Here is a 143603-nt window from a genome sequence, read left to right as displayed (position 1 = left end):
AAAGGTTTGGACACACCTACTCATTCAAGGATTTTTCTTTATTGTTGCTGTTTTCTACATTGTAGAATAACAGTGAAGACATCAAAACTATGAAATAACACATATGAAATCATGTAGTAACCAAAAAAGTGTTAAACAAATCAAAATATATTTTATATTTGAGATTCTTCAGAGTAGCCACCCTTTGCCTTGATGACAGCTTTGCACACTCTTGGCATTCGCCATTTGATTAACTGTTCAGCCTTCTTATGGCTTGGGGGTAGAAGCTGTAAAGGAGCATTTTGGTCCCAGACTCGGTGCTCTCGTACCGCTTGCCGTCTTTCACAATTTTTTTAGGGCCTTCCTCTGACACCACCTGCTATAGAGGTCCTGGATGGCAGGTCTTAACTGAAAGGAAAAACCAAAAACTAGCAGACACTAGGCCCTCCATGGAATGAGTTTAACACCCCAGCTTTAGTAAAGCTTTCCACTCACACTTTCTGCCTTCTGTCCTGTACTATGAATGGTTAGACCTCCCTCTAGTGACTAAATTGTACGCTACATACAAACTAACTGTTGGTGTCTTCCCCCCCACTCATATCCACTAGATGAGGGTTGATAAACTTAGTCTGACTTTCAATTAAAACTCTTGCCTGAGTTGTAATAATGCTGTACGGTGTGTTTCAACCAGCGCATGTCAGCGGAGTTGGAATATGCCAGGCCTATTGGGCCATTGTGTAGATAATAGAAGGAAAATGAACGAAACGTTAATGAGATCCTATTTTTTGTATATAATTACTTTGCTACAATGACACACTTAGTTATCTCCCCACCTCGTTCCTTTATATTAGCATGTGCACATATTAAGTACACCATCATGCTTTTGGGAAATGTGTCTTTTCAGATTCCACAATGATTCTTCAGTTGTGGACACTAGCCGAAATCACCGCACATTCTCTCTTGCTTTTGGTCCTCTCTTTGTAAGTCACCTTGATTTAGCACGTGTCTTTTATCAGTTGGTTAAAATATTTTGAGAATTCCATGACAGGAGCTAAAGCAAGGTTTATAGCAGAACACAAGTACACTACAAATGCATGATGGGGCGGGCAAGCCCTGGGCTCGTGACGTGAGCACTACTGGAGCGAAACTGGAGTGGGTGAGAAAGCCGATGCTCCAGACTTTGGGAATATGGCTCCATGTTCCAGTCAAATTGGGCACGCTCAGCTCCTTGCTCCGCTCCAGCTCCTCTCCGCTCACATGCTCTGGTTTCAACCAAGCATACTGCTCTTTTTTTCTGATGACAAGAATGAGAATGATCAGAATGACACATTATCAAACCCACATATTTGTATTTCCAATACCCCACTTTACTTACCTCCGAGTCAGAGTAATGAATGCATTCTTTATTCAAAGCGTCACATTTGCATGACAAGTGTTGCTTAATACATTTGTAATGGTCCTTAGCACAGGGCTAATGAGTGATGCAATGTCTTTCTGAATTATCTAGCCAATAGTCTTGTGCTCTGCCCCTGACAACCAAGTGATTAGGCCTTTAGTCTCAATGAGAGGAGAGACAGGGAGATGGCATTCAAATCACATTAGAATTTCTCTCTGTAAGCAATTATTGGAGCCAGTGATTGTGATATGGACAATATGTAAAGAATATTCCCATGAAGGTATAGAATTAATCTAAGGCCACTATGACTGTGCCTGTGCCCCAAATTATTTAGGATGCACTTGTGGCTCATCATTACACATCTAATCTTCTCTGAATGCATCCAAGCCAAATTAGATCACAGGAAACATAAATCATCCTAACTTCCGCTGTGCTGTCCCTCCTCCATCTCAAGACTGCCAACAAAGCCAGTCGCCAGATCTGTACTGTGTTATTGTGATACCAGATGGCCATTTTGTGTCATCTTCCTCTGTGGACAGTCTTGTCTGCTGTGATCTCTGCTTGTTGTAATGTGTAGTTGGGTGGCTAGCTGTGTTTGTGGATGGTGGATGAGTAAACAATCTCGTCTTGCCACCAGCTGTTGCGTAAAATGTCAAGTGTCAGTGTTGGGCATCATGCTGGGGAAAGAGCTGAAGGAGCTGTTTGCATTGGCTGTCCAGGCTTGCTCCTCTCTGATTAGACAGAACTGTCCACACATTCTGCCTGGTCTAGACTATACTGGCCTGTCTGAAATGTGTACTGTCTGGTGTCAGCTACATGTTTACCTCATTCCCAGGCTAGGGGGAGGAAGTCTGGTGTCAGCTACATGTTAACCTCGTTCCCAGGCTAGGGGGAGGAAGTCTGGTGTCAGCTACATGTTAACCTCGTTCCCAGGCTAGGGGGAGGAAGTCTGGTGTCAGCTACATGTTAACCTCGTTCCCAGGCTAGGGGGAGGAAGTCTGGTGTCAGCTACATGTTAACCTCGTTCCCAGGCTAGGGGGAGGAAGTCTGGTGTCAGCTACATGCTAACCTCATTCGCAGGCTACGGGGAGGAAGTCTGGTGCACGAGGCTCGCTACTTTAGACTCCCAGAATGTTTGTCCTCCAGTATATCTGACCTGTACACCTTTCCACATATCTGAGCCAGTTTTTTAGGGTGCAAACATTATTTTCTTTATGTATATACATTTTTCAGAAGAAAACATCAAATGGTTCTTAATTTTTGCAATTATACATATCACTTTCATTGCACAAACATTACAGAACATTACTTTCAATAGTCAATAGTCCTCTTTTACAACATCTTTCCTTCATCCCAGCATAGAAAGAATAAAATACAAAGGACATATATAAGTTTACATTGTACTATACATTAATATTAAAATGCAGCACTTGTAGTCGGTACAAAGAGCCAAAGAAAATGACAGCAGTCACATTTTGCATCCCAAATGGCACCCTATTCCCTACATAGTACACTACTTTTGACCAGAGCCCAGGTCAAAAATAGTGTACTACATAGGGAGTCGGGTGCAATTTGGGAAACAGACACCATTTCTGTGTGAATGACTGCTAGTCAATGAGTCATCAGCTTTCATTACTTAGGGAACCTTACTTTGCTGAAGATACTAAGCTGTCCCTTTTACAGTATACAGTGTTCAAGGTAACAGGACAAAACAAGAAGCTAAGGAAAAATAGATGAATATCTCAAAATAACATCCCTTTTTATAGGGTCTATCACAGCAGCACTGTGATGTTTTTTAAATCTTAAAGGCATAGTTTACCTAAACTATAAAATCAAATATTGGCTTCCTTACCAAAGCACGTATTTCTGTCTTCCCATGTCCATATACTGCTTACAGGGTAACACCCAAACCAGACCAGCCACGTTGCGTCAACGAGTGTTGCAAAATAAATGTACACGTTATTGGGTGAACTGTCTTTTTTTTTTAGCTTTAAAGAGGCAGTGAAGTTAAATTATATTTCCACGTTATGAGGTCGAAATAACACTGGAATTGTGAAAAAGATTTTTGTGTAAACGCTGTTTGAAAATGCCTGGAACGTCAGGCTGTTCAGGTAGGATGGAACGTTTGGCCCACGGCATGAAGTCACAACGGGATCTGAGTTATATTCAGGAAATAAACACAGTTATTTATTAGACACATAGTGATGATTTATAGTGACGCATGTGGACTTGAACTGTACTTCATATGAGCTGTATCCTCACTAAAGGCGGTTTGGCTGTAATTGAAGCCCGCATCCCTCCCACAGTCCCCAGATCTGAGTAAACCATCTGAGTCATCCAACAAGATTAACAGTGATTATTCTAACATTGATGACTGAGCTCAGCCAGACTGCCAGACAGCCAGACAGCCAGACAGGGAGACCAATCTACACCAGATCAGAGACTTAGTTCTCCTCTTCTTCATTTTATCTTAAATTGTTTGCATTTCAAATGTGACCCTCTTTCCTTTATAGTGCACTCCTTTTAACCAAAACCCTATGGGCCCTTGTCAAAAGTAGTGCACTATGTAGGGAATAGGGTGCCATTTGGTATGTAGTCTTTAACTTACAATACGTTGAGACTGACTGACAGAGCTTGCTCTCATAATATCTGAGATAATCTAGTCAACACCTCGTTCACGTATTAATTCATCTCGTCCTCCATCCGGCTCCCTATATGCGGTAGCAATATTGCCTGTGGACGAGGTTACATTTGAAGGACTTGCTGTAACAGTGATTTAAAAACAGGCAAAGTAGCACTTATTGATTTGTTTTGTATTTCAAACATTCATTACATCACCTTTTACGTTCATCACTTTTATGATGGCCTAGTTAATTCCTGCCAATGAGCCTGAAAAGTTCCAGGTTGACCGGAGACTCTAGTGGCTACAGAGAAGTATAAAGTACCAGTTTATAGTACCAGAGGGATATATAGTACCAGTTTATAGTACCAGAGGGGTATATAGTACCAGTTTATAGTACCAGAGGGATATATAGTACAGAGTTTATAGTACCAGAGGGATATATAGTACCAGTTTATAGTACCAGAGGGGTATATAGTACCAGTTTATAGTACCAAAGAAGTATAAAGTACCCGTTTATAGTACCAGAGGGATATATAGTACCAGTATGTAGTACCACAGGGATACAGTGGGGCAAAAAAAGTATTTAGTCAGCCACCAATTGTGCAAGTTCTCCCACTTAAAAAGATGAGAGATGCCTGTAATTTTCATCATAGGTACACTTCAACTATGACAGACAAAATGAGGAAAAAAATCCAGAAAATCACATTGTAGGATTTTTAATGAATTTATTTGCAAATTATGGTGGAAAATAAGTATTTGGTCAATAACAAAAGTTTCTCAATACTTTGTTATATACCCCTTGTTGGCAATGACAGAGGTCAAACATTTTCTGTAAGTCTTCCCAATTCCTCCATGCAGATCTCCTCTAGAGAAGTGATGGTTTGGGGCTGTTGCTGGCCAACACGGACTTTCAACTCCCTCCAAAGATTGTCTATGGGGTTGAGATCTGGAGACTGGCTAGGCCACTCCAGGACCTTGAAATGCTTCTTACGGGATCATTGTCATGCTGAAAGACTCAGCCACGTTTCATCTTCAATGCCCTTGCTGATGGAAGGAGGTTTTCACTCAAAATCTCACGATACACGGCCCCATTCATTCTTTCCTTTACACGGATCAGTCGTCCTGGTCCCTTTGCAGAAAAACAGCCCCAAAGCATGATGTTTCCACTCCCATGCTTCACAGTAGGTATGGTGTTCTTTGGATGCAACTCAACATTCTTTGTCCTCCAAACACGACAAGTTGAGTTTTTACCAATAACTTCTATTTTGGTTTCATCTGATTATATGACATTCTCCCAATCTTCTTCTGGATCACCCAAACGCTCTCTAGCAAATTTCAGATGGGCCTGGACATGTACTGGCTTAAGCAGGGGGACACATCTGGCACTGCAGGATTTGAGTCCCTGGCGGCGTAGTGTGTTACTGATGGTAGGCTTTGTTACTTTGGTCCCAGCTCTCTGCAGGTCATTCACTAGGTCCCTCCGTGTGGTTCTGGGAGTTTTGCTCACCGTTCTTGTGATCATTTTGACACCACGGGGTGAGATCTTGCTTGGAGCCCCAGATCGAGGGAGATTATCAGTGGTCTTGTATGTCTTCCATTTCCTAATAATTGCTCCCACAGTTGATTTCTTCAAACCAAGCTGCTTACCTATTGCAGATTCAGTCTTCCCAGCCTGGTGCAGGTCTACAATTTTGTTTCTGGTGTCCTTTGACAGCTCTTTTGTCTTGACCATAGTGGAGTTTGGAGTGTGACTGTTTGAGGTTGTGGACAGGTGTCTTTTATACTGATAACAAGTTCAAACAGGTGCCATTAATACAGCTAACGAGTGGAGGACAGAGGAGCCTCTTAAAGAAGAAGTTACAGGTCTGTGAGAGCCAGAAATCTTTGCTTGTTTGTAGGTGACCAAATACTTATTTTCCACCATAATTTGCAAAAAAATTAATTAAAAATCCTACAATGTGATTTTCTGGATTTTTTTTCTCATTTTGTCTGTCATAGTTGAAGTGTACCTATGATGAAAATTACAGGCCTCTCTCATCTTTTTAGGTGGGAGAACTTGCACAGTTGGTGGCTGACTAAATACTTTTTTGCCCCACTGTATATAGTACCAGTTTATAGTACTAGAGGGATATTTAACCTTTATTTAACTAGGCAAGTCAATATATAGTGATACACAGGTCATTGTCACACAGGATATAGTACCAGTTTATGTAATAGCCAGTAGACAGCCATGCTACGTTGGGCAAGGCTTGTATAGTCACGTCATCTGGATGCTCCCCTTATCTTCAATATCAGCAGTCAATGCCTGGTCCTCAGAGGTCAAAAGCTGGTCCTCAGAGGTCAAAAGCTGGTCCTCAGAGGTCAAGAGCTGGTCCTCAGAGGTCAAGATCTGGTCCTCAGAGGTCAAGAGCTGGTCATCAGGTCTCACATCTATATCATAGGCCTCTGAGCTGGCGAGATCACAGGCCCTGGGGGCGGGGCCATCCTCACAGGCCCCTACTGCAGAGGTATCCCCATGGGCGGAGTTACTAGACTTGTGGGAGGAGCTCTGAGAGTTGGTGGGACTGAGCTGCACAGCAGTGGTGTCCTGCAGCGTGTGCTCGCTCGTCTCCATCTCAAATGTGACGCCGGCCCCTATCCGCGTCCGACCCCAGCTCTCGTCCCCCTTGGCCTTGCCGGCATTGTGGGTTGGTGGCCGCCGCCCACACACACAGCACGCCCCAAAAAAGGACAGGGCCACCAGTAGGAGGAGGGGCCCGATGACGATGGGTGGGTTGCTGGTGGGGATGAAGGACTTGAAAGCAAAGGCCCCCACCAGGGTGATGTTGATGCCCGCCAGCATAATGCACAGGCCACAGGCGCAGCACAGGGCCGGGGAGGGGAGTCTCTGGGGCCGTTTCCCGAATACCGTTTTGGGCCCCGAGCTCTTATCGGGAAGGACCATCTCTCCAGGCTTTATGTTGTATACTGTCGAATTCAGATATTTTTGGGATTGCATATTACTTAATTATTTTATGGTGTCAGCTAAAATACAATTTAATAGTCTTGATTAATGACAACATAATCCAGCCCAAATGCAGGACAGGTCTGAGTTTTCTCTGCCCTACAAGAGATAGACAGAAGAGTCAGATGATGTGTTCCTGTCATAGACATAGGTTTTCAACAAAATAAATCATTGTCACACAGGTCTAAAGGCAACTGACATTGAGGGAGAAAAGCTGATGCATTATGCATACATGACGAGTAATAAATGCTACAAAGACTAGATAAATCAACGGTATTATTATCTTCAGCTCTGCAACATATTGATGCCTAGTTTTTTCACAGAGAATAAGAAATTCTGATTTTCTTGTATTTTGTTCATATATATATTCCTAAGTACACAATGAACAAGTACACTGGGTTCTGATATGTTCGCAGACGATCATTTACATTTTGAAGAGGTATTGGTCTTATATTACATGGTTAAAAGTGTATTAGACTACATAAATATATGTCTTAGACTGACACATAGCCAATAAACTGGAGCATTTTGACAGATTAGATTACCCTGATAAAACAATAAAAAATATAACTATCATTACAGGAGTTATTTTATTTAAATGGTCGTTTAAAGACCAATTTATATTCTATAATCACTGATTGGCATTGGACTATTCACTCAGAACAGAAAATATGTAATATTCTTTTGGTGATGAAAACAAATACGTCACTGACAGCAATTGCTTTTACTTACATATGATGAGTCCCATAGTTCAGGTAATCTTGTTTGAAATACAACACTATTCCCGTCGTTTGTCTTATTTCAATCGAGTCGTGGACTTTCCATGACACTCTCTCGTGAGCTCGCTCGCCCAAGCAGGTGGAATACGACAGAGGAAAAGAGAAGAGCGCTCATGAGTTTCGTGCATGGTTAACCACTAGGGGCGCCATATGAGCGTCATTCACTGATGAACACACACAAGTACAGCGAGACTAATGGTTGTACAAACCAACACAGACACGTGTATTTAAGCAAATAAACATTTTAAAAAAGGTATTCGAGATATCTGTAGAAATTGATTATGAAAGGAAATGATATATTTTGCAGGAATTGAAAGAGCCCAATATGTATTATTGGGATAGTGTTCATTTGGATGATTAATTAAGCAAATGCTTTGGATATAATCAAACTCTGATGGAAGCATTGTGAAATATTGCTTGCTTAGAAAACCATCCAGACATATAGCCCAGATAAACTGCACCACTCTTTGTTCTGAACTACCCACAATGCAACAAAGCATGATTCTGAACTACCCACCCCATACAGTGCAACAAAGCATGATTCTGAACTACCCACCCCATACAATGCAACAACGGCATGATTCTGAACTACCATCCCACACAGTGATACAAAGTACTTACATAAAAGTACTTTAAAGTACTAGTAGGTTTTTGGGATATCTGTACTTTACTATTTCTATTTTTTAGAACTTTTACTTCACTGCATTCCTAAAGAAAATAATGTACTTTTTACTTCATACATTTTCACTGACACCCAAAAGTACTCATTACATGTTGAATGCTTAGCGGGACAGGAAAAGGATTCAATTCACGCACTTATCAAGAGAACGTGGTCATCCTTGCTACCTCTGATCTGGCTGACTCACTAAACACAAATGCATCGCTTGGTAAATGATGTCTGAGTGTTGGAGTATACCCCTGGCTTACTGTAAAAAAAAATTAAAGAAGAAAATGGTTGTCTGCTTTGCTGAAAATATGGAATTTGAAATGTACTTCTACTTTTGATACTTAAGTATATTTTAGCGATTATATTTACTTTTGATACTTCAGTATATTTAGAACCAAACTTTTTTACTCACATAGTATTTTACTGAGTGACTTTCACTTGAGTATCTTTCTTTTAAGGAATCTATACTTTTACTCAAGTATGACAATTGGGTACTTTTTCCACCACTGCCCATATAGTGCAACAAAGCACGATTCTGAACTATCCACCCAACATACATTGCAACAAAGCATGATTCATGATGTCTTCCTCTCCAGCTTGTGTGTGTATATCTCCCTCGAGGATGGCATAAGATTTTACTAGACACTCTTATCAAAAACTACTCCCTGCGGGAATTGAACCCACAACCCAAGCATTGCAAGCACCATGCTCTACCAACTGAGCTACACGGGACCATAACAGTGTCTGCTCGTATATTGTTACCTTCTTCCTTTAGGCGCTCTAGACCAACCCCGTTCCTCTCTTCCCTGTTACCTTCTTCCTTTAGGCGCTCTAGACCAACCCCGTACTCCTCTCTTCCCTGTTACCTTCTTCCTTTAGGCACTCTAGACCAACCCCGTACTCCTCTCTTCCCTGTTACCTTCTTCCTTTAGGCACTCTAGACCAACCCCGTACTCCTCTCTTCCCTGTTACCTTCTTCCTTTAGGCACTCTAGACCAACCCCGTACTCCTCTCTTCTTCCTTTAGGCACTCTAGACCAACCCCGTACTCCTCTCTTCCCTGTTACCATCTTCCTTTAGGCGCTCTAGACCAACCCCGTACTCCTCTCTTCCCTGTTACCATCTTCCTTTAGGTGCTCTAGACCAACCCCGTACTCCTCTCTTCACTGTTACCATCTTCCTTTAGGCGCTCTAGACCAACCCCGTACTCCTCTCTTCCCTGTTACCTTCTTCCTTTAGGTGCTCTAGACCAACCCCCGTACTCCTCTCTTCCCTGTTACCATCTTCCTTTAGGCGCTCTAGACCAACCCCGTACTCCTCTCTTCTTCCTTTAAGCACTCTAGACCAACCCCCGTACTCCTCTCTTCCCTGTCACCATCTTCCTTTAGGTGCTGTAGACCAACCCCGTACTCCTCTCTTCCCTGTTACCATCTTCCTTTAGGTGCTCTAGACCAACCCCCGTACTCCTCTCTTCCCTGTTACCATCTTCCTTTAGGTGCTCTAGACCAACCCCCGTACTCCTCTCTTCCCTGTTACCTTCTTCCTTTAGGTGCTCTAGACCAACCCCCGTACTCCTCTCTTCCCTGTTACCATCTTCCTTTAGGCGCTCTAGACCAACCCCCGTACTCCTCTCTTCCCTGTTACCATCTTCCTTTAGGTGCTCTAGACCAACCCCGTACTCCTCTCTTCCCTGTTACCATCTTCCTTTAGGTGCTCTAGACCAACCCCGTACTCCTCTCTTCCCTGTTACCATCTTCCTTTAGGTGCTCTAGACCAACCCCGTACTCCTCTCTTCCCTGTTACCATCTTCCTTTAGGTGCTCTAGACCAACCCCGTACCCTCTCTTCCCTGTTACCATCTTCCTTTAGGTGCTCTAGACCAACCCCTGTACTCCTCTCTTCCCTGTTACCTTCTTCCTTTAGGCGCTCTAGACCAACCCCCGTACTCCTCTCTTCCCTGTTACCTTCATCCTTTAGGTGCTCTAGACCAACCCCGTACTCCTCTCTTCACTGTTACCATCTTCCTTTAGGCGCTCTAGACCAACCCCCGTACTCCTCTCTTCCCTGTTACCTTCTTCCTTTAGGTGCTCTAGACCAACCCCGTACTCCTCTCTTCCCTGTTACCATCTTCCTTTAGGTGCTCTAGACCAACCCCGTACTCCTCTCTTCCTGTTACCTTCTTCCTTTAGGTGCTCTAGACCAACCCCGTATCACCTTCTTCCTTTAGGTGCTCTAGACCAACCCCGTACTTCTCTTCCCTGTTACCATCTTCCTTTAGGTGCTCTAGACAACCCCCGTGAGTCTCTTCCCTGTTACCATCTTCCTTTAGGTGCTCTAGACCAACCCCATTCTCTTCCCTGTTACCTTCTTCCTTTAGGTGCTCTAGACCAACCCCGTAGTCTCTTCCCTGTTACCTTCTTCCTTTAGGTGCTCTAGACCAACCCCGTACTCCTCTCTTCCCTGTTACCTTCTTCCTTTAGGTGTCTAGACCAACCCCGAAGACCATCTTCCTTTAGGCGCTCTAGAAACCCCCGAAATGGGTTTTGTGTGGTCAGGTGAATCACAATCATCCATGTCCCCGTTTCATTCACACGCTACAATAGGCAACTGGTGAGTGACGGGCCACAAACAAACCCATTCAATCAGTTCTTCCAGCCATAAACTGAGCAGTCTCTGTTTATGTACTGAACCTAGAAGAACACTCAATCTGCCTAACTTGTTACATGATGTCAGAGTTCTGCCTAGAAGTCAGAGAAAGAAGAATTTCATAAGAAAGAAATGGGTTTTATTGGGAAAACAGCATACCACAGGGGCTATTGATGTGCAACATTGGGTTTTATTGGGAAAACAACATACCACAGGGGCTATTGATGTGCAACATTGTAAGAACATTTGCCATTAGACCTCATACACATGGGTTATAAGGTATTTAGCTGCATAGCTTATGCCAATGAATGTCTTATCCCATCGGATTTGAGTTTAGTGTTTGTCCCAAATGGCACCCTATTCCCTATGTAGTGCCCTACTTTTGACCAGGGCCTATGGGCTATAGGGTGCCATTTGGGACTAATGAGAGTGAGAGGGCTTTACCATAGCCACTGGGAGATCCCTAATGTGTTGCACCTTCTCTGACGGAGAGTCCGTGCCCGCTTACGAAGGCCCCTTGGTTGCTATAGCGATTGAGTATCCATGGCAACCGGGGGAGATCCAGGCATTGGGTACAAGTTGTACATGGGGGTGGGGGATGCAATACATGGAGTTAAAGGGTGAGGGGAATAAGTGCTAGACTTCCATCAGTGTCCCCACATTAATAAAATGACAAGCTCTTAGAGGTGAAACAGTCAAACTGGTAGAGGTAAATCAAATAATTTCAGTAACCAAAGAGCATTTCAGTAACCCAAGAGCATTTTAGTAACCCAAGAGCATATCAGTAACCATGTTACACAGGCTGAAATGGCCGTCTGACCAATTGTATGCTTAAAAATCTGAAACCAAATTAATGTGACATGCTAGCATTCACAGTCGTCACAAGTTATTTCTATCAGTCTCTATAGTTTCTTTGGCACACTTATTCAGATCCATTTGCTGACAAATCAACCCGACAATACACAAATAAAACTACTACTAAAAAAACTGATATAAAACTATAATTCCCTTTCCGCCAGAGAAAGGTATATTTATCATGGCATCCCCTCTGGAATATAGAATATATAAAAAATAAAGTTATGGACGTTTAAAAAAACACAATATTAAAAAACAAAAAGACATTTCCAGATTTCTATATCACTTAAACAGATTCTAACAATATTCAGTGAAGTGTGAATAGCCAAAATAGTAATTAATTAGCGTAAAAAGAAAGCTGCAGGTTATTAGTGGTATGACTGAAAATAAGTTAAACACATTTGAAGCAAGCAATGGCAGAATGGTCCTGTAATCATTTGGAAAAAATGTGCAAAGACATCATACAAATTCTAGCTTGGTCCCCAGATCTGTTTGTGGCATCATGTCAACTCTTTGTAATGTCATGTTTTGCATGACATTAAGTGACAACATAACACAAACAAACTGGCAACCAGGCTAGTGCAATTCGGGTTTCTGAGGTAATCCTTATAGTTTATCAATACTTCAAATATGTCTAAAAAAATAAAAATACTGATGAAATGCAATCATATCAAATAATCTCAAAATACATCTGACGAGTGAGTTGTTTCAAAGTATAGAAGTGTTCCAGGTAGCTGATGTTTCGATAAGGAGATAAGAAATGGAATTTCAGGGTGATTCAAATAATAAAATGCTTCTCAAATTAATGATGCACTCTCAAATCATTCAGTAACCCACCTTCCACAAGCACAATGTCTTAAAAGTTCTAGGCCAAACACTCACACTCAACATACTGTAGATATCGACCCATCTGTCAATAATAGGGCCCCAGAATGCTTACTAGGATAATCAAGGAGAGAGTCCATTCCCTGAATACCAGGCCATAGTCACAGTGTCTGCTTGCCTTGCCATTATTGGGTTGCAGAATTCTCAAAACATTCCAAAAAATATTCCAGAAATCCTGCATGAAAAATTAGAGGTTGGATGCTTCATCCCTGCTGTTTCCAAAAATCCTAAAACTGGGATTTCTGGAAAAACCAGGACATTTTGGGAAAGTTTTGAAACCCTCCTCACAGCCTATGTATGACCATCCCTAAAAACAGGGTCATTAAGGGACTGAAAAGTAATGCTCTACTTTTGCAGCATTCAGTTACTCTATAAATAACGCTAAAACCTTTTCACAGCTTGACCAACACAACCTAAATTAAAATGTTTTTTGAAAATTAAAAGGATTTTTACAATAAGACAGGCTAGCTACATGTACTGTACGTGTATTAAATGCCCCATGCGGACATCATCAAGAATCCATTCCTAACGGAAATAACCGTGCAATTAAGTATAGCTAGCATAAAGCAACCATCACTAGCAGTCTTAACCATAGAAAAATAATCACTAGAACAGGCTTAGACCCATTTTAGTGATTTTATTCCTGTCGTCTTAACATGGGATTGCGCTCTGTATAGACTAAGGTTATTATCAAATGCAGGAAACTACCTCAACCCAAACTAATCACTGAAACCGATACAAAGCTGGGACTCAGTGTGTGTTAGCTTAGTAGAGGATAAAAGTGCTTCCCTTTGTGCTCCGGTCTCTCTGTTTCTAGGTGATAAGAAGACCACTGGCCATGAGAGCTTGGACAATGAGGCTACCAACCCTGTGAAGCTACACAGGAGTCTCCTGCGAACGGAAGCTATCGTCCATCTCAGATGGTGTGACATGGTAAACACCACGTAGAGAGGAAGAGAGACTAGCACCAGGATGGAGGGAACAGAGGAGAAATAAAAGAGGGGAAAGGAAGGCACAAAGAGCCTGGCAGCAGTTCTGAGGCTGACATTGTTAAATCAGAGAATCTGACCCTGTTGGGATCTTAGAAGCACACGACTATATTAGAAGGATAAACCAGGTGCGAGGGAACTCCGAGCCTGCAGTAGCACCAAAACGGGGTCTTCCTGGGGTTAAACCAGGAGCTGGTTAGGTGACGAGAGTGTTGAGGTTGTCGTCATCAGCAGGCAGGAAGTCCTGGGTGGTGCGCTGAGCGTTGGACTGTGCCCGTCTGCGAGCCAGCCGGGAGTTGGAGGGGGGCGAAAGCCTCATGGAGGTCACAATGGTGGTGACCACTTCCTCCTGCTCCTCGTCGTGCTGCGACAGCTGGCGGTTGAAGGCGATGGCGTCGGCGGCAAACTGGGTCAAGTCTTTGGTGCTGCTGTTCCTGTAGAGAACGAGCAGACGATCAGTCAGAGATTGATCAAATTATAGATCACACGTTTAGCTCTAGGAGACATACACTCAATTTGTCAGGCACACTCCTAAATCTAAATGTGTCCGATGTTTTCAGGCCTCAAAATGTCAAGTTGAGTCCATTATGCTACTTTGTAGGTCTGGAAAACAAACTTTGATTTTGAAGTGTAACGTCCCTTCAACAATTGGCTTTATTGGCCTGTCATAACAGAAGAAATGAGCTGTAATGTACTGAACATTCTGTGAAATGAGCAGAGTGGATTACCTTTGGAGGAAGTGTGGGGTTGGGAGACCTCTCTCTGGTGCATTCTAGGGGAAAAGAAATAACACATTTAAATAAGATATAACAGGAAAACGGAATCCATTTATTTTAATTGTACCTTTTCCTTCACAGATATACAGTTTGGAGGAAATGTACTGGTGAAAACAAGCCCACTGGTTTCTTGGATGTCTCTTTCACACATTCAGCCTTCTTAGATCAGTGTAGGATAGACAAGACAAGAAAGCCACTTCAGAATATTGACATCCACCGGGAACAACAAAGTACAGACCTGGGTTCATATACTGTTTAGGGTTTTTCAATTGATTTCAAAAGTAATTTGGAACTTAAGTATTTGGATATTTTTTCTTTGAAACAAGTAGTATTGGAATCTATTTGGAAACACTTGTTTAGTAATGACACATACATACATACACGCATACATACACTGCTCAAAAAAATAAAGGGAACACTAAAATAACACATCCTAGATCTGAATGAATGAAATATTCTTATTAAATACTTTTTTTCCTTTACATAGTTGAATGTGCTGACAACAAAATCACACAAAAATTATCAATGGAAAACAAATTTATCAACCCATGGAGGTCTGGATGTCACGCCCTGGTCAAAGTATTTTGTGTTTATCTTCATTTATTTGGTCAGGCCAGGGTGTGGCATGGGGTTTTTGTATGTGGTGTGTTGGTATTGGGATTGTAGCTTAGTGGGGTGTTCTAGTTAAGTCTATGGCTGTCTGAAGTGGTTCTCAATCAGAGGCAGGTGTTTATCGTTGTCTCTGATTTGGAACCATATTTAGGCAGCCATATTCTTTGAGTGTTTGGTGGGTGATTGTCCTTAGTGTCTTGATGTCCTTGTTCTGTGTTAGTTTACACAAGTATAGGCTGTTTCGGTTTTCTTTACGTTCATTACGTTTATTGTTTTGGTAGTTTGTGTTTAGTGTGTTTTTTCATTAAACATGAATTGTAATCTACACGCCGCATTTTGGTCCGATCCTTGCTACACCTCTTCGTCAGAGGAGGAGATAGTAGAAAACCGTTACACTGGATTTGGAGTCACACTCAAAATTAAAGTGGAAAACCACACTACAGGCTGATCCAACTTTGATGTGATGTCCTTAAAACAAGTCAAAATGAGGCTCAGTAGTGTGTGTGGCCTCCACGTGCCTGTATGACCTCCCAACAACGCCTGGGCATGCTCCTGATGAGGTGGCGGATGGTCTCCTGAGGAATTTCCTCCCAGACCTGGACTAAAGCATCCACCAACTCCTGGACAGTCTGTGGTGCAACCTGGCGTTGGTGGATGGAGCGAGACATGATGTCCCAGATGTGCTCAATTGGATTCAGGTGTGGGGAACGGGCGGGCCAGTCCATAGCATCAATGCCTTCCTCTTTCAGGAACTGCTGACACACTCCAGCCACATGAGGTCTAGCATTGTCTTGCATTAGGAGGAACCCAGGGCCAACCGCACCAGCATATGGTCTCACAAGGGGTCTGAGGATCTCATCTCGGTATCTAATGGCAGTCAGGCTACCTCTGGCGAGCACATGGAGGGCTGTGCGGCCCCCCAAAGAAATGCCACCCCACACCATGACTGACCCACCGCCAAACCGGTCATGCTGGAGGATGTTGCAGGCAGCAGAACATTCTCCACGGCGTCTCCAGACTGTCACGTCTGTCACATGTGCTCAGTGTGAACCTGCTTTCATCTGTGAAGAGCACAGGGCGCCAGTGGCAAATTTGCCAATCTTGGTCTTCTCTGGCAAATGCCAAACGTCCTGCACAACCCCTGTAAGCACAACCCCCACCTGTGGACGTCGGGCCCTCATGAAGTCTTTTTCTGACCGTTTGAGCAGACACATGCACATTTGTGGCCTGCTGGAGGTCATTTTGCAGGGCTCTGGCAGTGCTCCTCCTCCTCCTCCTTGCACAAAGGCGGAGGTAGCGGTCCTGCTGCTGGGTTGTTGCCCTCCTACGGCCTCCTCCATGTCTCCTGATGTACTGGCCTGTCTCCTGGTAGCGCCTCCATGCTCTGGACACTACGCTGACAGACACAGCAAACCTTCTTGCCACAGCTCGCATTGATGTGCCATCCTGGATGAGTTGCACTACCTGAGCCACTTGTGTGGGTTGTAGACTCCGTCTCATGCTACCACAAAAGTGACCAAACATCAGCCAGGAAGCATAGAAACTGAGAAGTGGTCTGTGGTCACCACCTGCAGAACCACTCCTTTATTGGGGGTGTCTTGCTACTTGCCTATAATTTCCACCTGTTGTCTATTCCATTTGCACAACAGCATGTGAAATGTATTGTCAATCAGTGTTGCTTCCTAAGTGGACAGTTTGATTTCACAGAAGTGTGATTGACTTGGAGTTACATTGTGTTGCTTAAGTGTTCCCGTTATTTTTTTGAGCAGTGTGTGTACACACACACACACATATATATTTTAAATACTCAAATACACAGTATTTAAACAAATAATTAAATTCCCATATGCATTTCAACTAGGTCTGTTTGGTATTTGAAATTATGTATTTCCTTATACTTATTTCTAAATACTAGGCTATTTACAGGAAATTATTTGAAAGTACTTCCAATAGAAGTAGGTGATTCGAGCCACATTATTAGAAAATACTCAGATACACAGAAAATAAGTATTCAATAACAAATAATAGACATGTATTTGAACCCAGGTGTGGTATGTTATGACCATACACCCACACAGTGTACAGAAGGGTTAGGAAATTGACACTCACCCCCTGCACCCAGGAGTGCTGCAGGACCTGGGCAGCACTGAGGCGGAGGGTGGCATCCCGCACCAGCAGCCTGGAGATGAGGTCCTTGGCCTGGGCAGAGATGTGGGCCCAGTCCTTCTCTGGGAACTCATACTGGCCATCCTGGATGTTGTCAAACAGATTCTTCTGCAGGGGTGGGACACAATATATTAAAAGGGAAAATCATGAATAGTATAATATTTTGGGCATTCACTTATGACATGAATCAGAAACAGTTTCTAAATTACTATAAGTTTTTATGAATTATAATGGTTATAACACCAATAAATGCATGGCAGATTTTTTAAATTATTTTTTATAAACGGTCTCGAAGGTCCAGAGTTTGTGTTCCTTCGAGACAGACATCTACAGCACTATTTAAAAAAAAATCTAAGGTGAACTGGGAGTTTGAAGAAGACTGGTGATGGCTTGTGCACCTGGCAGGTGCGGCAGGTCTCTCCACGGTCCCAGCCACAGTCAGTCCCACAATGACCAGTGAAGGGGGGGCTGCCGCTGAGCAGAATATAGAGGATGACCCCCAGGCTCCAGAGGTCACAACGCTTGTCGTAGAACGATGCCTCGTCTGTGAACACCTCCACCACCTCTGGAGCCATGTACTCTGCCGAGCCACACTGAGTCGGGGAAACCAAACACCGTGAGGACATATGTCAAATCAAATTTGATTTAAACGTGCATTTAAAATCGCAACACTCTTTACAGTAAAAATAAAAAATACGCACTTAGGGACAATTAAGACATTGCCAGACAAACAGATAGACACACAAATATCAGGGTTAGTGGTAGGTTCAGGTTGTGGTATTTACCGGTGTGGTGAGCTCTGGAGTGGTGATTGGAATACAGGCACTGCTAAGCTTCACTCCACTGCCCAAGTCAAAGTCACAGATTTTCACTGGAGACACCTGCAGAGGGAGAGAAAAATAGCAAGCATTCACTAGCTATAACCACAATAACTGTTTGGCAAACATTACATTTTCTACAGAAAAAAAATGTTGTTGTTCCGTAGCACATTGGGGAAAATAAAGGTTACCTGGTCAGTAGACTCACACAGGATGTTCTCTGGCTTTAGGTCCCGGTGGGCGATACCTGTAGAACAGAGAATGTTCATGAGGAAACAATCACACTGTAATTCTATATAGGCACAGCCACATGTTCAGGGGTCCTACCTTTGTTGTGGAGGAAGTGGAGAGCTTTGGAGATGTCCCTGACCACACGGCTGGCCTCCAGCTCATCAAAGTGCTTACGGTTCTGGATGTGAGTCAGAATGGAGCCTGTATGGGTAAAGAGGAGAGCTTTCAGGAGCAGAGAGAGCAGAGCTTTCAGGAGCAGAGAGAGCAGAGCTTTCAGGAGCAGAGAGCTTTCAGAGAAACACCTAATAGCTTCATGTAATCTGGGTCATGTTCATTAGACCACAAAACACCACCATGTTTTGCAACAGAAAACAACATTGTTTTTATTGGACAAGTTCAGTTACAGCAGTATCTCCCCAGTTTACTTTTTTCTTCCATGTTATGCATAATGAACATGACCCACCTTCACCCTCACAAAAGTGGGATAATATGGTAAAAACAGGAAGACATACCTCCGCGCAACTTCTCAAACACCAAGTAGAAGCAGGAGTCATCTTCAAAAAATTGTATTAGTTCCAGAATGTTCCTGAAAATGTTAATAGGAACACATTAGTGGGTGACATTTTTTTTTGTAATTATCATTTAACCTTCAGGACTTTCACTTTGTAGAGTGAAAGAGCACATACTTGTTGCCCTGGCACTGGTAAAGGGTCTCCACTTCACGGAAGACGCGGCTGCGACTGTGCCCCGCGTTCTTCTCAATGATCTGAGATAAAACCAAATAGACACAGGTATCAGTTAGTGAAGAAAGCTTAGTCACAGAACAATGAGCCTGATGTATAAATGTTTCCCAGCAGTGGGAAAATATGGAATCAGATGGATTTTGGCTGACATTCTGCACATTTTCACATCAATGAATTTTCTCAATAGTTTTCTGTTACCAAAACTAAAATCTGTTTGGCCAGAGTGGACTAAGATTTGTTGCCCTTTGCCAAAGTTTCTAAAAAATGACGTTGTCTAGGAGTCCAAGGGCAAATTGAGCTATTGCACAAGTGCACTTCACAGGCGTTCCCTAACGGAAATATGCAACTACATGCTAGAACGCACCAATAGGATCTCATTAGCTCGTGCTCTGCCTACCTCCTGCTAGTTCTGCCCACTATGATTAACTTGCTCCCATTTGAAATGGCAGGCTGTGGGTGTATCTTGGATTAGTTATAAAAAATCTTTGGCTTAGTGGGTGGTATACGTGCACATCCATAAAACAAAAAATATGTCCCAGGTGCTGGATCAGAGAGGACAATGTAGAACAAAAAGCTAATCTGCACACTGTTATAACGCTTAACTGTTTAATAGGACAACGTTTGGACCACAAACCGGGCAAAGAAAACACTGTTTGGGGTTGAAACAGCATCCTGACTAATTATACTTCAACTACCGTGGAATGACAATAAAACCTTTGCATGTGATGTATGACATTCATCACAAGTCCCATATGTCCTCTATGCACCCTGGTCAAAAGTAGTGCCCTGAATAGGGAACCGTTTCATACGCAGCCTCCGACTCACCTTCACAGCATATTCATTCCCATTCTGAAGACTGATGCATCCTTGGACCTTTGCATATGCACCCTGACCCAGCATTTCATCTGTCAGTTTGTACAGGTCTGGAGGAAAGAGAAACGCACAAAAGCCTGTCTCTGGTATCTATGGTGTGGGTGTATTTATTAAAACTCTACATTTTGAATGACATGAGTGATTTAATATTTGACAGGCTTGTCTGATTTATGTGCAAAATGATTACCGTTGAAGTTTCCTGTAAAGCTGTCTGTTGCTCTTGACCTCCTTTTCTTCTTCTTTGGTTTGGCTGAGTTTGGAATGCTTACTGGCTGGGTGGCTTCCATTGGTTTGGCTGAGTCTGGGATGCTTACTGGCTGGCTAGCTTCCACCTCTGTATAAACAAGTCGAGTGTTAATTCACGTCAACCACAGTTACATTGTAAAATATTGCTTGAATTGCAAAGTGTTTGCAACGTGCATACTGAATAACATCTATTGACTATGTGCCAATCAACCAAAATAACATGTTTTCTTAAATTGTGAATGATTGTTTAAAACTTTGACACATTGATAGATCCTTGAATGGATTAACTATGTGCCAGCAAATAAATGATTGCTTAAAGCGTAGTGTGTGCAATGTGTATATTGACTAACATGTAGGACTTCTATGTGCCAATGTGATAGCAAAGCAGACAGGGAGAAGCTGGTTGTGGAGCTGGGTCAGTATCCACAAAGCATCGGGGTAGAAGTGCTGATCTAAGATTGGTCCATATAATCTTATTCGTTATGATCTAAAAGGCAAAATTGATCCTAGATCAGCACTGCTACTGATAGGGCCCTGGTCAGAGGACTAAAGTGCAGTACCTGGAGGGCCCTTTGAGAGGCGCTGTCTCTCCTCTGTGGCAGTGGGGGGCACCACATTCTGCTGTTCCCCACAGCTGTCCCCTACTGGGCCAAGGGCCAGAGAGTTACTCTGTAACTGAAAGAGAGAGAGTGGGGAGAGAAAGTGAGAGCAGAGCCAGAGAGATCAGGTGGTGGAGAGGGACAGAAAGAACAAGAAGAAGCACAGTGTGTCACTTTTGTTCTTAAAGTACCAGTGCAGTCCTAAACCAATTTCAAATCTACTGATATGGCATATTCCAGATAAAATAACAATACAGTATAATTAGAACCAAGCTTCTGGTTTAAAACAAGGTTATCTTCCCATGTGGCAGCCTGCCAATAGGGTCCACTGATATGCAAACACAAACAGGAAAGCTTACAAAGACCTTATCTGACCCTGGATATTCCCAAACACACTTTCACATCCAGTGATAGCATAGGCATATTTGTATTACTCATTGAAAAGGATGCAACATATCCAGTTTAACCTTAAGATAAGCATAATTACTGGCAGTCTGTTACTACTAGAAGCTGCTCTTATCTGAGCAACAGGAAAGGTTAAGGGAAGTAACAAGTGTGACAAAACCAGAAGCTATGACAAGTTTGTAAAATAGCTAGTTAACTAGCTATTTCTGACAGCAATATTGATTTACCTGGAGAGAGTGCTGGAAGGCTTGCAACTCTGCCACCGTGCTCTGCCTCACCATATCTGCCAACTGGAAGAAAAAAAACCTGAAACATTTCAGATAGCTAGCACGTTTTCGAGTAGCGAGCTAGTACAGTAAAGTCATGTCGGTGGGGGCAGAAACAGGGAGAGAGGATTCAAAGTTACACTAAGGAATTCCATCAGCGATGATGCGATGTGTTTTCACTTGAACACACATTCCAGAACTGGTTGGACCTTTCCTTACACACATACGCCGGGCGGTTTTTTTTTTGTAACGTTGGTGTTATTCTGCTAGCTGTAGGTTATATGTCAAACCTATCTGGATAATTGGGTGAGATATTGAGTCATTCCAGAAAATTCAGCTCCAAATATGCTGATGAAAGCAGCCACGACTTGGTCGTGACTGGCTGGAGGCGGCAAAAATACAGCTACTTAGCTACTAACACGTTATAGTTAGTTCAATCAAACAGTCAGCAAAAGTAGGCTATGCAATCACACACATTAGCTAGCTAACTATAGTAAAGATACTCATTAGGTTATAAACAGGTCGACCTTATTAGCTGTCTAGCTAGCTAGCAATCCATATATCAGCTCAGTCATAACGATGTTCGGGAAAATAATTGTATCAGATGAGTGTGTTATGAAAAGCCAAAGCAAATACATTTGCGCTAGCTAGCTACAGTAACGTTACATAGTTAACTATTTTACGTTGGCTAGTTACTATGTCACCTAATCCGTCTTGCTAATGACGTTATGAATTACTGATGATATTAAAAAATATATATCTAACCTGGAGTCTGTGTCCAAACAGGCCGAAATCCTCCTCCAGAGCCTCGGTCATCCTCTGGGGTTTGCGGTGGGTCCGGGTGGACAACAGAGTGAAATCCAGCTAGTGACGTAAGGCGGTAAACGCAGAGCTCCCGCCTCTTGCGTGTCCTGTAGTTTATTCATTGGACGAAAAGAATAGGCTACTAGGACGTCAGGTATTGCAAAACAACTTCCCCTATTTCATAATAGGGAATTTCTGGTGTATGACAGCACTCTCAGTCATAGAAAATATACTAGTAGTAGCAAGGTAGGTTATATTATAGTCTAAGGCGTCGTATTTAAGTTAAATAAAGGTTAAATAAAATAAAATACATTTGTAGTGCAAGTTATATTAATGAGTCATTAGTATTTTAAGATTAATGAATAATTTTCCTCAAAAATGAACACAATTAACTCAACAGGAGAGGCCAGGAAGGGTAAAATAGGCTCTTAATACTTGGAAATTGAATCAGTTACACATCAGATCAGTCTCACAGAGTAAGGTTTAAACTGGTTTTGTGTAAATTAAAATTAAGTCAGTAATTCCCAGTATGAGTCCATACTTGTCATTCTGCACATCCCTGGGCACTTGTTTTTCAAGTTGTCTGGCTGGGACACATTCCACACATATTTGTCATAAAAATGCAAAACACTGGAGACAGGTCTAGTGTTGTTACCATAGAGAATGATAGAGGCCTCTAGTGGCCAAAAGGCCATATTAGCATGGGCAGCACCATTTAGAGCTTCCACCATTTTAATGTAGTCAACTGGGCTGGACTTCCAACTTCATTGGTTGATCCCTCCTGGTGACCCTGTTGGAGTCATGTCCAATCAGGTCATCAGGAGGGAATCACCCAATTGTGAAGAAGAAAATGTACTACTTCAAAATGGAGATAGCCTCAATGCCCATGCTGTCACAGACTCTATAATTGCACAGATACAAAGATGAGTCATCTATCTATCTATCTATCTATCTATCTATCTATCTATCTATCTCTCTATGGTTGTGACCTTCCATCCATTACACAGTGTCTCAAACACCTCGAAGCCGCAAACATTTCCAAAGTTGATGATGTCAAGAAATATACATGTGTAATAAAACAGAGCTAGAATAGTTATTACTAAACATTACTACAAGTACAATAAAGCTCAGAAGACTGGAGTGCTGCATCATGTCACAGCACTATAGGAAGCAGAACAGTCCTTTTTCATAAAACATATAGACTATTGGCTGAAAATGTCACTTTATGAACAAACTTCGTAATGCTTGGGATGGATAACACTTTAGTTCTTCAAATCCACTCAAAATCCATTCCTTTAGTTTGAGTGCTTGGTTGTATTGAAGCTGTGGGTCTCTTGAAGGCCACAGGGAATGCTGAAATGATGTCAATTCCATTTTCCAAGTGGTTTAGTTACAGATCTTCTCTGTCATTGCCCTCTGAGGGTAGAGAAGAGAGAGTAAAGTTGGGGGATTAACATGATATTGACAAATTATTGCATTATATGCCTACCTTGCTGCAAAAACAAGACATAGGAATGGTTATTACAAAGCTTTCTCCATTGAACAGGGCTACGATTAAAGGACCATCTGGGAAAACAAAAACAAAGTGGTCACTCGTCCCTGTTTTAGTAAGACATATTCTTCAAGAATAACTGTCTATCATTAAGTCCAAAAATGGATGTACCAATCCCAGATCGCCCTGTTCATTTGAGGTGACAGACAGAACTACATGCCTATGCTGACATGCTATATGATGATGCTAAAATCATTTCCCAACAGATAGGCTAAAGCCATAATCTGAGGAGAACTCATTCGGCTGTTTCCACTCACAAAACAGATGACTTATAGTCAACCAAAAGCAGAAAAACTAAATGCTCAATCCATCACACTGTCTTATGTTAACAAGGTTGATTTCCCCTCATATTGCATTGTTGACATAATGTCTCATTGTTATTTCTAAGTAGAATCTGTACTTCATAATGATGATAACAGAAGACGTTCATTGTATACCTCAGAGCTCCTACCTTCAACGGTTCAGATGTAATGAATCGCTGCACTAAAGAAAACAACTTGAAAGTGACATCATTCTTACGTATGGCTGACTAGACAGCAATTTCACTTATAATGGTTATATAAACCAAACCAGACTTTTAAAAAAAACATTTTTTTTACAAAGACAAACACTTTTCTTTTATGACTCAAATTTGGGAAACAAGTAGTGCATCACTAATTCCAATGACTGTGGCAAAGGGAACAATTAAAGACAAGCATCTCTTGTATAATTATCTTATACTAGACTGTGATTTAGTCATCATGTTCTATGCCCAGAGAGTGATTGTGTATAATCGCCCAGGTTGTGGTTTGAGCAGACACGCTTGTGGTGTAAAATAACGGTGACAATCCACTGCTTCTGTTTTATGACAGTAAAGCTCCTCCTTCATTGAACTACAGCAAAATTAGACCATCTAAGTCTGAAGGACGGCACGACAGTATGTGAAGGATATTCCCTCATAAATTAATATCCAGATACCCCCTGCACTTACACTGCATTCGGAAACTATTCAGACACCTTCCCTTTTTCCACATTTGGTTATGTTACAGTCTCATTCTAAAATGGATTAAATCTTTTTTTCTCATCAATCTATACACATAGCCCCATAATGACAAAGTGAAAACAGGTTTTTAGAAATGTTTGCATATATATATATATAAAAATTTAAAAAACTAAATACCTTTTTTGCATAAGTCTCCTGACCCCTCCTGTCTCAGCCTCCAGTTTTTATGCTGCAGTAGTTTGTGTGTCGGGGCTAGGGTCAGTTTGTTATATCTGGAGTACTTCTCCTGTCTTATCCGGTGTCCTGTGTGAATTTAAGTATGCTCTCTGTAATTCTTTCTCTCTCTGTCTGAGGACCTGAGCCCTAGGACCATGCCTCAGGACTGACTACCTGGCATGATGACTCCTTGCTGTCCCCAGTCCACCTGGCCGTGCTGCTGCTCCAGTTTCAACTGTTCTGCCCTTCGGCTATGGAATCCTGACCTGTTCACCGGATGTGCTACCTGTCCCAGACCTGCTGTTTTCAAGTCTCTAGAGACAGCAGGAGTGGTAGAGATACTTTTAATGATCGGCTATGAAAAGCCAACTCACATTTACTTCTGAGGGGCTGACTTGCTGCACCCTCGACAACTACTGTGATTATTATTATTTGACCATGCTGGTCATTTATGAACATTTGAACATCTTAGCCATGTTCTGTTATAATCTCCACCCGGCACAGCCAGAAGAGGACTGGCCACCCCTCATAGCCTGGTTCCTCTCTAGGTTTCTTCCTAGGTTTTGGCCTTTCTAGGGAGTTTTTCCTAGCCACTATGCTTCTACACCTGCATTGCTTGCTGTTTGGGGTTTTAGGCTGGGTTTCTGTACAGCACTTTGAGATATCAGCTGAAGTACAAAGGGCTATATAAATAAATTTGATTTGATTTGATAAGTATTCAGACCATTTGCTATAAGACACCAAATTGAGCTCAGGTGCATCCTGTTTCCATTGATAATCCTTGAGATGTTTCTGTAACTTGATTGGAGTCCTATACAACATAACAAAATGTGGAAAAAGGGGTCTGAATACTGTCCGAATGCCCTGTATATATGTACTGTACATATATTAATAAAAACCTCCCATCCAAGTGTAACAGAGTTAATATCGTGCCGTAAGCTCACCCCTAAGGTTGCAAAATTCAGGTAACTTTCACCAAATTTGATGGTTTTCCAGAAATCCTGGATGGAGGAATCTTCCAACCAGGATTTGAGAAATAAACTGGGAATTTGGGGAAAGTTACGGAAATGTGCAACCCTACTCACCACCACACCTCCTCTCTCACCAGGGGCTCCAGTTCTGAGTGCTCGATGAGGCTGAACTCAGAGATGAAGTAGTAGTAGTGTTTGTAACAGGTATTGATGTGAGCCTCGGCGCCCATGCTACAGATGCTGTCAAAGTGGTGGATGTAGACATGCACAAAGACCCGGAAAAGACGGCTCAGAATCTTCTTACACACCTGCTGGAAGTTCTTAGGGAAAGGAACACCTACAACAAGAAGGATAGAACAGTCAGAGGAGGAACACTGTACAGTTAGTTACCTTATAATTAAGCATTGCGTCTTTGCAACCACATTAAATGCCTTTTAGAGACCATCCCTGGAAGCATTAATGAAAATCAGTTTGTAATTTTCAGAATATCATTATATTCCATAATTATGTTCCATTATTTTTTCAATAATTGCTTTTTTTTAAACTAGCATTAAAACACAAATCACATGAGTTTCCATTGAAGATCATTTAAACACACACACTGGACATCAGTTTCCATTACATCAGGTATTCCCAAACTGGGGTACGCGCAATGCCGTCAGGGGTACGTCAAACAAAAATGGCATTCACATTTTTTTTTTAAACAATAGTAATTCTTCACATTTTCAAATCCTGTATGTAGGAATCTTCCAACCAGGATTTGAGGGAAAAAAATGGGAATTTGGGGAATGTTACGGAAATGTGCAACCCTTTGGGGCTATACATTTGGGTGAGTTTTTCCCCCTCGCCTGAGTAGCCTCATTTCATCTAGTGTTCAGCAAAAATAACTACACAATATCAAATACAGGTAGCCTAGTCAAATAATTAACATCCAATCACATTAACCATCACTCTCTTGCGGGAATTCCACTAACGTTCCGTATGTAACCAAATGTAGCTGCTGCTCATTCAGTTTGCTCGAAAATTGATTTAAAAAGTAAGGCCCATAGAGATACATAGAGTACCAGCTCTACTGGTAGTACTGCTACTACCAGCAGTACTACACCTGCACCTGTCAACGACACAAGTGTTTCTGTTTCCATGAGCACATCCAATGCTAGCATCAGTAACTACATTTGTTGTTAGCCCAGCTAGTATGGACACTGACAGTTGTGAATCTGATGTAGCGGAAGAGCTACTGCCCCCTTACCCGGGAAAGCACCGAACAAGAAACAGGGACGTTGGACCATCGAAGAGGCGCAAATATGATGAGAACTACATTGATTTGGGGTTCACATATATTGGGAGTAGTGCCTTTCCTCAGCCACAGTGGATTATATGCGCAAAAGTACTCTCTCACAACTCGATGAAACCTTCACTCTTCCGCAGACATTTAGAAGCAAAACATGCCCATTTGAAAAATAAAATGAGTTTTTTGAGCGAGAATTAAGATGTCTTTCGAGTAGTAAGACATGTATAAAAGCAACAGATGCCATTAATAAGAAGGGTCTAGAAGTGTCTTATATGGTGAGCTACCAAGTGGCTAGGACAGGCAAGCCTCATTCTATTGTGGAGGACTTATTTCTTCCTGTTGCCACAGATATGGCCGGGACAATGCTGGGGGAAAAGGACAAAAAAACTATAGAGACAATGACTTCATCAAACAACAGTTTCACGACGCATCAGTGACATGGCAGGAGATGTTTTAAAACAATTACTGCTTCGCATACAAGCCAGTGAATTATATGCGTTACAGCTGGATGAGTCAACAGACGTGGCAGGCCTGGCACAGCTTCTGGTATATGTCCGTTACATTTATGGGGGGTCAATTAATGAAGACATCCTCTTCTGCAAACCACTGGAAACCAGGACAACAAGATAGGATATTTTTAAAGTACTGGATAACTTTGTGACATCAAATGGACTTTGGTGGTCAAGATGTGTTGGTATCTGTACTGATGGTGCAAAAGCCATGACAGGGAGACATAGTGGAGTGGTAACGTGCCTACAAGCAGTTGCTCCCGATGACATTTGGGTAAACTGCAGCATCCACCGAGAGGCTCTTGCTGGCAGGGGAATGCCTGACAGCATGAAAGCCGTTTTGGACACTACAGTGAAAATGGTTCACTTTATTAAAGCAAGGCCCCTGAACTCTCATGTATTTTCTGCACTATGCAATGATATGGGCTGCGGCCATGTAACGCTTTTACAATATACAGAAGTGTGCTGGTTATCAAGGGGCAAAGTATTGACACGTTTTTTTTTTTAAATTGAGAGACGAGCTTAAAGTTCTTCACTGACCATCATTTTCACTTGTGTGAAAAACTTGTCATCATGCAAGCGGTCAGACGTCTGGCCTATCTGAGTGATGTTTTTCTCGCATGAATGATCGGAATCTAGGATTACAGGGACACTCCACAACTATATTCAATGTGTGGGACAAAATTGAGGATATGATTAAGAAGTGGGAGCTCTTCTCTGTCTGCATTAACAAGGACAACACACAGCTCTTTCCATCATTGTATGATTTTTTTTGTGTGCAAATGAACGAGGTTAAGGACAATGTCAAATGTGATATAGCAATGCACCTGAGTGAGTTGGGTGCGCAGTTACACAGGTACTTTCCCGAAATGGATAACACAAACAACTGGATTTGTTATCCCTTTCATGCCCTACTTCCAGTCCACTTACTGATATCTGAACCAGAGAGAGAGACTCATCGAAATAGCAACAAGCGGTTCTGTGAAAATTGAATTTAATCAGAAGCCACTGCCAGATTTCTGGATTGGGCTGCGCTCAGAGTATCCTGTCTTGATTTAATGATTTAAGACTGAGACTCTCCCCAATACAACCCAACACTGCAGAGTTAGGTGCATCCTTTCAAGCACACCTTTCTCATCAACCTGTGGTGAGTTATTCACAATTTCCGATGAACAATAAGATTTTATATGTAAGATGGTTAAATAAAGAACAAAATGATTGATTATTATAATATTATTATTTGTGCCCTGGTTCTATAAGAGTCACTTCCCACGAGCTGGATTGTGACAAAAACTCACACTCACTCTTATGTTCAATAAATGTATCGTATCATATAGTGTGTGTGTGGCAGGCTGACTCTGGTGCTAGAGGGGGTACGCAGCAGGAGGTTGAATGTTTGAAGGGGAACCACTGCATTAGATAATCTCCCTCCCTAAACAGAGGTTGATGACAACCCTTTAACAATGAACAATAGGCTCAGAGTACCTCATTCAATTTCTTCTAAATGCCACCCTCATTGTATAATTAACCTATCCTTTGAACCTTTCTAGATACATTAAAGGTATTGTCAGAGAAGGTGGGGTATTTTTTAAAATTATTATTATTTTTTTAACCTTTATTTAACTAGGCAAGTCAAATTCTTATTTTCAAGGGGCAGAACTTGTCAGCTCGGGGGTTTGAACTTGCAACCTTCCGGTTACTAGTCCAACGTTCTAACTACTAGGCTACCCTGCCGCCCCAATGATTGGTTATTCAGGGTATGATGCAACATCACAGAGGCATTCACTATCATCCACTTAGATCAACATCAAAGAGCTTTCGTTTTAATTACTGCTGTAAAATGTTCTGTACATTGACTTTCTATAGGACCATTGCAGCCAAGAATGTCTCCTGAACATCAATATACCTTTGCACCCTGAAGCACCCTTATATAGCTAGTAGCTTCCATGGTCACACACCCCATAGATTCAACTCTAACTTCAAAGACAGTCCCCCTACAGAGGAGTCCCTCAGGGTTTAGTATGAGGTCCTCACACACCTACTCTTGTGGGGAAGATGTCCTCATTGTTGATGTTGGTCTCAATCCAGTCCATCAGTAGGTTCATGTATTTCAAGGCAGGTAGCTTGGTGGGCTTCTTGTAGTCGTCTCCGTCCTGCCACCTGTACTCATAGCGCAGGCCCCCAGACATGATGGGGCAGGTGCGCTCGGTGCAGAACTCGCTGACCGTGCCGTAGATTAGGTTGATGCGGTTGAAGAAGTCCACCACATGCACAGCGATCCAGTCATTGATGTTCTCTCCTTCAGGAAGCTGGACCACTTTCCTCAGGTCCAGGCCGGACTTCAGAGAGGCCTGGGCCTTCTTGTATAGTTCAAAACGCTGGGTCCCAGGCTCGAAGCGCTTCCGAGGCCTGAACGTTTTGTCTTTGCTGAAGACTTGTCCGAGACAGAGCGCCATTGTCTTAATGGTGGACTAATGGACAGTGTGTGTGTTGGGTGCGGGAGGTTCCTGAGAGGTAATTGGACAGGTTTCACGAACATAAGTTTGTTCAGGTTAAGGTGTTCTCTGAGGAGTTCTGAGGGCAGTGACCTCTACATTGGGGGCGGTTGGGAATGCAGGGACATTTCTCTGAAAAATAGAGAAAACAACAAGAAAGGTCATGAGAAGTTAGAATGGCTTCTACCCCCATGATATCATACCTGCAAACAAAGTACCACAATACTATCATGCCTGCAAATTAGGCAACATGATAGAAATCAGCAAACTAAATCAGCAAAGTATAAACAGTATTGTCAGCTTGTTTACAAAGGAAATAGCTTGAAGGACTTGATAAGCAAAGCTGTGATTGTTGTGATTGTTGTGATTGTGAAACTGCTCTGAATATAAAATATGACCCCAAATATGAGGACAAACCAACAGTGGAGTGAGTGTACAAGAATCCATTTGTGGCATTCATTTCTGGTGGCTGCTATGTAAAATGAGTTGTAGGTTACAATACTGACAACCATCTGGCCCTTGAAATAGGTCATTGTATGTATGCATGTATTTGAAGTCGGAAGTTTACATACACTTACGTTTGATCATCAAAACTTGTTTTTCAACCACTCCACAAATTTCTTGATAACAAACTATAGTTTTGTCAAGTCGATTAGGACATCTACTTTGTGCATTGACACAAGTTATTTTTTCAACAATTGTTTACAGACAGATTATTTCACTTATAATTCACTGTATCACAATTCCAGTGGGTCATTAGTGTACATACACTAAAACACAGCAACTCTGCCTTTCTGAATTATCGAAGGAGTTCAGTGCAGGGCAGTGGTAGCCCACTGAGTATCTAGCTACTTGTCTCCATGGTTTAGAAGGTTTACTTTTCTTTACTGAGTTAGTTTCCATGGCAGAGTTTCATGTGGAGAGCTCTGAAAAGTCAAGCCATATTTACAGCTCTCAAGAAGTCATACAGATATTGTTTCAAAAGGCATACTGAATATAATACAAACAGTGTGATGTTCTAGAATAGTTTGGAATCTGCTGTTGCTCCTTTCAACCATTCTAAATGACAATGTCTGGTGGTGATGTGACTATATCCGCATTTATGTCCCACGTCCCGTTTCACACAGCAACTCTCAACACTTCCTGGGTTTGTTATGGAGCAGCTTGTGTGGTTAAACTGAGCACCAGTTTCTGTTCTTACAATATATACACAGAGTGTACAAAACATTAGGAACATACAAGTAGACTGCCCAGGTGAATCCAGGTGAACGGTATAATGCCTTATTGATGTCACCTGTTAAATCCACTTCAATCAGTGTAGAAAAGTGCCTTTGAACAGGGTATGGTAATAGGTGCCAGGTGCACCGGTTTCAGTGTGTCAAGATCTGTAACACTGCTGGGTTTTTCCACACTCAACAGTTTCCCATGTGTATCAAGAATAATCCACCATCCAAAGGACATCCAGCCAACTTGACACAAATGTGGGAACTGGGAAGCATTTGCGTCAACATGGGCCAGCATCCCTGTGGATCAGTTTTGACACCTTGTAGTCCATGCCCCGGCTAATTGAGGGTGTTCTGAGGGCAAAGGGGGATGCAGCTCAATATTATGAAGGTGTTCCTAATGTTTTGTACACTCAGTGTAAGACAATCATATTTGTGTGCTCTGAGCCTGAACTGTACAGAGTAATCCAGAATGAGACAAAGAAGAAATGTTGATTTCCACCTGGTTTAGTGTAATTTTACTGTAGTTTTGCTCTCAGACTGTAGCAGAAACTTCAGCTCTCACTACTCAGAACAGTAGGCCTAAAGTATGACTGTCATTCTCCTTCTGGACAGCTTCCTCCACATCTGTATGGTGTTTGTTACACAGAACGTGTGGTGTGAACAGGATCATCCTCTTTCTCAGTACTTCATTTCTATTATCTCTAGTGGATCAGGCATTGGGTATTCACTTGGAGAATGACCATATGACAGAAGGAGCTGGTCCACAACTGGATAGGTAACTGATTTGATGATGGCCACTACACTCCCTTAGTTTTGGTATCTAAGTCTAAATCCATAGCAGTTCCACAAATGTGAATACCAGTCATGGGCAGTAAACCTCAGAGTCATTTAATAACAGTGACAGTGCACAGAGAAGAAATGTCTATATAGGCCAAGGGATAGGGGATATGTGTCCTTTCTTTTTGAGTATGACCTCACTGCTTCTCAGTGTCTTCATGCCTCTCCAGTTACAGACTGGTGCATGTCTGATCATGTATGTGGGACGGTGGACCAGGTCCGCTATGCACCCTGATTACTTTACTGATTTTCCATGGAATTTCCTTCTGACACTGGAGAATAACAATAGATCTTTCAAGGTCCTTCAAAAATACAGTATGTGGGAGAGAGAAAACAGTAGCTAATGCACAGGAACAAATTCAGTAAATCTAGTCATATGGAACAAAGAGAAAGAGCGTGAGATAAAAAGGGAAGTTTCCCCACAGTACCTGGCCGGGGTCCGTGTGGATGGCTTGGAATGATGTGGGGAGTCTTTGGAAGGCCAAGGAGAGTTCTGTGGTCAGCCCCCTTTACTTTAATTCCCTCTGGACAACGATCCAGGCAGATCTGTCCCTCTCCGGATCCTATGGAGACTCTCTCCTTCCCAGCCACCAACAGACCTTGAGGCTCCAACTTCACTTAGCAGCCAGTTACACAGCAGCGCAGACAAAAAAAAAGCTGAAAAAAGTTGTTTGGCTTCTCTTCCTGTGAGTGATGTCACATCCTGACTTTGTCTGCTAGGCCCCTGCTGTATCTGTGTATGTGTGTGTGTGTGTATGTGTGTGTGTGTGTGTGTGTGTGTGTGTGTGTGTGTGTGTGTATGTGTGTATGTGTGTATGTGTGAATGGAAGACCTAGACCTACAAATCAACAGAGGAGGTTCCTGTACTATAGGGGCGGGAAGAAGCCACCCTGGCCCTCTCTTCCACTCCGCTCTGCTTCCAGGACAAGATTCATCCCAATAAAGCTCAACCTGCTATCATTTCTATTCCATTGTCAAGATGTAACCAAATCCATCAATTTTGACTTGCAGAAATGTATTGTCTGGTGCAACATACACAATCAAGCGTCACAAATCTACAAAAAAATAGACTCGAGCCACTGAGACCTGGACCGTTCTCCATGCTTCTGTAACGAGTGTTAATATTGCCTTGTGTTTTTCACCTAAATCCTTTCATATCCATGGATTGTGAGTGTATCGATTGCTCTGTGGTATATTGCTCTGGCCTGCAGTACCTTCAAGTCAGACGCAGGAGTTCCCTCTCAGTATGTTTTGGTTCTACTGAGGAGAGGTATGTGTAAATGCATATGTTATAAATGTTTAGAAGTAGTAAATCGTCATATAATTGTGATATAATGTATTCCAATAGTGTTGTGTTGCTAGCCAACCGTTTCTGATGAAATATTCTGCTGAAAGAGTTTACGAAGTGGTGCAATTTTAGGCTAGCTAGTTAACTTACATGCTAGCAGGCTGTCTGTAATGTAACTTCCCTCGTGCAGGTACTTGCTTGCATTACTTTTCCTCACGTTAGGTGTGCAGTATTGAGAAGCTCACCATCCAGTGCATTGCATGTATTCCATCCAATCCAGATAAATAAAAGCCAACTACTGTCCAGGCTAGACCTGTTCGTTACAAATACAGCAGAAAAGTAGCCAAACCGGCTACACTCCCATCAGGCAGGCGGGACCGGTGAATCAAGGCTCAGACCAACAGACTCCTGAACAGCTTCTATCCCCTGGCCATAAGACTGTTAATTGGCTAACAACTACAGCTCTCCCACAGACTATCCATACGGACTATATGCCCATCCACAGGTCTCTACGGGGTATGGTAGTAGGTGCCAGGCGCACGGTTTGTGTCAAGAACTGTCACACACATTTCCGTGTGTATGAACAATGTTCCACCAGCCAAAGCCAACTTGACACAACTGTGTACATTTATATTCATGCACGATCGGATACGAAAATAAGTGTATCTATATGTATTTATTTATTTTCTTCATTTGTGTGTATTGTCAGGTATTTCCGCATTGTTGGAGATAGAAACAAGCATTTCGCTGCACCTGCGATAACATCCGCGGATTGTGTACAGCCTATTGAATAAAAATACTAAATGAAATAGTGTTGAACATTGTTAATGAAAGTGTATTTTTCTAAATCATGAGTTCTGTATCTCACAGCTGCATTGAAGAGATGTTTAGGGAATTACAGGTGAAAGGCCCCCTGCAGTGATCCACAACATCCACAGGATGTCATCAGCTACATATCTTGCTTCCAAGGGCTCAGAAATTAGAGAAGTCCCTCTTGAAATCCAGAGTTTAAACAGAAGTCCCATATAAAATAAGTAATTGCCAATAATCAATTATGAAATTCATGTTCGATTTATACAAAATGTGTGCAATGCCAAGCTTGAACTATAAGTGATCAGGATCACTAGGATACAACTAAATTGCACCCCTTACAGTAGGCTACGGTGTCAACTGTCAAAAGATGTCAATAGCGTAATTGCAGCCATTATTACACAGCTTTCAGACAGGAGCCAGTACTGTAGGCCTAAAGCGGTGTAATAAATGGTACATTGGGTGGCCTATAGGTGATGGGTTAGTTTAGGAGATCATTAAAACAGGTTTTTGAGTGTATGTTTAAAAAATATATGTATATATTTTTTTCTCAGTTTGGGCAGACAATCAATGTCCTGATCAGTTTCAGCGTGCACATTGGTACGGGTCTAAACTGGTTCGAATGAAAAAAGACTCCACCTTTTCCTTTAACCGCCCACCCTTTCCTGTTTCATCAAAACGTTAAAAAAGGAGTGCGGTACAATCGTTTTACGATGGGTGCGTTCAGTTGATTAAACGTTCGCTACATTTGCCTAACGGAACGTTTTTCAGAGTTCTTGAACAGACTGAGATACGTTTGGTGGGTGTGGCGGAGTGTGGCTTGAAGAAATGAGTGACATTTACAGCGAAGCGGCCATGCTGACAGGGTTCCCCAACCCATTTTTAAAACTTTGTTTCTGTTTAATTGAACATTGCATTACCTTTTTTCGTACTGAACTCAGCCCTGAAGGACGACACACCACACCACTTGTTTTAACGGTTCTCTCTTCTACCTTCTCACGCTCTCCACCACTTTGTTCCAGGTGGGTAAAACTTTTATTTCACTAATTATAGCATACTTGCTGTTCTGTATAAAATTCATTTGGGAATTAAACTTATTTTTCTAGTTTAACTATTGTAAAACCGGTTACCTATTTGGCTGAAGGCAATCTACATCACTGTAGTCGCCTATTATATTACCATGCATATGATTAGTCATGGTAGGGGATTTGAAAACCACTTAACTTGATCAACTTTGTCAGTGAAGTTACACATTTTATTTTTGTAACTGCGTCATGTGGCTATGCAGACCCTATTTCCTACAACTTGGACAGTTTTGTTGTCAACATTATTGCGCACCCCATTGGCCACAAAGTGTTTGAATCAACGTAATTTGTGGACGTATTGTGACGTGGAATCTACGTGGGAAATACATTGGATTTGAAGAAAGTCATCAACGTAACGGTTGATTTGAATGTAAAATTTCAGCCACAGGTTTACGTCATCATGGTAACCAAATTTCAACAGAGATAAACCTTGTATAATATATGTTGAGTTTTACCCTTAAAACAATGTCAGACCTTTGACTCTATATCCACTTATCAGATGGAAAAAAGATATAAGCAGGGCAGCACTTCCTACTGGAAAATGTATTTAACTACAGCTACCCTTTGGTCTCCCAGCCAGGGTTTTAACCAAGCCCAGCCCTACTTAGCTATGCTATTTGTCACTGCCTATGAATAACAATGGCTATAGTGAGAATGAATGACTGATTTCTGAGATATCTCCACTTAAAACCTAAATAGGTTCACTGCTGCTATTGAAGTCATTCCAAAGGTTGGGTTTAACAGTGCAAATTAAATGTGACAATAATATTGGGCATTTGCAAATTCAACAACCGCTATCGTTTCAATTCAACCCAGAGTAAAACAACAAATAGACAATACAATAGGCCTAGGGTTTCAAGCTCATTTAAAAAAAAAATAATAATAGTGATATTGAATTGTGTTTGGTTATCAACTCAACCAAGTGTGGAGAATCTGCAGTCTGAACTGAACACATTGCTTCTGTCAGTGCCAGGGCAAACCAACTTGCCCTTGAGCGTCCGTTGCAAAGCATTCCACTTTCCCATGAAGGCTCCTCTCACTTTCCGTTGCTATCTTTTTGTCAAAGGATACTATCACTGTCACAATACACACTGATGCCAGCTATCAGCTTATCAACATGAATGATTATTCTGTGTATTCAACTCTTCGATGCTAGTGTGGATAAATGATTTGTTCCATTGTAAATGGTTACGTCCATGTATGTTGATTACGGAGGATTGTTATCTCTCTCACATCACAAGGCTATTTCTTTGACATGTAAATGTTTCGGGCCATTGGGGCAACGGTTTGAAACTATAGCCAAATATTTTAATGGCGTGTGAGAAACTGCTTCAAGGTGACTGGCCCTGTTTGTTTTCTGATGCTAATGTAAATATTAGGATCTTAATGGAGCGGTGTCACTGTTTACACACAGTATGCATCATGTTTCTATCGTCCGATGAGTGTCAACGGCTGCTGCCTAAAGGGATAAGCTTGTCTCGAGGCGAATTGCGCAAAGCAATTGCATCAGATGTGTAAGAACATTTTCTGCCGGATTCCCGGACACCGATTAAGCCCCAAAATAAAATATAGGCTTTTTAGTTCAGGACTGAGGTTAATCTCTGTCTGTGAAACCTACAGTCTACAGTCTTTGGGTCATCATATTATGCTCTTGCTCATTGCTTGATTGTCCATCAAGCAAAAGACTGGTGTCTGAAAGGTTGCCGGATCGAATCCCAGAGCTGACAAGGTAAAAATATGTTCTGCCCCTGAGCAAGGCAGTGGATGTAAATTTAAGGCAGCCCCCCGCACCTCTCTGACTCAGAGGGGTTGGGTTAAATGCGGAATACACATTTCAGTTGAATGCATTCAATTGTACAACTAACTAGGTATCTCCTTTACCTTTCCTTTTCCCATGTAATTTTCCCCTCAGCCATCTAGTCATTTTTTAATGTATTTAACTAGGCAAGTCAGTTTAGAACTAATTCTTATTTACAATGACAGCCTACCCCGGCCAAACCCAGACGACGCTGAGCCAATTGTGCGCTGCCCTATGGGACACCCAATCACGGCCGGTTGTGATACAGCCTGGAATTGAACCAGGCTCTATAGTGACGCCTCTAGCGCTGAGATGCAGTGCCTTAGACCGCTGCTCCCTTAGACTACTGCACCACTCAGGAGCAGCGGTCTAATACAGAGAGGACAATGGCTTAACTTGTTCCTCTTAAGAGTTGGCCAATTGCTCTACTCTCCCATCAGATTAAGGCATTTGCTTGTGTCCTTAAGAGGAGCCTCGTGATAGCTCAAATGAAATCACTTACTTTGCCTCCGCACATTGAGTTGATAGAAGGCACTGAAGAATACTTTTTTTTCCCGTAAGACTTTTGCGAACAAACTTTCTGTTTCAGGTACACTGTACTATGTGGAATGTTTAGTCACCTCAGACGGCCAAGAAATCTGCACCTGGATCGAACATCAACATCATTTCCCCGAGCAACTCATTCTAGGTTTACCATAAGCGTTCAATGGACTTATTAATTGATTTGATATGTGGTGCTTATTAGTGTGTGGAAGTTATTTTCATAAGAGGCAATGCATTCCTCACAGACATTATGGATGCTGTCATTCCATACATTGCGTAACCTACATAGTCTTGTATAATCCTACGCTGTCTGTGAGACCTGCTCTACACTAAAAGCTCAGTTGCACCAGTAGGATTGTCAAACGTTTGCCTGCCAACAGCACTTAGCGCCTCTGAACAGTGTCGACAGTCAACCTTTTGTGTTCACACAGCAAAGACCTTGGAAGCAGTCAGACACCCAGCCTTGTTAAAATACTCCAAACCAGAAGGTGGCAGTAGCGTTGTTTGGCATTGCATGTCCGTGTGTGTTGCATATGGTCTTGATTCCAAGATAGCTGCGCTAATGTTGCTATTTTGTAGAAAGCCCTTGTTGATACTATTTTTATTTCACATTGGATTCACAATAGTTGACACCTCAACCAAATGTAAATCAAAATGTTGATGTTGAACTGACATCTGTGCCCAGAGTGTAGTTCCTTTTTTCAAGTGCGGAGATAAGTTAAAAAAAATATTTAAAAAACGTTCTATTTATCAGAAGGGAAGTGGTGACCTTGTGTGACCACCCATACAGAACTTAAAAGAGGAAGGTGTTTTTGAAGTGTGTGTCAACCCTACACACAGTCCCACTTTGATACCAAAAGGTATAATCATGACATTTGTAAGGAATGATTGACATGTTTTAGTGTTGTGATGAGGGAGAAATACCTGCAAATATTTATCCTGACCAGTGACTCAAACCCTCTACCCCTCCTCCCTGTTCCCACCTTTAGAGGGTAGTAAACATCCTCGAGGCAGGTTTCATATGCATCTGATTGTTTGGAACAGTTATAATTCTGTAATGAGCACTTTTTCAAATGTCATCTGAAGCAGGTAATGTTATCCTATGTTGAAACCAGTTCTGATAAGATATACTTCAGTAATAATTGTGGAAGGGTGTTTTTGGAATGACGCTGTTGGAGTAATAATCAGTACTACCTCTTGGTTATTATATTAAGGCAAATGCCAGGAATAGCCTAGTTTGAGGTAGGTGACCAAACTGACAGAGCTGTCACCAGGGGCTCTACTCCTACACAACCTTTGAAAACTACTGACTGACACTTCTCTCTGTAGAGCAAGTGTGCCATCCCGCTGGCTTGCTGAATGATTGTCTGTCCCCCCCAGTAGTCAAATATGTGATGTTTTCACGAAGATTTTAGTATGACAAAGATTCATTCAATAGATGGAGTAGTTAGATAAGGTAATGCAATGTTGAGTAAACATTTTGGTGGTTTACACAAGTAGTGAAGGAGAGATGGAAATGTACTTTTTAAAAGTGAATATTTTATTTCAAGGTATGTTATTTTTAGTGCGGAGGTATGCTATAGGGTTAAAGAAGGGTTGCTTATTTTTGTTTATGTACACAAATGTGTTTTTAAAAAGAGGTCGAAAGCGCTAAGGCAAGCTTCTGATCCATTGCACAATCATAAAATAACAATTTAACATTCATTTCAATGAGTGGTGACATTGAACTTGTTCCACTTTTCTAAACAACCTCGTGTATGGAACGAGTTCATACAGAACCATGCTGGGGGTGTTATTTAACCACATCCTGGATTCAACTTCCCTTTCCTCTCAAATAAAATGGCTGGTGCTGAAGTTAAGTTAAAATAAGCTGGTGACTCACAGTGGAGACACTGTGCTGGGACATGATAGGTTGTCCCTGCCTGGAAACACCATTTTTTGGTATCAACATAGTAAGTAGACCATTCTGTCACTGTTATTAGTCAATACATGTAATTTACATAACTAGAGGGGAGTGATAGTGCAATAATAACCTTAACAGTATACTGGTATTTGTGATTTACAATATCTGTTACTAGGAGCTGAAAGACTAGAATGTTAAACCGTCATGGTGAAGCCCCCCGCCCCTCCACCATAGAAATTAAACAAATATGCCTAAATCAAACAAAAGAAATGCCATATATATATATATATATATATACATACATACATACATACATACAGTTGAAGTCAGAAGTTTACATACACCTTAGTCAAATACATTTAAACTCAGTTTTTCACAATTTCTGACATTTAATCCAAGTAAAATTCCCTGTCTTAGGTCAGTTAGGATCCCCACTTTATTTTAAGAATGTGAAATGTCAGAATTATAGTAGAGAATTTCTTTCAGCACATTCCCAGTGGGTCAGACGTTTACAAACACTCATTTGGTAGCATTGCCTTTTAAATTGTTTAACTTGGGTCAAAAGTTTTGAGTAGCCTTCCACAAGCTTCCCACAATAAGTTGGGTGAATTTTGACCCATTCCTCCTGACAAAGCTGGTGTAACTGAGTCAGGTTTGTAGGCCTCCTTGCTCGCACATGCTTTTTCAGTTCTGAACCCACATTTTCTATAGGATTTTCTATAGGATTGAGGTCAGGGCTTTGTGATGGCCACTCCAATACCTTGACTTTGTTGTCCTTAAGCCATTTTGACACAACTTTGGAAGTATGCTTGGGGTCATTGTCCATTTGGAAGACCCATTTGCGATCATGCTTTAAATTCCTGACTGATGTTGCTTCAATATATCCACATCATTTTCCTACCTCATGATGCCATCTACTTTGTGAAGTGCACCAGTCCCTCCTGCAGCCAAGCAACCCCACAACATGATGCTGCCACCCCCGTTCTTCACGGTTGGGATGGTGTTCTTCGGCTTGCAAGCCTCCCCCTTTTTCCTCCAAACACAACGATGGTCATTATGTCCAAACTGTTCTATTTTTGTTTCATTAGACCAGAGGACATTTCTCCAAAAAGTAGAATCTTTGTCCACATGTGCAGTTGCAAACTGTAGTCTGGCTTTTTTATTGTTGTTTTGGAGCAGTGGCTTCTTCCTTACTGAGCGGCCTTTCAGGTTATGTCGATACTGCCGAGACTCATTTTACTGTGGTTCTAGATACTTTTGTACCTGTTTCCTCTTCACAAGGTCCTTTGCTGTTGTTCTGGGATTGCGTTGCCTTTTCGCACCAAAGTACGTTCATCACTAGGAGGCAGAATGCGTCTCCTTCCTGAGCGGTATGACGGCTGCGTGGTCCCATGGTGTTTATGCTTGCATACTATTGTTTGTACAGATGAACGTGGTACCTTCAGGCGTTTGGAAATTGCTCCCAAGGATGAACCAGACTTGTGGAGGTCTACAATTTGGCTGATTTCTTTTGCTTTTTCCCATGATGTCAAACAAAGAGGCACTGAGTTTGAAGGTAGGCCTTGAAATACATCCACAGGTACACCTCCAATTGACTCAAATGATGTCAATTAGCCTATCAGAAGCTTCTAAATCCATGACATAATTGTATGGAATTTTCCAAGCTGTTTAAAGGTAAAGTCAACTTAGTGTAATTAAACTTCTGACCCACTGTTATTGCGATACAGTGAAATAATCTGTCTGTAAACAATTGTTGGAAAAATGACTTGTGTCATGCACAAGTAGATGTTCTAACCGACTTGCCAAAACTATAGGTTATTTCTTCAATCCCAAAATAATGGGAAAGATGGGTACCGTATTAATAATACCAGAATTTCAGACAGTACCTTTCTTCTCCACTTGGAGTTGAGGTCTATAGTTTCATCAACATAACAGAAGTCATGGAACATGGGACTGACTTTGACATTAGGCCATTAAGTGATCTTTAATTTGCCATCTGAGATTAAATGGTGTGCGACGTCGTAAATAGCTCAGCCATATTATTCCATTTCAGAACAGACTACTTCTTTTGTGAAAAATCAGCATGTTGCCTTGGTAATTTTACTGTATATTTCATAGCCTGTAGCTCATTCCATTCAGGGAATGGGGAAGGCCTTGGTAGTGTTGCACCATAGTACAGCATACGGGTGGAAATATCAGGAGACATGTGCTTACTTGTTGTGTAACAATTAGAACACATACAGACACTTGACGCAACCTCACTCACACAAACCTGGGGCGTAGGCCTATTCACTAGAAACCAAACAAGTTTCAAGATTTTATTAGTCGTATGTAGGGGATACGCATGGTATACACCGTCCAACGAAATGCTTATTTGCAGTTTCCTTCTTGACAATGCAATAATAAAAGATAAGAGTACGAACATAAAGTAAATGGTTCAGTAGAACTGAATAAACATTTGAGCATAAGTATAATACAGAAAGGCACAGTTTTTATAGCCCCAATATTTACATGTGTATTGGGGAACGGGGGATGTGGGGGCAGTGTAATAAGAGTCTGGGAGCAGCAGTTGTTTTGTGTGTGTACTAAGGTGCAGAGAATCAGAGCAAGTGGTCAGTCCAGTTCAAGTGTTAATCATTCTGATGGCTTGAAGATAGAAACTGTCTGAGCCTGTTGGTATCAGACGTCATGCTCCGATACCGTCTGTTTCCAGTAGATGTCCTGGATCGGTGGGAGCACGGTCCCAGTGATGTACTGGGCAGTCTTCACCCGCTGGAGGGCCTTCTGGTCGTGGACAGAGCAATTCTGTGGTGCAACCGGTCAGGATTCTCTCGACGATGCAGTGGTAGTATTTGGAGAGTGCCCGGGGAGGCAATGCCGCTTTTCTTCAGCCGCCTTAGGAAGTAGAGGCGCTGTTGCACCCTCTTGACAAGAGTGGTGGTGTTGTTGGTCCATGACAAGTCCTTGATGATGTGGATACCGAGGAACTTCTGCTGTCTCTCTACTGCAGTTCTGTTGATGTGGCTTGTGGTTCCCTCCTCTGCTTCCTGAAGTCAACAATCAAATCTCCTTTGTTTTGCTGATTTTGAGGTAGTGGTTGTCATGCCAGTTCACTTACCTCCCATTGGTTGACTTGTTGTTGTTTATCACGCCTACAACCGGGATGTCGTCAGCAAACTTGATGATGGAATTGGTGTCGTGCAAAACCAGTCGTGGGTGAACAGGGAGTACAGCAGAGGACTGAGGACTCATCCCTGGGGCGCCCCTGTGTTAAGAGTCAGTGTGGAGGAGATGTTGCCAATCCTCACAGCATGAGGTCTGCCTGTCAAGAAGTCCAGGATCTAGTTGCAGAGGGTGGTGTCCAGACCCAGGGCTCTGAGCTTGGAAGAACCAATAGTATTGAGTTCTGAACTGTAGTCAATGAACAGCATTCTCACATAGGTGTTTCTCTTGTCCAGATGTGTTAGGGCCACGTGAATAGTGATGGGAATGGCATTTTCCATGGATCTGTTGGAGCGGTAGGCAAATTGGAGTGGGTCCAGTGTGCTGGCCTTGATGTGGGCCATGACCAGCCTCTCAAAGCATTTCATGATGACCGGGGTTAGTACAACAGGGCGATAGTCATTTGTGCATGTCATCTTTTTTTTCTTGAGCACTGGGATGATGGTGGTCTCCTTTTAAAGCAGGTTAAGACAACAGACTGGGGACTCAGACAAACGGAACAAATCGGGAAAGGACATACTTGAATTTATTCAACATAAAGTCTTGTATTGTTGCAAAACGTATTCCGTTTTGAGTAAATGATTTCCGTTGCAAAATGTTTAGGATTTATGATTACACCCCAGGCCAGCAGGGAACAGAGGTGAGTTAGTGCTGCAGTTTATGCTGACAGACATACAGCATTGTGGTATGAGAGGCCAATCCGGTGTTTCAATCAAGTAAGAGCTGCACATTTTGGGAAACTTTCCATGGGAATATATGGGAAATATGCTAATTAATATTAATAATAAATGTGGATGTTTTTTTGCATTGGATATATTTACCATATCATATGGAGACAAACAAACCATTTGACCTTTCCATAAGAAGACATAATTGCAAATGATTAAATCCTTCCAATAGAAAAAAACAACCATTTAGTTACAAATTTTACTTTAATTAAAGGAGATGACTTCACTGAACAACAAAAGAAAAGATCACATCTCCCAAAAATGTTTTCAACATACGTCTGTAAAATGATAGTCTAGAAACTAAAGCTTTGGTTGTCATCCTCTCAGGGTTCCATGTCTTCTCCCTGGACCTCTTCAATATCCAGCTCTTGAACATCAGACTCTAAGGCCTCATCTTCACTGTCACTTTCCAACCTAGTTAAGGATGGCTTGATGTCAGGCTCAAAAAGCTTCAAATTTGCCCGGCTGGCCACCAATTGTTCAACCCTTGTATTGGTCAGTCTGAGTGCTTGGGTGTGTGTGTTCCCAAACAAGGACCAGTTGCGCTCTGAGGCAGCTGATGTTGGTGGGATTTGGAGGGGGATGGAGGCAACAGGGGAAAGAGCCTCAGATCCACAAAGTCCCTTCCACCAGGTAGCTGATGAGATATGTTGGCACCACTGCCATTTTGCATCTGCATCCCGATGCCCTTGCTTGGAAGTGTACTTTGCCAGACTGCCAAGAACCTTGCCCTCATCCAGGCCAAAGTGGCGAGACACGGTAGTGATGACACCATAGGCCTTGTTGATCTCTGCACCAGACAGGATATTCTTGCCAGCATACGTGGCATCCAACATGCATGCTGCGGCATGTATGAGCTTCAGGCAGAAGTCTTTTTGATGTATTTCAGAACTGCAGTTTCCTCTGCTTGGAGCAACAGTGAAGTGGGCAGGGCAGTACGAATTTATTCTCTTACATCTGCAAGCAGAGTCTGAACATCAGACAGGATGGCATTGTCTCCCTCATCCGTGTAATGGCTACTGCTATAGGTTTCAGGAGTTTCAGGCTGCTTACCACTCTCCCAAAATACATCACCAGGTGGATCCTCTTGATGGGGCTGTCCTTACCTCTTGATGGGGCTGTCCTTACCTCTTGATGGGGCTGTCCTTACCTCTTGATGGGGCTGTCCACCATATTGATTTTTACTATTTTAAAATGGCTTTTGGCGAATGTGTGGATTTAAAACCAACTTTACCTCTGTCTTTTTAATACCGTGGATAAAATGGGGTATGCCAGGTGTAATCTCTGCCTGAAATAGATCAATTATGCTAACAAAGGGTATCATGCTCTGCTGGCACATTGTAGAACAGATGTCCACAGGCAGAAAGTATACAATGTAATAAATGTGCAGTGTAGGCCAAAGATATTGCTTTAGTTGTGTTGAACTTGACAGTAACATGAGAGTGAGGGGGGGATTATTGAAATGTTTTACTAAGTGAATGTTATTTTTGCACATGTAGCCTTGTGCACTTGATCGATATCTATAATAGAGCAAAAATAGAATGCCTGTTTGTTTCATTGTATTTCTACTCCCCCCCCTCCCTAAGGGTGTGTGGTCACAAGCATTCTATTATAAAAGCCTTCATGGCTAACTGCAATATTAGTGTATTGTTCTTTCTCAAGACTTGTCATTTTCAGTAAAGTCTAGGCAACAAATAACATTGGATTGCTTTCGTTACATTTTTTTAGCTGTGAGTTGGGTTCATATGAACCACTTTTTTATTTTACACACCGAGACTGATCATGTAGATCATATTCTTTGTTGTTTAATTAGAGCAGAGATGTTTCGCATGTTTCAGTGGGCCCTCACCAGTTTGCTTCCCTGTATATTTACCAATACCATATGTTGGTGTAGAGAATCATGCATGTAGTAAAAAAAAATAAAAAGGAATTAGTGCAGGTGCAAAAATAAGTGAACCCAAGTTGCATTGGTTAAATTAAGTAGTTAAGTAGAATCAGGTGGGTAAATAATTTGATACCAAATGAACCAATCAAAGGAGAGATCGTTTGGGCGGGACTCTGATAGAGGTAAGAAACTTGGTCAGTTTGGTGTTACCCATCCAGGTGAATACAATGCACACCATGCCGAGAGGAAAGGAGATCTCAGAGGACATCAGTCTGGGGAAGGCTATAAAATCATCTCAAAAAGATATGAGCTTCATCAGTCCACTGTCAGGTAAATAATTTACAAATGGAGAGCATTTAACATGTCAGCAACTCGGCTTAGAAGTGGACGCCCTTCCAAAATATCCCCAAGAGCCACAAGAACAATAATAAATAGGGTAAAAACCAACCCAAACATAACATCTATAGATTTGCAGACTTCCCTTGTTGCAGCTCAGGTGACAATAAGAATAACACGGAATTGAAATGCCATTCATGGGATGGTTGCTAAGAAGAAGCCTCTGCTATCAAAGAACCAAACTGCCCATCTTAAGTTTGCCAGAGACCACCTGGACAAACCTGAAGGTTTCTGGAAGTCTCTGGGCCGACGAGTCCAAAATGGACCTTTTTTGGATTGGCCAAGCCAAAGTCCTGACCTAAATCCAATCGAGATACTGTGGCAGGACCTGAAGCGGGCAGTTCATGCCAGACACCCCTTAAACCTGTAAGGAAGAGTGGGCAAAAATCATGAGACTGATTACTGGCTATAGGAGATGTTTACTCCAAGTTATCACTGCTAATGGAGGTGCCACAAGCTATTGACTGAAGGAGGTCACATTTTTGCACATCAAATCTGAGTTTCTGTTAAACTACTTTTGTTCAATAAACAATATAAATATATATATATATATTCATTTTTACTTGGAATGTCGGTATTATGATTTAGGGTTTCGATAAGGATTTAGTTTATTTTGGTATTTTATAACAAATAATGACCAGCACTGTATGTTATTTATTTTTATTTTTATCTGGCTTTGTTGGTGCTTCCATATGGTCTATTTCTGATAAGCTACCCAGGACAGGACTGAAAACAGCCCATATTAATATATGTAACCTTAGAAATAAGGTTCATGAAGTCAATAACTTGCTAACATCAGATGTTTAAAAAAAAAAAAACTTTATTTAACTTGGCAAGTCAGTTAAGAACAAATTCTTATTTACAATGACTGCCTACCCCGGCCAAACCCTAACCCGGATGACTTGGGCCAATTGTTTGCCACCCTATGGGACTCCCAATCACAGCCTGGAATCGGTCTGTAGTGATACCTCTAGCACTGAGATGCAGTGCCTTAGACCGCTGTGCCACTTGGGAGCCCAAATAAGATGAGAAGATTCATATAATAGCCATTTCTGAGACTCACTTAGATAATTAATTTGATGATATAGCAATAAAAGGATATAACATCTATAGAAGAGACAGGAATGCTTATGGGGAGGTGTTACTGTATATATATTCAGAGCCATATCTCTGTAATGCTTACAGAAGATGTTATGTCAAGTGTTGATGAGGTGTTGTAATTGTAATTGGTTAAACAAGTTTTTCCAACAGTATGCTAAGAGCTGGCAGCACGCTGATAGGCCTGCTGTTAGAACCAGTAAAGGCCACTTTACCACTCTTGGGTAGCGGAATTACTTTGGCTTCCCTCCAGGCCTGACGACAAAGACTTTCCTCTAGGCTCAGATTAAAGATATGACAGATGGGAGTGGCTATAGAGTCAGCTTCCATCCTCAGTAGCTTTCCATCTACGTTGTCAATGCCAGGAGGTTTGTCATTATTGATTGATAACAAAAAAAAAAAATCCAAAGTGGGCAAACATAGGCAGAAAATGCCAACAAGGAACAGTGAGCCATCGTACTCATGCATACAAAAACAAATAATGAAAGAAAAGCATTGTAAATTTACATTTTGTAAAGTTAGTGCGGAAGAGGTGGAAAAATTGTTATTGATCAATAATGACAAATCTCCTGGCATTGACAACTGAGGTAGCTGACTCTATAGCCATTCCTATCTGAGCATAGAGGAAAGTATTTGTCCTCAGGCCTGGAGGGAAGCCAAAGTCATTCCGCTACCCAAGAGTGGTAAAGCGGCCTTTACTGGTTCTAACAGCAGACCTGCCAGTTCTTAGTATACTGTTGGAATTTTCTTTTGACCAATTACAATGCTATTTCTCTGTAAACAAAGGAACAACAGACTTTTAGCATGCTTAGAGAGAAGGGCACTCCACATGTACTGCACTGACACACATGACTGATGATTGGTTAAAATAAATTGATAATAAGAAGATTGTGGGAGCTCTACTGTTATTTCAGTGCAGCCTTTGATATTATTGACCATAACCTGTTGTTGAGAACTTGTGACTTTTCAACCTCTGCCATATCGTGGAATCAAATCAAACTTTGTCACATGCACCGAATACAACCGGTGTAGACCTTACCATGAAATACTTACTTACAAGCCCTTAACCAGCAATGCAATTCAAGAAAGAGTTAAGAAAATATTTACCAAACTAACAAAAGTAATACAATACAGTATCGAGGCTATATTCATAGGGTACTGAGCCAATGTGCGGGGGTACAGGTTAGTCAAGGTAATTTGTACTATGACTATGCATAGATAAAGCAGCAGTGTAAAAACAAATGACCCCCCTTTGGTCCTAGACTTGGCGCTCTGGTACTGCTTGCTGTGCGGTAGCAGAGAGAATGTTCTATCTAATAGAACTCAGAGGGTTTTCTTTAATGGAAGCTTCTCTAATGTCAAACATGTAAAGTGTGGTGTACCACAGGACAGCTCTCTAGGCTCTCTACTCTTTTCTATTTTTTTTCTCATGACCTGCCACTGGCATTTAAACAAAGCATGTGTGTCTACGTATGCTGATGATTCAACCATATAAGTATCAGCCAACAACGGCTAATAATAAGTCACGAAAACCCTTAATAAAGAGTTGCAATCTGTGTTGGAATGGGTGGCTAGCAATAAACAGTATTGGAAAAAGTACCCAATTGTTATACTTGTATACAAGTAAAAATACCTTTTTAAAAGAAAATGACTCCAGTGAAAGTCACCCAGTAAAATATACTTAAGTTCTTAAAGTATAAATTAATTTCAAATTCCTTATATTAAGCAAAGCAGATTTTTTTTCCAGGTACGAATAGCCAGGGGCACACTTCAACAGTCAGACAATTTACAAATGAAGCATTTGTGTTTAGTGAATTTGCCAGATCAGAGGCAGTAAGGAATGTCCAGGGATGTTCTTTTGATAAGTGTTTGAATTAGACAATTTTCCTGTCCTGCTAAGTGTTCAAAATGTACCGAGTACTTTTGGGTGTCGGAGAAAATGTAAGGAGTGACATCAGAGACTGTAACGTTCTTTGCTTCACGGAAACATGGCTCACTGGAGAGACGCTATCGGAGACGGTGCAGCCAGCTGGTTTCTCCACGCATCGCGCGGACAGAAACAAACATCTTTCTGGTAAGAAGAGGGGCGGGGGCGTATGCTTTATGGTTAACGTGACGTGGTGTGATCATAACAACATACAGGAACTCAAGTCCTTCTGTTCACCTGATTAAGAATTCCTCACAATCAAATGTAGACCGCATTATCTACCAAGGGAATTCTCTTCGATTATAATCACAGCCGTATATATTCCCCCCCAAGCAGACACATCGATGGCTCTGAACGAACTTTATTTGACTCTTTGCAAACTGGAATCCATATATCCGGAGGCTGCATTCATTGTAGCTGGGGATTTTAGTCAATCACGGATTACAAAAAGAAAACCAGCACCGTCACGGACCAGGATGTCTTGCTCCCAGGCAGACTAAATAACTTTTTTGCCCGCTTTGAGGACAATACAGTGCCACTGACACGGCCCGCAACTAAAACATGCAGACTCTCCTTCACTGCAGCCGACGTGAGGAAAACATTTAAACGTGTCAACCCTCGCAAGGCTGCAGGCCCAGACGGCATCCCCAGCTGCGCCCTCAGAGCATGCGCAGACCAGCTGGCTGGTGTGTTTACGGACATATTCAATCAATCCCTATCCCAGTCTGTTGTTCCCACATGCTTCAAGAGGGCCACCATTGTTCCTGTTCCCAAGAAAGCTAAGGTAACTGAGCTAAACGACTACCGCCCCGTAGCACTCACTTCCGTCATCATGAAGTGCTTTGAGAGACTAGTCAAGGACCATATCACCTCCACCCTAGACCCACTCCAATTTGCTTACCGCTCAAATAGGTCCACAGACGATGCAATCTCAACCACACTGCACACTGCCCTAACCCATCTGGACAAGAGGAATACCTATGTGAGAATGCTGTTCATCGACTACAGCTCGGCATTTAACACCATAGTGCCCTCCAAGCTCGTCATCAAGCTCGAGAACCTGGGTCTCGACCCCGCCCTGTGCAACTGGGTACTGGACTTCCTGACGGGCCGCCCCCAGGTGGTGAGGGTAGGCAACAACATCTCCACCCCGCTGATCCTCAACACTGGGGCCCCACAAGGGTGCGTTCTGAGCCCTCTCCTGTACTCCCTGTTCACCCACGACTGCGTGGCTACGCACGCCTCCAACTCAATCATCAAGTTTGCGGACGACACAACAGTGGTAGGCTTGATTACCAACAACGACGAGACGGCCTACAGGGAGGAGGTGAGGGCCCTCGGAGTGTGGTGTCAGGAAAGTAACCTCACACTCAACGTCAACAAAACTAAGGAGATGATTGTGGACTTCAGGAAACAGCAGAGGGAACACCCCCTATCCACATCGATGGAACAGTAGTGGAGAGGGTAGTAAGTTTTAAGTTCCTCAGCATACACATCACAGACAAACTGAACTGGTCCACCCACACAGACAGCATCGTGAAGAAGGCGTAGTAGCGCCTCTTCAACCTCAGGAGGCTGAAGAAATTTGGCTTGTCACCAAAAGCACTCACAAACTTCTACAGATGCACAATCGAGAGCATCCTGTCGGGCTGTATCACCGCCTGGTACGGCAACTGCTCCGCCCACAACCGTAAGGCTCTCCAGGGGGTAGTGAGGTCTGCACAACGCATCACCGGGGGCAAACTACCTGCCCTCCAGGACACCTACACCACCCGATGTCACAGGAAGGCCATAAAGATCATCAAGGACAACAACCACCCGAGCCACTGCCTGTTCACCCCGCTATCATCCAGAAGGCGAGGTCAGTACAGGTGCATCAAAGCTGGGACCGAGAGACTGAAAAACAGCTTCTATCTCAAGGCCATCAGACTGTTAAACAGCCACCACTAACATTGAGTGGCTGCTGCCAACACACTGACTCAACTCCAGCCACTTTAATAATGGGAATTGATGGGAAATGATGTAAATATATCACTAGCCACTTTAAACGATGCTACCTAATATAATGTTTACATACCCTACATTATTCATCTCATACGTATACGTATATACTGTACTCTATATCATCTACTGCATCCTTATGTAATACATGTATCACTAGCCACTTTAACTATGCCACTTTGTTTACATACTCATCTCATATGTATATACTGCACTCAATACCATCTACTGTATCTTGCCTATGCTGCTCTGTACCATCACTCATTCATATATCTTTATGTACATATTCTTTATCCCCTTACACTTGTCTATAAGGTAGTAGTTTTGGAATTGTTAGCTAGATTACTTGTTGGTTATTACTGCATTGTCGGCACTAGAAGCACAAGCATTTCGCTACACTCGCACTAACATCTGCTAACCATGTGTATGTGACAAATAAAATTTGATTTGAGTAAAAGGTACATTATTTTCTTTAGGAATGTAGTGGAGTTAAAGTTGTCAAAATATAAATAGTAAAAGTACAGATACCCTAAAAAAACAACTTAAGTGGTACTTTTACACCACTGGTAATGAAATGGTCCTGAACATCTCAAACTAAGAGCATTTGTAGACCTCAGAGGAGTTTTAGACCTCAGAGGAATCTGGTAATGAATGGTGTGGCTGTTGATCAAGTTGAGAGGAATAAATGACTTGTTACCTTAGATTGTAAACTTTCATTGTCAAAACATACAGTGCATTTAGAAAGTATTCTGACCCCTTGACTTTTTCCGCATTTTGTTACGTTACAGCCTTATTCTAAAATGTATTGTTTTTTTCCCTCATCAATCTACACACAATGTCAAAGCAAAAACAGGTTTTTAGAAATGTTTCAAATGTATTAAAAATAGAAAACTGCTATTTACATAGGTATTCAGACCCTTTACTCAGTACTTTGTTGAAGCACCTTTGGCAGCGATTACAGTCTCGAGTCTTCTTGGTTATGACGCTACAAAATTGGCACACCTGTATTTGGGAAATTTCTCCCATTGTTCTCTGCAGATCCTCTCAAGCTCTGTCATGTTGGATGGGGAACATCGCTGCACAGCTATTTTCAGATTTCTCCAGAGATGTTCGAACAGGTTCAAGCTTGGGTACTGGCTGGGCCACTCAAGAACATTGAGTGGCCACTCCAGCGTTGTCTTGGCTGTGCTTAGGGTCCTTGTCCTATTGGAAGGTGAACCTTCGCCCCAGTCTAAAGGTCCTGAGCGCTCTGGAGCAGGTTTTCATCAATGATCTCTTTGTACTTTGCTCTGTTCATCTTTCCCTCTATCCTACCTAGTCTCCCAGTCCCTGCCGCTGAAAAACATCCCCACAGCATGATGCTGCCACCACCATGCTTCACCGAAGAGATTGTGCCAGGTTTCCTCCAGATGTGACGCTTGGTATTCAGGCAAAAGAGTTCTTGGTTTCTAATCTTGGTTTCATCGGACCAGAGAATCTTGTTTCTCATGGTCTGAGAGTCCTTTAGGTGCCTTTTGGCAAACTCCAAGCGGGCTGTCATGTGCCTTTTACTGAGGAGTGGCTTCCTTCTGGCCACTCTGCCATAAAGGCCTGATTGGTGGAGTGCTGCAGAGGTGGTTGTCCTTCTGCAAGGTTCTCCCATCTCCACAGAGGAACTTTGGAGCTCTGTGACCATCAGGTTCTCCATTTAAGAATGATGGAGGCCACTGTGTTCTTGGGGACCTTCAATGCTGCATAAATGTTTTAGTACGGCGCCTCAACACAATCCTGTCTCGGACCTCCACGGAGAATTCCTTCGATCTCATGGCTTGGTTTTTGCTCTGACATGCACTGTCAACTGTGAAACTTTATATAGACAGGTGTGTGTGCTTTTCCAAATCATGTCCAATCAATTGAAATTTACCACAGGTGGACATCTCAAGGATGATCAATGGAAACAGGATGTCCCTGAGCAGAATTTTGAGTCTCATAGCAAAGGGTCTGAATACTTATGTAAATAAGGTATTTCAGTTTTTTTATTTGAAATACATTTGCAAACATTTCTAAACCTGTTTTTGCTTTGTCATTAGAGGACATTGTGTGTAGACTGATGATAAAACGTTTTAATAAATGTTTTAATAAGGCTGTAATGTAACACAATGTGAAGAGGGAAGGTGTCTGAATACTTTCAATGTGGCACTGTCATAGGATGCCACTTTTGCAACAAGTAAGTTCATCAAATTTCTGCTCTGCTAGAGCTGCCACAGTCAACTGTAAGTGCTGTTATTGTGAAATGGAAAAGTCTAGGAGCAACAACGGCCCAGCCGTGAAGTGGTAGGCCACACAAGCACAGAACGGGATCACCAAGTGCTGAAGCACGTAGCGCGTAAAAATCATCTGTCCTCGGTTGCAACACTCCACTACTGAGTTCTAAACTTCCTCTGGAAGCAACGTCAGCACAAGAACTGTTCGTCGGGAACTTCATGAAATGGGTTTCCATGGCCGTTCAGCCGCACACAGCCTAAGATCATCATGCGCAATGCCAAGCATCGGCTGGAGTGGTTTAAAGCTAGCCTCCATTGGACTCTGGAGTAGTGGAAACGTGTTCTTTGGAGTGATAAATAGTGAAGCACGATCTGGCAGTCCAACGGATGAATCTGGGTTTGGCGGATGCCAGGAGAACGCTATCTGTCTGAATGCATATAGTGCCAACTGTAAAGTTTGGTGGAGGAGGAATAGTGGTCTGGGGCTGTTTTTCATGGTTCGGGCTAGGCCCCTTAGTTCCAGTTAAGGGAAATCTTAACCCTACAGCATACAATGACATTCTAGATGATTCTGTGCTTCTGACTTTGGGGTAACAGTTTGGGAAGGCTCTTTCCTGTTTCAGCATGACAATGCCCCCTTACACAAAGCGAGGCCCATAGAGAAATGGTTTGTCGAGATCGGTGTGGAAGAACTTGACTGGCCTGCACAGAGCCCTGACCTCAACCCCATCGAACACCTTTGGGAAGAATTTGAGCGCCGACTGCAAGCCAGGCCTAATCTCCCAACATCAGTGCCCGACCGCACTATGCTCTTGTGGCTGAATGGAAGCAAGTCTCTGCAATGTTCCAACAACTAGCGGATAGCCTTCACAGAAGAGTGGAGGCTGTTATCGCAGCAAAGGGGGGACCAACCAACCATGATTTTTGAATGAGATGTTCAGCGAGCAGTGTACACATACTTTTGGTCCTGTAGTGTAAATTCAATGGTTGTAAAGATGGGGAGAGGTCTGTCCATAATAGAAATGCTCTGCTTTTTTGACACCACACTCCACAAAGCAAGTCCTGCAGGCTCTAGTTTTATCTTATCTTTAATATTGTCCAGTCATATGGTCAAGTGCTGCAAAGAAAGACCTATTTAAGCTGCAGCTGGCCCAGAACAGAGCGGCACATCTTGTAATTAAAGGGCTAATATTAATACTATGCAAGGAAGTATCTTGGCTAAGAGTTGAGGAAAGACTGACTGCTTCACTTTTTGTTTTTCTAAGAAACGTGTTAGAAATTCCAAATAGTTTTGCACACGGCACTGACACACTTACCCCCCCAGACATGTCACCAGGGGTCTTTTCAGGTCCAAAACAAATTCAAGGAAACAAACAAAAAACACTTGTCTTATATTTATTTATAAAAAATGTAGGACCCCAGTAAGACTAGATGTTGGTGTCGGCTAATGCGGATCCTAAGAACTCCTAAACTAATCAAATCCCTTAAGACAAAGCAACAGGTAAACCCGTCTCTGTCCACAGATAGGCCAGACAAGTACATTTACACAACTATTAACAGTTGATTGGACTAGGGTGCCAGTTGTGATGCACACTTTTAGTCATGACTAAGTACCTAATTTAAGTAGATTGATGTTAGATAAAATATTAGAGTAGTACTTGACAAGTGTCCTTCGCTCTCAGTTAGGGGTGGCTTGTTTGACAAATGTTTTACATCACAAAGGATCTGAGAGCTTGCTTAAAGTAGAGAGGAATTTGTAGGCTACTTAACCTGTTAATATACAACTAAAGGGTGGAGTGTATCTGACTCCCACCTGACTGTTCTGGATGGCCTAGGCCTGGAAAGGTACACCAAGACGTGAGTCTGTGTGCTGCACGTGTTTGTTCTAGAGGGAGAGTGAGCGTCATAACTACATAGCTTTAAAGATTGTCTCAATATCTGTTCCTCCTTTTAAAACTGGGCTTGGTAGGGAGATCAGACTCTGATTTCATATGCGTGAGAGCAAGCAGAACGTACAATATACTTACATATTTGCCAGTAAGTCACTGTCTTCCTGTAGGAGCCATAATGGCCTTATCTATGTTATCAGATTTATCAACCAGCCTTGAGTAAACCGTAGAATTATACTTTTTATGTTCCAACTGGTCTTTTCCTCATTGGTGTTCAGTCTCCAGAAGAAGTATTCCATGTTGTTTGATAAACAATACAATTTTTAAATTACATTTTGGAAAGCCCCTATGATTGTTTTTGTAAGTGTCATTATAGAGTTGTAAATGTTTATTTTGGTAATGACTTTGACTTCCAGTCCAGATAGAGGGTGAAATGGATGTTAGCTTTGCTTTCGGGGTGTTGGCTCGGGAAAGAGACTAGCGGCACAACAACAGTCGCCACTGATTTCTCCCCACTGTGTATGAGAATAATATAATCAGCCCACCCCCTAGGAGAGAAACCTGCAGGATGATGCCATATTCTGCTGTATTTAGCTTTGAGAGAGGGGGGAGGATGGAGGTAAGAGGGGAAGGGGCAACTCCTGTCAGACCAGGGCTGTGGTCACAAAACAGCCACCTACCATTCCTTTATTTTGAGGTTTTCACACTGCCGGTTGAAATACAAGGCCAGCTTCCTCTTGTTTTCACTCTCTTAACCACCCAGCTTGCATTTACACTGACACATATACACTCCTCCCTCTCTCTCTCTCTCTGCCTGCCTCGCTCTCTCTTTCTGAACTCGTTATTCATTCACTGTGTGTGTGCGTCACGGTGGGTGGGGAGGACAGCAGTACCAGTCACACTTCATCCGTTTTCTCTGTCTCACTCACTCCTGCTTCCTCTTTCACTCCCTTTCTCTCTCCCTTGACTGCTATCCTGGCGCTTCTCTCCAAAAGGAGCAAGCAAGCTAGCTGCGCTCTTTAGTGTTAGCGTCCACACTGGCATCCTTTGGCCCGCTCTGAGGTGAACAAGAAATAAACCACATCAAAGACGAGGTAAGTCTGCTCACTTAGCACCAGATGGAGTACCCAGGAAACGAACCCTAACGTCTTCTCCCCCTTTATCTAATTTTGGCACGCTTGTTGAGCTAATGGTTTGGGCTTGTTTCCCTAAGTGGGTTTTTAGGTCTTGTGTTTACGTTATCTCTTCAGGGAAGGCCTATATTATGTGTCTTAACAAGCTGGGGTAAACACACAGATGTTGTTTTGACTTTGAAAACCCAGTGTGTGTGCGTACAGTAGGTAGAGCATCCCTGCCAACACTTCTGTTAAAGGCCCAGTACAGTCAAAAACGTGATTTTTCTGTGTTATATATATATATATATATTCCCACACTGAGGTTGGAATAATACTGTGAAAATTATGATTATGCACTTTTTTTAGTGTAAGTAAAAATACATTTCAGCCTGTTTTGTTGGTATGGAGTAAATTTAGTTAATAGACCAGTAAGAAAGAGTTTAAAACCTCTCTGTCAATAACCGCTAGTTTTCAGTTCCCCCCACTCCACCCAGACCACTCCCAGACAGCCTTAGAAAAATTATTGCTTGAGAAATTGTTCTTTGCTAATAAGCTATTTTTGTTCATTTTTGACCATTTTAATTGAAAACAATCACAGTAAGTTACATAATTGTTAACTGGAAATAAATGTATATAGAAATAAAAACGTCTGCATTAGGCCTTTAAACATAAGCTGCACTGTGTTTTTTCTAATTGGCTCCTCCCTCTCTCCCTGCGGACGTTTTTTACCCCTCCCCTCTGTCGTTTTGTTCATCATGAACTCTAACCCTTTGAACAAGGCTCCTTTTTTCATCACTATGATTAATTGACAGGCTTCCCATAACACATGCATTTTCCCCACCCTTTCCACTGTGCTACTCTTCCCTGCAAGTCATAAAAAAGGCACTTAGTTGGCGATTTGAAGAGTTATTCCTAAACCAAGATTTATTCCCACCTATTACCAGCGTCACAATTCTGTTCTGGGTTTTCTATGTCAATAGTATAGTCACAGAGAATTGTATCTGGTCAAGGTCTCGAGATGGCTGATCATCACACGATAGGTTGATAGTTTTGAGGAAAGATACACTCCCTCCATTCTGGAACGGAGAGAGATGAGGTGATCTGACAGTCTCCTCCCTCCTGGTTTATGGCTGTTAACTGTGTAGCCCTGTTGAGTCCAGTGTTAGATGACTGGAATACCAAAACGAGCTACATTTAATTGGCTTCATCTGTCTGTCCGCTTTACAGTTAGCTATGCCTATATGGCGTTTCTTTCATGGAATTGAGGTAGTGTTTATCATATATGCACAGTCACTTTAACTATACATTCATGTACATACTACCTCAATTGGCCCGACCAACCAGTGCTCCCGCACATTGGCTAACCGGGCTATCTGCATTGTGTCCCACCCACCACCCGCCAACCCCTCTTTAACGCTACTGCTACTCTGTTTATCATATATGCATAGTCACTTTAACCATATCTACATGTACATACTACCTCAATCAGCCTGACTAACCGTTCTCTGTATGTAGCCTCGCTACTGTATATAGCCTGTCTTTTTACTGTTGTTTTATTTCTATACTTACCTATTGTTCACCTAATACCTTTTTTTTGTACTATTGGTTAGAGCTTGTAAGTAAGCATTTCACTACAAGGTCTACCTGTTGTATTCGGCGCTCGTGACATAAACTTAGATTTGATTAGTGTAGTGCTTGGACTTTGACCCTCTGGTCAGGGTGATGGGAAGTACCACCTTGTGATCCACCACAGTGCTGGTGGAACGATTATTGCTGACTTAGTAGTCACAACACCATGAGGAAATTCTCCTGGAAGTCTTTACAGTAGCAGTCAGAATGCTTTGTTACAATGTGACTGTGGAGTTTAAACGTGTTTGTAGTGAGCTCATGGGATTGGTATGTCTGGACTCTTGAGACATTTCCGTAGAGTGAGGTTGCCAGATTGAAGTGATGGCACTGTCAGATCAGAACTGAAGGACTACTGTTATCGCACATTGTTTTAAAGTGAATCGAACAAATATGAACAGTGTCACAGTCCTCTGCTGCTGTACCGCTCAGTCAAGTTGAACTACTAGATTCTGTTGGATGGTTTGGTGTTGCTAAAGGTTGGAATTAATGTCCTGACTGAGATTTTCCTATCCGTAGTTGTGGTTGTTTGCTTTAGTCTAGATACATTTATAGACATGTACAAGAAGCCAAAAGGGTAAAAAGAAATATCCTGAATATTCCTCACTCATTAGGTTATTGGCCTGTCTACCTTCTCTGGTCTCTGACAGAAGAATGGGGTGTCTCTAGTCTCTCCGATGTCCTTTGGATATCTCCACTATGGCTATTGTACAGGTTAATTTCCTCCTCGCTGGTCTGTTTCTTTCTTTGGTGCCTTCGGATGTGGATTGAAAGAATCGTGTTGTGTTCTCCTGTGTCTGGTTAGGTCCCTCTTAGCCACAAGACGAGCCCCTGACTAGAAAGATTGGCAATGCAAACTGCCTCTCTGTGTGCAATACTCAGATCTCTGGTGGTGAATTCCATTCAGTAAAATCCAGTTCTTCAGTGAGATTTTTAACAAATCACATGTCTGTTCAGGTTTATACACACTTGCTTTTGAGCAGATACGGCGTTTTAGGTAATGTTGTCTTGGGGGTTATGTTGAATATATTTTTGTCAAAGTAGAGGGGCACGGCAGAATAGGCTAAAAGTAGTGGCGGCAGGGAGCCTAGTGGTTAGAGCGTTGGGACAGTTTTTTTATTTGATTTATTTAACCTTTTATTTAACTAGGCAAGTCAGTTAAGAACAAATTCTTATTTTCAATGACTGCCTAGGAACAGTGCCTGTTCAGGGGCAGAATGACAGATTTGTACCTTGTTAGCTCGGGAGTTTGAACTTGCAACCTTCCGGTTAGGACTCAAAAAATAAATTAAAATGTAAATTTTCTCATCTTCCTCGCATGGGTACACCGCAACCTTCTCCGATGCCACACTCAAACTAAGGACCAGTAGATTATCACTATCAATAGATATCTACCATTTGTCATAATGTTCACATGATCTCTTAATGTGCAAGTCTTACTCCTCTGATCAAGACAGACGATTGATGTCTGAATCTGCCCGAGTTAGAGGCACTAAGATGTGTGTTGTCACCACAGATATGAGGCACACCTGCCGACTCGCCTTGTTTTTAGGTTCCAAAGGAACAACAGCTATTTGTGTAAGAGCTTTCTGAAATTCTTCGTCTCTGGTCTAAATTAGCATGGAAATGAGAATCATACTGACAGGTGAGCACTCACTCGACAACCAGGAAACTCCCTGCCTGTGCGCTGTAAATCTGCATACAATGAACTTTGCCCTATATCACTTGTAGGCGCCCATGAAGCTTGGCTTTTCTGCTTGGAACACATAATGAATTGTGGTTTAGTAAATACCAACCTCTGCCTTAGTTGCAGGCTTTCACCTATTGCATCCATAATGTGACATGGCATGTGCATTTAAGTTCAAAGGCCTACATGTTCCGATTTCTCAGGAATGTTCTCATAATCACACATGGAGTCAAGACGATAGCGGTTTAGCCTGATATCCCCCTTGCCGTGTGGTTGTTATCGGTGTCCTTGAAGGTTCCAGGTGAACAAAATGTGCAGGTGATCTTAGCTGCTAGATTAGATCTCGCAAACTGGATATTCCTTTGCCTCTTCGAACATGTGCATTTGCTATACCTTCCCAGATGAAACAATACTACCATTTTACTATAGAATACTACAGTACTTACTATAGAATTCTATAGTAAACTGTAGAATACTATACTACACACTGTAGTATCCCTCGATCATGTGTAGTACTTACATGTTGTAGACATGCTGTAGTAAATACTACAGTTTTATCCACACAAAAAAAAAACACTGGTAAATGCTACTGTAGTGTCAGCAAAAACACCACACTTTTTTAAAAATTATAGTGAATACTACAGTTTTTAATTTGCATAGACCCTGCCCATTCCCCTCCCCATATCACAATTTGTGCCATCCATAAGTGAGAAACCTACATACCGTATATTGTGTTCCGAAAAGAGCAGAAGCTCTGAATGATCCTTTCAGACCCCAGTCCCTGTAGCTACCTACGTGTTATGGAAAATTATAGCTCTTTAGTATTTCTCTAGTAGGTTTCTTCAGGAGAAAGCCTCTACTTCTATGTCAAAGATGATAGAACAAAAACACTATAGTCTGCAAAACCAAGACATTACAGTAAATACAGTATACTACATTAATTAGTATAGTATATATTATATTTTTTATTTTCCTACAGTATTTATACTAGTTAACTGTAAATGCTACAGTAAACACTAGTGAATACTACAGTAAAGTCTGCAAAAACACTACAATTAATACTAATGTATTTTTACCATACTATAGTATTTCTTTATGTGAGTTGTTGCTGGTAAACTACTCCGGACCTTTACCGGAGTTCAAGAGAAGTACAGATAATGCCAGTTAACTATACATACAGATATGTGTGCAGGTTATATGATTTAAAGGCCATACATCTTATAGAAAGCCCTGTTGGTCTGAAAATGTCTGGCTGCTGATTTTTAGGTTCATAATCACTGTTACATAAAAATAACAAGAGACTGCATTCGGCTCATTGAGTACTAGATGCTAAAGTAGATAAATGGAACGGCCTGCTATTCAACATACTTTAGAATATTGGATGCTATCTGTGAGAGCTCCCTTTACCGAGTGTTGACCAGCTTTTCTTTGTCATCGATTCAACTCTGACGTGTATGTAAGTCACAGGTTGTCGTTCACACCACATGAGCGAAATCATGTTGGGCAAAGTTTCAAACGGTGTTAAAGTGCATAAAGGAATAAATATTGACATGTACACAAAGCATTTATCTTGAATATTCCCTTTGGAAAACAGGTGTTGCTTGACATTGTTGCTGTATGAAAGACCTCCCGCCTAGTGTTTGGTTAATTGAAAGGGCTTCTTTCCGTTAGCATACCAGTGGATGGGAGCTGAGAGCGAACACTTCCCACTTGACCTATTGTTGTAATCATGAAGGGTCCCTCCGATTTCAACGATGTGTACACTTGACAATGTCTCCCATACTGTTCCCTGTATGCTCAGACGTTACTACTGTTCCCTGTATGCTCAGACGTTACTACTGTTCCCTGTATGCTCAGACGTTACTACTGTTCCCTGTATGCTCAGACGTTACTACTGTTCCCTGTATGCTCAGACGTTACTACTGTTCCCTGTATGCTCAGACGTTACTACTGTTCCCTGTATGCTCAGACGTTACTACTGTTCCCTGTATGCTCAGACGTTACTGAGTGTAATTCCATGTTGATTGTGTACTTTGTTCAGCTCTAAGGAAGGATATATGTTTTTGCTCTGTGTTAGACACTTTTCTATACCCCCCCCGTACATTCCAGTAGGCTGGATCATTACCTCCGATGGTGTTAGCTTACGGTAGACTTTACTCCTAGGGCAGGGAGAGCTCAGTGTAGGTTTTCTCTGAACAATGAATCCCTCTTGCTCCATAGTGGGGCAAGAATGCTACCGCACCCACACATCCCAGCTATTGACCAATAACATTGACGACATGCCCTATATGGAGTTGAGATTTGATACGGATAGGTTTTGTCAAGACTGCGCTCAGTCCCTGTGTACACTTTTTTTATGTTACTGTATACACATTGTAGTCAGCCAATGTGTCGAGATTAGAAGTTTGAAGATTTTATACCAGTATTGATACTTGTAGTTCAGTTGTTGATATAAATTGCAGGTCGCTGAGTTCAGTCCAATTGTCCTTATAACCCTAAGGTAAAATGTGCCAGTCTGTGGAACACCAGTCTTCAGTCCAATCTTTTATAAACCTTGAGGTTAAACCGTCCCACCTGTGTTATGCTGTTTGTTCCCAAACGTAACATGTTGGTAAATAAGCCTGTTTCATCTCTCTCTTCAGTCAGGGTAGTTCTGTCAACACCTGGATCTCATGAGACTGGTCTAGAACAAATTCAAACTTCAAAGATGATTGCCTTTTGCCTCCTCCCTCTCACGGCTGGGGTCATTCGGGGAGAGCAGAGAGAGCGCGTTTGTGTTTTGCTGTGGTTCTGTTTTTTGGCCTGGTTCCCATACTTTGCAGTCCCAAACTGAGGCGAATGCTGTGGGATGGAGACGCTCGTCTGTCCCCTGTAGCCCCTCCTCTCTGCTGTCAGGCCATGTCTGCCGGGACAGGGGCAAGGCATGCTGGGATGTGGGGGCAGAGTGTGGTATGCTGGGTCAGTGATATTTGTTCAGAACCAGAACACACTGTTGCTGAACAAGGATCATCAACTGTAGCACACGCACATTTCCTGTCTCCTTCTTTCATGTCATGAAACCAAATAAAATACTAGCTGTAAAGTGATGTTCTGTGTCATGTTTTTGTGAGTAAGGGTTGATGGTTTTGCCAAATACAACTATGACTAGATTATTAAATATGATGCAGGCAGATTAATACCATGAATGATGTTTGGGTAAAATATATTGTAAAGTCAGTACCTAAAGATATTGCAATAGCATATCACATTAGTCAGTATGTAAGGGATTTGGAGTAGCGTATTTTTTTTTTTATATATAATACATGTAATTTGTTTATAGCGCTTTTCATTAGAGTTATCTCAAAGCTCTACTGAGTAAAAAACAAACATTTATATACAATATAATATATATTTTTAAAGCGGGTAATGCAAAATCCATAAAAATGACATGACTAATTAATTAGATTTTCCACAGGTGATTGGGTGGTGATACCAGAGGCGGAAGCTAGTCAAAATGCTTCAGGACATTGGTGCTAGAGCCATGGGGGTTTATGAGTATCTCTTGAAGGGAACAGGTGAGGTATTTTTATGCCTAGTTAATTACTTAACTATACCTCTGCTTTGTGTACCGTGAAAGCTGTAAGCAAGTATATATTTTTTTGTGGTCATAAACCTGTTTTGTAGTTTATTTTACAGCTCATGTTTTGTTTCTCAGACCCGCGACTATGGAGTTACCCACTCATGGGGAGTCCGGTGAACATGTCGGCCATCTTGCTGACCTACATCTTCTTCGTGCTGGTTGCTGGGCCTCGCTTCATGGCCAACCGCAAGCCCTTCCAACTCAAGGAGGCCATGATCACTTACAACTTCTCCATGGTGGCATTGAACGCCTTTATTGTCTATGAGGTGAAACACTATGACGCAAATCTCTTGTCTCTCAAAGATCGGGGTTCTTGATTGGTTCTTTTGAGAGGCATCTCTACAGGACTTGGAGCCAGTCTTTTCCCTAGCAGTGTATTTGGTGTTTGGTATGTGGCAGCTCTGTCTGAATGGGTTATTGCCATACTTGGCCAGAGTGTGCTGGATAATTGGAACACTAGCTAAATGAACCATTGCCTAGATTGACGGAGGTAAATAAGATTTGAGATTTACATGTAGAAGATGACCCATATAGTCAATATACACTTGCTTATGTTAATAACAGTATGGCTTCTTTCCAATCTAGTTTGACTACCGGTAGCTACAGTATCTGTTTGTCTCAATTTGTTCTCTTGTCTTTTTAGTTCATGATGTCAGGCTGGGCCACGACATACACATGGAGATGTGATGCCGTTGATTACTCGGACAGCCCCCAAGGCCTTAGAGTAAGTCCTGAGTTTTTGCTTCACACATGGTCCCCCCCTCCCCCGTCATGGTCATGAGATACATCATCTTTGAAAGAAAGTATGCAAGACAAGATACACATTCTTAGGATATTCCTACTGATCCACTGTGACAATACTATCTTTAGATTACTATTAATAGGCTGTTTTGTCCAATTTCTCACGTTTGCATGGTGTGCTGTGTTCCCTCACTAGATGGTTCGAGTGGCCTGGTTATTCTTGTTCTCCAAATTCATTGAGCTCTTGGACACGGTAAGACTGTTTATTTCCTACAGATTTGCATCTCTTCAGTCATTCCCACCTGTTCACGTAATGGTCATCATAGTTGTATTTGACGCGTTTCTCTCGTTGGGTCAGGTGTTTTTCGTTCTGAGGAAGAAACATGGCCAGATCACCTTCCTGCACGTCTTCCACCACTCTTTTATGCCCTGGACCTGGTGGTGGGGTGTCAGTTTAGCTCCCGGTGAGTCCACAATATTTGGTATTGTAAAATGGTGGGAAGACAATTCTATTTGCAGTAGACAAAGGTATGTTGTTGGTGGATCCAGTGGAATATGAGCAGGGTTGGTTTGAAGTGTTCTGTGTGTTTTACCTCAGGGGGAATAGGCTCTTTCCATGCCATGGTGAATTGCATCGTCCACGTCATCATGTACTCTTACTACGGCCTGTCTGCGGCTGGACCACGCTTCCAAAAGTTCCTCTGGTGGAAGAAGTACATGACCGCCATCCAACTGGTATGTTTTCTTAGTTTGAATGGATGTTTATGACATTGTCATTTCCAGTATAAATTTGTACTATGAGTAGTAAGCTTTTGCCAGGTCTTTGGCTGTTTATACAGCATTTTTTTGTTGTTTCTCTAAAAGGTGATCTGTACTAGTTTGAAAAATAAAAAAACTTTTGTAGATGCAATATACTAAAGTAGTAAAACAAATAGTCTGAGACCATTATTCATCAGTGCAATAGCTGTGCCACTTCAGAACATTCTTCTCCATATGCGATTTGTTCCTCTTCATTCCACCAACAGGTTCAGTTTGTGATGGTGTCCCTCCACGTCACCCAGTATTACTTCATGGACAGCTGTGACTACCAGGTCCCCCTGTTCATCCACCTCATCTGGATGTATGGTACCTTCTTCTTCGTGCTCTTCTCCAACTTCTGGTACCAGGCATATGTGAAGGGAAAGCGGTTGCCTAAGCAGGACTCCAAGCCTGGCCTCAAAGGCAAGGCCAACGGGACCACCATGGTCGCCAATGGCAAGCACCACAAGAAAGGTAACAGTAATGGCACAAGCAACGGTTCCAGTCACCACGAAAATGGCAGTGCCCATGCGGGCAAGATGAAGAAGTCCTAGGGTCTTCAGAAAAGAACATCCGAGACGCGTGAATACGAGATCCCGCACAAACTACTGTGGATTCCAAAGAATGTTTTGGTTATGTTTATTTTCTGATCGTTTTTAGTTTTATTCAGCACAAAAAGCTGGGGAAATGACGAGGTCAATGACTTCTGCGGTTGGGGTCCCACATTTCGTTTATTTTTTATTTTTTAAACTGAACTTACTATGGAACACAATTTATGAAGAGACATGCTATGACCTGATGTTATCTCTTTACTGATGTTGCCACCTATGATAAAGATGAGCAATAATGACTATATAAAATAAATAATAAAAATACTGAGCTATATTGTATAAAAAAAAATGGGAAATTATATTTTATACTAAAAGAAAGAGATTTTGTTTAACAAGTAACTCTTTTTTTTCTAAAAAGGCAAGGTTCAAAATTGACACCTCTAAAGATTATTGTAAATAAAGTAGTCAAAAGTTTAGTATTTGGTCCCATATTCCTAGCACACAATGACCACATCAAGCTTGTGACTCTACAAACTTGTTGGCTGGATTTGCAGTTTTTGATTGTGTGTCAGATTATTTTGTGCCCAATAGAAAGGAATGGTAAATAATGTATTGTGTCATTTTTATTGTAAATAAGAATAGAATGTTTCTAACCACTTGATTATGGATAATGCTAACACGATTATCAATAATCCTGAATTAATTGTGAATAATGATGTGTGAAAGGTACAGGGGGTCAAAGATCATACCCCCAAGACATGCTAATCGCTCACCATTTCCAAAAACGGGAAATTCGATGTCTTGGCATTATCTTTGACCCTCTGTAACTTTCTCACTCATCATTGTTCACCCAACCCACATCACTTTGTGTGGGGGAGGGGCCTGGTTCAGGGTTGGACTAGGGCAAACACATAATACCGGTATATGAGTTTGACTTTGAGCTGGTGACATGTGTACTGTAAATTACCTAATAATGCCAACGACACAACCTCTAATGGTAATGACTGTCTGGAAATGTCTACAGTATCTATGACGTGTCGAGGCTAATGCCATTCTTACTTCACAGGGCTGTAAAGTCCAACAACCTCAATGAGTTGGTAAATGACCTGCTTGTCATGACAGAGCAACATTATGGTGCTTCTTTCAAAGCGTTTTTGTGAGACCTTGACACTGTAAATAAAGGTGGACATTGTCTCCTTACATCTGCTCGGATACTGATCCTGACGGAAAATGGAACTTTATACCTTGATTTCCACAAGCATTTCAAACAATGTTTGACAGATCCTTGTATGATGTCCTTTGTGTTCTTGTTTATTCACCCTAGGTTGACTGTAATGCATTTTGGGGGTAATCGAGAGGAATTAAAATACATCCGATTTTAAAACGTTATTAAACATGAATGAATTCAGTTTGCATCAAACAGCTAGCTACAGGTCTACTGATAAATAACATTTCAAGTCATTCTCATTTTCCCATTGGAACTGAATACAGCCCCCAGTTTAAAGGCATTCTCAAAATATGGGTATTTATTGAAAATATACAGAAATGTACCATTCTCAAGCCATATAATATTTACTGCTGCAGATGCCAAGGCAGGGTGAGCTTTGGTGAGTCAGACCACTTACCATCCAGCCACCCTTTCTTATAGGCTGGCTGAGACATATCCTGGAGGCGAGTTACTATGTCCCATGAAAGAGCTTACTCCTCCAACCAATGCTGTTTTGAAGCTATCGAACTCACACCAGCACAAATGGAGAACCAGGGGAGAGGATGGTGTGGGGATGAGTGTGTGCACTTTGACCCCCTTTCCCCTAGGAAATGTTCTCCAGGATATAGAAAATGAGCTCCATGACTAAGGGTTCTTCGCTCCTCTTGCGCCCCCTGCTGTGGATGATGGGGATCAGCACTGTTTCCAGGGCTTTGAGGTACGAGGCTGGGAGGGGCAGGCCGTTACTGCCGGCCACAAACCCCACCTGGGACATGGAAAAGCGATGTTAACCACTACACATCTATGGGTTCAACTGCTAACTTTGGTAATATTATGCAGGCCTATATCCGATCACTATTTAAATAAAGAATAACTTTATATTAAAAGGTGGTCAACCACTCACATATTAGTCATTCAAGAAGTATTACAACTATTGAAGTCAGGCGGGAATAAAGTGATATACAATTTCAAAGATTACATTTCCTCAAAGGTCTAAATTGGCCAATGACCTACGTGCAGTATCTTCATCCTAGCCAATGGCGCCCTCACCTGGTGGGAGTCCAGCGTGACGCGCAGCCCCAGCTTAGCCATACCATCCTCCTTCAGCAACTTGAGGTGTGGGCCCAGTGCCAGGCAGAATGCCCGGGCCAGTCTCTCTGTGAGCCTGCTGTGTTCTGTATGGTGGTCACCCTGGCTCTTAGGATGACCCCCCTTCTGTAAGGAGAACACCTGAAGGACACAAGACAACAATGCACTTACAGAATACAGTAATAAAGAGGCTTTGAGTAGGAGTCAAGACTAGTGGTTAGATGTGTCCTAGATATTCCCTAGATATTGTTTGGTCCAAAGGCTGGGGTTAACCTCTGTCCAGCGGATGACCTTTCCATTGGCCTTGTACTCAGACTTCTGGAACATCTTGATACTGCTGATGGACTCCATGGACTTGCCATCAATGGGGCTAATAACCCTGGGGGGAAACACACACACACACACACAAATACAAAGTTGCAGGCAACGATAAAGAGTAGCCTACATCGATAGAGAATGGTTAATGGGCAGGGGGCTCACAGGTCTGAGACAGACTTGGAGACTGGATGAAACGACAGTGGGTTAGGGTTAGTGAGAGGTTAAAGGTAGTTTAATGATAGGCTACAGAACTAGCCATGGAACACTGATCAGGGCAGATGTAATGACCAAACCATTACCCCTTGTTTACAGTGCATTCTTTCTCTTGCCATTGGACCTGGACATGCTCTTGGCTGTCTGATTGGTCGATCCGCCCACAGGAGATGTTGTAGTCTTTCATCTCCCGTAGCGACCGGCGAAGCTCCACCATGGTCTCCACAGTGATCTGCACCATCAGCCCATCTGGAGAGAGGGACAGCAATAGAGCAAAAACACACACAGACAGCAACAAGGACACGCACACTCACCTGCACATACATACAGCCACACACACCTTGAGTGCACATGGACACACACATACACACAAACATTGAGAGACTCTAAATAAGGAAATCCTATTTAGGATGAAAGTTAGTAGTAATGTTCTCTTAATAAGACTATTTCTGTATGTGAATAGTTGAAAATGATTAGTATGGTAATGTTCCAGATCTAAATGAAGATACACACGGATGACAGTACCTTCAACGATGCTGGATTTGGCCAGATATCCTGATGCTGCTTTAAGGGCTCCACTGAACAAAAAAAAGCAGGAACCAGTGACTGAAACAAAACACAACACCACATATCACCACTTGACTTGTAAACTTAACCAAAAAAAGAAACGTCCTTTCACTGTCAACTGTGTTTATTTTTTAGCAAACTTAGCATGTGTAAATATTTGTATGAACATAACGAGATTCAATAACTGAGACATAAACTGAACAAGTTCCACAGACATGTGACTAACAGAAATGGAATAATGTGTCCCTGAACAAAGGGGGGGTCAAAATCAAAAGTAACAGTCGGTATCCGTTTTGTCACCAAAGCCCCATATACTACCCACCACTGCGACCTGTACGCTCTCGTTGGCTGGCCCTCGCTTCATACTCGTCGCCAAACCCACTGGCTCCATGTCATCTACAAGACCCTGCAAGGTAAAGTCCCCCCTTATCTCAGCTCGCTGGTCACCATAGCATCTCCCACCTGTAGCACACGCTCCAGCAGGTATATCTCTCTAGTCACCCCCAAAACCAATTCTTTCTTTGGCCGCCTCTCCTTCCAGTTCTCTGCTGCCAATGACTGGAGCGAACTACAAAAATCTCTGAAACTGGAAACACTTATCTCCCTCACTAGCTTTAAGCACCAACTGTCAGAGCAGCTCACAGATTACTGCACCTGTACATAACCCACCTATAATTTAGCCCAAACAACTACCTCTTTCCCTACTGTATTTATTTGTATTTATTTATTTATTTTGCTCCTTTGCACCCCATTATTTTTATTTCTACTTTGCACATTCTTCCACTGCAAATCTACCATTCCAGTGTTTTACTTGCTATATTGTATTTACTTTGCCACCATGGCCTTTTTTTGCCTTTACCTCCTTTATCTCACCTCATTTGCTCACATCGTATATAGACTTGTTTATACTGTATTATTGACTGTATGTTTGTTTTACTCCATGTGTAACTCTGTGTCGTTGTATGTGTCGAACTGCTTTGCTTTATCTTGGCCAGGTCGCAATTGTAAATGAGAACTTGTTCTCAACTAGCCTACCTGGTTAAATAAAGGTGAAATAAAATAAAAAAATCTGGTGTGGTCACCAGCTGCAATTTGTACTGCAGTGCATCTTCTCCTCATGGACTGCACCAGATTTGCCAGTTCTTGTTGTGAGATGTTACCCCACTCTTCCACCAAGGCACCTGCAAGATCCCGGACTTATTTTGGGGAATGGCCCTAGCCCTCACCCTCCGATCCAACAGGTCCCAGGCGTGATCAATGGGATTGAGATCTGGGCTCTTCGCTGGCCATGGCAGAACACTGACATTCCTGTCTTGCAGGAAATCATGCACAGAACGAGCAGTATGGCTGGTGGCATTGTCATGCTGGAGGGTCATGTCAGGATGAGCCTGCAGGAAGGGTACCACATGAGGGAGGAGGATGTTCTCCCTGTAACGCACAGCGTTGAGATTGCCTGCAATGACAACAAGCTCAGTCCGATGATGCTGTGACACACCGCCCCAGACCATGATGGACCCTCCACCTCCAAATCGATCCCGCTCCAGAGTACAGGCCTCGGTGTAACGCTCATTCTTTCGACGATAAACGTGAATCCGGCCCTCACCCCTGGTGTGACAAAACCACGACTCGTTAGTGAAGAGCACTTTTTGCCAGTCCTGTCTGATCCAGCGACGGTGGGCTTGTGCCAATAGGCGATTGTTGTTGCCGGTGATGTCTGGTGAGGACCTGGCTTACAACAGGCCTACAAGCCCTCAGTCCAGCCTCTCTCAGCCTATTGCGGACAGTCTGAGCACTGATGGAGGGATTGTGCGTTCCTGGTGCAACTCGGGCAGTTGTTTTTGCCATCATGTTCGGATGTACTAATCCTGTGCAGGTGTTGTTACACGTGGTCTGCCACTGCGAGGACGATCAGCTGTCCGTCCTGTCTCCCTGTAGCACTGTCTTAGGCGTCTCACAGTACGGACATTGCAATTTATTTCCCTTGCCACATCTGCAGTCCTCATGCTTCCTTGCAGCATGCCTAAGGCACGTTCATGCAGATAATCAGGGACCCAGGGCATCTTTCTTTTGGTGTTTTTAGAGTTAGTAGGCAGGCCTCTTTAGTGTCCTAAGTTTTCATAACTGTGACCTTAATTGCCTACCGTCTGTAAGCTGTTAGTGTCTTAACGACCGTTCCACAGGTGCATGTTCATGAATTGTTTATGTTTCATTTAACATAAAGCATGGGAAACAGTGTTTAAACCCTTTACAATGAAGATCTGTGAAGTTATTTGGATTTTTTTGCTGAGTTTAGTATATAAACACCTTCAATATTACAGTTGGACAAACCAAAAATAATGACAGAACTAAGCTTTCTCCACCTGTATATTTCACCCTCTCACATGACACCACATTGCCCTCCAGTGGTAGCTAAGGCACAGTTCAGTTCTTGCAGTGAGCGCGTTTAAAAACATTGCAAATTATACATACGATTTTCCCTCGGCTGTCAAAGGCCAGATACATGGTGGGTGTTATGTGGCAGTCAGTATTACATCTCTGTACCATAATCTCTCTCTCCCTGATTGTAGGTGATGTGCTGCTGTGTAGCATTCCTTCTCTACTGGTGGTTCTCTTTGATTACAGGACAGGCAGTGGACTCTGTCTCAGTCTCCCTAATAATCTCTGCAACCCAGAAGTAAAATCTTGCATAATTTGTTCAGATTTGTATTTGTATTTATTAAGGATCCCCATTAGCTGCTGCTAATGTCCAGAAACATTAAGACAGTTATATACAATTTTAAATATTACATGCCCATGAGAGATTACAGTCTCCCCTAGCCCACATCGCCCTCTGTTGATTCTAGGGGAGCTCCCACCTTTGCGAGGCTGATTGTGGATGCTGATGGCCTGGGTCTGGTACTCGCCATCGTCCCCCTGAACACAGATGAGGTGGGAGTCTGCCGCCACGTTGAAGCATGCCCCCATGGCCAGCACATGCTCATTGGACTTATTCAAAGCCTTCATCAGCTGAGAAAGAGAGAGAGATTTTCAATTATCTATTTCACTTGCTTTGGTAATGTATACATATGTTTCCCGTGCCAATAAAGCCTGTTGAATTGATTTGAGAGGTGAAAGATAGGGGTAGAGAGAGAGAGGGAGAGGTGGAAGGGTAGAAAGAGAGGCATGATTGATATCAACCCTTGATCTATTGCTGAAAGAGTTGTTTATAATGGAGTTCTTTATAATTTATATGCATTTATAACGCCGTATTCATTACAGTTATTATAAAGCGTAACCAAGTGCTGCTTCATGGTTTGCCTGTACCTCATCATAGCTGTTGGTAGGGATTTTAATGCAGGTCCTCTGAGCTTCCAGATCTACAGTGAGTCCAGGCACCACTGGCAGAGTGTACCGGTAATTCCTGAAGTCCTGGTAAGCAATGAGGGAAAAATGTGTAATTCATTAGGCCCCAAATGGAAGAAAACAGACCTAAACAGAGAGGGATTTTCTGAACTCGTCCAGTAAAAAACGCTCCATTCATTTTCCGTTGTAAAACACTTTGGTACGGTGTGCCCTAATGAACACACCCTTGGTGTTGATTGTTGTTAGTGTAATGAGAGGCAAGCTACTTACTACTAGTAGTCTCATGATGGTGTGGCCGGTTTCCCCAAACAGAGCCTTCCTGAAGCGCACGCTGTACAGAGGACAGGGGTAAACTGGAAAGGGAGAGGAACGCCTTAATGGGATGACACTGGACGTGGCCGTCAAATGCTGCACACTGTGTCTCTGATGCATACAGGTGCACACACACTTTCTCTCTCACTTACTCACACACATATTCTCTCTCTCACTATCTCTCTCTCTCTCTCTCTCACTCTCTCTCACACACACAAACTCACATAAATATAGGTTGTATTAACAATGGTGTTTGTTATTCACTGGTTGCCCTTTTCTTGTGACAACAGGTCACAAATCTTGCTGCTGTGATGGCACACTGTGGTATTTCCCCCAATAGATATGGGATGAGCCAGGTCTGCCTTTGGCGGCTATGCTCACTGAGTCTGTACATAGTCAAATATTTCCTTAATTGTGGGTCAGTCACAGTGGTAAGGTATTATGCTACTGTGTACTCTCTGATTAGGGCCAAATAGCATTCTAGTTTGCTCCGTTTTTTTTTGTTAATTCTTTCCAATGTGTCAAGTAATTATCTTTTTGTTTTCTCCTGATTTGGTTGGGTCTAATTGTGTTGCTCTCTCTCTCTCTCTCTCTCTCTCTCATGCTGGGAGTTTTTGGAGTTTGAGTGTTTGGTGTGGAAAGCTCTATCCTAACTAACTTTCTTGATTCTTTTCTTTTTTTTCTTCTTTTTAAAATTTATTTCACCTTTATTTAACCAGGTAGGCCAGTTGAGAACAAGTTCTCATTTGCAACTGCGACCTGGCCAAGATAAAGCATAGCAGTGTGAGCAGACAACACAGAGTTACACATGGAATAAACAAATTAACAAGTCAATAACACAGTAGAAAACAAAGGGGGAGTGTATATACAATGTGTGCAAAAGGCATGAGGAGGTAGGCGAATAATTACAATTTTGCAGATTAACACTGGAGTGATAAATGATCAGATGGTCATGTACAGGTAGAGATATTGGTGTGCAAAAGAGCAAGTGAATAAATAAAAACAGTATGGGGATGAGGTAGGTGAAAATGGGTGGGCTATTTACCAATAGACTATGTACAGCAGCAGCGATCGGTTAGCTGCTCAGATAGCTGATGTTTGAAGTTGGTGAGGGAGATAAAAGTCTCCAACTTCAGCGATTTTTGCAATTCGTTCCAGTCACAGGCAGCAGAGTACTGGAACGAAAGGCGGCCAAATGAGGTGTTGGCTTTAGGGATGATCAGTGAGATACACCTGCTGGAGCGCGTGCTTACATGTTTAAATGTTATTTTCTATGGTGGAGGGTTAATGCAATATTTGTTTTTAGCGGTATCCAAAGTTTTTTTTCAAAGTTAGGGTGGAAGAGGACAGAGTAACTTTCCTGGGGGTTGGAAGGTGTAGTGTGCGCAATGGCTTCTCAGCCTAGCGCGGAGGAGACGCTGTCGATACAGCATGGATTCAGGTGTGTTCCTGAGAACGGAGTTAAGGTGGAGGAGGTTCTGCTCGCGGTCGGTGAACAGGTAGGAGCTGAGTTTATACATTCTGCTTCTAGAATGAACAAAGCTGTGGTTGTGTTCATGAAAAGGGCTAATTTGGTCGGTAGGCTAATTGCTAGCGGAATATTTGTAAGGGATGTGTTGGTGTCAATTTCACCTCTCTCTACCCCTTCAACAAGAGTTGTAGTGGCAAATTTGCCTCCGTTTATTATGGATGATCAAATTAGGAAAGAGCTGAGTCAAGTTTGCTAGCGGTTTCCGTGTACTGTCAGCAGGTTTTCAGGCAGATGCCGTTAAGCACGTTGTTTCGTTCAGGAGGCAAGTGTTTATGTTTCTGAACAATAATGAGCAACAGCTAAATGTGCATTTTAAAGTGAGGCATGGGGAGGGGCTCTATGCAGGTTTTGCCAGCACAGATAGTCTACGGTGTTTTGAATGTGGGGATTTGGGGCACAAGAGTTTTGCGTGCCCACATAAAGGACAAGGTGAGGGTACAAAAGTGGTGGAAATCGAGGTCAAAATGCAGGGGGTAAGGAGATGCAGACAGCAGAGGCTGGGCCTAGTCAGTCTAGAGATGGTGGTGTAGATGAGGCTGGGCCTAGTCAGGCTAGAGATGGTAGGGTAGTGGAGGCTGGGTCTAGTCAGGCTAGAGATGGTGGAGAAGCAGAGGCTGGGTCTAGTCAGGCTAGAGATGGTAGGGTAGTGGAGGCTGGGTCTAGTCAGGCTAGAGATGGTGGAGAAGCAGAGGCTGGGTCTAGTCAGGCTAGAGATGGTGGGGTAGCTGAGGCTGGGCCTAGACATGCTATGGAGGGTGGTGTAGCTGAGGCTGGCCCTAGTCATGCTATGGAGGGTGGTGTAGCTGAGGCTGGCCCTAGTCATGCTATGGAGGGTGGTGCAGATGATACTGTGTCTAGTCAGGTTATTCTAGTGGATGAGGAGAGTATAGTGGGGAAGTGTAAGAGATTAGGGGGAGGAGGAGGGTGTCAAGAGGAAAAGGAAAAGGGTGTGGACAAAGGCACCATGGAAATGTTGCCTGTTGCTGTGGGTGAGGCCCTAACCAGAGAGAAAGGGCAGGTGGTCAGGGTGGGAGATAGAGAAGAGGAGGAAAGTGAGTCTGAGGAAGAGGATGAGGAGTTATTTTTTCAGACTCCTCTTCAATTGGCCCGGAGCTGACAGCCAGTCAACCAGAGGGGTCTAAGTACACGTTGAGAGAACTGACAAGGTTCCTGAATGAGACTAAGGGGAAAAAAAGTTAATCTTGAGGCTTTTTTTTCTGATCCTAGAAAGTTTGTAAGATCAGTACAACATGCTATGACAAATGAGGGGCATGGTGTCCTCTCACCCAGGAAACGGTTTAGGTTGAGGAAGTGGGTCACAACAGTGCGTAAAGGTTTACCTTCAGACACTGTTTAAATGTTTAATTTCTTACTGACACTGGGGCTTTTTGAGCTTTGCTATTGGTCTATTTCTCTGCTGGCTTTTCTCCCACTTCTTATGGAGACTCTTCGGGTAGGCTCGCTCAATATAAATGGCGCCAGAGATGCGGGAAAGAGGAGTGTGTTGGGTGAATATGTAAAACAAAAAAAAAAAAAGTACAGGTGTTGTTTCTGCAGGAGACGCAGTGATGTGGTGAATGAAGTTGATTGGGGGCTCTGGTGGAAAGGGGCAAGTGTGTTGAGCCATGGGACAAATCTTAGTGCAGGGGTGGCAGTCCTTTTTGCACCGGGTCTGGCTGTAAAAATTTGCTCCTCAAAGGAGGTGTGTAGGGGTAGGTTGCTTGTTGTTAAAGCAGAAATTAACAACATGTGTTTTGTCTTTATAAATGTGTATGCGCCTAACACAGGGAGAGAAAGAGGGGTTCTATTTGGGAGTCTTAGACAGGAACTCTCACAAGTAGCGCCTGAGGAGACGCTGGTGATCGGAGGTGACTGGAACTGTACAATGGATTTTACAAAAGACAGAAATGGGGAAGAGCCTCATTCAGTGTCAGTGGGAGTGTTAAGGGATATCTTTAATCAGTTTGACCTAGTGGATGTTTGGAGAACTAAACATCCAAACACAAGACAGTATACGTGGGTGAAGGTTTTTGGGGCTAGGGTGAGTGCAGCTCGACTTGATCGTTTTTACATGTCCAGGAATCAGAGCAATAGGCTGCTGGGTGCTACCATTCTCCCAGTGGGGTTTTCAGATCACCACATAACCATGGCTCGGCTGTCTATTTCACCAGGGCCCCGGCAGGCATCTTATTGGAAGTTCAATGTAAAGCTCTTACAAGATGCCACTTTTTGCTCAGGTTTCCACAATTTTTGGGAAAGATGGGGGCAGCGAAGAGAGGAGTATGAGTCTCTGAGTCAATGGTGGGATGTGGGGAAAGTGCAAATTCGGCTTTTCTGTCAACAGTACACAGCTCTCTCATCCTCAGAGGCTAGGAGAGTATTGGGGGAACTAGAGCGGTGTATTAGTGAGATGGAGGTAGAGATGGTGGGGCAAGGCAATGTAGGCCTCCAGGCTAACTTAGCCGAATTACGTAGGGACCTGGGCAGTTTTTTCCAGGTTAAAGCAAAGGGAGCACTTGTAAGAGCTAGGTTCTCCATGCTCAAGGAGATGGATGCTCCCAGCTCCTTCTTCTTTGGTTTGGAAAGACAGAGCAGTGAAGCCAAGGGTATGCATTGTCTACGGCTGTCTGATGGGCGGGTGACCTCTGTGGTGGGGGAGATGCGGGAGCGGACTGTGGAGTTTTATACTGAATTGTATAGGGCAGAAATGTGTGATCCTATGTGTGCTCAGGTCTTGTTCGCAGGACTCCCTAAGCTCTCTCGGGCACAGAGGGATGAAATGGACATTCCTCTGTTGTCACATGAACTGGCAGAGGCAGTAACCCAGATGTCCCCCGGTCGTGCACCCGGGGTCGATGGACTTCCAGTGGAATTTTACAAAAATTCTGGGGAACAATTGGACAGGATTTCTTTTGCGTGTTGCGTGAATGCGTCGGGGTAGGAGAGTTGCCGATGAGCTGCCGTCGGGCGGCTCTGACTCTCCTGCCCAAAAAAGGGGACTTGTGTGAACTTAAGAACTGGAGGCCTGTGGCATTACTCTGTGCGGACTACAAGATTTTTGCCAAGGTCCTCTCTAACAGACTGAAGTCCCATCTAGACTCTATAATACACAAGGACCAGACATATTGTGTACCGGGACGCTCAATCACGGACAACTTGTTCTTGATTAGGGACATGTTGGACTTGTCGAGAGGTTCTAATGTGAACTTTGGACTGGTCTCTTTAGATCAAGAGAAGGCTTTTGATAGAGTGGATCATGAGTATCTGTTTAATGTGATGTCTGTGTTTGGGTTTGGGAAGAGTTTTGTGACCTGTGTGAAGCTGTTGTATGCTGGGGCGTCATGTATGGTTAAAGTGGGAGGGGGCTCAGTAGGCCAGTCTGGGTGAGACGGGGCATTAGACAAGGATGCCCTCTATCTGGGCAGCTGTACACACTAGCCATTGAGCCTTTTTTAGGACTGCTACGCAGGAGACTGCGGGGAGTGTGCTGGACAGGCATGGATGTGGTGACAGGAATAGCAGTCTCAGCATATGCAGATGATGTTTCTGTGATGGTCAGGGATGGGCAAGATATGCAGGAACTAGAGACCAGTCTGAAGGTGTACGAGGGAGCTTCATCAGCTAAGGTAAACTGGGGAAAGAGCAAAGCTCTGTTATGTGGGGCATGGGGGATAGGGCTCCTCCTCTGCTTCCAGGGGTTTGCAGTGGGGTTGTGAAGGGCTTAAAGTGTTGGGGGTGTACCTGGGCTCAGAGAGGTGGGTCAGCAAGAACTGGGAGGGGCTGTCACAGGCAGTGGTGTCAAGACTGGCCAGGTGGAGGTGGCTCCTGTCCCAAGTGTCATATAGAGGGAGGGTGCTGATAATCAACAACCTGGTGGCATCTTCCTTGTGGCATAAACTGGCTGTCCTCAACCCCCCGCCGGTCTGCTTGCAGACCTGCAACGCAAGCTGGTGGACTTCTTTTGGTCGGGACATCACTGGCTGAAGGCAGCAGTTTTGTACATGACCGTCCACGAAGGAGGACAGGGCCTGGTGGAACTGGAGAGCAGGATGGCTGCTTTCCGACTAAAGGCGGTGCAGAGACTGCTGTACCACACTGATGTTGGCTGGAGGGAACCAGCATGCGCGCTGCTGAGGAGAGCTGGCGGATTAGGGTTGGACCGGCAGCTGTTCCTCATGAAGCTGGAGAGGCTGAGTATAGCAGGTCTCTCAGAGTTTTACTCTGCGGTGCTGAGGGCCTGGCAGCTGCTAAGTCCCACACGAGAAGGGGGTGTGGAGCCTGGGCAGTGGGTGTGGGAGGAGCCTATCTTCCACAACCCAGCCATCCCTTTGAGATCGGTTCAGTCGGCCACCCTGCAGAGGCAACTGATGGCAGGGGGTTTACAAAGGCTGGGTGACCTGAGACTGCTGGGAGAGGAGGGGTGGAAAACCCCGGAGGTCTTGGCGCAACAAACAGGAATAACGTCTCTTAGGCTGCTGGAGAGATTCCTGGAGGAGGTCCAGGAGGCACTGTCTGAGCCGGTAAGGGGGGTGTTTGAGAGGCCAAAGGGAGAGGGGCCACCAATGTTCCCGCCACTGCAGGTGACGGCAGAGACTGGAGACTGGCAAGGGGGTCTGGAGGACTTGTTAGATTTTAACACTCCGAGCCTGGGGGAGTTTGAGGGGGTGGGAGGTAAAGCCCTCTACAACCTCTGCGTTAAGGTTAGGAGCATTAGAAGCCTAACAGGAGTGAAGGCTCATCAGTGGCAGGGGGTATGTGGGGCGGAGAGTATGGTGGGTTTTAGATGGAGGGCGCTCTACAAACCCCCAGTACCAAAGAGGTCAGGGGACCTCCAGTGGAGGGTTCTTCATGGAGCCCTGGCCACTAACAGCTGGTTGGCACGGGTTGATCCGGGAATTGGGCAGGGGTGTCCTTTCTGTCAAATGAAAGAAACTGTAATTCATGTGTTTTCTGTGTGCACCAGGTTAATGCCATTAATGTCTCTGTTGGAATGTCTGTGTGACAGGTTGGGGGTGGTTTTTGCTGTTGGGATGTTTATAATGGGATACAGGTATTCGAGTAAGGAGAAAGAAAAATGTGTTTTGTTGAATTTTCTGTTTGCTCAGGCAAAGTTAGCTATTTGGCTAACAAGGAGGAACAGGGTCAAAGGTGGGGGATAACAGACCCTTTACTACTGTTTAATGGGATGGTCTCTGCGCGCCTTAGGGTTGAGTTTGAGTTCTATAAAATGATCAAATGTGTGGAGAAGTTTGAGGAGATATGGTGTGTTGGGGGGCTGTCTGTATTGCTGGGGAAGATGTTTTGGACATACGGTTGTAGGAGGGTTTTTATATTTTTATTTTATTTTAGGAGTGGGGGGGTGAGTTTTAAATGAATTGAGAATGTTTCAATAAAGAAAGACCAAAAGTCAAAAGTCTCTCTCTCTCCACTCACATCTGTACTCAGCCCCCAATCTGAGCATGAGGCGCAGGGGGAAAGCCTTGGCCCAGGGCACTTCAGCCCGGTGGATCAGCAGGCCAAAGAGAAAGGGCTGGTTGGGCATAGGGAGACCCTGCAGGGACTGGAGGGTGGAGCGCACCCAGAGGAACCCTGCATGCTCCTCACAGCCCAGGAAACTACTGGAGAACTGGGAGAGACCCAGGTGGCTCAGTACCTTGCCTGCAGAAAGAGAGAGGGGGAGAAAGAGAAAGAGAGAGGCGGAGAGGGGGAGCGAATGAGAGAGAGAGAGAGAGAGAGAGAGAAAGAGAGAGAGAGAGAAAGAGAAAGAGAGAGAGAAAGAGAGATGGAGGGAAAAAATAGAAATGGAGGGAGGGAAAGAGATAATCAATGACTGTACAATACATTAGGAACACCTTCCTAATATTGAGTTGCCCTCAGAACAGCCTCAATTTGTCCGGGTATGGACTTTTCAAGGTGTCGAAAGAGTTCCACAGGAATGCTGGCCCATGTTGACTCCAATACTTCCCACAGTTGTGTCAAGTTGGCTGGAAGTCCATTTGGTGGAGAACCTTTCTTGATGCACACATGGAATTGTCTCAAGGCTTAAAAACCCTACATCCCAACTCGAGCACTCAGTTCCGCCACCTCTGGTCTCTTGGTCCCTCATACCCCTATGGCACGAAAGCTCCCGCTCAGCCCAATCAAAGCTGATCTCTGTCCTGGCACTACAATGGTGGAACCAGCTTCTCCCTAAAGTCAGGACAGCGGAGTCCCTGCCCATCTTTCGAAACCCTACCTCTTTAAAGAGTATCTTAAATAACCTTCATGGTGCACCCATCCCACTAACACTGACTTTGTTGGTAACTACTATGTTGAGGGAAAATGTACTTGATACTATTGTGATGTGTTGTTGTCTCACCTAGCTATCTTAAGACGAATGCACTAATTGTAAATTGCTCTGGATAAGAACATCTGCCAAATGACTAAAATGTAAAATGGAAGGAAAATGGGACTCTTTCAAGACCTGCTTCAGAGCTCAATCCAGTGCTGATCAATGGTAGCTAACTTGCCAGACCACGTCAATGCCAGTCTCACCTGTGAGGGCGTCCCTGTAGAGCTGTATAAAGTGGCTGAAGATGTCTTTGGGGAAGCTCTTGTCTTCGGGCAGACATTGCAGCAGCACCACCACTTCCACCTGGCCCACCGCGTGCATGCCCTTCGACGTCACACACCAGCACTTCCTGTTTACATCTGAGGAAAGCCAATGAGAGGTAGCGCTTCAATGTGAGGTTACATGTGACTTGAATGATTCCATAGTGAGCTAAGATGAAAACAGGGTGTCACACAGTATCAATAACTGAAAAAAGGTTGAATGTTGAGAAAAAATGTCACATACAGTTTACCAGCTTGACCATGGCCAGTAGGTTGGCGTTGAGGACAAAGACCAGGGAGTTGGGCCTGCCGCTCTCCAGGTCCTGGATGAGAACCCTCTCAGAGGGCCTTTCCTCCACCGTGTAGTCTGGTGAGACAGATGAAACGGTGACCTAGACATCCTTAGAAACTATTCAAAAGAAGTGTCCATTTGACAATCCCAGTACAGTGAACTAGCCAGCCATTAGCATCTCCAGTAGCTAACTACCTAACGCTATGACAATCCCAGTACAGTGGGCTAGCCTTCTGCATATCCTGTAGCTGACTACCTAACCCTATGACCCTCAAACTCAACCTCGAAGCCAGGTCCAGTTCCACTGCGTTTTTGTTGTTGTTCCCCTCTAATTGGGGACTGATTTAGACCTGGGACACCAGGTGTCTGCAATTAAATATCAGGTATAACATAAAACCAGCAGGCACCGGTCCTAAGCATCGGTAAGCATCTCCAGTGTTGGTAGCCTGGTTGTACCTCCTTTGACTCCAGTAGAGGTGAGGATGGGAGGGAGGCCATCCAGTGGGATGAGGTTGGCAGAGCTACTGATGTGGCTACTGACCAGGGTTGCTGTACCCCAGCCACAGGGCCCACACACCTCCTGCAGAGGCTATACGGAGAGGGGAGAAGAATACTTTATTCATCCATACAAGACAGACATTGGTCTTCTGTTGTACCACACACACACACACACACACAGTGGCTGGAGCAGTGGGCAGCTACTAGTACCACACCAGTGAGCAGTTTAGGGGTTAAGTGCCTCGCTCAAGGCCACAACTGCAGGCGATGGCATCTAGGACACTCTCAACCAGATGTCCCCCTGTCAGACATGGGATTAGAACCAGCAACGACCCACTTCTCTAGCCTTGAGGCTCTCGGCTACCTGCTGCCCCAAGGAAGAGGAGAGAGGGAGGAGGAAGGAAAGAGAGAGAGAGCTTATAGATTACTTTGGGTTATGATATCAAAGGTATCAACAGAAAGACTGATAGTACACTACATGTGAGCACATCCTTAGCTATTTTATGTTCATTTGAAATCAATTGCATTAAATGAGTCTTGTCTGACAATGGTTTGTTACATACATTGAGCAGGGGCGGCCCCTGTGCTATTGGTGTCCTCCGGCTGGTCTGTGGTGAGCCAGTGGCGCTTCTGATTGTAGCAGCTATACTTCTCCTCAATAATAGCGGTGAGAAGGTGGGGCCTCTGATTGGTGTACAAGGAGCAGAGTCTGATTTCTCATTGGATAGGATTTCATCAGCAAACAACACCCTCCTTCTCCCCCTGGGAGGGGTTCCTAAAGAAAATAACAAGAGAGAGAGAGTGTCAATAATATTGACAGGAACATGTTTCTGCATATTGCACCAATGAACTGTGTAAAACACCGTTGTTGCCTGTAGTGTCACGGTAATAGTGTTGTCAGGTGATACTCACCTTTCACTAGAGTTGAGTGACAGGAGACACAGACACGCCCCTCCTTCCCATCCAGGTGCGTTAGTCTGAACTTTAGACCGGAACACACTGAACAGAATACCTGTAGGACACACACACACACACACATACACACACATACACACACACACTAACGGGGTCAGCCTCCTTTCTCAGGGACAAGAGACCATAGACAACATGCAATCCCTTCTTAATTTAAATACAACCAAGTGGTGTAAGACCCTCACCTTGCCACAGGCGCGGCAGTGGTGCCTTCTCTTTGTGAAGGTGAACCTGACTTCACACATCATACAGACCAGCGTATGGGCGTCAGGGACCCACACGGGGGCCACCTCCCCCAGGATAGTGCCTCGCTCCCTGGACAGAATGCCCATGGGGCCGGCCTGTAGCTCATTGTCTGGATCCACTGATGGAGACATAGGGGAAGGCGTGCAGTCCCCCACAGCTCCCTCTTCACTGTCTACCTGTGCTCTGTTGGCATTAGTCTCATCATTAGTCAACCCGTTGGCTTTGGTCTGGTTCTGAAGCCCCAGTCTGGGCCCCTGGGTCTGGCTGCCTTCATAGAGCTCCTCCACAGGACGATCAGACGTGGCGTCCAGGTCAGGACCTATGCCATCTGAGCCACTGGGTGAGTCGTGCAGCTTACGTTCACTCTCTTCCAGCTCCTTCTCCTCAACCACAGAGTCCTCCTTGAAGGAGGGCAACTGAGGTCTCTTCTTCTCCTCCTTCATCTCCACCTCTGGCACTTTGGAGGGTATGAGCATCAAAGGGGTGGAGGCCTTCCCGAAATGCCTCTCTCCCCATGTGGAGAGAGTTGTCACAGCGCAGTTCCCCTCCTCCAGCTGTCTCATCAGCCTCTGAGCGGGGGTCTCTAGTTGGGAAATGGGACCCTCTTTTGTCGCCCCTGGGATTTTGGATTTTGCAGGGGACTCTGATCCGATGTGTCCACAGCCCAGCTGTCCTGGCTTTGTGACATCCCCATCTTCGAGCATCAGCAGACAGGGTCTGTGGAGCCAGTGGTGCTTAGCATCCATCAGAGACGCAGCATCCAATTCATCTGTTCATACAAAGACGTGGATGCAGATCAAAACCATTGGAAGAGAAACGTCAAATGAACCTGACAAAGACATTCTGCTTCACGCTGAGAGAAAAAAACTGGCTATAAGGAACATAAAACATTCAGTCCACAAGCGCATACACGCACTCACAAAAGCGTTCGTTGTATGCACGCACACACACACACACACACACACACACACACACACACACACACACACACACACACACACACGATAACCATGACCCCAGATTTGACGGGCTGTGTTCCTAGGTGGTAATTGGCCATTTATCTTGTTGCATCTAATAGGTTGAACCAGATCTATATATATATGGCTCTAGGTTAAATTATCCACTGACTCCAACATAAGTGCACTGTCGTCCTTGAGAGAGCTTTTCTTGCATCCCAAATGGGACCCTATTCCCTATGAAGTGCACTACTTTTGAATAAATGTTACTTTTATTTAACTCTTCAGTTAAATAAAGGTTAAATTAAAAATTCAGCCCACGGCTGACTGAAAACATCTTTATCGGTCTGCTAATACAGGACCGGTAAAGGCCCAGTGCACTACTTTTGTGAAAAATGTAAACAATGTATTTGAGTGTTTACCAGCATTTGTAACTTCAGTCTGATAATTATCTGTATCTGTATAAAACAGTTAATCTGATAATACTTGTGGAATATAAAAATACTTGCTTGATATGTTTTCCAGTTTCTTGAAATACTTTGCAAATGCAACTCTATGTGAAAACTGAAATGATCTATTAATTATTTTTCGTAGATGCTCTTACAGTAGTGTGTGCAGACATTTCCATACTGGTCCCCTGTGGGAATCAAACCCACAACCCAAGCATTGCAAGCGCCATGCACTACCAACTGAGCCACATCCTCACATCACATCATCACAAACCACTTGATGGCTCAATGTACCCAATTAATGCACTGTGCATTATTTTCCTTCATTGTGATGAAAAAACTGCAGGTACAACCCTAGATGACCAGCCTATGTACAATACAGTAATATACACTTACATTAAGTGGTTTGTAAGGATGGTAAATTAGTACTGCACAAAAAGTGGTTGTTTTCCACATAATTTGATTAAGAAAAATATTTAATTTGATGTGGACATTTTGTGTCTTGCCCATAACTTTGAACCTTTTGATGTAAATGTTTGAGGACAGGGTTTTGTTCTTTCTAGATTACGTTAGAATGACAATTGCAGAGAAGGGACAAGGCAATAACTCTTACAATTCTAACTATTGAATCCTACAAGATACTGTTCTCAATTATAAACTGGGTGATTTGAGCCCTGAATGCTGATTGGCTGACAGCCATTATATATGAGACCGTATACCACGGGTATGACAAAACATGTATTTTTACTGCACTAATTATGTTGGAAACCAGTTTATAATAGAAATAAGGCACTTCAGGGGTTTGTGGTATATTACCAATATTTCATGGCTAAGGGCTGTGTCCAGGCACTCTGCAACAGTCCTTAGCCAAGGTATATAGGCCATATACCACACCTACTCTGGCCTTATTGCTTAATTATACAACTACTGCACACAAAAAAAAGGCCAGCACTATAGACGTCTATATCAGTCCGCTAATACTAGCAAAGGCCCAGTGCACTACTTTTGTGAGAAAAAAAATAATATATATACATATATTTTTCAGGGGGTGCAGCACCCTCAGCACCCCTACTTCCCCAACAGTGGCAAAATTGGATGTTAGATTATGTAGCCTGCATTATTATTATACATTATGAATCAAGGTGTATACAAATAGTTATAGGCTTAATGACAAGATAATGAATGGATAACGACAAGAACACAAATTAAGACAATATTAATGTAATTCTATACTGTTTAAAAATTCTACTTCACTATCGACTGAAATGCACCAAAATGTTATTACCGTGAGAAAGAAAATCGGAATCATAATTCAGATTTTGGGATATGCTGTGATTGATCTCTCCTCGGTTGGTTATTGCCTCTATTGCACAATTTCACATAGCCTTTACTGGCGTTGGTGAATTATTTTCGGGGTAAAACTGCATTGCAGCTTCAACCATGTTATCGCACCCCAACCCTTCCATTCATGCTGACGATTACTAAACAATAGGGCCCAACCTATTCAGCTGACTGAGCGTTTGCGGTACTCAGTATCCAGCACACGTGCAACTGTTTTAAATCCCCTCAACCAGCGAACACGGCAATGCGACATTTGCTGCTCATCTCGCTTCATTAAATGTTGCAGAGTAGTTAAGCACAATATTATCTTTATCACGCTATTCCCAAAAATAGTCGTATCTTTCCAGTAATTCATATAGGCTGAACAATATTCTCACTTGTGCCTCGATCTGTCGTTCTATGAATGTCGCGAGCAGCAAGACGCATGATTGGAGATCAGCTACAATTTCCCCTGATTGAAAATACATCTTGCATCTCTATACAATATAATTAAAAACCTTACCGTCTGTCAATGCACCCAAGAGGCTTTCATTCTCATCGTCCCGGGCACTGAAGAACTTCAACATTTTGTAACAGTAGCGAAGAAAATAAAAGTCTTGCTCACTATCAGAGGGAGGATTTCCCTCTATTCCCCCCTCTCCTTCTGCCCCCCTGCTACACTGCAGGTCTTCCTGAATGAAGTCAAGGATGTCCTCATATGTCCTTTTCTAAACCAGTGTACACACAAGCCAGTTTAATTTGATCTAAATCTTGTTCTCACTTCTAGCCAAGTGTCTACTGCACATAGGAATGAATGACTCCTGATAAAACATTTACAAAGTATTTATCCCAGTGGTTAAAGTCTTAAATCATAATACAAGTCATGTGTACATGAAACCTCAGAAAACATTTGTCTAAAAATACAACCACGAAAGGCCATTATCTTTGACCAGTGATATTATCATCCAAGTCAGTCTAATATCTGCCGCACAGCCTGATGCTGGAGTTGAATGAATTACTTTTGAGTTTAAGGCAACACCTGCTTGAATTTAAATATATAGTGACAAAGAAAAGCTATGCATCTTGATACTACAATAATGAACCAGGGTGGCAGACATTGTGAAAATTGTAGTATCCAAAAACAAAATACCCCCATTCAACAGCTAGAAAGACCACAGCACCATGTACAAAATGTTAATCACCTTTATTTTGTTTCATAAACAAAAAAAAACTCTGAAGACTAGCTTTATTTTAAAGACCACCGCAATCCTGATCGAGACTGACAATGTGGTGCAAAGTACTGAACTGTTGACCAATGTGTTGGGAGTTTAAGTGAGCAAGCCAGTCTGATAAGGGCTGCATCCGTGGGCCATTTCAAAATACACAAGTCTCCGGTTGACGGGATAGTGTTTGAAATGATATGCCTTCATAGCTAAAAGTTAAAACACAGGAGAAGTCGCCTTTCTTAATTGCAATTCCAATCCTTGTTTTGGGTCTTGAGGGGAAGATCAATCAGTTTGCCTCGTTCTTTGATGCTTCGTCAAAATTCTCCACCAGGTCTGAAGAGAAAGGGAGAGGAAAACAAAGGATGGTTTTACAGGTTGAAATTATGTGAGGTTTCCTCTGAAGTCTTAAACAGTATCATCCTTACCTGGAACGTCATCATCTTCTTCTTCAATATCTTCTGCTTTAGGGGCTTTGTTGTCGAGCACTGAAACAAAACAAAAAATTGTACGCAATAACCATCAAGACGTTCTTTGGGTCTCAGGTTGCAGAATAATCCCCAGGGGTGTATTCATTAGTGCACACAGCAGAAAGCTATAGCAAAAGTTAAACAAAAACAAGAGTTTCTATTGGACAAATTCAGGTCGGTCCCTCCGTTTTTATTTACCCGTTTGGTTCCTCGTAAATACACCCTAGCCTACTGCTTCTGCCAACCCACCTTGCCGAGGGAACTGCTCTGCCAGTTTACGCAGGCTAGTGAGGCTGTCGGCACCCAGCTGACTGAGGATGCCTGGGAGCATCTCTGTGAGCTGCTTGGTCTCGGCGTGGCCAGTGATAGCGAAGGTGTTGGCCGACAGAGACGCCTGCACTTTGGGGTTGTTGAAGTGGATCACCGTGCCGTCATCCTTGATCATGTTTACCTAGTGACAGAGCAGGTGGGGGTTTCGGTTACTTCAGATTCTTCTCCAAGTTTGGTGCCCAAAGTGACTAACATACAAGACTGTAGCCCATGCAAGAGTCATCAGAAGTGCAGTCGTTTCATTCAAATTAATCTATAAACTGGAGACAGGAGTCTCAAAGGAGGGAGGAAATATATATGAAATGTGCAATGCATGTGAAACGGTTGCTGTTGCTTACCTCTTCAATACCAGCAATGTTGTTGACAGCTAATTTCTTTAGCGAACTCTGAAGTTTTTTGTCATCGGCTGTTGCCGTTCTGTGTACGACCTTCTTCTTCCTACGTGCCGAGCCCTAAAAACAATACAGGGAGATGTAGGAACATACTTAGAGGTTAAACACAGCAGGGGTATATCCAGTCCTCTGAGACCTCCACCCAGTGATTTGTACCAGGCCTAAAGCCCCCCAAAATGAAGAGCAATTAAAAATAAATAAAAAAGAAGGTCCCTCTGGGCTTACAACAGCAACCAACTAAGACAGCCAACACAGTGGTTCTCAACAAGAACAGTGTTTGGACACTCTACGTGTCTATATTTCCTTCAATGGCACGTGTGTGCATCTCATGTTGTAGCCCTGGGGTATTCAAATCCGAGTCTGGAGGTCCCGAGTACTGCGTGTATTCTGTTCTAACTCATAATGAATTGCACAACAGAACGATGTTCAATGTTTAATTTTACGGAAATGGCCTGCTGAACGACCATTTGAAGAAAGGAGTGATTATGGTGGCCCAGAGGGCGATTGTCTATGGTGTGCTGCACGAGTTTTACGATATAAAAAATGCCACACCTCGTCAACCAGGAGCAAATATACCTCAAAGGCTGTTGAAGACCGTGCACAACATTTTGGGGAAATGTGTTGTTCAGTACAAACCATCAAGCAATGTAGCAAACGTTGAACAGAACACACCCCTGGTGTCTCATGTCTAAATCAGTCCTTCATTACAGCAGGAGAATGAAAACATCATGTGCCACTGAGTTGAGGTTCAGACTTGAATTTGCCTGGTGAAGCCCATAGTCCCTAAATCAGGGGTGTGTTCAGTTCATTAAACGTTTATGTTGTGTGACTGTTTATACCGAACGATACGTTTCCCCAAAACGGTGCACATGTCCCTCAATAGTCTCAGTTGTACATATGCTACTGTTCAGTGGGTGTGGCCGGATCAATATGGGTGTGTGAGCATTTGAAAGAACACTCCTGCCTCCATAATCACATTCTTCAATTTGTCATTCAGAACTGCACCGTTTTTGTTGAAATTACGACTGCACACCGTTGCTGTACATTTCAAGGGAAGTAACCATCACTAAAGATTGAGAATTATCTTACCTTTCCTCCTATCCGGACCTGGGCTTGAAGTTTCGCTAATTTTTCTTGGTTCATGTTACTAACGTGTCCTGGAAAAATGAGAGGGGTTATGAGTTAGAGTAAAACATGACAATTTATCTGTTTTCAATTGGAGGCAGTATAGGCAATATGGGTTGGCAATTTATCAATCATCAACTATCAGTAAAACAATGTGTTCCATAGATGACCAGTGTCAGATAACCTCTCCACTTAGGTTACAACCCCATACGGCTGCTGCTAACTAGGATAGCTAACTTACTATGTTTAGTTATGAGCCCTTTATCTAGTTAGCTAACCACATTTAACATGAGGGGAAGGGGGGTAACTAACTACGGTGAACAGTAAGTAGCGAACACAAGAACATGGCATTTGAAAACTAGTTTAATCCACGTGCGACACCTTTCACAAAATATGGTGTCTGTCGCCGACGTAATATAAACACATTTCCAGATATAACTAACATTAGCTATCCAGGCTAACGTTAACCAGACAGGCTGGCTAGCAAGCTAATTTAGTGGACTTGCTGGGTATCACACGAAGTGTCAACGCCTCTTTTCGCCTAAAATACTTCGTTCCCAATCAACTATCAAACACACATGTAATTGTAGACCACGAAACCTCTCGTATTTACGTAAACACGATATACCATACCTGATCCGAAGATATCCGAGGAAGCATGCGACAGCGAAAGATGGAGGATGACTATGAGCGATAAATGACGTAACTCACCATATGACTAATATCTTCTTCCGTGGTATCATAAAACCTTTACGAATCCCCCTACCGCACAGGAGTAGTATAAAGGGGACTGTCTGAGACTACATTATGATAAGATTTCTTTGTTGAAATGCAATTAAACAGAACCATTCTAAGTCTCTGTATAAACAATATCCCTCATCACCTATCCATCACTGGAAATTAATTTGAATTAAATCAATTTTATCACCTGCCAGCATAACCTATAACCAAGACATCATCAAGGACCCCACACACCCCAGCCATGAGGCTGTTTACTTCCTTACTGTCGGCAGATGGTATCAGAACTAACGTTCCGATAGCAACAGTCTCAGAGACCGTTTCAATTTACAAGCCATCAGACTGCTGGACACTTGAACTAGACTGACCACCTGCACTGACTCTCTCTCTCTCTACACACACACACAGTGCTGCTACCAGACTCTTATTTACTATTGCACAATTTAAACACTTGCGACCCAATGATACATATGTAAATATTGTGCTTTCCTCTATTCTACTTATGCTAAAATGTCTATTCTATTGAGCATTTTACTATAGTTACGTGTTCTTATTTTATCATTTGATTTCTTATTGTTGTTGCATTGTCGAGAAGGAAACTGCAAGTAAGCATTTTGTTGGATGGTGTATACCACGTGTATCCTCTACATACGACCAATAAAACTTTAAACTTGCTACACACCAGCGGTAATCAGTCTGGCAGACTGGTTAGTATGGGCTCCCGAGTGGCGCAGTGTTCTAAGGCACTGCATCTCAGTGATAGAGGTGTCACTACAGACCCTGGTTTGATTTCAGGCTGTATCACAGTCTGCTGTGATTGTGAGTCCCATAGGGGGGTGCACAATTGGCCCAGTGTTGTCTGGGTTAGGCTGTCATTGTAAATAAGAATTTGATCTTAACTGACTTGCCTAGTTAAATATAAAAATGACGAGGCTACATAGGTTAGAGTTAGTGCTGTCTGGAATCCTTGGAATGTCCCTACTCTAACCTTAATTCTTACTATTTACCATAATAACCCTTACCTTTAACCGTTTTAATTTTCAACTTCATTGGGGTGACGAAATCCGAGTAAGGGTTGCCTTCCAGAGAGACAGAGATTGTAACATTCTCTGTTTCACGGAAACATGGCTCATTCGGGATACGTTATCAGAGTCAGTACAGCCACCTGGTTTCTTCACCTGGTTTCTTCCATCTCTCTGGTAAGAAGAAGGGCAGGAGTGTATGCCTTATGATTAACGAGTCATGGTGTAATCATAACACACAAGTCCTTCTGTTCACCTGACCTAGAATTTATTACAATCAAATGCCGACCGCATTATCTTCCAAAGGACATTCTCTTCGATTATAATCACAGTCGTGTTCACCGCTCCCCCCCAAGCAGACACCTCGACGGCCCTGAAAGAACTTCAATGGACTCTATGTAAACTGGAAACCACATATCCTGAGGCTGCATTTATTGTAGCTGGGGATTTTAACAAGGCTAATCTGAAAACAAGGCTCCCTAAATTTTATTTGCATGTCGAATATGCAACCCGGGCTGGAACATTTCTGGATCCTTGTTACTCTAACTTCCGCAACGCATACAAAGCCCTCCCTCGCCCTCCTTTCGTTAAATCTGACCACGGCTCCATTTTGTTGCTCCCAGCCTATAGACAGAAACTAAAACAGGAAACGCCCGTGCTCAGGTCTGCTCAACGCTGGTCCGACCAATCTGATTCCACGCATCAAGATTGCTTCGATCACGTGGACTGGGATATGTTCCGGATAGCGACGTTGATTCGGTGAGCGAGTTTATTAGCATGTGCATCAGTGATGTTGTGCCCACGGAGACAATTAAACCTTCCCCAACCAGAAACCGTGGATTGATGGCAGCATTCGCACAAAACTGAAAGCGCAAACCACTGCTTTTAATTAGGGCAAGGCGACTGGAAACATGACCAAATACAAACAGTGTAGCTATTCCATCCACAAGGCAATGAAACAAGCTAAGCATCAGTATAGAGACAAAGTAGAGTCGCAATTCAATGGCCCAGGCATGAGGTATGTGGCAGGGTCTACAGTCAATCACGGACTACAAAAAGAAAACCAGCACCGTCGCGGACCCCGATATCTTGCTCCCAGACCATGCTGGTCATTTGAACATCTTGGCCATGTTCTGTTGTAATCTCCACCCGGCACAGCCAGAAGAGGACTGGCCACCCCTCATAGCCTGCACCTTATGGCAAAAAATACAACATTCAAAATACAAAAACGTAACAAAACCATTAATTACAGTAAGAATGTAGTTTGAGATTTCTAACTGTTTCCACCAAACAGGAAAGTTGTGTAAATGGATTTATATTGTAGATACAGCACTTTGCATTACCCATATAGGTGTTTAATACCATACAAAATACAGAGTGCATGATCTGCATTTTAGGGGGCATAGGTCAAATCAGTGTTCATGGTTGATATGCATAAAGTATTACTCAATAATTGCATTATACATCATTGTATTTTCACTTATCTACCGAACACATTTGGCTGGCTAGTAAAAAACATCTTTCAAGCCATTTCAGTTTTGCTGATGGCGTAGTTACTGAGTTTTGCCTTTGTAGGGCAGCATAGCCTAGGGCAGGGGTGTCAAACATATGCAAGGGGTTCCGATCCGACCTTGGTTTGAGTAAAACAATACATTTTGTACAATTTTTTAAAAAAGAAACAAAAAAAGGGGGGGGGGGTGAACCAACTTGATATTTAAAATGACTTAAACCAAATTGGGAAAAAAAAAATCCAGAAAACCGTTGGACAAAAAGTATTCTCACTTAGGACAGAGACACATGAATCCAAAATGTGTTCATTTTTAATCTGCCAACCATCTGCCAGACACAACAGCAGCGAAACAGAACAATTCATTTTACCAGAGGAACACCTGCTGAGGCGATATTTCAATCACTCACTGACTGAGCTGTAAAACAATCAATTGCCCTTGTCATTATGCACTTGCTTTGAGGGCTGTGAGGGACTCTAGAACTACAGATGTCTTTAGTTCTGAGAAGCTGGGTTTATAAGCCATAACTGTCACAGAGAAGACTCAAGAAGACAACATTGACATCCTAGTGCTGATTGCAGAGTTCAACCTTTCAAGGTTAGGTAGTAAGGTACTAATAGGTTGGCTAGAAGCAATCAATAGGTGTCCATCTGGGTCCAGCCATTAAGTGTTTGTCACGGTCAATGATAACTAACATGCCAGTGTCTTGTATGCCTCATGAATGGACAGCACAATATTGTGTCTGGTAGGCCTCTGACATTTCCATCCAAGCAGAAGCAGTCTGGCTTACTTCTGATGGAGGTGCCGTTGGTCTACTTCCAGTGGTTGAGAGGGTGGGGGTGGGACTTTGTGCACCAGCAGGAAGAGCTTCTTGAGGATGGCCTTCCTCAGGAGGATGTAGACCCAGGGGTCCAGAAACGCACACTCGCCTTGGACCTGGGTGCTCAGTATGATGACGTTAACCTAGGAGAACATAGGACATTGTGAGACTGAATGTAATTACTTGAAGAGAACCGTTGAAAGTGTTGTTATAAGGGTTTAGTTCAACACTTCAAAAACACATTACTGTATACCCAGCTCTCTTGAATCAAGGGAAAATGACAAGGGATTTGCTTTCGCAGTGCATTACATTCTCATCTTAAACCTCCACATATGACATTTTAGTCATTTATCAGACACTTATCCAGAGCGACTTACAGTTCGTGCAGTCATCTTTAGATAGCTAGTTGGGACAACCACATTTCATCCAATTGGCAAAAGACTTATGCAAATGTTTTTTTTAAAAATCTGCATAAAGTAAATATGCACATTTTCCTGCCAGTGGTGTGTTTCCACCAAACGGACTTGTTGCAGATAAAAAGCCGTGCGTAATGACAGTGCACACAAAATGTACTTTTTTTGCATAAGTTCTCATGTCCCGACAAAATCTAAAGTTCAATGTGTTTTCATTGCATGTTCAACTCTACTAAATAGTTGTCACAAAAAGGGTTGCTTTAAATATCAAATGTGCCTAATCTGGTCTTGGCACATGTGCTCTAGCCAACAGCTGGCAGAGAGTGCGGGTTGTTGTACGGGTAGGCAAGTCTACATGATGATATTATTATGGATGAGAGTGAGAATATTTGTCATACGGCAGTCATGCATCGATCATCATGTGACCAGAATAAAACACTCAATATTTTTTGGAAAGTATCATCAAGATAATGTGCAGTTTTATCACCACCCTAGGAAATTAATCATGAACTCATTTAAATAAACATGCCCCATTCAAGAAATTTAGAACCAGGAACAGATATAGCCATTGGTTCTCCCCAGACCTGACTGCCCTTAACCAACACAAAAACATCCTATGGCGTTCTGCATTAGCATCGAACAGCCCCCGTGATATGCAGCTGTTCAGGGAAGCTAGAAACCATTATACACAGGCAGTTAGAAAAGCCAAGGCTAGCTTTTTCAAGCAGAAATTTGCTTCCTGCAACACTAACTCAAAAAAAGTTCTGGGACACTGTAAAGTCCATGGAGAATAAGAACACCTCCTCCCAGCTGCCCACTGCACTGAAGATAGGAAACACTGTCACCACTGATAAAGCCACCATAATTGAGAATTTCAATAAGCATTTTTCTACGGCTGGCCATGCTTTCCACCTGGCTACTCCTACCCCGCTCAACAGCACTGCACCCCCAACAGCAACTCGCCCAAGCCTTCCCCATTTCTCCTTCTCCCAAACCCATTCAGCTGATGTTATGAAAGAGCTGCAAAATCTGGTTCCCTACAAATCAGCCGGGCTAGACAATCTGGACCCTTTCTTTCTAAAATGATCTGCCGAAATTGTTGCCACCCCTATTACTAGCCTGTTCAACCTCTCGTGTCGTCTGAGATTCCCAAAGATTGGAAAGCAGCTGCGGTCATCCCCCTCTTCAAAGGGGGGGACACTCTTGACCCAAACTGCTACAGACCTATATCTATCCTACCGTGCCTTTCTAAGGTCTTCGAAAGCCAAGTCAACAAACAGATTACCGACCATTTCGAATCTCACCATACCTTCTCTGCTATGCAATCTGGTTTCAGAGCTGGTCATGGGTGCACCTCAGCCACGCTCAAGGTCCTAAACGATATCTTAACCGCCATCGATAAGAAACATTACTGTGCAGCCGTATTCATTGATCTGGCCAAGGCTTTCGACTCTGTCAATCACCACATCGGCAGACTCGACAGCCTTGGTTTCTCAAATGATTGCCTCGCCTGGTTCACCAACTACTTCTCTGATAGAGTTCAGTGTGTCAAATCGGAGGGTCTGCTGTCCGGACCTCTGGCAGTCTCTATGGGGGTGCCACAGGGTTCAATTCTTGGACCGACTCTCTTCTCTGTATACATCAATGAGGTCGCTCTTGCTGCTGGTGAGTCTCTGATCCACCTCTACGCAGTTGACACCATTCTGTATACTTCCGGCCCTTCTTTGGACACTGTTAACAACCCTCCAGGCAAGCTTCAATGCCATACAACTCTCCTTCCGTGGCCTCCAATTGCTCTTAAATACAAGTAAAACTAAATGCATGCTCTTCAACCGATCGCTACCTCCACCTACCCGTCTGTCCAACATCACTACTCTGGACGGCTCTGACTTAGAATACGTGGACAACTACAAATACTTAGGTGTCTGGTTAGACTGTAAACTCTCCTTCCAGACCCATATCAAACATCTCCAATCCAAAGTTAAATTTAGAATTGGCTTCCTATTTCGCAACAAAGCATCCTTCACTCATGCTGCCAAACATACCCTTGTAAAACTGACCATCCTACCAATCCTCGACTTTGGCGATGTCATTTACAAAATAGCCTCCAATACCCTACTCAACAAATTGGATGCAGTCTATCACAGTGCAATCCGTTTTGTCACCAAAGCCCCATATACTACCCACCATTGCGACCTGTACGCTCTCGTTGGCTGGCCCTCGCTTCATACTCGTCGCCAAACCCACTGGCTCCATGTCATCTACAAGACCCTGCTAGGTAAAGTCCCCCCTTATCTCAGCTCGCTGGTCACCATAGCATCTCCCACCTGTAGCACACGCTCCAGCAGGTATATCTCTAGTCACCCCCAAAACCAATTCTTTCTTTGGCCTCCTCTCCTTCCAGTTCTCTGCTGCCAATGACTGGAACGAACTACAAAAATCTCTGAAACTCGAAACACTTATCTCCCTCACTAGCTTTAAGCACCAACTGTCAGAGCAGCTCACAGATTACTGCACCTGTACATAGCCCACCTATAATTTAGCCCAAACAACTACCTCTTTCCCAACTGTATTTAATTTTAATTTATTTTGCTCCTTTGCACCCCATTATTTTTATTTCTACTTTGCACATTCTTCCATTGCAAAACTACCATTCCAGTGTTTTACTTGCTATATTGTATTTACTTTGTCACCATGGCCTTTTTTGCCTTTACCTCCCTTCTCACCTCATTTGCTCACATTGTATATAGACTTGTTTATACTGTATTATTGACTGTATGTTTGTTTTACTCCATGTGTAACTCTGTGTCGTTGTATCTGTCGAACTGCTTTGCTTTATCTTGGCCAGGTCGCAATTGTAAATGAGAACTTGTTCTCAACTTGCCTACCTGGTTAAATAAAGGTAAAATATATATTTTTTTTTAATCTGTAGCCTAAAACTGTATGGAACCCGAATTGTAGTGGGAGGACCACACACACCATATCACTTTACGAAAGGCACATTTTTTTGGTACTATTTGAAGAGGTAGGATTTCAGATTTTTTTTCAGAAGATGGGAAGGGACTCTGCTATCCTACCTTCAAGGGGAAGCTGGTTCCACCATTTGGTTGCCAGAACAGAGAAGAGCTTTGACTGGGTGGAGCTGTAGCTGCCCTCCCGTAGAGCTGGAAGGACCAAGAGACCAGAGGTGGCAGAATGGAGTACTAGGGTTGGGGTGCAGGGTTTGATCATTGCCTGAAGGTAGGAAGGGGCAGCTTCTCTTGCTGCTCTGTAGGCAAGAAACTATGGTATTGTAGTGGATGCAAGCGTCAACTGAAAGCCAGTGGAGTATGCTGAGGAGTGGGTTGCCATGGGAGAACGTGTGAAGGTTGAACTGCAGTATTCTGGATAAGCTGCAGGAGTTTGATGGCAAGCGGGGTGCCCAACCAACATCAACTTGCAGTAGGTCAGACAGGAGATGACAAGTGCCTGGATTAGGACCTGCGCCGCTTCCTGTGTGAGGTAGGGTTGTACTCCACGGATATTGTAGAGCATGAACCTGCAGGAGCAAGTCCCTGCTTTGATGTCACTCCAAGGTTCTATTCATTCTGGGAGGGGGACATCATGGAGTCTTTAACCGTGATGGCGAGTTCTTGAATCAAAAATAAGAAGAGCAGCTCCGTCGGGTCGAGATTGAGTTTGAGCTGACATCCAAGCAGAGATATCTGCCAGGTGCGCAGAATTGTGTCACCACCTAGGTGTCAGAAGGGGGGGGGGGGGTTGAGTGTCATTCGCATAGCAATGATAGGAGAGACCATGTGAGGATATGACGTAGCTGAGTGACTTGGTGTAGAAAGAGAAGAGGGCCTAGAAACAGATCCTTGCCACGTCACCTGGTAGGAGTGGCCTGCCAGGTAGTATGAAATCCAAGAGTGTGAAGAGCCTGAGACGCCAGCGCCCAGCAGTGAGAGGAGAATCTGATGGTCCATGATGTCAAAGGCAGTGGATAGATATGAGAGAATACACAGGAGAGAGAGTCCAAGCAGGTCATCCGTGATACAAGTCAGTATTTGACGTCCATCCATGTCTGAGGATGTCGGAAGATGTGGAAACCGGCCACAAGGGGCAACAGTGAGCACTGTTACTTTCAAGTAGGTTTTGCTAAGGCATTGTGGGCGGGGAAGGTGGATGGGCGTAAGCGTCGGCTTCTTATTCCAAAGGTTGCATGTTCGAATCCAGCGATAGAAAGTAGTTTATATTTTTTGTTTTCAGCCTTTAATAGTTAATGCCTAAACTTAACCTTAAATACTTTGAAATTTGGAACAACGTCAAAATGTGGAGTTTGATAAACATGGATGGACATTAATTCTGATGTGAGACTGAGTTTGTACAGTCAGCTTTGGCAGTGCGGAGAGCCTCCATGACACAGAGAAAAGCAGTCTCGGTGGAGTGACCTGTCTTGAAGCCTGACTGGTTTGGGTCAATAGGCGGAGTGAATGAGGAGCGAATGTTGCTTTTTCTTCAGCCGATTAGGGAGGGTTTTAAGGTTAACACACACCGTCTATGGTCAAACTATTTCTACCATGCATTGAAACACGATCTGACGTCACCTTCCATGATAACCTAAAAAAAAAAACAGATCATAACAGTTAAGTTCATACCAATTCTGTTTCAGGAAACTAGACAAACATTATGACAGTAACCTTTTCTTTATACCCTCTAAGACAAATGTTTAAAAAAACAACATAACATAATGTTACCGCTAAAAACTATTTTCTAAATGAGTCCATACTCCCTTATTCTATTGGTGACCTCTAGGATGGTTATCAGATCATGAAGATAGCCGTACACATATATTCTCCTTTCTACATGCAGCCTAAACACAGTACCACTGTATAAGTACACCAAGACCAGGACCTCAGGGAACTGGTCATTTACCGCTTTCAAACACATCATCATTTTTTTTAAACACATTGAATCAAAAATAAACTAATTCTAATAACTAATCAACTTAGAATTACAACTGTTTATACCTTCCCATGGAAAATAGTCTCCCAAAGTAATGCTACAATTTGGATAGAGAATGGTGATTTACAACGTCACTCTGCTTACACTTCTACTAAAGACTATAATACCCTAGTATTAAAATTCTAACAGAGCTACACACATCTTCACATTATCTTCTTATGATTCTCAAACATTTCCCACACACAATTTCAGAGTGGAACACTTTAGCCATAATCTTAAAACATACCAATTATTCTATCACTGAGTGAGGGAGAAAATAAAATCACTTAGGAGAAATTAGTAGCTCTGTGCTACCATCACAATGACCAGATACTCTTGGAATATGAGAGAACACAGTCAGATGGAGAGCAGCAGTGTCTCCATCAGGGCCAAAAAGTCTAGGGATTGAAGGGTAGCATAGGCCGAGTTCCTCTCAGCCTTCCAAATGCTGCCGGACACCAGGAGTTCCATATTGGTTGTGGGTGAAGGGTACACTAAATTATACTGAACAAAAATATAAAAAAAAAAAAAACACAGGATGTAAAGTGTTGGTCCTTTTCCATGAGCTGAAATAAATGATCCCCCCAAAAATTCCATGTGCACAAAAGCTTATCTCTCTCAAATTGTGCACAAATGTGTTTACGTCCCGGTTAGTGAGCATTTCTCCTTTATCATGATAATCCATCCACTTGACAGATATGACCGATCAAGAAGCATTTTTATTTATTTGACCTTTATTTAAACCAGGCAAGTCAGTGATGAACAAATTCTTATTTTCAATGACGGCCTAGGAACAGTGGGTTAACTGCCTGTTCAGGGGCAGAACGACAGATTTGTACCTTGTCAGCTCGGGGGTTTGAACTTGCAACCTTCCGGTTACTAGTCCAATGCTCTAACCGCTAGGCTACCTGCCGCCCCATAAACAGCATGATCATTACACAGGTGCACCTTGTACTGGGAACAATAAAAGACCACTCAAATGTGATGTTGTCAGACAAAACAATGCCGCAAATGTCTCAAGTTGAGGGAGCGTGCAATTGGCATGCTGACTGCAGGAATGTCCACCACAGCTCTTGCCAGAGATTTGAACATTAATTTCTCTTCCATAAGCTATCACCTACGTTGTTTTAGAGATTTTGCAGTACAGCCAACTGGCCTCACAACCGCAGACCGTGTGTATGGCTTTGTGTGGGCGAAAGGTTTGCTGATGTCAACGTTGTGAACAGAGTAACCCACGATGGCGGTGGGGTTTTGGTATGGGCAGGCATAAGCTATGGACAACGAACAGAATTGCATTTTATCAATGGCAGTTTGAATGCACAGAAATACTGTGACGAGATCCTGAGGCCCATTGTGAGGCCCATTTGTTTTTAAAGCTATCTGTATTCCCAGTCATGTGAAATAGATTAGGGCTCAATGAATTGATTTCAATTGACTGATTTCCTCATATGAACTGTAACTCAGTAAAATCGTTGAAAATGTTGCATTTATATTTTTGTTCTCTAGAGAAGGGATACAAGCCAAGGTATAGAAAACACAGACATAGTTGACAAATCTACAAAAGAGAAAAATGACAAAAATAATCTAGGTAAAATACTCAAGTGAGAGAGTGGTGTGAATGAAACCTTATCTTTCCATCCTCGAACAACTCCACAGAATCGTCTTTGTTTCAGCGATGAGACTGCAGCTAACACGACTGCCGCTGAGAAAACAGGGGAGACTGAAGTACTAACACTAATTGCTAATTGCCTATAAGAGGTAAAGAGCACACCTCCTGGTACTAATTGCTGATTGCCTAGGAGAGCAGAAACCACTCCCTCTCCAATACAGCCACTGATTGCCAAAACAACAACAGTCATAAATTCCTGCCCGTAATCCTGGTTGATGTGTCAACAGTCTGCTGCAAATGATGTGCAGTCAGCAGTTCACACACAAAGTAGACTACTGGGAAGACAGACAGCTCTTAATTAAAGCCTTTTACAGCAGTGGGCTAAATCAGGGTCATGCAGAGTGCTTCTTGGGAGTCTTAAACAAATCTAATTTGAAGCAAATGTATGAACCTCACACACATGGTTATGAGCTTATAAAAAAGAAGACGCCTGTATCATACCAGATCTAGAGTTGTAATGTATTACATTTTGAGTTTGCATCCCAATATTACACTTTATATACATCACAGAAGACTGAAATATAACAACATTGTTTGACATAGAAACACCAGATTTTTGGTGGATTTAAAAAAATAACATTTATTAATTATGATATTATGAAAAATATTAATAACATCCCACCCATGAGGCCACTAGAGGGAGATTTGGTCCATTGACTGCAGGAATGTGTTGTGAACTTGAGTGAGGACCCAAAAGCGGTTTAACAAAAACAGAGTCCTTTAATGTAAAAACACAGGGAAGACATAGATCCTCTTCAGATGTAGAAAAATGGCAAAATAGACAACCCTCAGAGAGGGCGACAAATGAAACAGAAAGTCCTTCTGATATTTACAAAAGAGTCCCCTTCTTAGCAGCAGAGGAGAATAGCTGGGTTGCGGCGACAGACTGCTGGTCTCTCTGGGTAGGCGCGGGTCGTAGCGGACAGAGGTACCTGATCACACGTAGCATCAGAAGAACAGGCAGATTCCGACAGGATGGGACAAGGGTGAAGCAAACAAGACGATAGTTTGGTTCTGGCATGAGAAACTCAAACGAGAATCTGACAAAGAAAGTAGCAGGAACAGAGAGAGAAATAGAGACCTAATCAGAGGGAAAAAAGGGAACAGGTGGGAAAAGAGTGAACGAGGTAGTTAGAGAAGATGAGGAACAGCTGGGGGAAGGAGAGGAAGAGAAGGTAACCTAATACGACCAGCAGAGGGAAACGGAGTGAAGAGAAAGAACAGGAACAAGACATAATATGACAATACATGACAGGAATGGGTTTGAAGTAGATGGCCCTAGCTGGTAAAAAGACAGTACTATACAACAACAGATTAAAAAAAATATACAGTCCATTCAGAAAGTATTCAGACCCCTTGACTTTTCCCACATTTAGTTACGTAACAGACTTGTTCTAAAATTGATTAAATTGTTGTTGTTTTTTGCCCTCGTCAATCTACACACAAAACCCTATAATGACAAAGCAAAAAACGTTTACAAATGTGTATATAAAAAACTGAAATATCACATTTACATAAGTATTCAGACCTTTACCTCAGTACTTTGTCGAAGCATCTTTGAAAGCAATCTCTAGTCTTCTTGGATATGATGCTACAAGCTTGACACAACTGTATTTGGGGAGTTTCTCCCATTGTTCTCCACAGATCCTCTCAAGCTCTGTCAGGTTGGATGAGGAGCGTCATTGCACAGCTAGTTTCAGGTCTTTCCAGAGATGTTCCATCGGTTTCAAGTTCTGGCTCTGGCTGGGCAACTCAAGGACATTCATAGACCCCTGAAGCCACTCCTGCGTTGTCTTGGCTGTGTGCTTAGGGTCTTGGCCTGTTGGAAGGTGAACCTTCGCCCCAATCTGAGGTACAGAGAGGTGCAATTGGAGGTTATGCACTATGAATTTAGCAACATTTTAATTTTATTCAGAGCTTCTTTTGAGACTCTTTTTTTCAAAACAGGCAAACCCTTTGGGAAATGAGGTAAACTTTGCATAAAACTTCCAGATAACACTTTCCCTAGGTTGGGGATCCAGTTAGCTAGCAAGGTAGCTAGCTAGCTACGACCGCAATTAGGATACTGACATCATGAACATGCACAGACAGGGCTCTACCTGTGCAGAGCACATGCCCCTTTGCCCTTCCAGTCTCCAAAGTGCCCTTTTCAGTGGTTTTATCATTTCCCCCAATTTTGTATTTTTTTGTATAAAATGTTTGCCGTTGCTGTTCTGAACCCACTGTCCGCAAGTTGTCGATAAAGTGTAATCTATTCTTCAGATCCAAAAAGTTGCACATCTTGATTGTTGACCAGTGACCAGTCATCAGCATTGAAGAGCAAAGGCGGCCCTCATATCCAGATTAGCGACCAGAAAGAACTTGTTTAATTTCCTCCAGTTTTGCAGAAACAGAGTAGGCCTACGTTCATCATCCATATAAAATATAGTTTTGCAATCTACTCATCTTTACCAGAACAATAGGCTACCTGGTGATTTGATTGATCAGAGAAGGGCCTAGTTTGGGTGGCTACTGGCTATATGTCTGAAGATAAACAGCTGCCTTCAATATTATGGGATTAAGACCTAACATTCTGGAAAATTTCTTACGAAGAACAGGGCTACCCGGCGGGCAAGGAATACTCTGCAACCAAGCTGCAGATAGCAGTGGAGGCTGCTGAAGAGAGGACGGCTCATAATAATGGCTAGAGTGGAGTGAATGGAATGGCTACCATGTGTTTGATGCACTGTATTTGATACCAATCCACTGATTCCGCTCTAGCTTTTACCACGAGTCCAACCTCCCCAATTAAGGTGCCACAACCTCCTGTGGTAGATAGAACATGCTTTCCCATCCGATCGTACAACCTCAGCTACAAGAAGGTCTTGTGGTTTTGCTTGCTTTGGACATAGAAGTGACATGATACTGTATATCCCTGGTTGATATTGGCTGCTAAGATGAATGACTTTCAACTCGAAATGCAGGTGTAAAACTCAGTTTCTGTAGCCTATCTTGCATTTCGCATTATTGTTTATGGCAGTAATGACAGGCTACATTTGTGCAACGATTGTGCTCGCATGTTCGCGTTTGCAAGTGCATGTGCACCCATGGGAGGGGCTAAAGTTTAGTTCGATATGCACAAAAAGCTAATTTCTCTCAAATGCTGTACGCACATTTGTTTACATTGCTGTTCGTGAGCATTGTCTGCTACCAGACAATAGAATGTTAATTTCTCTACCATAAGCCACCTCCGTCGTTTTAGAGAACTTGGCAATAACACACCAGCCCAGGACCCCCACATTCGGATTCTTCACCTGTGGGATCGTCTGAGATCAGCCACCCGGACAGCTGATGAAATTTAGGAGTATTTCTGTCTGTAATAAAGCCCCTTTGTGTGGAAAAAATCAGTCTGATTGGCTGGTCCTGGCTCCCCAGTGGGTGAACCTGGCTCCCAAGTGGGTGGGCCTATACCCTCCCAGGTCCACCCATGGCTGCTTCCCTGCCCAGTCATGTGAAATCCATAGATTAGGGCCTAATTAGATTAGGGTCCACATCACCAATGAACTATCATGGTCCAAACACACCAAGACAGTCGTGAAGAGGGCACAACAAAACCTTTTACTCCTCAGGAGACTGAAAAGATTTGGCATGGGTCCAGAGATCCTCAAAAGGTTCTACAGCTGCACCATCGAGAGAATCCTGACAGGTTGCATCACTGCCTGTTATGGCAACTGCTCAGCATCTGACCGTAAGGCGCTAAAGAGGGTAGTGCATACGGCCCAGTACATCACTCGGGCCAAGCTTCCTGTCATCCAGGACCTATGGTTGAAGTCTGAAGTTTACATACACTTAGGTTGGAGTCATTAAAACTCGTTTTTCAACCACCCCACAAATTTCTTGTTAACAAACTATAGTTTTGGCAAGTCGGTTAGGACATCTACCTTTGTAGATGACACAAATAATTTCCCAGCAATTGTTTACAGACAGATTATTTCACTTATAATTCAATGTATCACAATTCCAGTGGGTCATAAGTTAACATACACAAAGTTGACTGTGCCTTCAAACAGCTTGAAAAATTCCAGAAAATGATGTCATGGCTTTAGAAGCTTCTGATAGGCTAATTGACATCATTTGAGTCAATTGGAGGTGTACCTGTGGATGTATTTCCAGGCCTACCTTTGCTTGACAACATGGGACAATCAAAAGAAATCAGCCAAGACCTCAGAAAAATAATTGTAAACGTCCACAAGTCTGGTTCATCCTTGGGAGCAATTTCCAAACACCCGAAGGTACCACGTTCATCTGTACAAACAATAGTACAAACACCCAGCCGTCATACCGCTCAGCAAGGAGATGTTCTGTCTCTCCTAGAGATTAACGTACTTTGGTGTGAAAAGTGCAGATCAATCCCAGAACAACAGCAAAGGACCTTGTGAAGATGCTGGAGGAAACAGGTACAAAAGTATCTATATCCACAGTAAAACAAGTCCTATATCGACACAACCTGAAAGGTCGCTCAGCAAGGAAGAAGCCACTGCTCCAAAACCGCCATAAAAAAACAGACTACGGTTTGCAACTGCACATGGGGACAAACATCCTACTTTTTGGAGAAATGTCCTCTGGTCTGATGAAACAAAAATAGAACTGTTTGGCCATAATGACAATCCTTATGTTTGGAGGAAAAAGGGGGAAGAACACCATCCCAACCATGAAGCACGGTGGTGGCAGCATCATGTTGTGGGGTGCTTTGCTGCAGGAGGGACTGGTGCACAACTCAAAATAGATGGCATCATGAGGGTGGAAAATTATGTGGATATATTTAAGCAACTTCTCAAGACATCAGTCAGGAAGTTAAAGCTTGGTCGCAAATGGGTCTTCCAAATGGACAATGACCCCAAGCATACTTCCAAAGTTGTGGCAAAATGGCTTAAGGACAACAAAGTCAAGGTATTGGAGTGGCCATCACAAAGCACTGACCTCAATTCTATAGAACATTTGTGGGCAGACCTGAAAATGTGTGTGCGAGCAAGGAGGCCTACAAACCTGCCTCAGTTACACCAGCTCTGTTAGGAGGAATGAGCCAACATTCACCCAACCTATTGTGGGAAGCTTGTGGAAGGCTACCTAAATTGTTTGACCCAAGTTAAACAACTTAAAGCCAACACTACCAAATACTAATTGAGTGCATGTAAACTTCTGACCCACTGGGAATGTGGTGAAAGAAATAAAAGCTGAAATAAATCATTCTCTCTACTATTATTCTGACATTTCATGTTCTTAAAATAAAGTGGTGATCCTATCTGACCTAAATCAGGGAATCTTTACGAAGATTTAAATGTCAGGAATTGTGAAAACGTTTAAATGTATTTGGCTAAGGTGTATGCAAACTTCCGACTTCAACTGTACATAATAGGCAGTGTCAGAGGAAAGCCCATAAAATTGTCAGAGACTCCAGTCACCCAAGTCATAGACTGTTTTCCCTGCTACCGCACGGCAAGCGATACTGGAGCACCAAATCTAGGACCAAAAGGCTCCTTAACAGCTTCTACCCCCAAGCCATAAGACTGTTGAACAATTAATCAAATGGCCACCGGACTATTTACATTGACCCCCCCCATTGGTTTTGTACACTGCTGCTACTCACTGTTTATTATCTATGCATAGTCACTTCACCCCTAGCTTCATGTACAAATTACCTCAGCTAACCTGTACCCCCGCACATTGACTCGGTATCGTTACTCCCTGTATATAGCCTCATTATTGTTATTTTATTGTGTTACTTTTTATTATTTTTTACTTTAGTTTATTTGGTAAATATTTTCTTAACTCTTCTTGAACTGCACTGTTGGTTAAGGGCTTGCAAGTAAGCATTTCACGGTAAGGTCTACACTTGTTGTATTTGGCGCACGTGACAAATAAAGTTTGATTTGATTTTGATTTGATTTGAATAAATTTATTTCAATTGACTGATTTCCTTATATGAACTGTTACTCAGTAAAATCGGTGCAATTTTTGCATGTTGCATTAATATTTTCGGCAGAACATTTTGTCTGGAATTGTGTTTGGTTAGTGGGATTTTGGTTGTGCAGTAAGTGTACATGTGATGTGATCCGTCCTTCAATTAAATGGGTGGAGTATAAGGCCAGCAACACTCCATATTCTTCAGAGCCCTATGAAATGACACCATATATACATTCTACAGATTCTATTGAGTATTCCCTACAATAGTTCTACATCGACACCCAGAATAGTTCTTGCATTATGCCAATCTGTATTCCACATACGTGATTCAAATGGGGGGCATTGGGGGCATTTATTTGATCTTGGAACATGTTTTAAAACTCACATTTTATTCAAATGTCACCTAAATATGAACAAATATGATACATTGTTAATGTTTAGGCAATTGTTTTTCATATATCATGAATTGTTATTGACAATTTTCTCCTATTACGTGGGGGACTTTTATTTTGAATATTTCAGAAATTCTGTGACACGGAAGGACTTTTTTAGTGTTGCCTTCGAGACGCTAATCATGTGATCACTTCGCTAATCAAATGCCCCACTTGTGCTGCCACTGGACAGCGAAAAGCTATTAAGTGAACCTTAGTTTATTGTAATTTATATTAGTTTGTACTAGTTAAGTGTTGAGTTAGATGACAATAGCTACCTCAATTATTATTTCAAATAATTTTGGTGACTTCACAGCAATTGCTAGCTAGCCTAAATTTAGCTAGCTAGCAGGCTCAGCTAAATACAAATCCCCCTAGATACAGCCATGTCTCATAGTCACGTAATGAGATTTGTAAATGAAAGAGGAATATAATAATATAAATTGAATAGAGTTTCCCAGCTTCACATTTAGAGTTTCTGAGACAGCACAGAAATGTCCTTATCCAGATGGTGTGCAAAGGCAACTCCTAACAGACCTGCTAACTTTTTGTGGTTGTTACCTTTAAGGTTGGAACCAACCTCCAGCAGAAAAAGAGGCAAGAACAATTCCTCCACAAGCTCAGGGACAAGCTACACTATTTACAGCCCTGTGTAATGTTCAATGTAATTGCATTGCTGGACTTTTTGAAACTTCATGTATTTTTATTGTTTTAAAAATGAACAAATAAATGCTATCTAAGAGACTGGAGTCATGTCTTCCCCTGTTGGTCAACCAACTGGCTTCATAATTAATAGATTGTCCTCCAATAATCTCCGAAAGTTCTTTGATGTAATTCATCTCGCTAACAAAAACAAAATACCCGTCTCCCTTGACGCTGAAAAGGCCTTTGATAGGGTTGAATAGCCATACCTCTTTCGCGTCTTGGAAAAGTTTGGTTTAGGTCCCGTGTTTGCAAATTTGATAAAATCACTCTACAAAACTCCTAAAGCTAGGATTGCTACCAATGGGATTACTTTCTCCTCTTTCCCTCTCTATAGGGGGAACAGACAAGGTTGTCCAATTAGCCCCCAACTCTTTGCCCTCTCCATCGAACCGCTGGCTGAGGGTATTAGATCGTGCCCTGACATACATGGCTTTGAGGTGGGCCCCCATACCCATAAGTTATAACTCTTTGCGGACAACTTTATTTTATTTCTAACTAACCCAGAACACTCCCTGTCTCACTTACAGAACCTACTACAGTGTTATAGTTCTTTCTCTGGATAGAAGGTCAATTTTGATAAAAGCAAAATCTTACCATTGTCTGTCTTTGACCACCATACCATCAGGCACAAGTTTCCTTTTAGATGGTCTCCTATGGGCTTCACATATTTGGGCATAATGGTGGATGGTAATCTGAACAACCTCTATAAACTCAATCTGGCCAGCTTGTTGCAAAAGGCGGAGGGTGACCTGTGTAAATGGATGAACTTGCTTCTCACTCTACTGGGTAGAATCACTGTAATTAAAATGAATGTTCTGCCCAGATTTCTATATCTGTTTCAATCTCTCCCCATCCCTGTTCCCGCAGCATTTTTTTCCTCTCTCGACAAGCTGACCAGACGGTTTATCTGGCATGGCAAAACCCCTAGGGTTGGCCTGGATAAACTGACCCTTGATTACAGTCAAGGGGGCTTAAACCTCCCCAATTTTAGAATGTACTACTGGGCTGCACAGTCTATGTTTCTCAGATTGACAATTGTCCCTCTCCCTCATTATTGAACATTGAAAAGTTTGAGGTAAATGATGACACTGGGGCAGAATTGTTTTACAAATGGGACAGAAAATCTATAAAAACCATCACAGACAACCCTCTAATCATACAGTCTGTCCTGGCATGGTGCAAACTACATGAGCTGTTCAGACGAGGGGGATTCCTTTCCAGAATAGTAACTTTAGACCAGGGTCTGATAAGGGGATCACTCTTCTAAAACATTGTTACGAGGCGGGAGTTCTTATGTCTTTTGATCAGCTGAAACAGAAATACCACCTGCCTAACAAGAACTTCTTTAGCTACCTAAAACTACAAAACTTTATTAGGGTGACTCTCAAGGGACAATGGAACCTACCTAAGATGTCACCTATTGAACAACTCTGCCACGCAGACCAACCACTGTTCAAGACCATTTCCCGTGTTTACGATGCTCTTATGTCAGGACTAACACTGCCTGGGCTAGATAAACCCCAACTTAGATGGGAAAATATCTGGGTATTAATCTTGATGAGGGTCTATGGAGTGACCTATGCAGGGATGGTGTTACATCCACATTGAACTCCAGATACAGACTGATCCAGTTTAATTTCCTCCATCAGCTCTATATCACCTCATCTAGACTGCACAAGTTCAACCCTGATATCTCCTCCCTATGTTTTAGATGTGGCTCAGATGAAGGAACATTCCTCCATTCCACTTGGCAGTGTTCAAAACTACACGGTTTCCGTCATTGGGTATGTGATACCATATCCTCAATTCACAGGGTTGCATTCCCTTTAGACCCGGAGGTCTGTCTACTGGGTAGCTTTACTAATTCCAATCTTAGGCAAAGCCATACTATAAAGCTAACAGAAATATTGCTAGCGATGGCCAAGAAATGTATTGCCTTGAAATGGAAATCAGATTCCCCCCTGCCAGTTGCAATGTGGCTATCGGAAGTTAATAGTTGTATTCCACTGGAGAAAATCACTTCCTGCTTGAGGAATAAGTTAGAGACATTTTACAGAATTCAGCAACCTTTTATTGACTATATGCAGATTCTCCCCTCACATCACATTGATTGAATCTCTGTATAATCCTCACATAATGTTTCACACGTAATGTATAATATTGTCACGCCCTGGTCTAAGTATTTTGTGTTTTCTTTATTATTTTGGTCAGGACAGGGTGTGACATGGGTTTATTATGTGGTGTCTTTAGTCTTGTTTTTTGTAGGTATTGGGATTGTGGTATAGTGGGGTTTTCTAGAAAAGTCTATGGTTGCCTGAAGTGGTTCTCAATCAGAGGCAGGTGTTTATCGTTGTCTCTGATTGGGAACCATATTTAGGCAGCCATATTCTTTGAGTGTTTCATGGGAGATTGTTCCTGTCTCTGTGTTAGTTTGCACCAGATAAGGCTGTTTAGGTTTTCACGGTTCTTGTTTTGTATTGTTCGTTTTCATCTTCATTAAAGATGTATACAAATAACCACGCTGCATTTTGGTCCGCCTCTCTTTCACCGCAAGAAAACTGTAACAAATATGTTCAGTAGCCTATGACAGGGGACCATATGATCCAATGTCTCATTATTTTTTATTATGACTTATTTATTGTTTGTATATATGATTATTATTATTTTTAATGCTCGTCTGTCACTTTGTCATATTGTTGTCTAATATCTTTTCATTTTTGTTTTGAATGTTCTTAAATGGAAAATGCAAAAAATTAAATATTTTTAAAAAATGAACAAATAAAAGGAAATGTATGGTTTAACCATGTTGTCATGACTGTCCTGTGACTGTCCATGTTGTAAATTACAGGAGGCTCTTTCTCCCCCTTTAGTATCAACCAAAGGAATGTCTTTGTTTCACAGACAGTTTTCACTCTTAAACTCTAACACGGTCAAAAGTGGATACTGGATCAATATTTCTAACATAATAATGTGGGGAATGGTCAGTTGGGAGCTATAGAAAACTAATGTCATATGGGTTTTCATTTTGTGATGTCATTAAAACTGGTGAAAAATAAATAATGAAACTCAAAGTATTTACACTACAGGTATGAAGTCTCCATCCTTAACGTTGTGCATATAATATAAACAATTATGAAAGTATTTTTGTTAAGATATGAATGTGATTTTAGGAGGTATGAGAGAATCTATCTCCTATAAACTATGCATAATTAAGTAGCCACGCCCTGAGTGAGGTCAGAGAGCATGCCAGACAGAAGGAACAATGCGCCTTTGATGAGAGGGCATAAAAAGCATTGCCAACTAAATTAACATTAGACCAGGAAAGACGGGGAGTTGCAGCCCATGTCTGAAGTGGTTAAAATGCTGAATCTCAGAGACCGGGAAACGTGAGCCGATAGCTACATGTTTGAAATGGTTGGAACTTTGAACCTCAACTCGAGGTGAAGAAATAAACTCACCTTCCTTTAGACCAGAGAGACGGCGAGCTGCAGCTCATGTCCATTGTGGTCCGAATCCTGAATACCATCACGAGGGGGAAAACAAACTCCCATCAGACAATCCCTAAAACAGCTGATGAGCTGTCTTGAGTCAGATATCAATAAAAGCTAGTCTAAGTGAGACTATCCTACTACGCTCATCACCAATGGGAACCATTGACACGGCTGGCTATCTTTCAGAGTGAACAACAGTAGAAGACGGGAAAGGGGAGACCCCTTTTGGACAATCAGAGCCATACAGCTTGCCACTGAAAGGCCAACAATCTTCCTAAGGAGGGCTGGTTTCGACCGAACAAAGGCACTCACATGTAAATATATGAATGATTTCGTATTCCAAACGGGCAGCGGTTCGTGTGCAATGTATATGATTAGTATGAGAATAGTTCTAAAATGTATCCATGAAAAGTGTCCCTTTTCCTCTCTCTCTCTCTCTCTCTCTCTCTCTCTCTCTCGGCTCTTTCTCTCTCTCTCCTCCCCACCACTCTTCATCCGTTGTGTATAAGCCACCATATTTTGTCAGTCCACTAGGGACCTTTGTCTCATGTAAAGGCTGTATGTTTATTCTGTGTTATTATTTAGTTAGTTAGTAAATAAATAATTATACCAATTTGTGTAGTACTGAATCATGAGTGAGACTGGGGATTTAGCAGATGCATGAGGTTATGACTGTTCAGAATGATGATATGAAATGAAGTAATGATTAATAAGATGACAAATCAGAATGATGATATGATAAGAGGTAATGATTAATAAGATGACAAATCAGAATGATGATATGATAAGAGGTAATGATTAATAAGATGACTGGTCAGAATGAATTTATTTAAATTTTTTATTTAACCTTTATTTAACTAGGCAAGTCAGTTAAGAACAAATTCTTATTTGCAATGTCGGCCTAGGAACAGTGAGAAACTGTGTTAATCTTTGTGTAAAGTCACCCCCTGGCTATTACACACATTTCCACAATGTATCTAATTAAAATTGTATTTTAAACTTAACCCTAACTAATGAAGGCCAAGTTTGATGCGTTTGTCCACCAGACCTTCCGCACATTTGGGAGGAAGTGTCTTGGAACGAGATTAGGTGTAATGTGACTAACATTGCATCACTTTAGAGTGTATGCAGTCCTTCAGCACAACATGTCAACCTTTATAAAGCACATGTTTATATTATGTTCGACAAAGTGGGTTATATCACATTTGACATGGTGATTATTTCACAGTTAGGCCACATTTATGAATCCTTTATAAAGTATGACATAATGGTTATAGATGCTTTGTAACACATTTATGTAGTGCTTATGAATGCCTTATGAAGGCTTTATGAAGCCTTTATAAGCTACACGTCATTTAAAGTGTGATCCCTTCTCCCTCCTGACCTCTTTGAGCCTACTCTCCTCCCTTTCCACATCCTTTGACTCTCCCTGTCCTCTTTCCTCCCGGCCGGCTCTTCTTTCCCCTCCCACTCCATGGCTGAGTGACTCATTCCATGCAAAGCAAATATGGCTGCGGGCAGTTGTTGGCAACTGTAACATTGAAGTTAACCCTAACCCTAACCCTTTTCCTAACCTTAACCTCAGTCTTCTGACCTGCCACGCTAATTTACCTAACCTGCCACGTTAGTTATCCTAACCTGCTATGTAAACAAATCATTTTTGTCGAGAAACCATCAGTCTCATAACGCCGGAACTGACCAATGGCAGGTATCAATGAGCATTTCCTGATATCAGGGAACACCCACATAAAGAAATGCCCTGAAATACAGTCCGCAATTACACCCTATTCAAGAATTTGACAAAAGCTGTAACCCTTTTAGCCATGACTCAACAGAAGATGAAGGATATGAAATGATCACTTATCATATGACTAATATCTTCTTCGGGGGTATCATAAAGCCTTCATGAACCCCCCTACCTTATGGGAGTGATTTAAAGGGGCGTCAGACGTAACATTTTGATACGTTTTGTGTGTTGAAATGCAATATAACAAAGCTATTTTCTAACAAGTCTCTGTATAAACAATATCCCTCATCACTTATCCATCACTGCCAATAAATGTTATTGCCTGTCTGTCGGCATAGCCTAGGCCCACCTCCAAAATCCTTCACAGTTTGAACATAAATGTTATTGCCTGTCTGTAGGCATAGCCTAGGCCCACCTCCAAAATCCTTCACAGTTTGAACATAAATGTTATTGCCTGTCTGTCGGCTGTGAAGGCTGTCGGCATAGCCTAGGCCCACCTCCAAAAGCCTTCACAGTTTGAACATAAATGTTATTGCCTGTCTGTGGGCATAGCCTAGGCCCACCTCCAAAAGCCTTCACAGTTTGAACATAAATGTTATTGCCTGTCTGTCGGCATAGCCTAGGCCCACCTCCAAAAGCCTTCACAGTTTGAACATAAATGTTATTGCCTGTCTGTAGGCATAGCCTAGGCCCACCTCCAAAATCCTTCACAGTTTGAACATAAATGTTATTGCCTGTCTGTCGGCTGTGAAGGCTGTCGGCATAGCCTAGGCCCACCTCCAAAAGCCTTCACAGTTTGAACATAAATGTTATTGCCTGTCTGTCGGCATAGCCTAGGCCCACCTCCAAAAGCCTTCACAGTTTGAACATAAATGTTATTGCCTGTCTGTCGGCATAGCCTAGGCCCACCTCCAAAAGCCTTCACAGTTTGAACATAAATGTTATTGCCTGTCTGTCGGCATAGCCTAGGCCCACCTCCAAAAGCCTTCACAGTTTTGAACATAAATGTTATTGCCTGTCTGTCGGCTGTGAAGGCTGTCGGCATAGCCTAGGCCCACCTCCAAAAGCCTTCACAGTTTGAACATAAATGTTATTGCCTGTCTGTCGGCATAGCCTAGGCCCACCTCCAAAAGCCTTCACAGTTTGAACATAAATGTTATTGCCTGTCTGTCGGCATAGCCTAGGCCCACCTCCAAAAGCCTTCACAGTTTGAACATAAATGTTATTGCCTGTCTGTCGGCATAGCCTAGGCCCACCTCCAAAAGCCTTCACAGTTCGAACATAAATGGCAATGACAATGTGTAGAAAAGTAAATATAATTGAGTTTATACTGAAGGAGATCATTGCACAAACGAAGTGGTAGCCTATACCGTTTTTTCAAGTAGAAAAGAGCAGATATGAAGGTTAAAATGATGTGCTTACGATACAACAATACAATATCAATGCGTTTTAATTTACATACATCATCGTTTTTCACTCTTGCAGGTCTTTGGCATGCATATTGTTGGCATGATGGTTGACACAGACACAACATAGTTCTCTTTGTTCTGTTTCGGCAATAAAATAAAATAGTAGCACTTTACATTACAATAACGCCACGTAATAAAGAATGTATTCTGGCTTAATAAATAGTTGAATCATCATTTGCTAACCTTTCCTCCCACATTGTAAATGCTAGTAATCTAGTATACACTGAGTGTACAAAACATTAGGAACACCTGCTCTTTCCATGACACAGACTGACCAGGTGAATCCAGGTGAACGCTATGATCCCTTATTGATGTCACCTTTTAAATCCACTTCAATCAGTGTAGATCAGGGATGGGCAACTTTGATGTGGATGGGGGCCACAAAAAAACTCATCATGAGGGGCAGCAGTGGTTTCTCTGGTCTGCGTACCCCCCCCCCCCTTCAAAGTTATGTTTTAAAGTTCATTTCCTGCAGTTCTGCAATTTTGCCATAGGGTGGAGGCAAATGTTAGCTGTTTTTAAAATGATAACCGAGAGCTTAGTTGATAACTAGTTACTAGTAACTAAACTAGCCCCGGAGAGCTAGTTACCCCACGCTAACCTACGTTTAGAGAGTTACTATATTTAAAGGTCCAGTAGAGGTGACACCAAACAAAGCCATGTGTGAAAATAGTCTGCAGTTAAAAGACTGAAGCACTGGAAGCATTTAAAGTTTATACATATACCATTTCTACCTGCAGATCATACATGTAACACGTATACCTCAATCACATATCAGTAATAATGAAGTAATACAAATCCACTAGAGAACAACTGTCTGGTCCGGCCAGCTGTTGTGTGTAGTCTACATCTCCATGTTTTATGATCAGTTCATATTCTCCAGGTTCACAATGTTAGCAGAACATTCACATTACAGCTCTTCCTCAAGTCCTTGTAACAGTTGTTTCACAACAGTTTTTGTGAATAAAATGTCAATATATTTCCTTATTCTTTAACCACTGATATGTTTTAGCGGCCATTTTGAGACCTTAAGGAGCATCAGGTACTGCTGGAATGTCTACCAATGGCACGTCCATCTTTTTGTGAGTAATTACACTGGTCACTCTAAACATTTATAAAGTATTTCTAAAGCATAAATAGCTCACATTTTATTTTAGATGAGGCCATGCAAAAAGCTGTAACTTGTGATTAGTAAATGGTTTATAAGGACCTGCATACATATTCCATAGATACGTCATGTTACATCAACACACAGTATATCATATAAGAAAACACTGTTAAATTAAAATGATCATGCTGAGTCATTTTAAAACCCCTGAAAGGATAGAGGTGATCAACTCATCAGCTTAACGGAGTTACTGTGCTGTAAATGGTGAACACCCATGATGAGAGAATGACTTCACAAAATGTTTTTATACAGAAAACCTGTCAACAAAAAGTACTCTCAACATGGACAGACACATAAATACAAAATGTGTCAAAAACTCATTTTTCATCAGTCCATAGCACCGCAGAAGGTCAAAGAGATATACCAACCATCAGCCAAACACAACAGCAACTTCAACAGACGGACCAGCCAGAAGAGTCTCTTCAGAATCAAAAACAAATCATTCTACGTGGAAATGATGTCATAACTGCCATATTGGGACTCCAGAAGATAGTGAAACAAGAGAACAATTCATTTTACCGGAGGATCACCTGCTGAGGTGATAATTCAGATTGCCTGGCACTCACTCACTGACTGATGGGGAGCTGAAAACAAGCAAATGGTCTTGTCATTCTGCACAATCTTCGAGCGCTGTGAGGAACTCCAGAGCTACAGATGTCTTCAGTTCTGAGCAGCTGGGTTTATATGCCATAGCTACTCTCACAGAGAAGATTCAAGAAGACAACATTGACATCTAGTGCTGATTGCAGAGTTCATCCTTTCAAGGTCAGTTACAGGTTAGACAGAAATATCAGTAACTGGGGCTAACTAACTCCAGGGTCCATCTTAGTCCTGTGTGTCACTGTCAATTATGACCAACACACCTATTACCAGTGTCTGTACGCCTCATGAGTGTACAATTAAGCAATAAGACCCGAGGAAGTGTGTGGTATATAGCCAATATACCAAGGCTAAGGGCTCTTCTTAGGCAAGATGCAATGTGGAGTGCCTGGGCACAGCCCTTAGCCGTGGTATATTGGCCATATACCACAAACCCTCGAGGTGCCTTATTGCTATTATAAACTAGTTACCAGCGTAATAAGAGCAATAAAAATAAAGGTTTTGTCATACCCGTGGTATACGGTCTGATATACCACGGCTGTCATCCAATCAGCATTCAGGGCTCAAACTACCCAGTTTATAATACTTTGAATGATCCTTCATATGCTCTTCCTAAAACAAACCTTATCTGGTTCCTTAGCTTATCGCCTACTCCAACTACACATCAATGTGCTACAGGTGCTGCCTGCAAACACTCTACCTGGGACCCAGGGTCTCTCAGATCAGATGCCCCATCCAGGGGTTCAGGTGATGGGCTTAATTATTGTGTCTGGTAGGCCTCCAACACTTCCATCCAAACAGAAGAATTCTGGTTTAGTGCTGATGGAGCTGCCGCTGGTCTCCCCAGAGCCTTTCACTGGGCTGCACTTCCACCGGTTGAGGGGGTGGGAGTGGGACTTGATGCACCAGCAGCTGTGCATCAGCAGGAAGAGCCTCTTGAGGATGGCCTTCCTCAGGAGGATGTAGACCCAGGGGTCCAGGATCTGGTTCCAGGTGGCCATGCGGACTGCCAGCAGCAGGCGGGCAAACGCACGCTCGCCCTGGACCTGGGTGCTCAGTATGATGACGTTAACCTAGGAGGATAAACATAGGACATTATGTGAGACTGAATGTAATTACTTGAAGGGAACCATTTAAATTGTTGTTAGTTGAATACTGTACTTTGTTCAACACTTCAAATTGCGTTATTACAGTATAACCAGCTCTCTTGAATCAAGGGAAACTTATAAAAAGGGATTTGATTTAAGCTACCACTTTTTTTTATTGTCCTAGAAATAGCTGAATAGAATATGATTAAATTGCGTTTGAGAATGTGTAATAGTGTTTTGTGTACACAGTGATGTGTGAGGGGCAGTAAGTGAGTGAACGCTTTTTATATTGAGGGATACCTGGAGGTAATCGGACCTCTCTGAATTGAAAATGGATGGCAGTCCCCCTGAGGATAATATATTTTCACCTGGCCCTCCCCGAGCATTTGAAAAAGAAAACATGTAACCCTCCAAAATGATCATTAAAACAAAATAGCTGAAATATAAATTCCCCTTTAAGTATCAATGTTGCAGTCGTGATTTCTATCAAATCACTGAGAACCACTGCTGTAGTTCGTACCACATTCATCCGTTAGAGGGTGGCATTTACCAATTTAAGCAATAAGGGCCTTCCACACTAAGGACGATAACTATAACAATACATTATTGGTGAGCATCCACACTAGACGAAAGTTTGTCATTCTACAATAGCTTATACCTTTCAATCAACTGATCAAAGCATCCTGCTGTACAACATCCGTAGCCTATAGCACATTGTGCACGGGAACAGCTGGAAGAGAGGAGCTAGAGTTGTGTAGCCAAAGAAGCTAAATATTAGCTAGATATTAGGCCACTCATTACGTAAATACTAAGGCTATATATATTTACCTGTCAAAGTGCATGAAAAGAAAGTTAGGCTAACAGATAAGGATATGACTGATCTGTGTGTTCCTCCAGGCTGTGCTCTGCAGTCCCCTGGCAGTCGTGCATGCAAAGCTCCACTATTGATTAGGCCTAGGTTTTTAGACAACATTATTCCACCCTGAGGCTACAACAACACAGTGCAATTGGGTATGTATTATTGTTATCAAGTGTGTAGACCTACACATTTATAGTCTAGGGCTGTAAACTGCAGTGATGTAGGCTAATTGGAATAACTGCTCAAACGTCCTGTTTTGAATGCTTCATGCCAAAATACTGCATACAGCCTCAACCTGATAATGCAACCATTTAGATCAGTTATGGATATTTTTTTTTGGCAGTTTACAAAGTTCAGAAAGGTACATTAGCAGGCTACTCATATGGTGAATTTTAATCACACCATCGAGACCTCTCTTTCTCTCCTTTCAAAATCACATCCAGTTATTTTGGTTTCTGTATTTTATATTCAGCAAGCAAGAGCAAGCTGGAATCTCTCCTTGATCCGTGGAAAATAAAATGCTTGAAATAAGTGTCCAACAGGCTATTGTAGGTCTAGTCTAGCGTTTCCTAGGACTCCAAGAGATAAAGAGGAATTATTAGGAATAATACTGCAGTGAATGGCATATAGGCCTACCCAATGAATTTACACAGTGATAAAAAAATATTTAAAAAGTTTATGAAATGACAGACAGCCTAGGCTAAACATATCGCTCGAAAAAGACAACAACTCATAGGCAAAAAGGCATACAGATAGTCCAACCATCCACATGGACTGTTGTCCTCCCCATTTAGCAGTAGCATTGAAGAACCATCTCCTTTCAACTTCAAAATTCAATTGAACTTTTCTGGACTGTCTTCAGCGGACAGAGACCGCAAAGAAACCCTTCAATTACTGTGAAGGTAACTTTGTTCACTTGCTGTGGTCCTTGTGTCATTGTGCTATGTCATGCTTGTTATTGTTCATTGGTGCTTTCAAGAGAACTGGAACTCAAAAAACAAGATCAAATCACAAGGTTATTGATTTTCAATTAGGAAAGTCTGAGCTCTAAAAAGATGCCAAGAGTTTTCAACATTGAAAGTGGAATGCCCATCCAGCCAGGCTCAGCGAGGAGAATGAGATAGCGAGAGAGCGCAGGGTAGTACACCAAAGTTACACACAGTTGAATTCAATATGTAAATTCCAAAATGCTGAAAATAACTGACATTTAATCGATTACAAAATACATGACCCTCACTGGACAAAGAAAATATGAAACCCTCCCACATTTTCCTCCGGGTCCCTACGCTCCCTAAACATCTTATTGATGTAGGTCTAATGAAATGTCTTGCCAGAGGAAAAAAACGATATTGTTTGACCTTCCCTTACAAGCCTTCTCATCACGTGTTAATGATCCAGCTTAATCAAAGATATTATTCTGTCACTTTTCATTTTAAGAATCCTGGTCTATGATTAATGGCAGGCAAAGAAATAAAAACATTGTCAAAGGAGGACCATTTATTTCAATAAGACTCGTCAGAGTTTCCATCACAGAGAAGAAATCTGGATTGAGAATGTTTCAACTCTACTTCTGCTACATACCATATTTTGCTCTTAAAAGGGTTGGTAAAAACAAATGTCATTGAAATGGATGTAAAGTAACTACATGAAGTACTGGGAGAAAAGAAGGACATTACATGCCAGAAATCTTGGTGTGAAATGACAAACTGCCTTAACGTGAACACAAGGGTCAAAAGCACAAAATAACAAACAGGCCACAAATCTGTGCCTATTAAACATCTTGAGCATCTCTACAAAGGTTGAAATAGCTCCCTTTCCTTTCGAAAGGATTTGTGAGCATTCCGAGTAGAAGAACAAATTGCTTGCTGTGGGAATCTTGGCAGACACCACCAATGCAGAGGACTGTTGGCAGGGATGAGGTGAAAGTGAGTTCTTCATCACTGCTCAACAGACATACCAGAGATAAGCGCTTCTAAGACCCAGGGAAAGGAGGGAAGAAGATGCCTTACCAATAAAGGGCCCCAGCACACACAGGAAACAAGCATGATGGTCATGAGCTGGCAGATCATCTCAAAGTGGTGGGAGGTGTCCTTGCGGCGACATTGGCGGTGGCAGCGCAGCTTGGACTGCAGTAGGGTGCAGCTGGTCAGTGTGTTGCACACAATGGACACCAGCAGAGCCAGGAGGCCCAGTGTAGAGAAGATCAGCGGGAGCACCACGTCCAGCCAGTTGCGGGGCCCCTCCATGCGGAAGAAACACCAGCTCTGGGAGCGCTGCACCTGGTAGGGCCTCCACAGCAGCACAGGTAGCAGAGCCACCAGGGCAGCTAACAGCCAGGTCAGCCCCAGCAGCCTCTTCATGTGGTGGGCGGCAAGGGCTGTGGAGTGGAACAGGGGCCTGGTGACACCAATGCAGCGTTCCACCGCCATTAGGCTACCCAGGAGCAGGGGGCTCAGACCGAAAAACACCATGGACACCCCGAAGAGACTGCACAGGATGTGCTGTGGGTCAAAGGCTTCCCACTCCTTGTTACAAGCGTAGACATATAGCACCAGGGAGCCGTTAATGAGGTGGCCCAGGAGATCGGTGCTCACCAGGCCGCTGGCGAACAGCAGGAAGGAGGCCTTGGTCTTGAGGCGGAAGCGACGGTAGGCGTTGACCAGGATGCAGAGAGCCAGGATGTTGGAGAAGATGCCCACGGTCATGGAAATGACGGAGGCGGTGACGGACAGCTCCGTCTGGCCACAGGTGGTGTTGGAGTAGCTGCCTGTTGCTGTCCTACTGCATCCCGCCTCGGAACTCCCATTGCCTGGCATTATCAAGTCCTGGTCCAGTCTGAGGATCAACATGTGACAGAAAGGATGGTTGAATGGCTTTGACAGAGCCCAAAACATTTATCTTCACGACACGTTAATAAACAACACTCCAACACAAATGACATTTAAAACGTTGATTTTACGGAGCAACTGAGTCATGACCAAAGTGAATACGTATACAGAGCTTCTATCTAGTAGGTCTACATTTCAGAGCATCAGACTTATAAGTCAGTGCTTACAAAATATATATATTATTTCCTTTAAATTGTGCAGTGTACCACTGTCATTCAAATAAGGAACCAGGAGTACCAGGCTCCCACAGTGCAACAGTCAATAAATAGTTCATCATTGCAGTGGTAGCAGTGTGAGATGTGTAAAAAGCCATTTATTGTGTTTACTTTATTGAGAGAAATCAAGTAAGGTATTGTGTCATTTTGGAGTCACTTATATTGTAAATAAGAATAGAATATGTTTCTAAACACTTCTACATTAATGTGGATGCTACCATGATTACGGATAGTCCTGATAAATCGCAAATAATGATAAGTGAGAGATGCACAAATATCACACTCCCTAAAAAATGCTAACCCTGTTATTGTACTGTTGAGCAGTTATCATGTCTTGGGGGTATGGTGCATCTGTACCTTTCTCACTCATCATTTGTCAAGATGAATTCAGGATTATCCATAATCATGGTAGCATCCACATTGATGTAGAAGTGTTTAGAAGCATTTGTTATTCTTATTTACAATAAAAGTGACTCCAAAATGACACAATACATTATTTACCATTAATTTCTATTGGGCACAAAATAATCAGAAACACAACCAACAGCAAATGCATCCAACAAATGTGTAGAGTCACAAGCTTGATGCAGTCATTGTGTGTTAGGAATATGTGACCAAATATTTAACTTTTTACTACTTTATAAGTGAATTTGTCCCAATAGTTTTGTTCCCCTAAAATGGGGGGACTATGTATAGAAAGTGCTGTAATTTCTAAATGGATCACCTGATATAAATGAAAATGCCCTCAAATGAAAGCTGACTGTCTGAATGTTAACCTCATAGTCATTGTTTGGTTTCAAATCCAACCTTTTTAGAGACATAAGAAGGAAAAAGCTTCACTTTCCCAATAATTATGGAGGGTACTGTACTTCACTGCCTTTTTCTCTGTGTTGACGGCACCTGGTCAATATTCAGCCAATGGATTGACACCCTTTGAAAAAGTAACATTTTATATATGATTGAGCAGAATTTTGTAAACAATTTTCATCAATTCCCTTTTACTTCTAGCTCTAGGACTTTAGTAACCCCTAAAACAAAGTTAAAAAGGTAGGTTAATCACTGACTTCACGTGCCTCAATCGTAAAAATCACTCTATACAAAAATAAATGTTCACACTAGAGTGAACGTTTATTTTTGGAAACAGTGATTTTTACGCATGACGCACGTGAAGTCAGTGATTAACCTACCTTTTAAACTTTGTTTTAGGGGTTATTAAAGTCGAGGTATCAATATTTCACTTGTGATAAAGAACTGATATTTTGGTCGAAACTATGCAAAAAACAAAACAGAAAAATAAACATGATTAATTAAAGGAAAATTCCCACCTGTCAACGTCTTCAGCAAATATCTGTCACCATTTGCCGATGCAAGGATATTATGGATGAATAAGAACAAGTTTGACTGTTCTCATAACAGTAATCAAATTAATTTCAAATTAATTGGTAAAGAAATCATCATCTTGGCGTCTCCTGCTTTGCTGCTTCTCGGAGGTACAATGTCGCATAGTGTAACGGTGTGGTCCATGAACATCTGACTCTGTTCGCGTCAAATAACGCACATGAAGTACCACTTTCCAGTTTGGCACCGCACCCGTCTTCACAACACATTATAACATACTGTCTCCAAGCTCTTTCAGATACTTCTGTAAAGAGGGGCGCGGCCTCACCAGTAGATGTGGTGCGCCACACAAAGCCCTCCTCTGAGATTTGTCACATTGATGAATGCAGAACAAATCAAACACCTGGAAACCAGTTTATAATCTGCTATATAAAACCCTTGTATAGGTTTCTTTGATCAGAACGTTAGGGGTTCTTCTCCCCTGAACCTGAATTGGTTCCATATAGAACCCTACATTAATAAATAAGAAGTTGTTCTTAACTTACTTGCCTAGTTAATTAAAGGTAAATATATATGGTGTAATTTATGAATTATGGCTACTAATGAATAATACGATTTTTAGCTAAGAATATAATATATTAAACAGCAACAAAAAAAAGAACAGCGACATAGTTTTGAGATTTTATGGTCATTATAGTTTGGAAATATGCACTGGTGGCCATGAAGGCATCTCTGTTTGAGTGATGGCCCACGTCAATCTCGGTACCAACTCTGTATTTTTGCCTGGCTGCTTCCTTAAAAAAAAAACGAAGGAGCAAAAACATTAGTTGATCTTCAGAAATAAGCATCCGTTAATCTGCCAAAATGAAGACAAAATGCTTTGTAGACATAATTATTATGATGTAGAAGAACAATTCCCATGCAGCAGCTGAAAGAAGGATCCTCTGACTCAGATAGCTGGGTTACTGTCAGACTGAGCAAAACGTAGATAGTGTTTTAAAAGTTATTTAATGATTATCTAGGCTATTGAATCACCAAGACGTATTATAAATAATTGATTATATATCATTTTGATAGCTATCAAAGCCTTCAAAAAGTATTCCTACCCCTTGACTTATTCCACATTTTGTTGTGTTACAGCCTGAATTCAATTGAGTTTTTCTAAGAGATTTGCACACCTGGATTGTACAATATTTGCACATGATTCTTTCTTCAAGCTCTGTCAAGTTGGTTGTTGATCATTGCTAGACAGTAATTTTCAAGTCTTGCCATAGATTTTCAAGCCGAATTAATTCAAAACTGTGACTAGGCCACTCAGGAACATTCAATGTTGTCTTGGAAAGCAACTCCAGTGTATATTTGGCCTTGTATTTTAGGTTATTGTCCTGCTGAAAGGTGAATTTGTTTCCCAGTGTCTGCTGGAAAGCAGACATAACCGGTAATCCTCTAGGATTTTGCCTGTGTTTAGCTCTATTCCATTTTTATCCCAAAAAACTCCCTTACCCTTGCCAGTATTGGTGCGTGGGTCGCTGGGGAAGCCGAACCAGAAAAAAATGCCATATTACAACCTATATGTTGTGATAATTACGTTGTTTTCTCTATAACCTGTTAGTTCGCATGCCTTGCGACCGTGATATATTGGCCTAAGTCCGAGACAATAAGAAGACACAGAATAAATTCAATCACAGCTTTGTTTCATCACAAAAACAGAGAGCAACCTCTCTCTGGTGAATTCCCGAAGCAAAGTGCATGTAACAAACAGTTACATGATCTACAGCATGGTCTAGAAAGTTAATGTTTCTGACATTTTCGGACTACAAAAAACAACTGCTTTAGAACCACGGAGAGTCACCACAAGTCGCAAAGAAAACAGGAGCTGCCACGACTATTCCAGGATCATTTCAACTTCAACATTTCAACATCAGCAAATCACCTCTGCTTTGTCTAATACAGTGACAACTAAAAGATACCAAAGCACAATTCAGTCCAATCAACGTGAGCGAAATAGGATGTGGCTAACCATGGTTCTGATTTGTGTGCGTGTGTGTGTGTGCATGCGTTTGTGCAAGTAGAAAAAACATTTTGACTCACCCTACGCCAACGCCATCCTTCTCTTTCATGTTGACGAAACAGTCTATGACTATGTCATACAGTACACGCTTTTAGTTTGTGTTGTCCTAAGCTACCTGGCTCAAGTGCTTGCTTGCTAGCCTAACTTATTTTCATGGGTAACATTAGCTAGATAACATTAGCCTTCTACATCTAGCTACATATTGAACTTCCATCCTGTCAGTCCAGGAGCATGACGTATGAATTTATGGTTGGATAAGAATCGCCGTTGTAATCATTGGCTAGTATGGAGAATTATGGCTAATTTAGGAAAGGACAAATTTTAGCTAGACAACAACACAATGCGATGCAACAATTAAAGTTGTTACTGTCAATAACATATTTATCTTGCCGTGATGTGATAGGAGTGAAGCCAAATCCAAATTGGCGTCCCTTGACAGTTTTTTTTGGTGCACCAGGACCATTCACAGTTGAGCTCACTCAGCTTAGCTCAACGCTGTGTGGCGTACCGCAGATTAGCCACCAGGGGGAGACTCGTCGAGGCCTGGTGACAGACGGAGTCTACATCACGGTGCGATGGCCAGGACTAATTGGGGCTGATTGTGGTTGGTGAGTAATCAAGGGGCTGATTGCTCACCAGCTGGACAAGTCCCATAAAGCTGCCAGTACATGGGGATGGGGACTGGGGAAGAGAGGTGACTTCCATATAGTCGTGTTCAGTACCAGAGATAATGGAGGGAGCTCGGTTTTGTTCCCCACCAGATACCGCAAGACCTCGGAGCCCAGACTGTGTCCCGGAGGAGGTCTCCTGGAGGAGACCTAATTCTTTTCTCTTTGTATGTTATTTAAATAAAACACCCTTGAAACCGAGCGAATACAATTTTGTCAGTGTCGGATCTGTGTAAACGTCTTGACCAAACCCACCTGGTCTGCCACAGCTGATTGGCTATTATTTTATGCTTTTTTTATCAAGGGGGGCCAAATGCTTGCTGGCTTCCCCTGCATTCAATGCTACAGGCGGCAACAATTTCATACACTTTATGACCAGGCAGCATCAGATAGATGGGCTACACATACAGAGACAGAGGGGTGCTGACCAGGCAGCATCAGATAGATGGGCTACACATACAGAGACAGAGGGGTGCTGTTTCACTTGCTCGGATGCTTTCTCCAGTGAAATACATACTCTTGTGAATTGAAGGAACATTATGAAAACACAGAGACTAAAGGTAAATTATTTTATATGTTGGTATTTCTAAAAAAAAATAATTAAAAAGCTACTTTTTTGGGGAAGCCTGGCTTTCCTTGCTTCCATGAATACATACCACTGGTCCTTGCCGATGACAAGCATACCCATAACATGATGCAGCCACCTGTATGCTTGAAAATATGAAGAGTGGTACTCAGTGATGTGTTGAGTTGAATCTGCCCCAAACATAATGCTTGACATTCAGGACATAAAGTGAATTTCTTTGCCACATTTGAGTTAGGAAGGATGGCTGTATCTTCGTAGTAACTGGTAGTGTTATTAATAACTTCACGGGCTCAGAGGGATATTCAATGTCTGCTTTTTACTAATAGGCACCTTTCTTTGCGAGGCATTGGATAACCTCCCTTGTCTTTGTGGTTGAATCTTTGTGGATGAATTTAATGAGGGACTGAGGGACCTTGTAGATAATTGTGTGGGGTACAGACATGAGGTAGTCATTAAAAAAATCATGTTAAATACTATTATTGCAACTTATTGACTTGTTCAGCACATTTTCACTCCTGAACGTATTTAGGCTTGCCATAATAAAGGGGTTGAATACTTATTGACTCAAGACATTTCAGCGTTTCATTTTTAATTAATTTGTAAAAACAATTCTAAAAGCATAAATCCACATTGACATTATGGGGTATTATGTGTTGGCCAGTGACACACAATCTAAATTGTATCTATTTTAAATTCAAGCTGTAACAACAAAATGTGGAAAAAGTCAAGGGGTGTGAATACTTTCTGAAGGCATTCCTTTCAGTCAGCCCACTGGGATCCTTTCCGTCAGCCCACTGGGATCCTTTCCGTCAGCACACTGGGATCCTTTCCGTCAGCACACTGGGATCCTTTCCGTCAGCACACTGGGATCCTTTCCGTCAGCACACTGGGATTCTTTCAGTCAGCACACTGGGATCCTTTCCGTCAGCACACTGGGATCCTTTCCGTCAGCACACTGGGATCCTTTCCGTCAGCACACTGGGATCCTTTCAGTCAGCACACTGGGATCACTCCTTTCCGTCAGCACACTGGGATCCTTTCCGTCAGCACACTGGGATCCTTTCCGTCAGCCCACTGGGATCCTTTCCGTCAGCACACTCCTTTCCGTCAGCACACTGGGATCCTTTCCGTCAGCACACTGGGATCCTTTCCGTCAGCACACTGGGATCCTTTCCGTCAGCACACTGGGATCCTTTCCTTTCAGTCAGCACACTGGGATCCTTTCCGTCAGCACACTGGGATCCTTTCCGTCAGCCCACTGGGATCCTTTCCGTCAGCACACTGGGATCCTTTCAGTCAGCACACTGGGATCCTTTCAGTCAGCACACTGGGATCCTTTCAGCACACTGGGATCCTTCCCGTCAGCACACTGGGATCCTTTCCGGGATCCTTTCAGTCACACTGGGGGATCCTTTCCGTCAGCACACTGGGATCCTTTCCGTGGGGATCCTTTCAGTCAGCCCACTGGGATCCTTTCCGTCAGCCCACTGGGATCCTTTCCGTCAGCACACTGGGATCCTTTCCGTCAGCACACTGGGATCCTTTCCGTCAGCACACTGGGATCCTTTCAGTCAGCACACTGGGATCCTTTCAGTCAGCACACTGGGATCCTTTCAGCGATCCTTTCAGTCATCACACTGGGATCCTTTCCGTCAGCACACTGGGATCCTGTCCGTCAGCACACTGGGATCCTGTCCGTCAGCACACTGGGATCCTTTCTGTCAGCACACTGGGATCCTTTCAGTCAGCCCACTGGGATCCTTTCCGTCAGCACACTGGGATCCTTTCCATCAGCACACTGGGATCCTTTCCGTCAGCACACTGGGATCCTTTCTGTCAGCACACTGGGATCCTTTCCGTCAGCCCACTGGGATCCTTTCCGTCAGCCCACTGGGATCCTTTCCGTCAGCACACTGGGATCCTTTCCGTCAGCACACTGGGATCCTTTCCGTCAGCACACTGGGATCCTTTCAGTCAGCCCACTTCACATCACTTGCATTCAACAGAGGTCAACAACAGTCTTCTTTTGGCTTCATGAAACATATCCCCCTCATCTGACTTCTCATGAGGCAGGCTTAGAGTGGCATCATCACCAGTTTAAAAGGTATTTAAAATGCATTTCAAGAAATTACTATTATCTAAAATGCTTAAAAGTATATACATGTGTGGTTTGGATAAAATTCACTAGTCCATTAACCTGCATAACTATCTACCAGTTTAGGTGTTCCTGACCTTAAGTTGTTTGCTACCGAGTTGGTCGCTCAGGTTTAAGCTAGGTGTGGGGAGTTAGATAGTTAGCGTTTCATTCACTCATGCTTTCTCCCTGGGTAGTAGTTCTAATCATGTTTTATTTGATACAGTCTGTCTTTTAAACTAAAGTGTACATTACTAAGTATGGTCATTTCAACTAATGAAGGCAATGAACTTAAATCATGTTTTCCATAGTGTTACCTGGTCTAATTAAGAAAGTAAAGTTATCGTAATTAAATGGTCATTCTCATTGGATAATAAGTGTGGGAAGGGTTAACGAGCAATGGTATAAATGCTGTCCTTTTCTCTCAGTTCAGAGTTGGATCCCGAGGGGTTTGTGCTGATTGAATGGAGATTGTGACAGCCGGTTAAATGGTGTACCTTGACAAGGCAAGAACAAGATGTAAGTCAGGAGAAGTGCAGTATTATCATAAGGAAACTTATACCTGGAATACAGAGGAGGAATTGAGGGGAAAAGAGAGACAGAGGAGGGTGTGTTTGAGTCGGTAAAAAATGGCTGAATAAAGGGACATGGTTTGTTGAAGAATGGTAGAAGGTGGAAGCAGAGTGAGTTGAAGACAGGAGGAGAAAGGAAAGTGAATGAGGGCGAAGTATCAGAGGTGGTAGGTGTGGTGAAGTTCTCTTAGCCGGAGGCTTGCATCGAGCATCAGGATAACGATGAGTCTGTGACTGTAGGAGTGAAATTTTTAGAAAAAGTGGACCCTTGCCTTTTTGGCTGATCCATTTGTGGTTTCAAGGTGGGCGAAAACAGAGTTGGGTGCTGTGGAATCGGTGAAGGTAACCAGAAGTGGTCTTGTGATAATTGTTTGTGTTTCCTCAGTCAGAGGGAGCAGGCGCTCCATGTTAAACAATTGGGGGGGCAAGAGATGTAAATTGTTTTGCTCTCAAGAAAGGGGCGCCCTTGAAATGAGGGATTACTGGGGTAGTGGTAAATGTGAAAGCTGACGAACTGAAGGGGAAGATTTCAGCTGCAGTAGGAGGGGATAAGTTTTAGACTTGCTATCTGTCATTTTTGTATCCTGAATGTTTCTGCTCTAGACAACTGTTTGTGAAAAGCCATGTATCCTGCAATCCTGCATCCTGTAATGAATTGAAGTACTGTTTTCGTACAATCATGGATTCCCACCTATCCCCTCCCTTGGCTACTCTGGGTCCGCAGTTCCTGACTCCACACTGAAAGAAACAATTAACGAATTGCCAATGTCATAGCTCTATTTGGCATATTCAAAAATGAACATATATTTGTAAGAGCTAGCTTATTAAGTGTCTAATGTTAGCTGATTCTGAAACAACCTTATCTATCTAGCGTATAGTTCATATGATTACGGTTTAATATGTTTGCATTAAATAATCAACTTTTCTTACCTTACAGGTCAAATGCAGCTGTTATTATCACAATATAAAATAATTTCTGGGTAACAATTAAGTACCTTACTATGATTGGTAGCAATCAAAATGATTAAAAAAAGAAACAAAAATAGCCTCTTAGCAAAGAGACATTTCTCAAGCAAGAACGCTGCTAGGACTGTCTGAGTGGGGAGGGAAAACTGAAAACTAGCTGTTATTGGCAGAGGTTTGGAACTTTCTTATTAACTCATTTACCACCAGGTGATGTAACCAGGCAGGCCAATGCTCCATCCCACCAAAAGAGGCAGAAATGTCAGGCAGTCTTTTCAAATAGGTCTAACACTAAAAAGGAATTATCATAATTTTCACACGTTCACCATATTATTCCAACTTCATAGCGAGGAAATGTATAAAATACAGAACAATTACGTTTTTGACTTGCACTGGGCCTTTAATAGATTCTAAAATAACATGCTTATTGGTAGGGTGTTTGCAACCACCGTCCTCTTGTGTCTTCATGCTGGAATGGCAGTGGATTCCTGGTGGACCGTTAGAATTAGAACAGTTTCAAATTGATTCCTGGTGGAATTAGAACATTTTAACTGACCAAAGTGTTCCATATAGTAGTCCTTTTATTTTATTTAAGAGTGTTTAAACAGTGTGTTGCGCTCTATACAAACAGTGAGACAGACCTGCCTAGCAGCGGAACGGACTTTGTTTACATAAGACAACACACCACAACTGTTTTAACCTAAGAAATACTTAGCTACATGTAGAATTAGCAAAAATGTCCATATTAATTATAGATTTCTTTGAGTTGTCTGGACTATTTTGAGGAAGTGATACTGGCTTTGTTCCTATGGTGTCTCCCATGGGGGACAAACATCAGTAATTGCCACATCTGCCACTGACACACCCCCTAAGACTGAAATCTTGTTTTTCTTAATGAGCAACAGAGAAACGCATGCGGAATCGGTGCATTCAGTGTTATGAATATGGAACACATGCTGCTACTTTCAAAAGAAGTTCAAAAGCAATTAGATGAAGGAATTATGAGAAACCCAAGTGGGAAAATGTGATTTCCACAGAGTCACACCTGGCTAGATGAGAATATCATGTTTATTCTCAAATTACATACTCACTATGAATTAAGGCTGAGACAAAGATAAAAACAAAACATAGCCCTCAGGGGACTCGTATTTGTTTGTCTGTGAGAATTGTGACGTGTGGATGCGCATATTCAGTGTGGATGCGCATATTCAATTTGAGTGTGATCTACGTTTATTTCATAGCATTAGGCATTAGGCTGTGATTTGACTATCAGCTGTTTACAATGAATGGAGATACATTTTGGGATTTCCTAACAGATCAGATGTTTATTACCCAAACTTTGGCAACCTAGTCCTGGGTTTTTGTCACCTGCTAACTATATGGTGGAGTTGAGCTCAGCCCATATTGGTGACCTTTCTTGTATTCTCTGATCTATCAACTTGACCATGCTCTACAACCTTCATCTTGAGAATAGTGGTAGTGTAAAGCTGGAAGTTACAGTGAGTGTGTAGAAGCCAGTGCTGTTCCCTAAAATAGATTCAATTCATAAGAATTACAAAATTCTGCTTCTGACAGAAGTGGATCGTTTAGGAGATGGTGTCTAGGAGCATTTTTTTTTTTTACCTTTTCAGTTTCTCATCGGCTATGTTGTTAACCTGGCAGATTGCCAGATTGCTCTGAAAGACTCTGTCAAATGAAGAGCGTGTCTGTCGACTGTCTGCATCCTTTTAGCTGAGAATGGTGCCTCTGTTGGGAATGGTGCCTCTGTTGGGAATGGTGCCTCTGTTGGGAATGGTGCCTCTGTTGGGAATGGTGCCTCTGTTGGGAATGGTGCCTCTGTTGGGATTGCTCTGTCAGCAATGTGAATGTGCAGCAACATGATATGTCCCTCTATTTATATCAAAGACAGTTTGACCCATAGCAAATTATCACAAAGGAGTTCAACAAACTATAAAACACCCCTCATCTTCATTAGACTTTTTGGAAAAACCTCTGCTTGAGCCCTATGAATTTCCATATGTACACAGGGTGACTTAATATACCCACAGCGTGAATGACAGTAACTAAGGGAAGTTTAGAATGGTTATATTAAAAGGGAGGCATATGAAATGAGAATATAAAACTAGCTTGAAATGACAGCATCAATACCACTGCCATGTCTGGATCCCTTAAACTGGGAGGCAACAGAGTTGAGTTGTTCAGTTGAAATATTGCAACATAAACACAGTTAGGTGTTTCCTGTGGTGTCAGTGTGAGATACTACTTCTGTAATTGATTTAAACCCCATCTAGATTCAATTTGAACGCTCCATCTGTCGGTCCCAGGGTATGTGATTAGCAATCTAGTCACTGCCAGGGGTTTGTTTAGGGGGCTGCCAGAGGTTTGTTTGGGATGGGGGTGGGCCTGGGACTGGGGGGTGTTGTTTAAAAATGATATTGTTTGTAATTGGTTTTATTGTTGCTGAAGTGACTAAATAAAAACAATTGTTCACAAAGAGCTCCTTTGGGATTTAGCCTACTTTAAGCCAAGTGTTTGATATGACTGCTGTGCACAGGGCTTAGGTTTCTCGTTTCCCGTCTCGATATTTACTCAGTGATACAGATAGTTAATTACTTATCAGCCTACCCTTAATCAATGGGACATTTTGAAACTCCCCCATCGATTGTTAGTGAAAATTACAGAAGGGTATTTATTTAACGCTAAGAGTGACAAAACTTCTGAGAGGACACTGTTCTGATGAAGGAGATGAAAGTAAAGGTTTCAGATATTTTGGCACCGCGTCCCAACAGAGGCACCATTCTCAGCTAAAAGGATGCAGACAGTCGACAGACACGCTCTTCATTTCCACAACAGCCTCTCTGATTCGACTTTCCATTTTCCATTTTCAATAATGTCCTCTCAGTATGAAAAGCAGCCACTCAGTGGCAGTAGATCTCTTGTTGTGTCTCTGGGTAATGACGAGAAGACAGAAGTCACAGAACATCACTTTTAGTGCAATGGCCTTGGAGGTAATAAACTTCTTTGCATGGGATTATGTACCAATAGGGGGTAGCTATCAGTACCAATATCAGGTAGGCATCTTATTTTGGGTGTCTGTGGCAATAGGCTACAACTTGAATATGAATTATGCAAAATGGTCTCTGCTTTGGAGTTTTTACCAAAGTTTTTACCAAAGTAATCCCAGTATCCAATAAGAATCCTACAAGCAGAACCATTCTCTTTCCCAGCTGGGTCTCATGTAGGCCTACAATACAGCCAACAATAAGCCACAATAGGCTGTAAATGAATGAGTTCTTCAATCACGATCAATGTGTTTGCACTGATGAATTCCGTCTTTAGAATTTCCACACACATTGCTAATTACAACTTTAAAAGTAATGTTTAGATCAATGTAATGAGTGCAAATTGATTTAGCCAACTGTTAATTGCTGACATGACTCTGTCTTTACCAAGATAATATAGCCCTGTGAATGACATGACGATTATATGCTAAATGATTTACATTTTGTCTCTTTTCTTTGAAGCTCTCACTTTGTTTCACATGCACCTGCAACAAGATATCTAAGATGCGGAAAAAAGGTTATGATCAACATTCACTTGTCAACCCGACTTTTATGGAAAGTGTTGTGATGTGGAAGGTGGCTTCAATCAGGAGTTAGCTTTAGCAGATAAATCATCAGGGAAAAGGGCGTACAGGTAGCTAGGTAGTAGCTAATTACAACTACATTTGTTAATGTAATTGAGTAGCTTTTCAGAGTACTACTTATTTTAGCATTTTCCCAAGTCAGTAATTTTACTTCTAATTGGGTAAAATTTCATTAAAGTAATAGTACTTATACTTGAGTAAGATATTTCAGTACTGATATATGGCAAGACATGTAATCTAATCTACTTCTATAATCACAATTGATGTTATCCCCCAGGTTAGCATAATCATGATAGATATAAACTCTGATATCATGACTGATGGGATCTATAACATCGGCGTAATCGTGGGAACAGTTTATCCAAACACGGAGTATTTCCTCTCTGGCATTGGTACTGGCACCAAACCTTTTCAAGATACATTTTCAATCACACATTGCTTGATGGTGAAAGACTGTACCAGTTTTTCTGGCTGCATTACGGAGTCTTGAGTTCCCGCCAGTGGCAGCCTGAGCCTCCCATCCCTCAATAACTATTTTTTCCCCCATCACAAAAACATCTACCACCTTTCTCCCTTTTCAAGTTCTATCCCCAGCTCCAATGTGCTCTCCTCCATCCTTCCTCATCTCTTTTCACCCCCCCTCCATCTCTCTAAATCCATCCAAACCACCCCCCTCCCCTGTCTCTGCCATCATCTCTGCCATCACACCCCCCCTACCATTGTGTTCTCTCACCATGCTCTCCAGGGCCATCTCTAGCATTTGTGGGCCCTAAGCGAGATTTTGCTGGGGGGCCCCCACCTGATGGTAAAACATTTGTAATGGCCCCCCTCTTGACGATGGAGAGAAAAGTACATTTCCTACAATTCTGCACATTTTGCCATGGCCTGTAGAGAAAATGTTTCAGTTTTAAACACTGAGTGCAGTCAAAAATATGATTTCCCATGGTTTATATATATTTCCACACTATAAGGTTGGAATAATACTGTGAAATTGTGAACATGATGATAATGCCCTTTTAGTAAGCTGTTTGAAAAGACCGCCTGACATTTCAGCCCGTTTTGGTGGGCTTTCCATGGTGACATCACCATGCGGTAAATTAGTTCATAGAACAATATAAAAAGAGTGTTCTAAATGAGTGTTCCAAACCTCTCTGCCACTCAGACCACTCCCAGACATTTCTAGCAAAAAGCTTGCTTGAAAAATGTATCTTTGCTAAGAAGCAGTATTTTGTTTATTTTTGACTATTTTAATTGAAACTATCACAGTAAGGTACTTAATTGTTACCCCGACATTACTTAATATTGAGATTTAAAAAACGGCTGATTGGACCTTTAAAGTAGGTTTTCTGCAACTCTACACATTTTGCTATGGGGCGGAGAGAAGACTTTGCAATTTTATAACACATTTCATGCAATTCTACCCATTTTGCCATGGGGTGGGGATACATTTTTGCAGTACTAAAACCAATTTCCTGCAATTCTACACATTTTGCAATGACTTATGCCATGTTAATATGATATCTGAGTGAGAATGACTGACAAAATCAACGTGGATCCCTGGATGACAGGGTCCCTGGGAACGTGCCCTGTGTGCCTGGTCAGTATTCGGCCACGATTACTAGAGACTTAGATAGCTGGCTAGACTAACTTCCAATCCCAAAATTTGGGGTCCGCAAACCCGAGTGGCTCAGTGGCTTAGGTCACTGCATTGCAGTGCTGAGGCGTCACTATAGCCCCAGGTTCGATAGTATCTGAACCAGGGGCCTCCAACTCATTCCAAGGAGTGCCTAGTATCTGGACCAGGAGCCTCCAACTCATTCCAAGGAGGGCCTATTATCTGGATCAGGGGCCTCCAACTCAATCCAAGGAGGGCCTAGTATCTGGATCAGGGGCCTCCAACTCAATCCAAGGAGGGCCTAGTATCTGCAGGTTTTTGTTTTTTTTCTTTTCAATTAAGACCTAGACAACCAGGTGAGGGGATTTCCTAACTAAGACCTAGACAATCAGGTGAGGGGAGTTCCTAATAAGACCTAGATAATCAGGTGAGGGGAGTTCCTAACTAAGACTTAGACAACCAGGTGAGGGGAGTTCCTAACTAAGATCTAGACAATCAGGTGAGGGGAGTTCCTAACCAAGACCTAGACAACCAGGTGAGGGGAGTTCCTAATAATACCTAGACAATCAGGTGAGGGGAGTTACTAACTAAGACCTAGACAACCAGGTGAGGGGAGTTCCTAACTAAGACCTAGACAATCAGGTGAGGGGAGTTCCTAACTAAGACCTAGACAACCAGGTGAGGGAGTTCCTAACTAAGATCTAGACAATCAGGTGAGGGGAGTTCCTAACTAAGACCTAGAAACCAGGTGAAGTTCCTACCTGAGGGGAGTTACAACCAGGGTGAGGGGAGTTCCTAACTAAGATCTAGACAATCAGGTGAGGGGAGTTACTAACTAAGACCTAGACAACCAGGTGAGGGGAGTTCCTAACTAAGACCTAGACAATCAGGTGAGGGGAGTTCCTAACTAAGACCTAGACAATCAGGTGAGGGGAGTTCCTAATAAGACCTAGATAATCAGGTGAGGGGAGTTCCTAACTAAGACTTAGACAACCAGGTGAGGGGAGTTCCTAACTAAGATCTAGACAATCAGGTGAGGGGAGTTCCTAACCAAGACCTAGACAACCAGGTGAGGGGAGTTCCTAACTAAGATCTAGACAATCAGGTGAGGGGAGTTCCTAACTAAGACCTAGACAACCAGGTGAGGGGAGTTCCTAACTAAGATCTAGACAATCAGGTGAGGGGAGTTACTAACTAAGACCTAGACAACCAGGTGAGGGGAGTTCCTAACTAAGACCTAGACAATCAGGTGAGGGGAGTTCCTAACTAAGACCTAGACAACCAGGTGAGGGGAGTTCCTAACTAAGATCTAGACAATCAGGTGAGGGGAGTTACTAACTAAGACCTAGACAACCAGGTGAGGGGAGTTCCTAACTAAGACCTAGACAATCAGGTGAGGGGAGTTCCTAACTAAGACCTAGACAACCAGGTGAGGGGAGTTCCTAACTAAGATCTAGACAATCAGGTGAGGGGATTATTTTCTAATGAATCATCAATCAAGTACAAGGGAGGAGTGAACCTGAAGAAACTACAGCCTCCGTGGAATGAGTTTGACACGTGCACTAGACTATCCTGTTTTATATGCGCTGTTGCAAGCGGCTGCTACGAGGTTCACTGGCACAGGAAATCATTCCTTTGTCTGGATAGGCTAGAAAATGTGACGTGTTGCTCCTTAATCAAATATACGATTTCCTGTGTCTGTGAACCTCAGAGCTGTGCTTGCGATAGCGCATATGAATCGGAACCAGAGCTTTTAAGTGGTAAAGCAATTGATGTTGTGCCGTTCACAGAACCTGCTGTACACAGAAATATCGGTAGGAACTAGTCCAGAACCACTCAAGTTCTTGAGCAGTTCTGGACCGGTTCCGACCAATATTTCTGTGTACAGTGCTCTCTGTGAACAGTGCTCTCTGTGAACAGTGCTCTCTGTGAACAGTGCTCTCTGTGAACAGTGCTCTCTGTGTACAGTGCTCTCTGTGAACAGTGCTCTCTGTGAACAGTGCTCTCTGTGAACAGTGCTCTCTGTGAACAGTGCTCTCTGTGAACAGTGCTCTCTGTGAACAGTGCTCTCTGTGTACAGTGCTCTCTGTGAACAGTGCTCTCTGTGAACAGTGCTCTCTGTGAACAGTGCAACATCAATCTAGAATTAAGTTCTACAAATAAGTTATTGCTTGTAGAATCATTGAAGAAAGCACTCAAGTACACAGTGGTTCGACCTCTGTGTCAGCTCTGCCAAAGCTGTCATAGAGATATGGTCCTTGGCATCATGAACTCTGTAGCACTACCACACAAAAGAGAGTAGTGGCCATATGACACTCACAGCTTGTAAGGGAAATGTCACCATATATTTTGGGATCAAAAGGTAAACTATGAGCAACTTTGTGCCAACCTAACAAATGTGTTTATTAATTATGCATTGATACCAAACCCTTTCACAATATATTTTTGATCACAAAATTCTTGATGGGAAAAAAAACATTCCGCTGTTTAAATATGTTCTGAAATAATACACTTCAAGTGTTCCTGTTTTGCTGTTACATGTTGCAGCAAAGTGTACAGTACATACTGCTCTATCTAAATTATCTATCTACATGTTTTATCATCAGAAATTGAGGCATTGATAACACAAACTTACACATGTATCAAATAGCAGTGATTTACCACATGCCTAAAGAAGTGTCTGATAACAATGACTGTTTTGAGTGAACCTTTGGAACATGTAGTGCATCCCAAATGGCACCATATAACCTACAATGTGCACTACTTTTGACAAGAGCCATATAGGACCTGGTCATTAGTAGTGCACTATATAAGGAATAGGGTGTCATTTGGAACACGGGCGTGTCTTCAGGAGTTCTGTGTTCTGTTGGCTTGCTCCTGAGGGGATTGAGTCAACTCTCTCCCTTACATTCCAGGGTGTTTATTCTCTGAGTAATAACACTGCCCTTATGTTCCTTCACTTCTTTGCACTGCACTGCGTGTCCCTGTAAAATACCAAATGAGAGGTAGCATTCCTTAACGTTGATACCAGAACATAAACACCTTATTCATGACTCCAGAGTTTGGCTAAATTTGTGACCAATGCATAAAACAAAGCTGGTTTATAACTTTTCTTCTCTCCTCTGATTATTAAGAATGAAAGGGAGAGAGAAACATTTTGGATGCTCTATTGCTGGTTTTAAAGGTATTCTATTCTAGACTGGATGTTTAGTATCAGGTCATTAGTCTGATTCTGTAGGGACTAGTGAGACATCTAAGAGGATCCTATCACTGGCTCACTCACTAATCAGGGCATCTGACACAAGAAGCATTTGAGAGCTGTAGAGTTTTCAGTTTCATTGCATTTTATTCATTGACAAAATAGGGGAGAAATGTGAGCTCAAAGGAATTTCCTCTCTACTAATTGGCTTTGTAAGTTATGAAATAGGAATGAGTCACACGGATTACTGCATAATATATACTTTGTCTCCTAATAACACAGTCCCATAATTGATTATCTTCTCATTTCTGTTTTGAATAATGTCCTTTTCCACACACAAACTCATAATCCATATTCAGAGGTCTGGGATGCTGTGCCTGATGACAATAGTGGAGCTCCCAGCATCCAAATCAATGAGGTCATTATTGGTGGTATTGATTCTCTGTCCAGTCTGGTTCATATCATAACACTCATCAGACCCCTGTCTGGTTCATATCATAACACCCATCAGACCCCTGTCTGGTTCATATCATAACACTCATCAGACCCCTGTCTGGTTCATATCATAACACGCATCAGACCCCTGTCTGGTTCATCATAACACGCATCAGACCCCTGTCTGGTTCATATCATAACACGCATCAGACCCCTGTCTGGTTCATATCATAACACCCATCAGACCCCTGTCTGGTTCATATCATAACACGCATCAGACCCCTGTCTGGTTCATCATAACACGCATCAGACCCCTGTCTGGTTCCTCTTCATCATAACACGCATCAGACCCCTGTTTGGTTCCTCTTCATCATAACACGCATCAGACCCTGTCTGGTTCATCATATCATAACACGCATCAGACCCCTGTCTGGTTCATCATATCATAACACCCATCAGACCCCTGTCTGGTTCATATCATAACACGCATCAGACCCCTGTCTGGTTCATATCATAACATGCATCAGACCCCTGTCTGGTTCATCATATCATAACACCCATCAGACCCCTGTCTGGTTCATATCATAACACGCATCAGACCCCTGTCTGGTTCCTCTTCATCATAACACGCATCAGACCCTGTTTGGTTCCTCTTCATCATAACACGCATCAGACCCCTGTCTGGTTCATATCATAACACGCATCAGACCCCTGTATGGTTCATCTTCATCATAACACGCATCAGACCCCTGTCTGGTTCATATCATAACACGCATCAGACCCCTGTCTGGTTCATCATATCATAACACCCATCAGACCCCTGTCTGGTTCATATCATAACACGCATCAGACCCCTGTCTGGTTCATATCATAACATGCATCAGACCCCTGTCTGGTTCATCATATCATAACACCCATCAGACCCCTGTCTGGTTCATATCATAACACGCATCAGACCCCTGTCTGGTTCATATCATAACACGCATCAGACCCCTGTATGGTTCCTCTTCATCATAATACGCATCAGACCCCTGTCTGGCCACAGAGCCACTCGATGGCGATGGATTCATGGAGACAGCATGATCAGGAGTGCCTTGTCTGCATCCCAAATGACATCCTATTTATTCCCTATCTACACTGAGTATACAAAACATTAGGAACACCTTCCTAATATTGAGTTGCATCCCCCTTTTACCCTCAGAACAGCCTCAATTTGTTGGAGCCTGGACTGTTCAAGGTGTGGAAAGCGTTCCACAGGGATGCTGGCCCATGTTGACTCCACTGCTTCCCATAGTTCTGTCAAGTTAGCTGGATGTCCTTTGCATTGTGGACCGTTCTTGACACACACAGGAAACTGTGTGTAAAAATAAAATAAAAACAGCAGTGTTGCAGCTCTTGACACAAACCTGTGTGCCTGGCTAGGTTTGTGACAGTCATGACATTTTGTCAGCCTGTTATTGTCATGCTAAAGCCTGCCGGTCTCACCATAATTGACCGTTAATTAGCATAAACATGTTTAGCATCTCCAGTCCTGCACACATAAAAGCTGCCTACAGGCCACTGATGCTTTTGGAATGTCTACATTTAAAACAAAAGTATAAATCAATTTAACATACACCATCACACTAATAAATCCATTATTTATTTTAGTCAGGTCTAAAGAAACATTACATTAAGAAAATGTTTTTTTTTTTTTTAAATTTTTTATTTCACCTTTATTTAACCAGGTAAGCTAGTTGAGAACAAGTTCTCATTTACAACTGCGACCTGGCCAAGATAAAGTATTTCAGAAGATCAGAATATGAGTAGGCTTACTATATGTTATCTGGCTATGCTCCATGCCATATGCTTGTTCATTTAGCTGACAAGATATGCTTATAAGTCCCATTTCATTATACTATACTTTTTGATTTTATAGTAAGAAGAATATAATTTAACTTATAATATAGAAAGGATATGTTTCCCATTCTGGAGAGAATGCGCACATGAAGTGGCTATGTTGAGCGTAAAAGTGATTGTTTGAAATAGGTCCTATAAGCTAGACTGAGTTATTTGGCAACTTTAATTGTGAATGGCACAAACCTTAAAATGAAAACCTATATGGGCTGCATGATGCGACTATAGGCTATTGATGATTGGAAAAAGTAAAAAGAAGAAGCTTGCGCTCAGTTCCGTGCCTCAGGCTGCACAGCTGTTCTTTCATCAAGTGAACATATTTTCACCCATCAGACTGTACTCAACTGAATCTTGTCTTCTCTAATATGTACAATTTGTTTCAATTTAGAATGGTCCATTATTAAATGGGTAGGAACTGGGGAAAAATACATGTCACCTGTATGCACTCGAATATCGAATGGATTTCGTGCGCTTTCCCATCCTGTCAGTTTAAATGACACTGGGTAGGCTACTTCGGTTCTATAGCGGAGCTGTGCTTATTAATAAGAGCAGCTGAGAAATAAGTATATGAACACTTATTTCACTCCATGCATCAACCATTGTTTGAGGAGCATGCTCTCGCTGCGCGACAGGTGACATTCTGGCCAAATTCTGTATGCCATGGGCTCTCCAACCCTGTTGCTACAGCTACCAAGTGCTTAATTTGGGAAACCAAGTGAAATCTGTTCGGAAACATCAATAGTAACACGTTTTAACAATAAAACAATTTCACTAAACTGTTGACAGCCCGTCTGCGCGCTCTAGAAAGGAATGAAAGAGAGAGAGGAGGAGATGGAAACACGGTGAGATATTCTGTATTGCGAAAGGTAATGTGTCACCCAATTTAATTATGAAAATATTTTAAAAAATGCCCTATTACTAGGCTATTCAATTCGCTATAATTGGAGGCTAACTGTAAGCCTCCCTGCACAATCAATGAACCAACATACAGTATATTTTTGCCTGCGCTGGCGATGCAGATATGTGCTGGTGATGCAGATGGATTTATCCACTAATACAGGCCCAGTGGACTACATTTGTGGGGGGAAAAAACCCACAAAAAAAACATGTATTTCTCCCTCAGCAGCCCTACTATGCAGTCCACACTCCAAGGCGATTACTCTAATTTGTTTAATTTTGGGGTATAGGCTAGACCAATTATGTACCAAAGACATCATAAATCAGTTTGTTTTTTGTTTTTCTGCAATGCATAATATGCAGAAGGCTATGTATTGTATAAAAGCACAATCCTAATTTTAATTCAGTTTTCTTTCTTTGGTCTTGGGCTTCATAAGCCTATGTATATGCATAAGCCTTCAAATGTTTATGGGTGTTTTGAACTCATCATCACTTAAGGAAGAGCTGTCCATTTCATCGTGTTAGGCTTTGAAACAACAGCTTTGTCCTCAGGTCTCGAGGGAAGCCAAAGTAATTCCGCTACCCAAGAGTGGTAAAGCAAACTTTACTGGTTCTAACTGCAGCCCTATAAGCGCGCTGCCAGGTCTTAGCAAACTGTTGTAAAAAAAAATGTGTTTGACCAAATACAATGTTATTTCTCTGTAAACAAATTAACAACAGACTTTCAGCATGCTTATAGAGAAGGGCACTCAACATGTAGTGCTCTGGCACAAATTACTGATGATTGGTTGAAATAAATTGATAATAAGAAGATTGCCGCCACAGGGCAACTCTCTAGGCCCTCGAGTCTTTTCTATTTTTACCAATGACCTGCCACTGGCATTAAACAAAGCATGTGTGTCAGTGTATGCTGATAATTCAACCATATACTCATCAGCAATCACAGCTAATGAAGTCACTGAAACCCTTAACAAAGAGTTGCAGTCTGTTTTGGAATGGGTGGCCAGTAATAAACTGTTCCTGAACATCTCTAAAACCAAGATCATTGTATTTGGTACAAATCATTCCTTAAGTTCAAGGCCTCAGCTGAATCTGGTAATGAGTGGTGTTCCTCTTGGCCAAGTTGTGGAGACTAAATGACTTGGCGTTACCTTAGATTGTGAACTGTCATGGTCAAAACATATCAAATCAAATCAAATCAAATTTTATTTGTCACATACACATGGTTAGCAGATGTTAATGCGAGTGTAGCGAAATGCTTGTGCTTCTAGTTCCGACAATGCAGTAATAACGAACAAGTAATCTAACTAACAATTCCAAAAAAAACTACTGTCTTATACACAGTGTAAGGGGATAAAGAATATGTACATAAGGATATATGAATGAGTGATGGTACAGAGCAGCATAGGCAAGATACAGTAGATGATATCGAGTACAGTATATACATATGAGATGAGTATGTAAACCAAGTGGCATAGTTAAAGTGGCTAGTGATACATGTATTACATAAGGATGCAGTCGATGATATAGAGTACAGTATCTACGTATGCATATGAGATGAATAATGTAGGGTAAGTAACATTATATAAGGTAGCATTGTTTAAAGTGGCTAGTGATATATTTACATCATTTCCCATCAATTCCCATGATTAAAGTGGCTGGAGTAGAGTCAGTGTCATTGACAGTGTGTTGGCAGTAGCCACTCAATGTTAGTGGTGGCTGTTTAACAGTCTGATGGCCTTGAGATAGAAGCTGTTTTTCAGTCTCTCGGTCCCAGCTTTGATGCACCTGTACTGACCTCGCCTTCTGGATGACAGTGGGGTGAACAGGCAGTGGCTCGGGTAGTTGATGTCCTTGATGATCTTTATGGCCTTCCTGTAGCATCGGGTGGTGTAGGTGTCCTGGAGGGCAGGTAGTTTGTCCCCGGTGATGCGTTGTGCAGACCTCACTACCCTCTGGAGAGCCTTACGGTTGAGGGCGGTGCAGTTGCCATACCAGGCGGTGATACAGCCCGCCAGGATGCTCTCGATTGTGCATCTGTAGAAGTTTGTGAGTGCTTTTGGTGACAAGCCGAATTTCTTCAGCCTCCTGAGGTTGAAGAGGCGCTGCTGCGCCTTCCTCACGATGCTGTCTGTGTGAGTGGACCAATTCAGTTTGTTTGTGATGTGTATGCCGAGGAACTTAAAACTTGCTACCCTCTCCCTCTCCTTTCCATCGATGTGGATGGGGGTGTTCCCTCTGCTGTTTCCTGAAGTCCACAATCATCTCCTTAGTTTTGTTGACGTTGAGTGTGAGGTTATTTTCCTGACACCACACTCCGAGGGCCCTCACCTCCTCCCTGTAGGCCGTCTCGTCGTTGTTGGTAATCAAGCCTACCACTGTTGTGTCGTCCGCAAACTTGATGATTGAGTTGGAGGCATGCGTGGCCACGCAGTCGTGGGTGAACAGGGAGTACAGGAGAGGGCTCAGAACGCACCCTTGTGGGGCCACAGTGTTGAGGATCAGCGGGGAGGAGATGTTGTTGCCTACCCTCACCACCTGGGGGCGGCCCGTCAGGAAGTCCAGTACCCAGTTGCACAGGGCGGGGTCGAGACCCAGGGTCTCGAGCTTGATGACGAGCTTGGAGGGTACTATGGTGTTGAATGCCGAGCTGTAGTCGATGAACAGCATTCTCACATAGGTATTCCTCTTGTCCAGATGGGTTAGGGCAGTGTGCAGTGTGGTTGAGATTGCATCGTCGTCTGTGGACCTATTTGGGCGGTAAGCAAATTGGAGTGGGTCAAGGGTGTCAGGTAGGGTGGAGGTGATATGGTCCTTGACTAGTCTCTCAAAGCACTTCATGATGACGGATGTGAGTGCTACGGGGCGGTAGTCGTTTAGCTCAGTTACCTTAGCTTTCTTGGGAACAGGAACAATGGTGGCCCTCTTGAAGCATGTGGGAACAGCAGACTGGTATAGGGATTGGTTGAATATGTCCGTAAACACACC

General features: G+C 42.6%; 7 protein-coding genes, 2 long non-coding RNA genes and 1 other non-coding gene across 16 annotated transcripts; 3 read left to right on the top strand and 7 right to left on the bottom strand.

Moving 5' to 3' along the window:
* Positions 1-6095: 6095 nt before the first annotated feature.
* LOC112246736 (transmembrane protein 275-like) lies at positions 6096-7095 on the bottom strand. The gene has a single exon (XM_024415255.1). The coding sequence runs from the start codon at positions 6994-6996 to the stop codon at positions 6256-6258; it is 741 nt and encodes a 246-aa protein (XP_024271023.1). The 5' UTR covers positions 6997-7095; the 3' UTR covers positions 6096-6255.
* Positions 7096-11262: 4167 nt separating this feature from the next.
* Positions 11263-22473, bottom strand: mknk1 (MAPK interacting serine/threonine kinase 1). 2 transcript variants are annotated; one of them, XM_024415205.2, is made up of 14 exons: positions 22322-22473; positions 21518-21580; positions 20847-20961; positions 20228-20374; positions 19993-20090; positions 19111-19190; positions 18937-19010; positions 18521-18625; positions 18385-18440; positions 18161-18256; positions 17774-17968; positions 17319-17483; positions 14550-14593; positions 11263-14255 (listed from the first exon to the last, which is right to left on the bottom strand). In XM_024415205.2, exons 1-14 carry the CDS (start codon positions 22370-22372, stop codon positions 14018-14020), a joined length of 1527 nt encoding a protein of 508 aa, XP_024270973.1. In that variant the 5' UTR covers positions 22373-22473; the 3' UTR covers positions 11263-14017. The 2 variants fall into 2 exon arrangements, with proteins under 2 accessions (XP_024270973.1, XP_024270974.1); XM_024415206.2 differs by having other exon boundaries at positions 21518-21596; positions 22322-22381.
* Positions 22474-22771: 298 nt separating this feature from the next.
* mob3c (MOB kinase activator 3C) lies at positions 22772-33255 on the bottom strand. 5 transcript variants are annotated; one of them, XM_024415201.2, is made up of 4 exons: positions 32868-33255; positions 29920-30508; positions 26196-26418; positions 22772-23776 (listed from the first exon to the last, which is right to left on the bottom strand). In XM_024415201.2, coding segments are annotated over exons 2-4 (642 nt in total). In that variant the 5' UTR covers positions 30338-30508; positions 32868-33255; the 3' UTR covers positions 22772-23775. The 5 variants fall into 5 exon arrangements, with proteins under 5 accessions (XP_024270969.1, XP_024270968.1, XP_024270970.1 ...); XM_024415200.2 differs by having other exon boundaries at positions 26216-26418; XM_024415202.2 differs by having other exon boundaries at positions 26390-26418.
* Positions 33256-33265: 10 nt separating this feature from the next.
* On the top strand, positions 33266-34540 carry LOC121846656. The gene is made up of 2 exons (XR_006083575.1): positions 33266-33709; positions 33918-34540. It is a non-coding gene; the product is annotated as an uncharacterized LOC121846656 (long non-coding RNA).
* An 858-nt stretch (positions 34541-35398) lies between these two features.
* Positions 35399-66781, top strand: elovl1b (ELOVL fatty acid elongase 1b). Of its 2 annotated transcripts, none has more exons than XM_024415153.2 (8): positions 35399-35559; positions 63138-63237; positions 63378-63568; positions 63946-64026; positions 64240-64296; positions 64402-64507; positions 64642-64778; positions 65069-66781. In XM_024415153.2, exons 2-8 carry the CDS (start codon positions 63177-63179, stop codon positions 65393-65395), a joined length of 960 nt encoding a protein of 319 aa, XP_024270921.1. In that variant the 5' UTR covers positions 35399-35559; positions 63138-63176; the 3' UTR covers positions 65396-66781. The 2 variants fall into 2 exon arrangements, with proteins under 2 accessions (XP_024270921.1, XP_024270920.1); XM_024415152.2 differs by lacking the exon at positions 35399-35559 and adding an exon at positions 56128-56349.
* On the top strand, positions 60487-60541 carry LOC112246737. Its single transcript, XR_002952963.1, has one exon. It is a non-coding gene; the product is annotated as a U7 small nuclear RNA (small nuclear RNA).
* On the bottom strand, positions 65805-86021 carry zfyve9b (zinc finger, FYVE domain containing 9b). Its single transcript, XM_024415149.2, has 16 exons — positions 85819-86021; positions 82510-83339; positions 82265-82364; positions 81916-82127; positions 81311-81443; positions 80807-80929; positions 80506-80661; positions 79405-79629; positions 72399-72481; positions 72090-72194; positions 71642-71792; positions 68745-68825; positions 68306-68468; positions 67962-68067; positions 67650-67829; positions 65805-67365 (listed from the first exon to the last, which is right to left on the bottom strand). The coding sequence occupies exons 1-16, from the start codon at positions 85880-85882 to the stop codon at positions 67204-67206; spliced, it is 2874 nt and encodes a 957-aa protein (XP_024270917.1). The 5' UTR covers positions 85883-86021; the 3' UTR covers positions 65805-67203.
* Positions 86022-86484: 463 nt separating this feature from the next.
* Positions 86485-89613, bottom strand: btf3l4 (basic transcription factor 3-like 4). The gene is made up of 6 exons (XM_024415154.2): positions 89469-89613; positions 88800-88867; positions 87657-87770; positions 87238-87439; positions 86947-87006; positions 86485-86854 (listed from the first exon to the last, which is right to left on the bottom strand). Exons 2-6 carry the CDS (start codon positions 88851-88853, stop codon positions 86808-86810), a joined length of 477 nt encoding a protein of 158 aa, XP_024270922.1. The 5' UTR covers positions 88854-88867; positions 89469-89613; the 3' UTR covers positions 86485-86807.
* A 2790-nt stretch (positions 89614-92403) lies between these two features.
* LOC112246702 lies at positions 92404-100031 on the bottom strand. Its single transcript, XR_002952959.1, has 2 exons — positions 99948-100031; positions 92404-93066 (listed from the first exon to the last, which is right to left on the bottom strand). It is a non-coding gene; the product is annotated as an uncharacterized LOC112246702 (long non-coding RNA).
* Positions 100032-114295: 14264 nt separating this feature from the next.
* Positions 114296-120385, bottom strand: ptgfr (prostaglandin F receptor (FP)). The gene is made up of 2 exons (XM_024415172.2): positions 119502-120385; positions 114296-116618 (listed from the first exon to the last, which is right to left on the bottom strand). The coding sequence occupies exons 1-2, from the start codon at positions 120339-120341 to the stop codon at positions 116289-116291; spliced, it is 1170 nt and encodes a 389-aa protein (XP_024270940.2). The 5' UTR covers positions 120342-120385; the 3' UTR covers positions 114296-116288.
* Positions 120386-143603: the final 23218 nt, after the last annotated feature.

Source organism: Oncorhynchus tshawytscha, linkage group LG06 (genome assembly GCF_018296145.1).
Source record: "Oncorhynchus tshawytscha isolate Ot180627B linkage group LG06, Otsh_v2.0, whole genome shotgun sequence".
Classification (NCBI taxonomy): Eukaryota; Metazoa; Chordata; class Actinopteri; order Salmoniformes; family Salmonidae; genus Oncorhynchus; species Oncorhynchus tshawytscha.
The sequence above is the reverse complement of the archived record's forward strand: the minus strand, read 5'-3'. Positions and strand labels throughout refer to the sequence as shown.

What these genes read in the sequence shown, in the direction of transcription:
- mknk1 (XM_024415205.2), bottom strand. Translation starts at nt 22,372, where the DNA reads ATGACCGAGGCTCTGGAGGAGGATTTCGGCCTGTTTGGACACAGACTC. An exon ending in AGACCTGCCGCACCTGCCAG is followed by an intron (nt 17,484 to 17,773) that starts GTGCACAAGCCA and finishes CCACCCCTGCAG; the next exon opens with AAGAATCTGTTTGACAACAT. An exon ending in ACCCCACACTTCCTCCAAAG is followed by an intron (nt 14,256 to 14,549) that starts GTAATCCACTCT and finishes CGTTCTCTACAG; the next exon opens with GAACAGCAGCACCAAAGACT.
- mob3c (XM_024415200.2), bottom strand. Translation starts at nt 30,337, where the DNA reads ATGGCGCTCTGTCTCGGACAAGTCTTCAGCAAAGACAAAACGTTCAGG. An exon ending in CATCTTCCCCACAAGAGTAG is followed by an intron (nt 26,419 to 29,919) that starts GTGTGTGAGGAC and finishes TTCTTGTTGTAG; the next exon opens with GTGTTCCTTTCCCTAAGAAC. An exon ending in ACTCAGAACTGGAGCCCCTG is followed by an intron (nt 23,777 to 26,215) that starts GTGAGAGAGGAG and finishes CTCTACCCTCAG; the next exon opens with AGGGCAATGACAGAGAAGAT.
- btf3l4 (XM_024415154.2), bottom strand. Translation starts at nt 88,853, where the DNA reads ATGAACCAAGAAAAATTAGCGAAACTTCAAGCCCAGGTCCGGATAGGA. An exon ending in AGAGCAGTTCCCTCGGCAAG is followed by an intron (nt 87,007 to 87,237) that starts GTGGGTTGGCAG and finishes GTTTTGTTTCAG; the next exon opens with TGCTCGACAACAAAGCCCCT. An exon ending in AGAAGATGATGACGTTCCAG is followed by an intron (nt 86,855 to 86,946) that starts GTAAGGATGATA and finishes CTTTCTCTTCAG; the next exon opens with ACCTGGTGGAGAATTTTGAC.
- LOC112246736 (XM_024415255.1), bottom strand. Translation starts at nt 6,996, where the DNA reads ATGCAATCCCAAAAATATCTGAATTCGACAGTATACAACATAAAGCCT.
- elovl1b (XM_024415153.2), top strand. Translation starts at nt 63,177, where the DNA reads ATGCTTCAGGACATTGGTGCTAGAGCCATGGGGGTTTATGAGTATCTC. An exon ending in ACAGCCCCCAAGGCCTTAGA is followed by an intron (nt 64,027 to 64,239) that starts GTAAGTCCTGAG and finishes TTCCCTCACTAG; the next exon opens with ATGGTTCGAGTGGCCTGGTT. An exon ending in ACATGACCGCCATCCAACTG is followed by an intron (nt 64,779 to 65,068) that starts GTATGTTTTCTT and finishes TTCCACCAACAG; the next exon opens with GTTCAGTTTGTGATGGTGTC.
- ptgfr (XM_024415172.2), bottom strand. Translation starts at nt 120,341, where the DNA reads ATGTTGATCCTCAGACTGGACCAGGACTTGATAATGCCAGGCAATGGG. An exon ending in TGTGCTGGGGCCCTTTATTG is followed by an intron (nt 116,619 to 119,501) that starts GTAAGGCATCTT and finishes TTATCCTCCTAG; the next exon opens with GTTAACGTCATCATACTGAG.
- zfyve9b (XM_024415149.2), bottom strand. Translation starts at nt 85,882, where the DNA reads ATGTTGAAGTTCTTCAGTGCCCGGGACGATGAGAATGAAAGCCTCTTG. An exon ending in TCACTCAACTCTAGTGAAAG is followed by an intron (nt 82,128 to 82,264) that starts GTGAGTATCACC and finishes TATTTTCTTTAG; the next exon opens with GAACCCCTCCCAGGGGGAGA. An exon ending in GAATGCACTGTAAACAAGGG is followed by an intron (nt 68,068 to 68,305) that starts GTAATGGTTTGG and finishes GTTTCCCCCCAG; the next exon opens with GGTTATTAGCCCCATTGATG.